Raw genomic sequence first — 142961 nt, 5'->3', positions numbered from 1 at the left:
GAATTGCCTGAACCCAGGAGGCGGAGGTTGCGGTGAGCCGAGATCGCGCCATTGCACTCCAGCCTGGGTAACAAGAGCGAAACTCCGTCTCAAAAAAAAAAAAAAAAAAGCTTAAATCGGATCATGTCATTTCCCAACTTTAAAATGTGCAGAGATGGTCCGGCAATCCCACTTCTGGGTACAGACGCAAAAGAATGAGTCAAAGAGAGATCTGGACGCCGTTGTAGCACTGTTCACAATAGCCAGGAGGGGCAACACAGCAAGCGCCCGGCAGCGGCTCAGCAGCGGGGTCGGTCCACGCAGGGAGCGCTGATCCCCCGGAAGGAAACCCAGGCTCGAACGCAGTCCCTCTGAGGACACGGCTAAGCGAAACGCGCCGGCCATGGAGGGACAGTCCCGCAGGAGAGGGCGGTGCTGGGCCGGGGTTGAGGAGTCGGGACCAGGGAAAGGAACAACCCGGCAGGACCTGAGAGCTTTTCACGCCACTTGACCCGCACACGCAGGAACGGCGCCGACAAACAACTTTATTTCGTGTTCCGCCACCAAACAAATACCGTTTAAACCTGCGGTGGTTTCCCAGTTCCCTTAACCCAGGGCCCCACGTTCTCTGGGTGGAAGCCCAGACCTCCAGGGGGATGGGGGTCGGCAGGCCAGGCCACTTGGACTCCAGGCGGGCTCCTGTGTGTACGGGTTCCTGGGGCTCCTGGGGCCGAGGGCTTCAGCTTGATGTCTTCTGGCCAATCAGACAAGCACCCCAGGCTCTCGGAATCCCCACGCCATGAGCTTCCAAAAATTAGAGTTTGCATGAAAACCTGGAGGGAGACGAGGGCAAGCGGAGGGTTCTCCTTGGATCCGTTCTGTGCCGGGAAAGCCCTGGGCCCCACAGCCGACCTTCCCTCCCACCTTGCTGGCCGGAATCGGGTCCACTACCCCCTTTTAAAGCCATCGCCATCAAGGGACACAGAATTGCCGTAAGTGGCTCAGCAGAACTGAGTGGAACACCGGTCCCCAAGCCAGTGACGCTGGAGGCCACCCACGTGGACAGAGCAGGGAGAGGCAGGGAGGGGGAGGGCCGGGCTTTGTGGCCACTGCAGTCAGCCTACCAAGTCGCTGAACGAGGCCACTCTGTCACTGTGGAACTGGTCACCGCCGCCACCTGGGGCTGCCGGCTGGTTGGGAGGTGCAGGGGAGGCTCTGGAGAGCTGGAGGAGGGGAGCCGGGGTCTCCGCAGGCAGCTTCTTTCCTGGCAGGCCTATCACTCGTCCCACGCTCATCTCCCCCAGGGGAGGAATTGTAAGCAGCAGACGAAAAGCGGAGGGAGCCAGGGCCACACGGGAGGGACCCAGCTACCGGAGGGGAGGGGACTGCGGCCGAGAGGAGGGACCCAGCTACCGGAGGGGCGGGGACTGCGGCCGAGAGGAGGGACCCAGCTACCGGAGGGGCGGGGACTGCGGCCTAGAGGAGGGACCCAGCTACCGGAGGGGAGGGGACTGCGGCCTAGAGGAGGGACCCAGCTACCGGAGGGGAGGGGACTCCGGCGAGAAGCAGCGGGCACCACCCCACCCTGATGAAGGCCCCCGCCCACACTGATGAAGGCCTCTCCTGTCCCGAGGAGCTTGTGGCCGTTTCCACACCCGTGGAGAGTAGATGGATTTTTAAATCATCTGAAGCTACAGGAAAGATTCGTCCTGAAGCTTTTTTCAAATGAGGTAATGTGTTTTTCTGTCTTGGCCTTTTAATAAATCATGCATTAGGCAAATGGTAACATTTAAACCAATTATGAGCAATTGATCTTAATTTTTTTTAAGAACATAGAACTGAGTTATGACCTTCTTTTTGTGAATATAATACCTTTACCAAAATAAAACAATGAGAGTTATGTCTTATGCATTAGCTCACACTGTTGGAGAAAAACAATTTTTCATTTTTCTTTTTTTGGATGAGAGCACATTATCAAAATTTTTATGTACAAAATAGTATTTCCTTCTTAGTAAATGTAGGGGTTTTGACAATGGCCGTGTTTCACAATAACACAACACCTCTCATCAAAACACTAGGAGTAATTACACCATCTTCATTATACAGATGACAGAAGTTAAGCATCAAAGGTTTATTCGTCACTCACAGTAGGTCAAAATAACCTGAAAAACAACCCAGCATGGGACTTTTTGTTTAAAATGAGTGAATCTCCAAAAGGATAGTAAAAATGGAGTGTGTTTTAAAAGTTTACATTTTTAAAAAATAATGCTTTTAACCCTTATGAAATACAGTGTGATATTGTTATGCATTGGAATTCACACCATAAATCTAAGGGGTGTGTATGCATTTAACTTGAAGGGTGCTCACTTGAGCCACTTTGTGAACATGAGGTCAGGGTCTCCCTTCCATACAGGAATCGACTTATTTGTGTATCCTAGACCTCTGCCCCTTCTCCCTTGGGAGAATCCTGGACTGAGAACATGGGGCTATGTATGCGCTTATTTTCAGCAGCTCACAGTGGCCTTGGACAAGTCTTTTCTCTTCTCTAGGCTTCAGATCCAATCTGAATGGCACAGGTGCCAAACGGGTCATTTGTAACCTGTGACTTCAAAAAAGCTGTTACAGCTCTTTGTACCAAGTGTGCTCTGCAGACATGTGGCACATTTTGTTATGCTCAGGAAGTGTTTTAAACAGTTTCAAATCAGTCTTTTAACATTTTTTAATATTTTGCATAAATATCCAGACGTCCTTTGTCTCCCGGAGCATCTGAGGCTCTGGTGCCCCAGGCTGCATTCCTGCGGGGCCCCGGGGTGGCAGCTGGGCTGCGGTGACCCTTTCCCACACCTCAGGCACCCAATGACTCTGGTCTGCTGGTTCCCCCACCCCACTGCCTACAGGAGCTAAAAAGAAATTATTTAGGAAGTTAGTGAGAGTAAGAATCCTCAGTAAAGTTTCCCTTTTAACAAAAAGCAGCTCCCCCAAATCATTTCTTTTCTAACAAAGAGCAGCCTGTAAAATGGAGCTGCGGACACAGATAAGCAAGCTGGACGCCCGCACGGGTGAGTGCCGGCAGTTGTGCCGATAGAAAACGGCTACCTGGGCTGGGCGCGGTGGCTCACGCCTGTGATCCCAACACTTTGAGAGGCTGAGCGGGGCAGATCGCAAGGTCAGGAGATTGAGATCATCCTAGCCAACATGGTGAAAACCCATCTCTCCTAAAAATACAAAAATTAGCTGAGCGTGGTGACAAGTGCCTATAATCCCAGCTACTCAGGAGGCTGAGGCAGGAACATAGTTTGGACCCAGGAGGTGGAGGTTGTGGTGAGCCGAGGTCATGCCACTGCACTCCAGCCTGGTGACAAAGCAAGACAGTGAATAAAAAAAAAAGAAAGAAAGAAAAGGAGAAGGAAGGAAGGAAGGAAGAAGGCTACTTGAGGGCCAGGCATGTTCAACATGGACCTTCATCTTCTCTTTTCTTTGTCAACCACGTGTACAGCAAAGGAGCGGGCAACATGGCACCAGCCAGGTAGAGACATCATCTGCGTAGTGAAAGACGAGGGTGGGGCAGCCAGCTTCTTTGTGCATTATGTAAATGGTACCCCTGGTCCAACTAATTTTGGACGCTATGTAAATCAGACACTGCCTCTTCAAGATCATCTGTGAAACCCCGTGCATTTCACCAGGAAACTGGAACACCCGCTGGAGAGCTCCCCTCTGCCTGCAGGAGAAAGAGCTTTTCTCTTTTCTCTTTCTTTTGCCTATTAAACCTCTGCTCTTAAACTCACTCCTTGCGTGTGTCCTCACCCTCGATTTCCTTGGCGTGTGGCTCCAAACCTTGGGCATTACCCCAGATACACGACCCTGCTTCACCGCGTCCTTTCCTCTCTAGCCTGAGACGCTGTCACTGCGATAACTCACTTTGCTTGCCCTACTGATCACCTTATAGTCAGGTGGGGTCTGTCTTGTGCCTGTGTCTTTCTCAAGTCAGCATCAGTGGTCAACTATGAGAACTGTTAATTCCAAGAAAAGCCCTTGTACTCATTTCAGTTTGCAATCCTTTTCTCATGAATATTAAAATATTCCTTCAATCTGGGCTTCTTTTCTACCACCAGAAATCCCACCACACCAATCCCATTAATCTGGGCTCAGAGACAGTATTTTCCTTTCTTTTTAAAATAATTTTTGTATTTCTCTCTCTCTCTCTTTTTTTTTTTTATTGTAGTTTAGGTTCTGGGGTACATGTGCAGATCATGCAGGATTGTTGCATAGGTACACACATGGCAAGGTGGTTTGCTGCCTTCATCCCCCATCACCTATATCTGGTATTTCTCCCCTCATTACCCCTCCCCACCCTCCCCACTGACCCGCTGTCCACAGTGTGTGAGGCTCCCCTCCCTGTGTCCACATGTTCTAATTGTTCAACACCTGCCTATGAGTGATACCATGCGGTGCTTGATTTTCTGTTCTTGTGTCAGTTTGCTGAGAATGATGGTTTCCAGATTCATCCATGTCCCTATGAAGGGCACGAACTCATCGTTTTTAATGGCTGCATAGTATTCCATGGTGTGTATGTGCCACATTTTCTTTATCCAGTCTCTTGTTGATGGACATTTGGGTTGGATCCAGGTCTTTGCTATTGTAAACAGTGCCGCAATGAACATATGTGTGCATGTGTCTTTATGATAGAACAATTTATAATTCTTTGGATATATACTCAGTAATGGGATGGCTGGGTCAAATGATATTTCTATTTCTAGGTCCTTGAGGAATCGCCACACTGTCTTCCACGATGGTTGAACTAATTTACACTCCCACCAACAGTGTAAAAGTGTTCCTATTTCTCTACATCCCCTCCAGCATCTGTTGTCTCCAGATTTTTTAAGATCACCATTCTAACTGTCGTGAGACGGTATCTCAATGTGGTTTTGATTTGCATTTCTCTAATGACCAGTGATGATGAACATTTTTTCATATGCTTGTTGGCCTCATAGATGTCTTCTTTTGTAAAGTGTCTATTCATATCCTTTGCCCACTTTGGATGGGCTTGTTTTTTTCTTGTTAATCTGTTTTAATTCTTTGTAGATTCTGGATATTAGCCCTTTGTCAGATGGGTAGAATGCAAAAATTTTTCCCATCTAAATTTGTTGCCCAGATTCAATCACAATTAAACATTCATACATAGGGGACTGCGAAAAGGTGGAAAAGAGATTAAACACAACGGATTTTCTCAAAAGACTTAACTTCTGTTTTGGAAAACCTAAAACTCACTATAAATAGAGTTCCTCATAGAGCACAATGTAATAATGGGAAAAGCAATCAGTTATGAATTCTTCAGTGTTTGCTGAAATCTGTTCTGTTTATTGTCTTTTCTTCTCTCTCTTTCTCTCTCTCTCTCTCTCTCTCTCTCTCTCTCTCTCTCTCTCTCTCTCTCTCTCTTTCTCTCTTTCATTCTTTTGCCGAGGCTGGAGTGCAATGGTATAATCTCGGTTCACCACAACCTCCGCCTCCCAGGTTCCAGCCAGCGATTCTCCTGCCTCAGCCTCCGAGTAGCTGGGATTACAGGTGTGTGCTAATTATTGTATTTTTAGTAGAGATGGAGTTTCACTATGTTGGCCAGGCTGGTCTTGAACTCCTGATCTCAGGTGACCCACCCACCTCGGCCTCCCAAAGTACTGGGATTATAGGTGTGAGCCACCGCACCCAGCCAATTCTGTGTATTGTATCTTTTTAAAATTAAAATAATTGTAGTAACAAAACACATAACATAAATACACTTCCAAATATTTAAACAGGATGTATAACTCTTTTTGCTCTTTAAACATAATAATCTGTCATATTCCCCACATTCCTGTTATATGTAAGTATAAAATTTACCATCGTAACCATTTTGAAGTCTACAGCTCCATGGTGGCAACATTCACATTGCTGTGCAACAAATTTTTAGAACTTTGTCGCCTTGCAAAACTGAAATTCTGTACCCATGACGCTAACAGCGACGTCTCATTTTCACGAGTCTGCCCACCTCCGGGCAAGTACCTTCTCCTCTCTGTCTGTGAATGTGATTGCACTAGCTACCTTCTATGTGGGATCCTGCAGTATCTGTCTTTTTGTGACTGACTTCTTTCACTTAGCATAATGTCCCCAAGGCCCAGCTACTGTGTTGTCTCATTTAACTCTTAAGGCAGTCCTGGGAGATGGGTCTTATTTACAGATGAGCAAACGGAGGTTCCAACAGACGTCCAGTGTCACCTGACAATGCGCAACAGGTCAAGGTTTCAAATTCCAGTTAAAATCCCTGTGGTGGGGCTGGACACGGTGGCTCACACCTGTAATCCCAGCACTTTGGGAGGCCGAGGCGGGCAGATCACCTGAAGTCAGGAGTTTGAGACCAGCCTGACCAACGTGGTGAAACTCTGTCTCTACTAAAAATACAAAAATTAGCCAGGAGTGGTGGCCGGCACCTGTAATCCCAGCTACTCAGGAGGCTGAGGCAGGTGAATCACTTGAACCTGGGAGGCAGAGGTTGCAGTGAGCTGAGATCACACCACGGCACTCCAGCCTAAGTAAATAAAGAATAAATCCCTGCTGCTACCTTGTAGGCCAGGGTTTCTCAAAGCAGAATCTGCTGGGGCGTGGGAGGACACTCCAGCATTTCCCGGAAGCTCTGCTGCTTTCTACAATGTATGTAAGTTTTATTTCTATCTTGCTGGCTATCTTTTCCTTTCTGCCTTTTATCTGGGGGAGAGAGTTGGGCTGGCTCAGGTGCAAATACTTAATCACACTTCTCGTCTATTGGTGCAATCTCTCCTGTGATCCGTAGGAATCTGCGCTATTAATGTGTTTCCTTTTCCTCCCCCATCCGAGATTCTTCCTCCTGCCGTCTTCTAAGGCACAGGTGTTGGCTGTAGCTTGAACAGGACAAATATCCTTATAAAGTCGCCGTGTTGGCGTGTGCATGCATGGGTGTGTGTGTGTGTGTTTCAAGCCACAGATTTAACTCTCTATTTGCCACTGTTCTTATTTTGAAATTTGTTTTGCATTGTTCTTAGTTATACCAAAGTTATTACTTTTCACATTTTTAAGAATCAACAGGTCCACAGATCTGTAAAACATATCACAAAAAGGAGCAAATTCTGTTCATCCACTCCTCCTATTATTCTTTTCAGAGATGTTTTCAACACATTTAGCTGAGTTTTAGTATTTATCGTCAAATGGCATGTTTATCTTATTTCTGTTTCTATTTACTAAAATCATCTGTCATATCCCTAATATTGCTGATGTGCCTTAAGCTTTCTTTCACGTCCCTCTTCCCTGTGTGAGCCCCTTCTGTCCCTCATTCCAACAATCTTTCTAACATACATTTCTTTAACTTGTATTTTAGGTTCAGGGGTCCATGTGCAGGCTTGTTATGTAGGTAAGTTGCATGTGACGGGGCTTTGTGTACAGATTATTTCATCCCCCAGGTGATAAGCCTAGTACCCGAGAGGGAGAGATTTCCATCCTCACCGTCCTCCCTTCACCCTCAGTTAGGCCCTAGTGTCTACTGTTCCCTTCTTCGTGTCCATGTGTATTCAATGTCTTGCTCCCACTTATGAGTGAGAACACGTGGCACTAAGTTTTCTGTTCCTGGGTTAGTTTGTTTAGGATAATGGCTTCCAGCTCCATCTATGTCACTGCAAAGGACATGCCCTCATTTGCTTTTTATGTCCCTGTCATATTCCATGGTGTATATGTACCACGTTTTCCTCATCCAGTCTACCGTTGATGGACATCGACTTTAATTCCATGTTTTTGCTCTTGTGAATAGTGCTGCGGTGAACATATGCGTGTATGTGTTTTTATGGTAGAATGATTTACAGCCTTTGGGCATATACCCAATAATGGGATTGTTGGGTCAATTGGTAGTTTTGCCATGCGTCCTTCTAACACACATTTTTCTCTATCAGTATTCTGCTAATTTTTACGAACATACAAGCCCTAAGCTGAAACACCTTTTGCTTCCTTGACTTTCTCTGCTTTCCCTTGAGCTAATAAGTGTTATGCTTTTATTTGCTTAGATATCGGTGCTTGCGCTCACATGGTCGGAACAATCTGTTACTCTGTCTGTGTTTGCTTCCTGAAGGAGCCTCCTGCTCTGCTGAGCTGCCCCAGCCTGGCTGGGTGCCTAAGGCCTGAGCGCCACTTCCCCAGGTTCACCCTTCACCATCTTCCCGGCATCCCCCTTCCTCTCCAGGGCTGGATCCCCTGTTTCCCGTATGCAGAGTCCTTCTTTTTCTCTGTTTGGTGAAGTGCGTTCTGCGCTTTATGCTGGGGATTCGGTATGTGACATTTCTTTCTTAGATTTTCATGTCTGAAAATGTCTTTATTCTTACCCCATATTTGATTAAACATCCCATATGTTCAAATACTAAACCGGCCATCAATCTTCATTTGAATTTTAATGCGCTGATCTACTATTTTGGAACTTCCAGTATATTATTGAGAAAATGGAAATTACTCTGATTCTAATTTTTTTAATGTGGTAGAAATGCACACCCCTGATTCAAAAATTATCAAAGATGTTGGTTTACTGCTAGAGGAAAAGAGAAAGAAATGCGATTGTCTCAAATCACTAGTCTTCTCAGTACTTTAAAGTTTACCTTGGATTTCCCAGCATTTATTTTTAAAATGCATCTATGTGGTCACATGTGTATTATGTTTGTTACTTCTAGTGGCTACGTGACATTCCACGGTAAGCACCTATGGTCATGTCCACACCCGCTCCTGATTGATGGAAAATTCAGTTGCTTCCGTCTTCCCGCTAACACGCACAGTTACTTACCCACAGCCCAGCATGAGAATGACCCTGGGTTATTTACCACACACAGGACTGCAGAGAAAGGACATATATATCTATATATTCACAATTTTATGTGATTCCACTAATTTGCTCTTTAGAATGGCTAAGCCAGATTTATTTTGCCCCCAGCAGTGGCAGGGATCCCATTATGTTACATCCTTACCAACTCTTGGAGTTAATCTATCCTGCTCAGTATCCCCACCTGATGGGCATAAAATGGTATCATGTAATGCTCTCTTTTACATTCTTAGTTTAGTAGTTAGTTTGAATGCATCTTCAACTCTTAGGCTTCTCCTTTTGTAAGTATATTCCTAGGCATTTAGAATAATCCAAGTGGTTGCTTTTTACAAATTTTATATTTTTAATTTTCATGGGTACATAGTACGTGTAAACAACGGACTGCTTTGAAAGAAAGTCACATCTATTTCAGCATCTGTGCTAGTGTTGATATTCATCATTGCTTCAGCATCAGGTGGACTCTCAAACCAGGACAGCATTGCACAAATTGTAGGGTGTGGGCTCCTCTCTAATGTGGATGTGTTGGGAAGAGGTTGTGAGTGTTCAGTTTGAGAGTTCTGTTCTATCCTACACCGCATGAATAAAGCCAAGTGTAATGATCCGTGTTCACAGCAGTTCTAAGGAGGACTCCCTTTGTGATGGAACAGTGAGGAACAACTGACTGGAGAAGGAGGTCTTTGAGTGGCTGCTAATGGATCGGGAGGAATTCTTGTTACCAATCCTCCATCGCCGCAAAGCACGTTGGTGAATGAAGCTAAGAATGGAACTCCATTAGACACGATGAAGCTGATATGAGCACAAGGAAATGATTTACAGTCTGGGGAGGTAAATTAGAATATGAAAGCCTGTAAGCAAAGTAACTTAGACAATAAACAGGTACATAAGTTAGTGAATTTAAGCATAAACACCCTCTCCCAGCTTCCCAAATACCAACTTTTCCTACCACAGTTTGACATTTTTATTGTGATTTTTCAGAGTTTCTGGAAAATGAAAATAACCATCTCTATGTATAATGTGAAGTTATTTGCATAGATCATGTTTACTAGTTTTAAGCACTCTTAGTAGCAATTAATTTTAAACTTCTGTGCATGAAATTCTTAAGATAGCTGATATGTGTGCCCTTCTTATGGCTAATGAAAAAGTCAAAGCTTGTTAGAAAAACATTTCATATTTTTGCTGAGTCATCTTTTCTATAAATGTCATCTTTTTCTTTTTGCAATAACTAAACTATAATAGAAAAGAATAGAGTGGGCATGCCTGTCCCTACTTTGGCTCCAGGATAATGGAAAATTTGTATCCACGCAGGCTAAATGATCTGAGTCCTGTGGCTCAGCTGCAGAGACCCCATCACTCACATTGGTGGTGACACATTGCATCAGTGTCCCGATGAGCAGCCCTGCTGGTCTAAAAAGAGACCCTTTTAGTCCTTAACAATACATTAGATGTCAGTTATTTTATTTTATTTTTGAGACGGAGTCTCACTCTGTCACCCAGGCTGGACTGCAATGGCGTGATCTCAGCTCACTGCAACCTCTGCCCCCTGGGTCCAAGAGAATCTCCTACCTCAGCCTTGCCAGTAACTGGGATTATAGGTGCCTGCCACCGCACACAGCTAATTTTTGTATTTTTAGTGGAGACGGGGTTTCGCCGTTTTGGCCAGGCTGATCTTGAACTTCTGACCTCGTGATCCACCCGCCTCGGCCTCTCAAAGCACTAGAATTACAGGCATGAGCCACTGCACCTGGCCTGGATGCCAAATTTTAACAAAAACATGTTTGCCTTTCGCAGAATCAATAATAAAATGTGTTTTCTACCCATCAGGTAGTGCTTTAACAGATCATTTTTGTGAATTTGAGTATTTCAAGGGACAAACATTCCAGAAAATGAATACATGTTAAATACTCATAATTATGGATACCCTCTGCTTATGGTAAAATATATACTTTAAATTTTGCTCTCATCCATTAAAATATAGGCTGGAGAGTGATGCAACGCAGATTTCGTAGATAAGACTACGGCTGCCACTACCACTTCAAAATAATGTGGTTCATGACTTACGAGGTTTTATCTGAATCTCCTTTTCCTCCACACTTACTTTGGAAGAATATTACTCCATAATTCATAGTAAATAATGCAAAACTTTGAGGACTTAATAAGTGGTCCTAAGATACAGAGAAATGGCTTGGAAGCAATTTTTCCTTCCATTATTTGTAATACTTTTTTAGAATTATGGGGTGGATAATATGTTTACACTTTAAATCTTTTGCTTGAACATAGTGTAATCCATTATCACCGTGTGCTCAAAAACTTAGAACAATAAACACACACGCACACAGAGATCATTAGTGCACTGTGCCTTTAATTATCACAAAGTGCACAGAGGTACACATATGCAATCACCGCCAATGTCAGGAAACAGACATTTAGGGACATCCAGAAAATGCCACAGCAGCCTCCTCCGATCACTGGCTTCATCCTCCCTAAAGACAACCATCATTTCAAAAGGATAAACAATTTTCCTCATGGAGTCCAATATTGGAGACTTTATTTAGGAGACTCATTCATGTGACTGGGTGTGACCTTCATTCGTTCATTTGTATTACGTATTGCTTATCATTGTGTGAATACACTAACGTGTATCCATTTCACTGGTGAGACACACTTGAATTGTTTTCAGTGTGCAGATCTCCTGAGTAATGCTGCAATGACTATCCTGGCACATGTCTTTGTGGTCATTTGTGTGGAGTTCGGTTGAGTATAGTCCAAAAACTGAAATGGCTTAACCATGGGGTCTATATTGGGAGGGCCGCCGGGAGGCACTAGCTTGGCCAGATGCGGCCATGGGGAGGCCGGGGACGGGACCTGTGGATAAAGGCTGCCCCAGAGGCAGTAGCTGGGCCTGAGCAGAGGCCATGGTGATGCCACGAGCTGGGCCCACAAGGACCTGGTGCAGGCAGGAGCTGGGCCTGTGGAGGCCAGGCCTGGAGAGGAAGCTTAGGGCCTGGAATGGCCGCCAGGAGGCAGGAGCTGGCCCGGGAGAGACTGTGATATGCGAGCTGGGCTGAGGACCTGGGCCTACACTCAAGGCCAGTGCAAGGCGAGAGCTGGGTCCGGGGGGGTTGCCACAGGCACGAGCTGGGCCCAAACGGGCCAGTGTGAGGGAGGTGCTGGGCCTGTGGACGCAGCTGGGATGCAGCCAGGCAGCCAGGCAGGATCTTGACAAGGGGAAGCTGCCAGCACACAGCAGCTGGTGCTGGGGAGGCTGTGGGGGGTCCAGAGTTGGGCCCGGAGGCCCAGTCCCGCTGGCCGTGGGAGGCCCAAGCATTGGGTCCTGAAGTCCACCTCTGCAGGTACAGTTTTTACCCTCCCGGTGGCCCCCCCAACATGGGTGCAATACGTCATCGCGTGGGCCCCTCCAGGGCCAGGTTCTACCACCCAGCAGCTCCCTGGGGCCCAGCGCCTGCCTCCCGTCGACGTCTCCAAGATGTCCAGCCTCTGCCTCCCAAGGCCCGGAACGTCCTCCTGGCCGCGTCTATGGGCCCATGTTTTGCCTCCCAGCAGCCTCTTTTGGCTCGGCTCCTGGGGGCCGAGCGCGGTGGCTCACGCCTGTAATCCCAGCACTTTGGGAGGCTGAGGCAGGTGGATCACTAGGTCAAGAGATTGAGACCATCCTGGTCAACATGGTGAAACCCCGTCTCTACCAAAAATACAAAAAAATTAGCTGGGCATGGTGGCGCATGTCTGTAATCCCAGCTACTCAGGAGGCTGAGGCAGAAGAATTGCCTGAACCCAGGAGGCAGAGGTTGTGGTGAGCTGAGATCATGCCATTGCACTCCAGCCTGGGTAACAAGAGCGAAACTACGTCTCAAAAAAAAAAAAAAAAAAAACAGAAAACAAAAAATTAGCTGGGCATGATGGCACGTGCCTATAATCCCAGCTACTCAGGAGGCTGAGGCAGGAGAATTGCCTGAACCCAGGAGACGGAGGTTGCGGTGAGCCGAGATCGCGCCATTGCACTCCAGCCTGGGTAACAAGAGCAAAACTCCGTCTCAAAAAGAAAAAAAAAAAAAAAAATTAGCTGGGCATGATGGCATGTGCCTGTATTCCCAGCTACTCAGGAGGCTGAGGCAGGAGAATTGCCTGAACCCAGGAGATGGAGGTTGCGGTGAGCTGAGATCGCGCCATTGCACTCCAGCCTGGGTAACAAGAGCGAAACTCCGTCTCAAAAAAAAAAAAAAATACAAAAAATTGCTGGGCATGATGGCACGTGCCTGTAATCCCAGCTACTCAGGAGGCTGAGGCAGGAGAATGCCTGAACCCAGGAGGCAGAGGTTGTGGTGAATCGCGATCACGCCATTGCACTCCAGCCTGGGTAACAAGAGCAAAACTCCGTCTCAAAAAAAAAAAAAAAAAAAAAAAAAAAGGCTGCTGGGAGGCAAAACATGGGCCCATAGATGTGGCCAGGAGGAGGATGTGGGCCTAGGGAGGCATAGGCTAGACCTCCTGGAGAGGCTGACAGGAGGCCGGAGCTAGGGCCCAGGGGGCCTTTGGGAGGCAGGAGCTGGCCCGGGAGGGCCCAACCTGATGACGTTTTGCTCCCATGTGGAGGAGATGCCAGGAGGGCAGGAGCTGGGCCTGGAGAGGCCAACTTCAGGACCCAATGCATGGGTCTGCTGAGGCCAGCAGGAGGAGGCCAGAGCTGGACCAGCAGAAGCCGACTCGGGGACGTTTGGGGCCTGGAGGCGCTCTGGGAGAGCAGTAGCCAAGCCTGGACAGGCCAGCCTGAGACATGAGCCAGGTGGGTCTGGAGAGCCTGAGTCGAGGGCCTGAGCTTTCGGTCCTACAAAGGCTGCCGGGAGCTGGGTAGGAGCCGAGTCCACAGAGGGTGCTGCAAGGCCAGGCTGGAAGGTGGGCCGCTAGATGCCACTGGGAGGAGGAGCTGGGCCCCAAGAGGCTGACCTGAAGACGTTCTGGACATGGAGAGGATGCCAGAAGGCCAATGCTGGGCCCAGGAGGGCCGCCGGGAGGCACCAGCTTGGACTGAGGAGGCCACGGGGAGGCCGGGGGCGAGGCCTGTAGATACAGGCTGCCACAGAGGCAGGACCTTGGCTGAGCAGAGGTCACAGTGAGGCCACAAGCTGGGTCTGGAGGGTCCACTGAGTGGCGGACGCTGGGCCCGGAGGGGCCTAGTGCAGGCAGGAGCTGGGCCTGGGGAGGCCACCGGGAGGCAGGAGCTGGCCCGGGAGGGAGAGTCCATGAGAGGTGAGGTGGGCTGAGAAAAGCTGGTGCGAGGGAGGACCTGGGCACAGACTCGAGGCCAGCACCAGGTGAGAGCTGGGTCCAGAGACGTCTGCCAGAGGAACGAGGTGGGCCTCAACCGGCCAGTGTGAGGGAGGCGCTGGGCTTGTGGACGCAGCCGGGAGGCAGGCAGGATCTTGGGCTGGGGAAGCCGCCGGCAGGCAGTGGCTGATGCTGGGGAGGCTGTGGGGAGGCCAGAGCTGGGCCTGGAGAAGCCGCTGTCAGGAGGTAGGTGGGCCTGTCGAGGCCACCGGGAGGCAGAAGGGACGCCCGGAAGGCCCCACCTGAGGAAGCTTCGGGACGACAGACGAAAGGCTGCCGGTAACTGGCCAGGAGACGAGCCAAAAGAGGCTGCTGGGAGGCAAAATGTGGGCCCATAGACATGGCCAGGAGGACGATCCTGGCCTGGGGAGTCCGCCAGTAGGGAGGCATAGGCTGGGCCTCCTGGAAGGCTGGTGAGACACAGGAGCTGGGCCTCATGGGGCCGCTGGGAGACAGAAGCTGGTCCTGGAGGAGCCCACGTGACAACGTATTGCGCCTATGTGATGACATATTGCGCCTATGTTGAGGGGGCCGCCAGGAGGGCAGGAGCTGGGCTTGCAGAGGTGGACTTCAGGACCCAATGCTTGGGCCTCTGGAGGCCAGCGGGAGGAGGCAGCAGGAGCTGGGCTGGCAGAAGCTGACTTGGGAATGTCTGGGGCCTGGAGACACCCTGGGAGGGCAGGAGCCAAGCCTGGAGAGGCCAGCGTGAGGCATGAGCCAGTGGGCCTGGAGAGCCTGAGTTGAGGGCCTGAGCTTTTGGGCCTACAAAGGCTGCCGGGAGCAGGGCAGGAGCCGAGTCCACACAGGTTGCTGCGAGGCAAAGCGGGAAGATGGGTCCCTAGACGCCGCCAGGAGGAGGAGCTGGGCCCCGAGAGGCTGACCTGAAGATATTCTGGACACGCAGAGGATTCCAGAAGGCCAACGCTGGGCCCAGGGGGCCACCAGAAGGCACCAGTTTGGCCCAAGGCGGCCACGGGGAGGCTGGGGGCAATGTGGAAACACGCTGCTGCAGAGGCAGGAGCTGGGCTGAGCGGAGGCCACGGTGAGGCCACGAGCTGGGTCTGGAGGGTCCACTGAGAGGCGGAGGCTGGGCCCGGAGGGGCCTAGCGCAGGCAGGAGCCAGGCCTGGGGAGGCTGGGGCCAGAGAGGAAGCTTCAGGCCTGGAAAGGCCGCCGGGAGGCACGAGCTGGCCCGGGGGAGGACCTGGGCCCAGATGCGAGGCCAGCGCCAGGCGAGAGCTGGGTCCAGAGACGTCTGCCAGAGGAACGAGCTGGGCCTCAACCGGCCAGTGTGAGGGAGGCGCTGGGCTTGTGGACGCAGCCAGGAGGCAGGCAGGATCTTGGCCTAGGGTAGCCACCGGCAGGCAGCGGTTGGTGCTCGGGAGGCCAGAGCTGGGCCTGGAGAGGCCACTGTCAGGAGGGAGATGCGCCTGAGTGAAAAAACATCTTGAGTAAAAAAACAATCTTAAGTAGAACTTTTTGTTAGACAAGCCCCCCTTCCCTTGACCTGCTCCTTCTGCTTCTGTAATAATCTGCTTACTGCCCCCGACCCTAAACTGGTATAAAAGTGTTGATTGACCTTTGTTCTTGGCCGAGAGGTTTGAGCTCTCTCAAACCTCTAGCTGACTCTCAGATGCCAGCATAAAGGTGGACTCTCAACAAACTCAGTGCATGGCGCGTCTGTTTAAACTCGCTAGGGCATAACACTATGAGACCATTTAATGACTGTCACTTCTTTGGTAGGCTCTAAGCCCTTCTTCCACTTGGTCACACAAGTCTATCTGTGCAATCCCACCACACCCACATGGCACTCCTCACTCCACACACGATGGGTGAGGTATGTGAATATGTGACCATATTTGACACCTCCCTGCCTTTACTCATATTTGAAACAGGTTCCCTTTCTCTTTTCGCTTTTGGTAAGTGAAGAAGATCATGTTGTGGGGCTTCTGTTGTGATGGTGATTAATTTTTGTGTTTAAAGATGATCATGTTCAGCACTCCAGGTTGGGTGACGGAGTGAGACTGTCTCAAAAACAAAAGCTTAAATGGTTTTCTCTGATGGAATTTAGAATACTTGGCTTTTGCTTTCTCATTGATCTTTAATGAGACAGTAACTGGATATGTCATCCTTGCTTCTTCCCCAAAAATGCTCAATAACTTCTCATTTTATTTTTCTTAGTATTAAGCCCCCAACAACAGGGTTCTTGTCAGACCCAATTTTGCACATCTAACGCTTATACTAAATAAACGTTTGTTCAATAAGCGAATCTAAATATTAATTGTAAATATAAAGAAGTCATAATGAGACGGGAACAAAAGGCCCATCTTCATCAAATTAATCTCTTCTTAATTTGTTTCTGCAGATTATCTTACCTTTTAATAAAAATTTAATTCAGTTGCCCACTTGACTGATTGTTTTCCAGCCTTGGAATTCCATATCACGAGGGATTTCTGAAAGGAATGTTTTCCAGTAGTCCTTCCACATACAAATCATTTGAATGTGCTTCAAAGTTTTGGTCTTAAAAGAGATCTTCAAAGATCCTAAAAGATAAAACTTTTTTTTAATACCCTTAGGAAGAGAGAGAAAGAAAATTATTATAGAAAATAAAGAATACAACCTAAATAGCACTTTTTTTTTTTTGAGATTGAGTCTTGCTCTGTCACCCAGGCTGGAGTGCAGTGGCATGATCTCAGCTCACTGCAACCTCCACCTCCCAGGTTCTAGCAATTCTTCTACCTCAGCCTCCCAAGTAGCTAAGATTATAGGCACCTGCCATCATGCCTGGCTAATTTTTGTATTTTTTAGTACAGACCGGGTTTCACCATTTTGGGCAGGATGGTCTCAAACTCCTGATCTCAGGTGGTTCGCCCATCTCAGCCTCCCAAAGTGCTGGGATTACAGGCATGAGCCATCGCACCCAGCCTGTAAATACTATTTGGAAGCAGCCTTTTGCTACTCCCTGCTGGTGACCTCTAATAACCCTCCTCCATGCTGCTGCACACTGGCCCATTCAGGCTACACTTTCATCTGCACTGCAACCACAAGATCGATATTCTTTACCCCTTCAACCTTGTAAGCATGTTATTTTAAAAGAAATAACTTTCCACAAAGAATTCATGGAATGTGAAATAACAATAGTAAGCAGAGGCTGGTTTAGATTAAAAGAGGCATAATAACCAAGTTAGCACAAGAAGATTGTTTGGATCCAGATATAAAGCAAACAATGAGCTGACGCCAAAAAATCATTTTTAGTTTTGTGAGATGTGATGAGATAGTGGCTGTTTGGGGATGTGCACTGAACAGGTAAAACGATGTGAAGACTGTGATTTGCTTTATGATATTCTTGCAAAGGGAGGAAAAGAAATAGAACAAAATGTAGGACAATCTTAATGATCACAGAAACCCAGGAATGGGTTTTTGTGTTCATTGTACTATTTTCTCTACTTCTGAATAGGTATAAAAACTGTAATTTAAAAATGTAAAAAAAGAAAAAAAAAATGGTAACACACCATGGCTCATGCCTGTAATCCCAACTCTTTGAAAAGCCAAGGCGGGGGCATCACTTGGGTCAGGAGTTCGAGACCAGCCTGGCCAACATGGTGAAACCCTGTCTCTAGGAAAAAAAAAAAAAAAAAAAAAACCTGGGTGTGGTGGCCGGCACCTGTAGTCCCAGCTACTCATAAGGCTGAGGCAAGAGAATCAGTTGAACCCGGGAGGCAGAGGCTGCAGGGATCTACTGCACTCCAGCCTAAACAACAGAGTGAGAATCTGCCTTAAGAAAAAAAAAGTAAAAAAGAATTTACTAATCCCTGCTCTAAAGCCACATCCAAACAGAACTCTAACGAGAAACATTCAAGCAATTTACGTGATGCTATTTATATACAGATCTCCCATGCACCTCTGAACGTAACATTTAAATATTTTGCAACATGATGGCTGGGAGTGGCTCAAACCTCGGCATGGTGGCACATGGCTGTAGCCCTAGATACGACTTAGGAGACTGAGACAGGAGGACAACTTGAGCCCAGGAGTTCTAGCCCAGCCCAGAAAAATAACACGACCCTGTTTCTTTAAAAAGAAAAGTCAGGGAGGCTGGGCGCGGTGGCTTATGCCTGTAATCCCAGCACTTTGGGAGGCCGAGGTGGGTGGATCACGAGGTCAAGAGATCGAGACCATCCTGGTCAACATGGTGAAACCCCGTCTCTACTAAAAAGACAAAAAATTAGCTGGGCATGGTGGCGCGTGCGTGTAATCCCAGCTACCAGGGAGGCTGAGGCAGGAGAATTGCCTGAACCCAGGAGGTGGAGGTTGCGGTGAGCCGAGATCGTGCCATTGCACTCCAGCCTGGGTAACAAGAGCGAAACTCCATCTCAAAAAAAAAATAAAATGAAATAAAATAAAACAAATAAATAAATAAATAATTTAAAAAAAAAAAGAAAAAGAAAAGTCAGGGAGCTGTCAGGGAGCTCACTGATAATTTATTTTGGTGCTATCAACAACTGCTATCAAAACACTACTACAAAATCCAAAATTCTATCTATTGCCAGACCTTTCTCCTTACTTCTGAACTCATTTACCAAACTGCCTCCCCCACCTCCGCAACTCAACGTGAATGTCAACTTGAAATTAATTACTTAATTTCTTTGCTATTAGATTGGCTTTCCTTTAACATCTAAAGACTTGTCTTAAATTCTTACTTCATGTTATTAGCATCAAATCTGAAGGGATCTAGTGTAGGAGCTCTTTGACATAAGAAACATGTGTTTTTGAGAAATCACACAAAGTGAAATAATTATCATAGCTGTAAAAAGAAATATGCCCATAAATAAATAACAGTAAAAGATTAGAGGCTTTCAGTCATACTAGAGAGTGACGTTACATCAAATTATTCTGTTAATTCAATAAGAAAATATATAAACCTAATTCTGACAAACTTTCTATAAAACAAAAAAGAACCCTTTGTTAGGGTTGAGAGTGAAAACTGCAAGTTTTAGAAAGAGGTGAGACCAGCTGCAGAATGTGCTCCTCACGCATCACCAAGGCTGTCCCAATCGCACCCTCTGCCTCAGTATCCCCCTTATTCCACTTAATTCTTTCCCAGACCACAACCCCTTCTTACATAGTAAATATCTCCTACTTACTACACATTTCCCCACCGGATTAAATGCTCCAGAATGCATGGGGCAGGGCACCGTCTCCCACAGCGCCCAGTTTCCAACACCTGACTCACAGGTACCAAATGACTTCAGGATTATGAGGTTGGATGTAGTGATTATTTTCTCAATACTTGCAGTGGTTCACAGCAATGAAAATCCTAAGATTTCCTTTCCCCTTTCGGGGACCATAAAGCAAGCAGCAATACCGTCAAGAGGCATTTGAACCAGAGCAACTCCAACTAAAATAGGAGCTGGGTAAAATGAGGCTGAGACCTGCTGAGTTGCATTCTCAGATAGTTAAGGCATTCTAAGTCACAGGGTGACGAAGGAGGCCAGCACAAGATACAGTTCATAAAGACCTTGCTGATCAAATGGGTTGCAGTAAAGCGGCCAGCCAAAACCAAGATAGTGACGAGAGTGGCCTCTGGTCGTCCTCACTGCTACTACACTCCCACCAACACCACGACAGTTTGCTCAAAAGGGGAAGCATACAAATAATCCATTCCTGGCCGGGCACAGTGGCTCACACCTGTAAACCCAGCACTCTGGGAGGCCAAGGTGGGTGGATCGCCTTACGTCAGGAGCTTCAGAGCAGCCTGACCAACATGGTGGAACCCCCTTCTCTACTACAAATGAAAAATAAAATTAGCTGGGTGTCGTGGTGCACACCTGTGATCCCAGCTACTTGGGAGGCTGAGGCAGGAGAATCACTTGAGAACCTGCTTGAGAAGTAAACAAGACAGGCATGATCTGCGCTGTCAGGGCCACTGTGCTGAAGCAGGAGGAAGAAGTCAGCCAGCAGCGCTCTGTGAAAAATGAAAGGAGGATGAATCAGTGAGCCTGGAGGCTGAGGTGAGACGGTGCTCAGTGAAGACCTCTCCAGCATGGTGACATTTCAACTGTGATGCTAATAGAAAGGAGAAGCGCAGAAAGCCCTCAACTAACAGCATTCCACAAACACCAGCCCTCAGCGCAACAGTGCCAGGAGGCTGTGACCTGAGAGGAAGAGAGGCACACAAATGACCAGAGTGGCTGGCACAGAGCAAGCAATCCACAGAGGGCATGTGGGAAAAGCAGAGGAATGGCAGAGAGCAGCTCACCCATGCCCCTGCAGATCCAATCAGGGGCTGTGAGGTTTCTCCAAGTACAGTGGAAGCCACTACAGATGACAGTCCAGAGAATGACAGGCTCCACCTCCTGCTTTCAATGAGCCTGACCTGGCCGTTCTGTGGCATGGCTCTAACTGGGCACTGGAGGGCAGTGAAGGAGGATGGGGTAGAATCCGGGCTTTGTGTTTGGGCAGAGTCAGCAGGCCTTGCTAGGCTGGATACGGGAAGGGAGACAATCATACCTCAGGGTAACTCCTGGGCATCTGGCTTGGGCAGCTGGTAGACCCTGAGAGGAGCTCCTGGAGAGGGAAATGGGGACTTTGCCTGGGACATATGAAGCCTGAGGAGGGGTCAAGCAGATAGGTAAATATAGAGGTCTGGTATGAGGAGCATCTTCAGGGCCAGGAATGAGAGTCTCAAAGACACAGACAATATAATATTTTCAAGAGGTGGGCAAGGTGGGATTATCTGTAAGACACAGTAAGAAGAGAGAAAGAGGCTGGGCAAAGGGGCTCATGTCTGTAATCTGAGCACTTTGGGGAGGCCAAGGCAGGTGGATCACGAGGTCAGGAGTTCAAGACCAGCCTGGCCAACATGGTGAAACTTCATCTCTACTAAAAAAATAGAAAAATTAGCCAGGCATAGTGGCGGACATCTGTAATCCCAGCTACTCAGGAGGCTGAGGCAGGAGAATCGCTTGAACCAGGGAGGCAGAGGTTGCAGTGAGTCAAGACTGTGCCGCTGCACTCCAGCCTGGGTGACAAGAGGAAGATTCTATCTCAAAAAAAAAAAAGAAAGAAAGAAAGAAAGAGGGCTCAGGATGAAGCTGCCGGCTGGCACTCTCCAGTGTAGAGAGGACGAGGGCAGGGGCCTCAAGAGACTGAAAATGAGACAGAGAGGAGCCAAGAAAGAGTCCACAAGATTTGAACATTTTTATAAAAAATGGGGGAACAGAGAACAATAACCTAGAATTGTGCTGAGAAGCAGAATAAAAATGGGGCAGAGAGCAACTATGGGTGGCAAAAGCTGTTGAATAACAAATTAAAACAGTGTTTTGAAATGTTGATGAAGTATTTAAGGAACACGATAGATGAGACAGGTTGGCTGAGGTTGTACCTTCAAATGCCCAGTGGTGGCTACTGCCAAAGCTCTGTTACTACAGAGTGGCACCCAGGCACAGGTAAAGCCCAAAGAAAAGAGGCTTCCCAATGGTGTCAATCCTCCTGCAGAAAACCTTTGACTGTACAGAAAAATCTACTCAGTAAAAAGCATATGTGGTTCCATTACCCGACTCTCTCCTCTTATGTAGGATTAAAATTTCCATAATCTATGCCTATTAAAAACTGTAGGATGGCCAAGCATGGTGGCTCACATCTGTAATCCCAGCAATTTGGGACGCTGAGGCAGCTGAACCACCTGAGGTCAGGAGTTTGAGACCAGCCTGACCAACAAGGCAAAGCCCTGTCTCTACTGAAAATATAAAATTAGCCAAGTGTGGTGGTCATGCCTATAATCCCAGCTAGTCGGGAGGCTGAGGCAGGAGAATCACTTGAAACTGGGAGGCAGAGGTTGCAGTGAACTGAGATCCTGCCATTGCACTCCAGCCTGGGTGACAGAATGAGACTCCATCTAAATAAAAAAACAAAAAAAGTCAGAGAGTCCAGGTGTAGTGGCTCATGCCTGTAATCCCAACATGTTGGGAGGAGGGGGAATCAACTCAGGTCAGGAGTTTTAGGCTAGCCTGGCCAAACTGATGAAACCCCAACTCTACTAAAAATGCAAATATTAGACAGGCATGCTGGCAGGTGCCTACAATCCCAGCTATTTGAAAGGTTGAGGCAAGACAATCGCTTGAACCTGGGAGGTGAAGGTTGCAGTGAGCCAAGACAGTGCCACTCTGCACTCCAGCCTGAGCAACAACACTGAAACTCCATCACCAAAAAAAAAAAAAAAAAAAAAGAGAGAAAACTGGAGCTGAGTCCTACTCATTGTATTTACTTTCCTAAGATAAAACATTATAAAAAACATTCCCACCAGGTGTGGTGGCTCACATCTGTAATGCCAGCACTTTGGGAGGCCAAAACGTGGGAATCACAGAATGAGGAGTTCAAGACAAGCCTGGCCAGCATGGTGAAATCCACATCTACCAAAAAAATACAAACATTAGCTATACATGGTGGTGTGCGCCTGTAATCTCAGCTACTCGGGAGAGTGAGGCAAGAAAATGACTTGAATCCGGGAGATGGAGGTTGCAGAGAGCCACTGTACTCCAGCCTGGGTGACAGAGCAAGACTCCATACAAAGAAAACAAAACAAAACAAAACAAAAGACATTACTCAGTAACATACTTTAAAGGAGGAAAAAAAGGCTTACCCAATTGTTTTGCAGAAAAGCTGATCCACTGTCTTTCTTAGTTTGGTGATTCTGGCACATCATTCTTCCTTTACTGTCGAAACACAAAAATACAAGTTTTCTCAATGTAATGGGTTTACTAACCTGGGTTGTTAATATTATTATTATTATTATTATTATTATTATTATTATTATTATTACTGTTTTAAGACGGGGTTTCACCACATTGGTCAGGCTGGTCTTGAACTCCCGACCTCAGGTGATCCACCCACCTTGGCCTTCAAAGTGCTTGATTACAGGCGTGAGCCACCATGCCCGGCCTAAATATTATTATTATAAAATAGGCAGTATCTTTTCTTTCCTGTGACTAAAACTATTTCTAAGATTCCAGAATGTACTTATTACTGAAACAATGCTAACACTGAACAAAAAAAGGAAGAACCAGACATTCATTAAAGCTTGAAAAAAGCAGAACGCGGTGTGCTCAAGAACAGCTACCGGGCCAGGCACAGTGGCTCATGCCTGTAATCCTAGCACTTTCGGAGGCTGAAGCAGGCAGATCACCTGAGGTCAGGAGTTCAAGACCAGCCTGGCCAACATGGTGAAACCCCATCCCTGCTACAAACACAAAAATTAGGCAGCCACGGTGGCAGGTGCCTGTAATCCCAGCTACCTGAAACATGAAGTGGGAAGATTTGCTTGAACCCAGAAGGTGGGAGGATACAGCAAGCTGAGATTATGTCACTGCACTCCAGCATGGGCAACCCAGCAAAACTCCATCTCAATAAATAAATAAACAGCTAGCAGGAGACATTTGCTATGGGGAGACTAGGGACATGATCTTGCTGGCAATCCTCCCATTTTAGTAAATCTAAACAGCTTAATTCCATTCTGTTTTGTCCCCATACCACGCCAGAGCCAAAACTAGTGAGAAAATCAATTCTATTTCTTTGAAAACACATCTAACAATGAAGACATGATACGCATGGCTGCATACTCTAAAAGGAAACCTTCTTATGTTCTGGGTATCATGAGCATTTGATGAATGCTTTTTCAGTTGACTGGCGTAGACTTGAACAATAAACTGTTCGATGCGCTACGCCAAATAAATCTTGCATCTGAGAAGTAGGACAAAGATTGTTATTTTACTGCTGTCTACCCATTAATCCAGCATCCACATGTATTTATAATGGGTTAATACAAAGAAAATAAGTTGACTGTTTTAGAGGGCATTAGAATTTTGACAGCATGAATTCTCTTATCCTGGAAAACAATTAATAGTTAGAGACATATTATTTCACGTGGAAGGTACCATTAAAGAAATCAATGTTAATCATTAAATAATTATTGCACATAATCTTCTCATCTGGCCTAAGACTGAAGACGTACCTCCTGAAGCTGGTTTATCAAGCTGTAAATCTCCAGTTCTTGAATTCATAAGTTCATGTCTGAAAGGTGAGAATATTTAATATTCACTAGGCAATATTTAGCACAGTAATATCCATTAGTACATATTTAATATTTAATCACCAAGGGTGGTTTTGAAAAGAAAAGACAGGCTGGGCACAGTAACTCCTGCCTGTAATTCCAACACTTTGGAAAGCTGAGGCAGACGGATCACAAGGTCAAAAGTTTGAGACCAACCAGGCCAACATGGTAAAACCCCATCTCCACTAAAAATACAAACCTTAGCTGGGTGTGGTGGCAGGCACCTGGAATCGCAGCTACTCAGGAGGCTGAGCTGGAGAATTGCTTGCACCCAAGAGGCAGAGGTTGAAGTGAGCCGAGATCACATCACTGCACTACATAGCCTAGGTGACAGAGCAAGACTCCCTCTCAGAAAAAAATTAAGAAAAGACAATCTGAATGCTTGAGCACAACTAAATCTTCAGTTGAGGTTTCTAAAGAGTAACAAAAAAAAAAATAATTGCAAATTGTCTCCTAAGTTGCTTCATGGAGCATGTGTCCTCACAAGTAAAGTGGCAACTTGGCAACACACAGCTCTTTGAAGCATACTACAAAATCTTAAATGGAATCCTTTAATATTGCATTGCATTCAAGGCTATCTTCCTCTACATATCTACAAAAACAATCATATATTCCCACATATGCTATGAAAATCTCAGGCCGAAAAGCAAGACATGGATACTCTTTTCTTCAGCAAAAGTAGCACAACATTGTAAAAGAAAATGTAAGTTGCATGCCAGTCAGGTGTGGGCGGTGTTCATGTTTCAAAAGCTAACACTGGCATGACTGACTCAAAGTTGGACCCAGATAAATTAAAAAGGGAAAGATGAAAAATACATAAAATAGGCTGGGCACAGTGGCTCATGCCTGTAATCCCAGCACTTTGGAAGACCAAGGAAGGTGTATCACAAGGTCAGGATTTCGAGGCCAGCCTGGCCCATATGGAGACTGAGGCAGGAGAATTGCTTGATCCCAGGAGGCAGAGGTTGAAGTGAGCCGAGATCATGCGACTACGCTCCAGCCGAGGCGACAAGAGTGAAAACTCTGTCTCACAAAGGAAAAAACATTCCTTTGGGAAGTCCTTCTACATAGAGATCTTCAACATGAGACTGGAGAAAAGGGGTATAGGATCATCAACAGACCATTGGCTTTTACTGTTTGAGCTATCGGGACAAAAAGAAAAAGAGAGATCATTTAAACACAATCTGTATTGCTCTTTAACTTTTTATTTTTCAGATGGAGTCTCGCTCTGTCACCAGGCTGAAGTGAAGCAGCACAATCTCAGTTCACTGCAACCTCCGTGTCCCGGGTTCAAGTGATTCTCCTGCCTAAGTCTCCTGAGTAGCTGGGACTACATGTGCCCGCCACCATGCTCAGCTAATTTTTATACTTTTAGTAGAGACAGAATTTCACCATGTTTGCCAGGATGGTCTCGATCTCCTGACCTCGTGATCCACCCACCTTGGCCTCCCAAAGTGCTGGGATTACAGGCATGAGCCACTGAGCCAGGCATTGCTCTTTAACTTTTATAATTTCATCTTTACTTCTGTTATTGTAATTCAGTCCAAAGAAAAACAGTGTGAGGAAAATAAAAATAACACCCAAAGTGCTAATATTCTGTTCATCAAAGTTTGCAGTGAAATATCCCACTACAGCCAGGCAGGGTGACTTACCCCTGTAATCCTAGCACTTGGGAGGCCAAGGCAGGTGAATCGCCTGAGGTCAGGAATTGGAGACCAGGCTGGCCAACATGGCAAAACCGCATCTCTAAGAAAAATACAAAAATTAGCCAGTTGTGGTGGTGAGTGCTTATAATCTTAGCTACTTGGGAAGCTGAGATAGGAGAATCACCTAAACACAGGAGGCAGAGGTTGCAGTGAGCTAAGATCACCCCATTGCACTCTAGCATGGGTAACAAGAGCAAAACTCCAGCTCAAAAAGAAAAGAAAAGATACATAGATCCCATTACATTAAGGCAATGTAGATACAGCCAGACTTTCTACAGAAATCTGAACCACATTATAAAGAGAGAAAAACATACCAGCTAATATTATTTAATACATACAGTACTAAATGGAAGAGGTAATATTTTCAAAACAGAAACATCAGTGTAACCTTATTGGACTTGTAAAAATAATTTTTTTTAATAACGGAAACAGAAGATTCCCTGAACTGCAACTTTTAAGCTAGCATTTATTTACTCAAGATTCAACTAATATAACAGCTATAAAATGCCAAGAGCTGGGCTGGGCATGGTGGCTCATGGCTGTAATCCCAACATTTTGGGAAGCTAAGGCAGGCAAATCACCTGAGGTAGACCGTTCCAGACTAGCCTGACCAACATGAAAAAAACCCATCTCTAATAAAATATAAAATTAACTGTGGCATATGCCTGTAATCCCAGCTACTCTGGAGGCTGAGGCAGAATAGCAGCTTGAACCCGGGAAGCAGAGGTTGCAGTGAGTTGAGATTGAGCTATTGCCCTACAGCCTGGGCAACAAGAGCAAAACTCCATCTCAAAAAAGAGCTACCCAAGTGGGGGTGGCTCACACCTGTAACCCCAGCACAGTGGTAGGCCAAGGTGGCTGGATCACCTGAGGTCAGGAGTCCGAGACCAGCCTGGCCAACACGGTGAAACCCCATCTCTACTAAAAATTAAAAAATTAGCCAGGCATGGTGGCACTCACCTGTAGTCCTAGCTACTAGGGAGGCTGAGGCAAGAGGATCGATTCAACCTAAGAAGTGGAAGTTTCGGTCAGCTGAGATCACACCACTGCACTCCAGCCTGAGTGAAAGAGCAAGACTCTGTTTCAAAGAAAAAAAAAAGAAAGTCAAGAGCATGGGGAGTATTAAAATCAAACATAACCAACAGTCTCCCATCAAAACAGCTCCATTTTTTTGCTATCATCGTGTGTTAAGGTCTATCTGCTAAACACTGATATTAGTACTAATGTTTCAAGTGCACTATACAGCACATTAGTGCTTAGATTTAATATCCTTTGCTGTACACTAAACTTGAATATCATACTTTCATATTACAAAAAAAAACTTTCCCTAAGGCAATTACCATTAATATTGCTTTAAAATTATAAAATGTGAAGATTGTTTTTATAATTTCACGTTTTATAATTTCACAACAGATGAACATTGTTGTCTTTAAACAAAATAATCTAATAAACCACCATCACAACAAAAGCCCCCACAACATAATCAGTTTCAACTTATAAAAGCACTGACATTTATAAAAATTGTCAGTCAATTTATAAAACAGTGAATTCATAAAACTTTAACAGCAAATGATTTGTACTCAGAATAATACTAAATTAACAATATCATAAAAACATAGGCCGGGTGTAGTGGCTCACACCTGAAATTCCAGCACTTTGGGAGGCCAAGCCAGGTGGATCACTTGAGGTCAGGAGTTCAAGACCACTCTGGACAACATGGTGAAACCCTGTCTCTACTAAAAAATAGACAAGTTAGCTGAGCATGGTGGTGCACGCCTATAATCCCCGCTACTTGGGAGGCTGAGGCAGAAGAATTACTTGAAACCATGAGGCAGAGGTTGCAGTGAGCCAAGATCTCATGCCACTGCACTCCAGTGTGTGCAACAGAGCAAGATTCTGTCTCAAAAAATAAATAAATAAGTAAATAAGAACTTAAGGAAGACGCATTTATTGTGTATTTATATACCCGGTATTATGTGAAGCACTGTAGCATGTTATCAAATCTTCGAGACAGATCTGCAGTTCTCACAACCACGAAAGACAATACCAAGGCTCAGACAGGATAAGAGACTTGGCCAAGCTGACCTCATCAACTGCCCGCCTTGGCCTCCCAAAGTGCTGGGATTACAGGCATGAGCCACCATGCCCGACCTAATACCAAATTTAACAAAGCAGATAAAGAGAAACAATTAGTTAAAAAGAAAAACAATATTAATTAAATCCCCAAGATCCAGGGCTTTGCAATAAATATGTAAATAAATCCCCAATATCCATGCTGAAAGTTTCAAAGAAATGCTAACCGATAATTTAAGAGATACAACTTTTCCTTAGCTTTGCAGTAATCTAGAAACAAAGAATGTTTCTAGATTGTAGACAGACACTACAAGATGAACAGCGAGGCCGGGCGCGGTGGCTCAAGCCTGTAATCCCAGCACTTTGGGAGGCCGAGGCGGGTGGATCACGAGGTCGAGAGATCGAGACCATCCCGGTCAACATTGTGAAACCCCGTCTCTATTAATACAAAAAAATTAGCTGGGCACGGTGGCGCGTGCCTGTAATCCCAGCTACTCAGGAGGCTGAGGCAGGAGAATTGCCTGAACCCAGGAGGCGGAGGTTGCGGTGAGCCGAGATCGCGCCATTGCACTCCAGCCTGGGTAACAAGAGCGAGACTCCGTCTCAAAAAAAAAAAAAAAAAAAAAAAAAAGATGAACAGCGACTCCATTGTGTAAACACTCATGAACAAAGTATTACAGGACTTTTCCAGTTTAGACATACCGTATTTTCTTTCAGATAATTCTTCGATGTGTTTACGTAGATCAGTGATACGATCATTCCATTTCTCTGAAAATTGAGCAAAGGTTGATTGTCAATAATATGTCCCTATTTCAGAGCAACATTAACATATGATGACTTATTTCCTGTATTTTACATCTCGACAGTCCATACCATTTTACTGCTTTTGAAAAAATTTTTCCCTTTTTTGGCGGTTCTCATAATTAGTTTAATTGGACACTGTAAGAGAAGTTTTAAAGTCTAGTACCTCTTTTTATCCATTTGCCCCTGGACTCCCCCGCCGGGACCGGCTCGCTGTCCCTGGTCTCCTCCTGCCCCCCCATGCACCGTTTGCCCCTGGACTCCCCCGCCGGGACCGGCTCCCTGTCGCTGGTCTCCTCCTGGCCCGCTCCCCGCACCATTTGCCCCTGGACAGCCCCGCCGGGACCGGCTCGCCGTCCCTGGTCTCCTCCTGCCCCTCCCGCAGCCTTTGACCCTGGGCTGCGCCGCACGGACCGCCTCGCCAGGCCTGTTCTCCTCCTGACCCCCGCCGCACCGATTGCCCCTGGACTCTCCCGCGGGAACCCGCTCGCCCTCCCTTGTTTCCTGCTGCCCCCCCGGCACCGTTTGCCCCTGGACTCCCCCGCCGGGACCGGCTCCCTGTCCCTGGTCTCCTCCTGCCCCCACCCCGCACCTTTTGCCCCGAGACTCCCACGCCGGGAACGGCTCGCCTTCCTGGTCTCCTCCTGCCCCCCAAGCACATTTTGCCCCTGGACTCCCCCGCCGGGACCGGTTCGCCGTCCCTGGACTCCTCCTGCACCCCCCCGCACCGTTTGCCCCTGGACTCCCGGGCCGGGACGGCCTCGCGGTCCCTGTTCTCCTCCTGCCTCCCCTCGCACCGTTTGCCCTGGATTCCCCCGTGGGGACAGGCTCGACGTCTCTGGTCTCCTGCTGCCACCCCAGCACCTTTTGGTCCTGGACTCCCCCGTGGGGATCCACTAGGGTTCCCTGGTCTCCTCCTGCCACCCCCGCACCGTTTGCCCCTGGACTCCCCCGCCGAGACCGCCTCGCTGTCCCTGGTCTCCTCCTGCCCCCCCCCCCCCCACGCACCGTTTGCCCCTGGACTCCCCTGCCGGGACCGGCTCCCTGTCCCTGGTCTCCTCCTGGCCCCACCCCCCCACCGCACCATTTGACCCTGGATTCCCCCGCTGGAACCGGTTCACCGTCCCTGGTCTCCTACTGCCACCCCGGCACCTTTTGCCCCTGGACTCCCGGGCAGGAGCTGGCTCGGAGTCCCTGGTCTTCTCCTGCACCCCCCGGACCGTTTGCCCCTGGACTCCCCCGCCGGGACCGGTTCACCGTCCCTGGTCTCCTCCTGCCTCCCCCGCACCATTTGCCCCTGGACTACCTCGCAGGGACCGGCTCGCTGTCCCTGTTCTCCTCCTGCCCCCCCACGCACCGTTTGCCCCTGGACTCCCCCGCCGGGACCGGCTCCCTGTCGCTGGTCTCCTCCTGACCCGCCCCCCGCACCATTTGCCCCTGGACACCCCCGCCGGGACCGGCTCCCTGTCGCTGGTCTCCTCCTGACCCGCCCCCCGCACCATTTGCCCCTGGACACCCCCGCCGGGACCGGCTCGCCGTGCCTGGTCTCCTCCTGCCCCTCCCGCAGCCTTTGACCCTGAGCTGCGCCGCCCGGACCGCCTCGCCAGGCCTGTTCTCCTCCTGACCGCCGACGCACTGTTTGCCCCTGGACTCCCCCGCCGTGAACGGCTCGCCGACCCTGGTCTCCTCCTGCCCTCCCACGCACCGATTGCCCCTGGACTCTCCCGCGGGAACCCGCTCGCCCTCCCTTGTTTCCTGCTGCCCCCACCGCACCGTTTGCCCCTGGACTTCCCCGCCGGGACCGGCTCCCTGTCCCTGGTCTCCTCCTGCCCCCATCCCGCACCTATTGCCCCGGGACTCCCCCGCCGGGACCGGCTCGCCGTCCCTGGTCTCCTCCTGCCCACCCCGCACCATTTGCCCCTGGACTCCCCCGCTGGGACCGGCCCTCAAGTGATCTGTCTCAGCTTCCCAAAGTGCTGGGATTACAGGTGTGAGCCACCAAGCCGAGCCACAGACTTTGTTATTAAATAGCCTAACCCAAGTGGGGCGCCGTGGCTCACACCTTTAATCCCAACAACTCTGAAGGCCAAGGTGAGAAGACGGCTTGTACTCAGGAGTTCGAGACCGGCCTGGGCAACACGGGGGCAAGACTCCCCCCATCTCTACAAAAAAATACAAAATACTAGGTCAGGCATGCACTGTGCCTGGCTAATTTTTGTATCTTTTGTAGAGACGGGGTTTTGTCATGTTGCTCAGGCCGGTCTCACACTCCTGATTCCAAGCCATCCTCCCGCCTCGGCCTCCCAAAGTGCTGGGATTACAGGGCCCAGGCAGCCTCCATTTTTCTTGAAGCAGCCCCCCAATATCGCACGCTTGGATAGTTTTCTTTTTTAGTTTTTAAGACAGGGTTTACCTCAGTCTCGCAGGCTGGAGTGCTGTGGTAGGATCACAGCTCGCTGCAGCCTTGAACCTTGGGGTTCAAGTAGCTGGGAGGCTGAGGTGGGACTACAGAAATGGGGTCACACCACTTTGCCAGGCTGCCCTTGAACTCCTGGCCTGAAGGAAACGTCCTACCTCCCCAGGGTCCGGACACACTTTTTCTATTTTTGACCCACATAAACGCGGTGCTGGGTCGCAGTTTGTTACCTACGCTTCTCCGGCCAGCAGCACACAGGACACAGCGGGAGGTGGAGGTTACCGGGCTCTGCTCTGCGGAGAAGACAACGCAGCTCCCAGACAACACACCTCCGCGTGAAGTCGCCAACGGTCCGCCTCTGTGACGTTGCCGGAGGCCGGCCCCTCACGCGGAGCCAACCGGAAGTAGAGGCGGGGCTGCTGGTTCTTCCAGGAGCGCGCATGCGCGGGCTGGTAACGGAGACGGCTGCAGAGCGGGCACTTCCGCGTTCTCCGAGCTCCCGGCAAGGGAAGGAGGTGAGTGCGTGAGCTCCCGGTGAGGGAAGGGGTGTGTCCGAGCTCCCCGTGAGGGAGGGGGTGTGTCCGAGCTCCTCGCGAGGGAGGGGGTTGTGTCAGCGGTCCCCGCGAGGGAAGGGGGTGTGTCCGAGATCCACCCTTTTAACAAAATTTTAATTGAGCAATCCAGGATTGATAACTACGGGCATGAAAGTGTATAGCAGACCTAGAACATACTCATTTTGCATGATTGAAACTTTGTAACTGCCAGGGAGTAACTCCCTCTTGCCTCCGCCACAGCCTCTGGCAGCTACCATTCTTCTTTCTACTTCTAGGAGTTTGACAATGTAACTTTTGAGATAAGATCTCACTCTGTTGCCCAGGCTGGAGTACAATGTGCAATCCCGGCTCACTGCAGCCATGACGTCCAGGGCTGAAGTGATCTTCCTGCCTCAGCCTCTTGAGAAGTTGGGACCAGAGGCATGTGCCACTATTCTAGGCTACTTTTTAAATTTTCTGTGAGACAGAGTCTCACTATGTTGCCTTTCAACCTGGTCTCGAATTCCTGGGCTCAAGGGATCTCACCTGGACATTCAAAAGTTCTGGGATAACAGGCATGAGTCACTGTGTTCAAATGACAACATTTGTTTTTTTGAGATAGTATCTGGCTCTGTCACCCAGGCTGTAGTGCAGTGGAACGATCACTACAATCACCACGTCTTGGGCTCAAGCAATACTCTCGCCTCAGCCTCCTGAGTAGCTGAGACTACAGGTGTGAGACAACATGCCTGGCTATCTGGCTATTTATTTCCTGAGTAGCTGGGACTACAGGTGTGAGACACCATGCCTGGCTATCTGCTATTTGTTTCCTGACAAGCTGGGAATACAGGTGTGACACACCATGCCTGGCTATGTGCTATTTATTTCCTGAGTAACTGGGACTACAGGTGTGAGACACCATGCCTGGCTATCTGGCTATTTATTTCCTAAGTAGCTGGGACTACAGGTGTGAGACCCCATGCCTGGCTATCTGGCTATTTATTTCCTGAGTAGCTGGGACTACAGGTGTGAGACACCGTGCGTGGCTATCTGTCTATATGTTTCCTGAGTAGCTGGGACTACAGGTGTGAGACAGCATGCCTAGTTCTCTGCTATTTAGTTCCTGAGTAGCTGAGACTACAGATGTGAGACACCATGCCTGGCTATCTGGCTATTTATTTCCTGAGTAGCTGGGACTACAGATGTGAGACACCATGCCTGGCTATCTGGCTATTTATTTCCTGAGTAGCTGGGACTACAGGTATGAGACATCATTCCTGCATATCTGGCTATTTACTTCCTAAGTAGCTGGGACTACAGGTGTGAGACACCATGCCTGGCTATCTGGCTATTTATTTCCTGAGTAGCTGCGACTACAGCTGTGAGAAACCATGCCTGGCTATCTGGCTATTTATTTGCTGTATAGCTGGAACTACAGATGTGAGACACCATGCCTGGCTATCTGGCTATTTATTTGCTGTATAGCTGGAACTACAGATGTGAGACACCATGCCGGGCTATCTGGCTATTTATTTCCTGAGTAGCTGGGACTACAGATGTGAAACACCATGCCTGGCTATCTGGCTGCTTATTTCCTGAGTAGCTGGGACTACAGGTGTGAGACACCATGCCTGGATATCTGCTATTTATTTCCTGATTACCGGGGAGTAGAGGTGTCAGACACCATGCCTGGCTATCTGGCTGTTTATTTCCTGACTAGCTGGGTCTACAGGTGTGAGACACCATGCCTGGCTATCTGGCTACATATTTCCTGAGCAGCTGGGACTACAAGTTTGAGACAGCATGCCTGGCTCTCTGCTATTTATTACCTGAGTAGCTGGGACTACAGGTGTGAGATACCATGCCTGGCTATCTGGCTATTTATTTCCGGAGTAGCTGGGACGCCAGGTGTGAGACAACATGCCTAGCTATCTGGCTATTTATTTCCGGAGTAGCTGGGACTACAGGCTTCAGACACCATGCCTGGCTATTTGGCTATTTATGTCCTGAGTAGCTGTGACTATAGGTGTGAGACACCATGCCTGGCTATCTGACTATTTATTTCCTGAGTAGCTGGGACTACAGGTGTGAGACATCATGCCTGGCTATCTGGCTGTTCATTTCCTGAGTAGCTGGGACTACAGGTGTGAGACACCATGCCTGGCTATCTGGCTACATATTTCCTGAATAGCTGGGACTACAGGTGTGAGACACCATGCCTGGCTATCTGGCTGTTCATTTCCTGAGTAGCTGGGACTACAGGTGTGAGACACTATGCCTGGCTATCTGGCTATTTATTTCCTGAGTAGGTAGGACTACAGGTGTGAGACACCATGCCTGGATATCTGGCTGTTTATTTCCTGAGTAGCTGGGAATACAGGTGTGAGACACCATGCCTGGCTATCTGGCTATTTATTTCCTGATTAGCTGGGACTACAGGTGTGAGACACCATGACTGGCTCTCTGCTATATTTTTCCTGATTAGGTGGGACTACAGATGTGAGACATCATGCCTGGCCATCTGCTATTTATTTCCTGAGTAGCTGGGACTACAGGAGTGAGACACCATGCCTGGCTATCTGCTATATTTTTCCTGAGTAGCGGGGACTACAGGTGTGAGACACCATGCCTGGCTATTTGGCTATTTATGTCCTGAGTAGCTGGGACTACAGGTGTGAGACATCATGTCTGGCTATCTGGCTATTTATTTCCTTAGTAGCTGGAACTACAGGTGTGAGACATCATGCCTGGCTATCTGGCTATTTATTTCCTGAGTAGCTGGGACTACAGGCGTGAGACACCATGCGTGGCTATTTGGCTATTTATTTGCTGAGTAACTGGGGCTACAGGTGTGAAAAACCATGCCTGGCTATCTGGCTATTTATTTCCTGTGTATCTGGGACTACAGGTGGGAGACACCATGCCTGGCTATCTCACTATTTCCTGAGTGGGTGGGACCATAGGTGTGAGACACTATGCGTGGGTTCCTGCTGCTTGTTTCCTGAGTATCTGGGACTACAGGTGTGAGACACGATGCCTGGCTATCTGCTATTTATTTCCTGAATACTTGGGACTACAGGTGTGAGACACCATCCCTGGCTATCTGGCTATTTATTTCCTGAATAGCTGGGACAACAGTTGTGACACACCATGCTTGGCTCTCTGGTATTTATTTCCTGAGTAGCTGGGACTACAGGTGTGAGACACCATCCCTGGCTATCTGGCTATTTATTTCCTGAATAGCTGGGACAACAGTTGTGACACACCATGCTTGGCTCTCTGGTATTTATTTCCTGAGTAGCTGGGACTACAGGTGTGAGACACCATGCCTGGCTGTCTGCTATTTGTTTCCCGATTAGCTGGGACTACATGTGTGAGACACCACGCCTGGCTATCTGTCTATTTATTTCCAGAATAGCTGGGAATACAGGTGTGAGACACCATGACTGCCTATCTGGCTATTTGTTTCCTGAGTAGCTGGGTCTATAGGTGTGAGACACCATGCCTGGCTATCTGACTATGTATTTCCTGAGTAGCTGGGATTACAGGTGTGAGACACCATGCCTGGCTATCTGGCTATTTATTTCCTGAGTGTCTGGGACTACAGGTGGGAGACACCATGCCTGGCTATCTCACTATGTATTTCCTGAGTGTGTGGGACCACAGGTGTGAGACACTATGCCTGGGTATCTGCTATTTGTTTCCTGAGTAGCTGGGACTACAGGTGTGAGACACCATGCCTGGCTATCTCACTATGTATTTCCTGAGTGTGTGGGACCACAGGTGTGAGACACTATGCCTGGGTATCTGCTATTTGTTTCCTGAGTAGCTGGGACTACAGGTGTCAGACACAATGCGTGACTATCTGCTATTTATTTCCTGAGTAGCTGGGACTCCAGGTGTGAGACACCATGCCTGGCTATCTGCTGTTTGTTTCCTGAGTAGCTGGGACTACAGGTGTGAGACACCATGCCTGAGTTTCTGCTATTTGTTACCCGATTAGCTGGGACTACATGTGTGAGACACCATGCCTGGCTATCTGGCTATTTATGTCCTGAGTAGCTGGGACTACAGGTGTGAGACACCATGCCTCGCTATCTGATAATTTATTTCCTGAGTACCTGGTAGTACAGGTGTGAGACACCATGCGTGGTATCTACCTATTGATTTCCTCAATAGCTGGGACTACAGGTGTGAGACAACAGGCCTGGCTATCTGTCTATTTATTTCCAGAATAACTGGGACTACAGGTGTGAGACACCGTGCCTGGTTATCTGGCTATTTATTTCCTGAGTAGCTGGGACTACAGGTTTGAGACACGATGCCTGGCAATCTGGCTATTTATTTCCTGAATAGCCGGGACTACAGGTGTGAGATACCATGCCTGGCTATCTCTCTATTTATTTCCTGAGCAGCTGGGACTACAGATCTGAGACACCATGCATGGTTTTCTGGCGTTTTATTTCCTGATTAGCTGGGACTACAGGTGTCGGACACCATGCCTGGCTATTGGCTATTTATTTCCTAAGTAGCTGGGACCACAGGTGTGAGACACCATACCTGGCTATCTGGCTATTTATTTCCTGAGTAGCTAGGACTACAAGTGTGAGTCACCATTCCTGGCTATCTGGCCATTTATTTCATGAGTATCTGGGACTACAGGTGTGAGACACCATACCCAGCTATCTGGCTATTTATTCCCTGAGTAGCTGAGACTACAGGTGTGAGACAGCATGCCTGGCTATCTGCTATTTATTTCCTGAGTACCTGGGACTATAGGTGTGAGACACCATGCCTGACTATCTGGCTATTTCCTGAGTAGCTGGGACTACAGGTGTGAGACAGTATACCTTGCTCTCTGCTATTTATTTTCTGAGTAGCTGGCACTGCATGTGTGAGACACCATGCCTGGATATCGGGCTATTTATTTCCTGAGTAGCTGGGATTACAGATGTGAGACCCCATGCCTGTCTATCTGCCATTTATTTCATCAGTAGCTGTGACTACAGGTGTGAGACACCATACCTGGCTATCTGGCTGGTTATTTCCTGAGTAGCTGCGACTACAGGTGTGAGACAGCATGCCTGGCTATCTGCTATTTATTTCCTGAATAGCTGGTACTACAGGTGTGAGACAGTATGCCTGGCTCTCTGCTATTTATTTCCTGAATAACTGGGACTCCAGGTGTGAGACACCATGCTGAGTTATCTGGCTATTTATTTCCTAAGTCGCTTGAACAACAGGTGTGAGACAGCATGCCTGGCTATCTGGCTATTTATTTCCTGATTAGCTCGGACTCCAAGTGTGAGACATGATGCCTGGCTGTCTGGCTATTTATCTCCTGAGTAGCTGGGACTACAGGTGTGAGACACCATGCCTGGCTATCTACTATTTATTTCCTGAGTAGCTGAGAATACAGGTGTGAGACGCCATGCCTGACTATCTGCTATTTATTTCCTGAGTAGCTGGGACTACAGGTATGAGACACCATGCCTGGCTATCTAGCTACATATTTCCTGAGTAGCTGGGACTACAAGTGTGAGACACCATGCCTGGATATCTGCTATTTATTTCCTGATTGCCGCAGAGTAGAGATGTGAGACACCATGCCTGGCTATCTGGCTGTTTATTTCCTGAGTAGCTGGGTCTACAGGTGTGAGACACCATGCCTGGCTATCTGGCTACATATTTCTTGAGTAGCTGGGAATACAAGTGTGAGACAGCATACCTGGCTCTCTGTTATTTATTACCTGAGTAGCTGGGACTACAGGTGTGAGATACCATGCCTGGCTATCTGGCTATTTATTTCCTGAGTACCTGGGACGCCAGGTGTGAGACAACATGCCTGGCTATCTGGCTATATATTTTCGGAGTACTTGGGACTACAGGTTTGAGACACCATGCCTGGCTATCTGGCTGCTTATTTCCTGAGTAGCTTGGACTACAGGTGTGAGACACCATACCTGGCTATCTGGCTATTTATTTCATGAGTATCTGGGACTACAGGTGTGAGACACCATACCCAGCTATCTGGCTATTTATTTCCTGAGTAGCTGAGACTACAGGTGTGAGACAGCATGCCTGGCTATCTGCTATTTATTTCCTGAGTAGCTGGGACTACAGGTGTGAGACAATATACCTTGCTCTCTGCTATTTATTTTCTGAGTAGCTGGCACTGCATGTGTGAGACACCATGCCTGGATATCGGGCTATTTATTTCCTGAGTAGCTGGGATTACAGATGTGAGACACCATGCCTGTCTATCTGCCATTTATTTCATCAGTAGCTGAGACTACAGGTGTGAGACACCATACCTGGCTATCTGGCTGTTTATTTCCTGAGTAGCTGGGACTACAGGTGTGAGACAGCATGCCTGGCTATCTGGCTATTTATTTCCTGAATAGCTGGTACTACAGGTGTGAGACAGCATGCCTGGCTCTCTGCTATTTATTTCCTGAATAACTGGGACTCCAGGTGTGAGACACCATGCTGGGTTATCTGGCTATTTATTTCCTAAGTAGCTTGAGCAACAGGTGTGAGACAGCATGCCTGGCTATCTGGCTATTTATTTCCTGATTAGCTCTGACTCCATGTGTGAGACATCATGCCTGGCTATCTGGGTATTTATTTCCTGAGTAGCTGGGACTACAGGTGTGAGACACCATGCCTGGCTATCTGGCTATTTATTTCCTGAGTACCTGGGACGACAGGTGTGAGACAACATGCCTGGCTGTCTGGCTATTTATTTCCGGAGTAGCTGGGACTACAGGTTTGAGACACCATGCCTGGCTATCTGGCTGCTTATTTCCTGAGTAGCTGGGACTACAGGTGTGAGACACCATGCCTGGATATCTGCTATTTATTTCCTGATTACCGGGGAGTAGAGGTGTTAGACACCATGCCTGGCTATCTGGCTGTTTATTTCCTGACTAGCTGGGTCTACAGGTGTGAGACACCATGCCTGGCTATCTGCTATTTATTTCCTGAGTTGCTGGGACTACAGGTGTGAGACACCATGCCTGGCTATCTGGCTACATATTTCCTGAGTAGCTGGGACTACAGGTGTGAGACACCATGCCTGGCTATGTGGCTGTTCATTTCCTGAGTAGCTGGGACTACAGGTGAGAGACACCATGCCTGGCTCTCTGCTATATATTTCCTGATTAGGTTGGACTACAGATGTGAGACATCATGCCTGGGTATCTTCTATTTATTTCCTGAGTAGCTGGGACTACAGGTGTGAGACACCATGCCTGGATATCTGCTATTTATTTCCTGATTACCGGGGAGTAGAGGTGTTAGACACCATGCCTGGCTATCTGGCTGTTTATTTCCTGACTAGCTGGGTCTACAGGTGTGAGACACCATGCCTGGCTATCTGCTATTTATTTCCTGAGTTGCTGGGACTACAGGTGTGAGACACCATGCCTGGCTATCTGGCTACATATTTCCTGAGTAGCTGGGACTACAGGTGTGAGACACCATGCCTGGCTATGTGGCTGTTCATTTCCTGAGTAGCTGGGACTACAGGTGAGAGACACCATGCCTGGCTATCTGGCTATTTATTTCCTGAGTAGGTAGGACTACAGGTGTGAGACACCATGTCTGGCTATCTGGCTGTTTATTTCCTGAGTAGCTGGGAATACATGTGTGACACACCATGCCTGGCTATCTGGCTATTTATTTCCTGAGTAGCTGGGACTACAGGTGTGAGACAGCATGCCTGTCTATCTGGCTGTTCATTTCCTGAGTAGCTGGGACTACAGCTGTGAGACACCATGCCTGGCTCTCTGCTATATATTTCCTGATTAGGTTGGACTACAGATGTGAGACATCATGCCTGGGTATCTTCTATTTATTTCCTGAGTAGCTGGGACTACAGGTCTGAGACACCATGCCTGGCTATCTGCTATATTTTTCCTGAGTAGCTGGGACTACAGATGTGAGACACCATTCCTGGCTATCTGGTTATTTATTTCCTGAGAATCTGGGACGACAGGTGTGAGACACCATGCGTGGCTATTTGGCTATTAATTTCCTGAGTAGCTGGGACTACAGGTGTGAGGCACCATGCCTGGCTATTTGGCTATTTATGTCCTGAGTACCTGGGACTACAGGTGTGAGACACCATGCCTGGCTATCAGCTATTTATTGCCTGAGTAGCTGGGACTACAGGTGTGAAACACCATGCCTGGCTATCTGCTATTTATTTTCTGAGTAGCAGGGACTACAGGCGTGAGACGGCATGCCTGGCTATCTGCTATATTTTTCCGGAGTACCTGGGACTACAGGTGTGAGACACCATGCCTGGCTATCTGGCCATTTATTTCCTGAGTACCTGGGACTACTTGTGTGAGACAACATACCTGGCTATCTGGCTATTTATGTCCTGAGTAGCTGGGACTATAGGTGTGAGACACCATTCCTGGCTATCTGGCTATTTATTTCCTGAGAATCTGGGACGACAGGTGTGAGACACCATGCCTGGCTATCTGGCTATTTATTTCCGGAGTAGCTGGGACTACAGGTTTGAGACACCATGCCTGGCTATCTGGCTGCTTATTTCCTCAGTAGCTGGGACTACAGGTGTGAGACACCATGCCTGGCTATCTGCTATTTATTTCCTGAGTACCGGGGAATAGAGGTGTGAGACACCATGCCTGGCTATCTGGCTGTTCATTTCCTGAGTAGCTGCGACTACAGGTGTGAGACACCATGCCTGGCTATCTGGCTATATATTTCCTGAGTAGCTGAGACTACAGGTGTGAGACACCATGCCTGGCTATCTGGCTATTTATTTCCTGAGTAGGTAGGACTACAGGTGTGAGACACCATGTCTGGCTATCTGGCTGTTTATTTCCTGAGTAGCTGGGACTACAGGTGTGAGACACCATGCCTGGCTATCTGGCTACATATTTCCTGAGTGTCTGTGACTACAGGTGTGAGACACCATGCCTGGCTATCTGGCTGTTCATTTCCTGAGTAGCTGGGACTACAGGTGTAAGACACCATACCTGGCTATCTGGCTATTTATTTCCTGAGTAGCTAGGACTACAGGTGTGAGACACCATTCCTGGCTATCTGGCTGTTTATTTCATGAGTATCTGGCACTACAAGTGTGACACACCATACCCAGCTATCTGGCTATTTATTTCCTGAGTAGCTGAGACTACAGGTGTGAGACAGCATGCCTGGCTATCGGCTATTTATATCCTAAGTAGCTGGGACTACAGGTGTGAGACAGTATACCTTGCTCTCTGATATTTATTTTCTGAGTAGCTGGCACTGCATGTGTGAGACACCATGCCTGGATATCGGGCTATTTATTTCCTGAGTAGCTGGGATTACAGATGTGAGACACCATGCCTGTCTATCTGCCATTTATTTCATCAGTAGCTGAGACTACAGGTGTGAGACACCATACCTGGCTATCTGGCTGTTTATTTCCTGAATAGCTGGTACTACAGGTGTGAGACAGCATGCCTGGCTCTCTGCTATTTATTTCCTGAGTAACTGAGACTCCAGGTGTGAGACACCATGCCGGGTTATCTGGCTATTTATTTCCTGAATAACTGAGACTCCAGGTGTGAGACACCATGCCGGGTTATCTGGCTATTTATTTCCTAAGTAGCTTGAACAACAGGTGTGAGACAGCATGCCTGGCTATCTGGCTATTTATTTCCTGATTACCTCAGACTCCATGTGTGAGACATCATGCCTGGCTATCTGGGTATTTATTTCCTGAGTACCTGGGACGACAGGTGTGAGACAACATGCCTGGCTATCTGGCTATTTATTTCCGGAGTAGCTGGGACTACAGGTTTGAGACACCATGCCTGGCTATCTGGCTGCCTATTTCCTGAGTAGCTGGGACTACAGTTGTGAGACACCATGCCTGGCTATCTGCTATTTATTTCCTGAGTAGCTGGGACTACAGGTGTGAGACACCATGCCTGGCTATCTGGCTACATATTTCCTGAGTAGCTGGGACTACAGGTGTGAGACACCATGCCTGGCTATGTGGCTGTTCATTTCCTGAGTAGCTGGGACTACAGGTGAGAGACACCATGCGTGGCTATCTGGTTATTTATTTCCTGAGTAGGTAGGACTACAGGTGTGACACACCATGTCTGGCTATCTGGCTGTTTATTTCCTGCGTAGCTGGGAATACATGTGTGAGACACCATGCCTGGCTATCTGGCTATTTATTTCCTGATTAGCTGGGACTACAGCTGTGAGACACCATGCCTGGCTCTCTGCTATATATTTCCTGATTAGGTTGGACTACAGATGTGAGACTTCATGCCTGGCTATCTGCTATTTATTTCCTGAGTAGCTGGGACTACAGGTGTGAGACACCATGCCTGGCTCTCTCTCTATTTATTTCCTGAGCAGCTGGGACTACAGATCTGAGACACCATGCCTGGTTTTCTGGCGTTTTATTTCCTGATTAGCTGGGACTACAGGTGTGGGACACCATGCCTGGCTATCGGCTATTTATTTCCTGAGTAGCTGGGTCTACAGGTGTGAGACACCATACCTGGCTATCTGGCTATTTATTTCCTGAGTAGCTAGGACTACAGGTGTGAGACACCTTTCCTGGCTATCTGGCCATTTATTTCATGAGTATCTGGGACTACAGGTGTGAGACACCATACCCAGCTATCTGGCTATTTATTTCCTGAGTAGCTGAGACTACAGGTGTGAGACAGCATGCCTGAATATCTGCTATTTATTTCCTGAGTACCTGGGACTATAGGTGTGAGGCACCATGCCTGACTATCTTTCTATTTCCTCAATAGCTGGGACTACAGGTGTGAGACAGTATACCTTGTTCTCTGCTATTTATTTTCTGAGTAGCTGGCACTGCATGTGTGAGACACCATGCCTGGATATCGCGCTATTTATTTCCTGAGTAGCTGGGACTACAGGTTTGAGACACCATGCCTGGCTATCTGGCTATTTATTTCCTGAGTACCTGGGACGACAGGTGTGAGACAACATGCCTGGCTATCTGGCTATTTATTTCTGGAGTAGCTGGGACTACAGGTGTGAGACACCATGCCTGGCTAATAGCTATTTATTTCCTGAGTACCGGGGAATAGAGGTGTGAGACAGCATGCCTGGCTATCTGCTATATTTTTCCTGAGTAGCGGGGACTACAGATGTGAGACACCATGCCTGGCTATCTGCTATTTATTTCTTGAGTACCTGAGACTACAGGTGTGAGACACCATGCCTGGCTATCTGGCTTTTTATTTCCTGAATAGCTGGGACTACATGTGTGAGACACCATGCCTGGCTATCTGGGTATTTATTTCCTGAGTAGCTGGGACTACAGGCGTGAGACACCATGTGTGGCTATTTGGCTATTTATTTGCAGAGTAACTGGGGCTACAGGTGTGAGACACCATGCCTGGCTATCTGGCTATTTATTTCCTGAGAATCTGGGACTACAGGTGTGAGGCACCATGCCTGGCTATTTGTCTATTTATGTCCTGAGTACCTGGGACTACAGGTGTGAGACACCATGCCTGGCTATCAGCTATTTATTTCCTGAGTAGCTGGGACTACAGGTGTGAAACACCATGCCTGGCTATCTGCTATTTATTTGCTGAGTAGCAGGGACTACAGGCGTGAGACGGCATGCCTGGCTATCTGCTATATTTTTCCTGAGTACCTGGGACTACAGGTGTGAGACACCATGACTGGCAATCTGCTATTTATTTCCTGAGTAGCTGCGACTACAGTTGTGAGACACTATGCCTGGCTATCTGGCCATTTATTTCCTTAGTAGCTGGGACTTCATGTGTGAGACAACATGCCTGGCTATCTGGCTATTTATTTCCTGAGTTGCTGGGACTACAGGCGTGAGACACCATGCGTGGCTATCTGGCTATTTATTTCCTGAGTAGCTGGGATTACAGGTGTGAGACACCATGCCTGGCTATCTGCTATTTATTTCCTGAGTACCTGGGACTACAGGTGTGAGACACCATGCGTGGCTATCTGGCTATTTATTTCGCTGGTCTCCTCATGGCCCGCTCCCCGCACCATTTGCCCCTGGACAGCCCCGCCGGGATCGGCTCGCCGTGCCTGGTCTCCTCCTGTTCCCCCCTCCCCGCACCGATTGCCCCTGAAATCCCCCCCGCCGGGAAGGGCTTGCCGTCCCTGGTCTCCTCCTGCCCCTCCCGCAGCCTTTGACCCTGGGCTGCGCCGCACGGACCGCCTCTCCAGGCCTGTTCTCCTCCTGACCCCCGCCGCACCGATTGCCCCTGGACTCTCCCGCGGGAACCCGCTCGCCCTCCCTTGTTTCCTGCTGCCCCCCCGGCACCGTTTGCCCCTGGACTCCCCCGCCGGGACCGGCTCCCTGTCCCTGGTCTCCTCCTGCCCCCACCCCGCACCTTTTGCCCCGAGACTCCCACGCCGGGAACGGCTCGCCTTCCTGGTCTCCTCCTGCCCCCCAAGCACGGTTTGCCCCTGGACTCCCCCGCCGGGACCGGTTCGCCGTCCCTGGACTCCTCCTGCACCCCCCCGCGCCGTTTGCCCCTGGACTCCCGGCCTCGCGGTCCCTGTTCTCCTCCTGCCTCCCCTCGCACCGTTTGCCCTGGATTCCCCCGTGGGGACAGGCTCGACGTCTCTGGTCTCCTGCTGCCACCCCAGCACCTTTTGGTCCTGGACTCCCCCGTGGGGATCCACTAGGGTTCCCTGGTCTCCTCCTGCCACCCCCGCACCGTTTGCCCCTGGACTCCCCCGCCGAGACCGCCTCGCTGTCCCTGGTCTCCTCCTGCCCCCCCCCCACCCCACGCACCGTTTGCCCCTGGACTCCCCTGCCGGGACCGGCTCCCTGTCCCTGGTCTCCTCCTTGCCCCACCCCCCCCCACCGCACCATTTGACCCTGGATTCCCCCGCTGGAACCGGTTCACCGTCCCTGGTCTCCTACTGCCACTCCGGCACCTTTTGCCCCTGGACTCCCCCGTGGGGATTCGCTAGGGTTCCCTGGTCTCCTCCTGCCACTCCCGCACCGTTTTCCCCTGGACTCCTCCGCCGGGACCGGTTCACCGTCCCTGGTCTCCTCCTGCCAAGCACGCACCATTTGCCCCTGGACTCCCGGGCAGGAGCTGGCTCGCAGTCCCTGGTCTTCTCCTGCACCCCCCGGACCGTTTGCCCCTGGACTCCCCCGCCCGGACCGGCTCCCTGTCGCTGGTCTCCTCCTGACCCGCCCCCCCGCACCATTTGCCCCTGGACACCCCCGCCGGGACCGGCTCGCCGTGCCTGGTCTCCTCCTGCTCCCCACCGCACCGATTGCCCCTGAAATCCCCCCCGCCGGGAACGGCTTGCCGTCCCTGGTCTCCTCCTGCCCCTCCCGCAGCCTTTGACCCTGAGCTGCGCCGCCCGGACCGCCTCGCCAGGCCTGTTCTCCTCCTGACCGCCGACGCACCGTTTGCCCCTGGACTCCCCCGCCGTGAACGGCTCGCGGACCCTGGTCTCCTCCTGCCCTCCCACGCACCGATTGCCCCTGGACTCTCCCGCGGGAACCCGCTCGCCCTCCCTTGTTTCCTGCTGCCCCCACCGCACCGTTTGCCCCTGGACTTCCCCGCCGGGACCGGCTCCCTGTCCCTGGTCTCCTCCTGCCCCCATCCCGCACCTATTGCCCCGGGACTCCCCCGCCGGGACCGGCTCGCCGTCCCTGGTCTCCTCCTGCCCACCCCCGCACCGTTTCCCCCTGGACTCCATCCCAGGAGGACCCTCCCGGACCCTGTCCCGCACGCCATGCTGGTCCACTGTCTCACGCCCGTCCCAAGAGGACCGCCCCCAGCTTTGCCCACATTTTGGACCACTGCCTCACCCCATCCCAGGAGAACCCTCCCCGGCCCTGTCCCCCATCCCACGCTGGAACACTCTCTCACCCATGATGGACCACTGTCTCACCCCATCCCAGGAGGACTCTCCCAAGCTCTGCCCCCATGATGGACCACTGTCTCACCCCATCCCAGGAAGACCCTCCCCGACCCTGTCCTGCACCCCACGCTGGTCCACTGTCTCACCTCTGTCCCAGGAGGACCCTCCCCAGCTCTGCCCGCATGATGAACCAGTGTCTCACCCCATCCCAGGAGGACCCTCCCTGGCCCCGGCCTCCCCACCCTGGTCAACTGTCTCACCCCGTCCCAATAGGACCCTCGCCAGCCTTGCCCCCCCACACTGGACCACTGTCTCACCCCATCCCAGGAGGACCCTCCCGGACCCTGTCCCGCACCCCATGCTGGTCCACTGTCTCACCCCATCCCAGGAGGACCCTCCCAAGCTCTGCCCCCATGAAGGACCACTGTCTCACCCCATCCCAGGAAGACCCTCCCCGACCCTGTCCCGCACCCGACACTGGTCCACTGTCTCACCTCTGTCCAAGGAGGATGCTCCCCTGCTCTGACTGCATGATGAAACAGTGTCTCACCCCATACCAGGAGGACCCTCCCTGGCCCCGGCCTCCCCACCCTGGTCAACTGTCTCACCCCGTCCCAATAGGACCCTCCCCAGCCCTGCCCCCCTCACACTGGTCCAGTCGCACCCCATCCCAGGAGGACCCTCCCCGACCCTGTCCCGCACTCCATACTGGTCCACTGTCTCACCCCATCCCAGGAGGACCCTCCCCGACCCTGTCCCTCACCCCATGCTGGTCCACTGTCTCACCCCATCCCTGGAGGACCCTCCCCGACCCTGTCCCGCACCCCATGCTGGTCCACTGTCTCACCCCATCCCAGGAGGACCCTCCCCGACCCTGTCCCGCACCCCATGCTGGTCCACTGTCTCACCCCATCCCTGGAGGACCCTCCCCGACCCTGTCCCGCACCCCATGCTGGTCCACTGTCTCACCCCATCCCTGGAGGACCCTCCCTGACCCTGTCCCGCACCCCATGCTGGTCCACTGTCTCACCCCATCCCAGGAGGACCCTCCCTGACCCTGTCCCGCACCCCATGCTGGTCCACTGTCTCACCCCATCCCAGGAGGACCCTCCCTGGCCCCGGCCCCCCACCCTGGTCAACTGTTTCACCGAATCCCAGCAGGACCCTCCCTGGCCCTGGCCCCCCACCCTGGACCACTGTCTCACCCCATCCCAGGGGGACCCTCCCCGACCCTGTCCCCCACCCCACGCTGGTACACAGTCTGACCCCGTCCCAGCAGGACCTTCCCTGGCCCTGCCCCCCTACGCTGGACCACTGTCTCACCCCATCCCAGGAGGACCCTCGCCGACCCTGTACCGCACACTGTGCTCATCCACTGTCTCACCCCTGTCCCAGGAGGACCCACCCAAGCTCTGCCCCCATGAAGGACCACTGTCTCACCCCATCCCAGAAGGACCCTCCCCGGTCCTGTCCCCCGCCCCACGCTGGTCCACTGTCTCACCTCTGTCCCAGGAGGACCCTCCCCAGCTCTGCTCGCATGATGAACCACTGTCTCACCCCATCCCAGGAGGACCCTCCCTGGCCCCGGCCTCCCCACCCTGGTCAACTGTCTCACCCCGTCCCAACAGGACCCTCCCCGGCCCTGTCCCCCACCCCATGCTGGACCACTGTCTCACCCCATCCCAGGAGGACCCTCCCCAGCCCTGTCCTCCACCCCACGCTGGACCACTGTCTCACCCCATCCCAGGAGGACCCTTCCCGTCCCTGTCCCCACCACACTGGCCCACTGTCTCACCCCGTCGCAGCAGGACCCTTCCCGGCCCTACCCACTACGCTGGACCACTGTCTCACCCCATCCCAGGAGGACCCTCCCCGACCCTGTCCCCCACCCCACGCTGGAGCACTGTCTCACCCCATCCCAGGAGGAACCTCCCTGGCCCTTTCCCCACCCCACGCTGGACCACTGTCTCATCGCATCCCAGGAGGAACCTCCCTGGCCCCGGCCCTCCCACCCTGGTCCACTGTCTCACCCTGTCCCAGCAGGACCCTCCCCTGCCCTGCCCCTCTACGCTGGACCACTGTCTCACCTCATCCCAGTAGGACCCTCCCCGACCCTGTCCCGCACCCCATGCTGGTCCACTGTCTCAGCTCTGTCCCAGGAGGACCCTCCCCAGCTCTGCCCCCATGATGGACCACTGTCTCACCCCATCCCAGGAGGACCCTCCCCGACCCTGTCCCGCACCCCACGCTGGTCCACTGTCTCAGCTCTGTCCCAGGAGGACCCTCCCCAGCTCTGCCCCCATGATGGACCACTGTCTCACCCCATCCCAGGACGACCCTCCCTGGCCCCGGCCCCCCAACCCTGGTCCACTGTCTCATCCCGTCCCAGTAGGACCGTCCCCGGCCCTGCCCCGCCACGCTGGATCACTGTCTCACCCCATCCCAGGAGGACCCTCCCCGACCCTGTCCCGCACCCCATGCTGGTCCACTCTCTCACCCCTGTCCCAGGAGGACCCTCCGCAGCTGTGCCCCCATGATGGACCACTGTCTCACCCCATCCAAGGAGGACCCTCCCCGGCCCTGTCCCCCACCCCACGCTGGACCACTGTCTCACCGCATCCCAGGACGACCCTCCCCGGCCCTGTCCCCCCCACCCTGGTCCACTGTCTCACCCCGTCCCAGCAGGACTCTCCCCGGCCCTGCCCCCCCCACGCTGGACCACTGTCTCACCCCATCCCAGGAGGACCCTCCCCGGCCCTGCCCCTCCACCGTGTGGACCCTGTGCTCACCCAGGTCTCATTTCACAGCCCCTTGAGCTGGGCCAAAGCAGCAGCCTGTGTTGAGGAGGATTTGGTGGCTGATGTCCCCCACTCTAAGTTGCCAGATGAAATGCAGGAGGACCAATTAAATTAGAACGTCAGAGAAAGACAGTGGTTTTCAGCATGAGTTCGTCCCAAAGAGTGCCGGAAACCAAAAAGGTATCCGTCGCTGGCGGGGGCTGAGGAGAACGGACGGAGAGTTACTGCCTGACAGCTCCAGGTTTCTCTTTGGGGCAACGAAAAGGTTCAGAAACAGTGGCGGCCGCGAGGGAGCAACAGTGCGATTGGGAGTGAGGCCGCTCCAGGCACATTCAGTATGGATGCAATGGCATGTTTGACGCTGCATGTATTTTATGACTCTTGTAGTTTGTTTGAGACGGCGTCTCGCTCCGTCGCCCAGGCTGGGGTGCGGTGGCGTGATCTCGGCTCACAGCCACCTCCGCCTCCCGGGTTCAAGCAATTCTTGTGCCTCAGCCTCCTGAGTAGCTGGGATTACAGGCATCTGCCACCACGCCTGGTTAATTTTTGTATTTTTAGTAGAGACGGGGTTTCACCGTGTTCAGGCTGGTCTCGATCTCCTGACCTTGTGATCCTCCCACCTCAGCCTCCCAAAGTGCTGGGATGATAGGCATGAGCCACGTCACCTGGCCAGTTTTACAACTCTTAAAAACGATCACTAAAACCTCCGAATCTTACACTTTAAATGGGTGAGTCATATACGCGCATTGTACATATCTCAATAAAACTGCTGTTAAAGCCAATCAGGGCCCTTCCCTGGGACTTTGGAACCAGGTTGAGGAAGAAAGTTCACTTCTCTCCAGCAGGCGGCGCTCTGGGGCACAGCTCCCCATTTCACACCGCCGGGGAGCGGGAGTGGCTGTGCCGGGAAAGACGCGGACGGAGAGACAGAGCCAGGCCGCAGTGAAAGCTGTGATGAGTCCCAACCACAGGCCGGGTTTTTTTTTTTTTTTTTTTTAATGAGAAAAAAAAAAAAGGAGAGAAAAATGAAAACAGACTGCTTGCTCCTACAGTCAGTCCATGAACAGCCTAGAGCCAGGGTAGCCTTGACCTTGGTAGCTCGTAAAGCATAACAGGACGTCAGGATGTGCACTTACCATGGGGCAAGAATCTAAGACGCAATACTGCTCACCATTCAGAGTCTTCCTAAACTGATCTCTCTCAGGACATCTTAAATGGTGACTGATGGGGCCTCCAGGGGCCTGAGTTTTGGTGGGCTATGGGCAGCTGTGCACTAGAAGCCTCCCACGACCTCCCTGACAGTCACAGAGTTAAATGAACACCCCTCATTTTGGATCCAGCTGCTCGCTGCAAGTGGGTTTTAGCTTCTCGGGCTTACCTTAAATCTGCTTCCGTCATCTTGAATGAAGTAGTAATCCACCGCACTGACTAAGCGTTTATCTTCATCTAAAATCTCGGTCTACGAGAGAATTGACCAACATAGGCACAATCGTCCTCTACACAGTGTCAGGACCCTTTTCCTCCGACCTTTTGGGAAACTGAGCACTTCAGAAACAAATCCCCTCATCTAGGTCTTTATTCCACCCCTACATTAACACTACCACCTTATTCAAAAGAACCACATCGTAAGAGCCTCCAAATGGGGATTTCTTGGAATTTCTCCCTCATAATCCTTGAAAGCTTTATTATGATGGCTAAAAGCAAGGGCCATCACCTCCGGCTTCTCACACTGACTTCTTTGTGGCCCTCAATGATGTTAAAGAGGAAAGGAGGAGAGCTGGGAGCCATCACATCTCCCTACTGATTCACCAGACAAGTCCCCCCATGGGTCCCACTTTGGACAAGGACCATGCTATGACAAGAAGGAATACAGCCACACCCCTGGGAGGGAGAAGGACCAAGGGAAAGCGCCAGTGCTTACGGGATGCATGTTAATGAGCCAGCCTGTCTTCTCACCAGGCTCCTTCAGCCGTTCAAAACCAAACCGCAAATCCATCTTATCCGTCCACTGACTCCGTTCCAGGCGCTTGAGTGCAGAGACTGAGGAAGTGGGGCCATCATCCCTGAGTGAAAGAAAGGAACCCAGTGGTTACAGTTTGAAATGCCACCTACTTCTCTCTCTTTTCTTTTTTTTGAGACAGAGTCTCACTCTGTCCCCCAGGCTGGAGTGCAGCGGCACGGTCTTGGCTTGCCGCAACCTCCGCCTACCAGGTTCAAGAGCTTCTCCTGCCTTGGCCTCCCAAGTAGCTGGGATTACAGGTGCCCGCACCACACCTGACTAATTTTTGTATTTTTTAGTGGAGATGGGGTTTCACCATGTTGGCCAGGCTGGTCTTGAACTCCTGACCTCAGGTGATCTGCCCACATTGGAATTCCAAAGTGCTAGGATTACAGGGGGTAAGCTACCATGCCTGGCCAATCCCACCTACTTCTGCAACACTGAACCCACCTAGTGTGTTTCAGATATGTATTCCTGAAAAACCCCAAGTCTGGCAAAAAGGCACATTAAAATGAAAGGACTCATGGGAAAAATACAATTAGGGCAGGCCCTTCAAAACCTGTTCAACTTTATAACCAGAATACTAACATAAACAGTAATCACGATTATGTATATTTATATATTATTAATATACGTTGGATTCAGTGGACTAGAAAACTGTTCACTGGGACCATATTTCCTCCCAAAACTGTTTTTTCTGAGCCGTGTATCTGACTTTTAAACCAGCAACAGTAAAACATCGGAAAAATGGGGATAACAGACAGACAGAGAGCAGTTCACGGGTTACTATATCCATCGTCCCAGTACTCCACATACACTCTCATTCAGTTTTCATGACAACCCCTACGAGGGAGGCCACTGGTGTCCCCATTTCACAGAAAAAATGCAGGCACATCTACCACCCACCGCCTCCTGGGGCTGTTTTAAAGACGAGAGGAGTTAACCCACGTAGAGCACGCAAGTTAAAAGCCGGCACTCAATATCCCCTGCCTGGAGGCTGTCACCGAGCTCGGGGCAGGGCAGTGGAGTGCAGTAGGTGGGGGCACGTCCTGCACCCCGAACCAGAGCAGCCAGTGCGCGTCCCTGAGCTCCACGTTCCGGCACACACTGTAGATACTAAGGACACCTACCTCTCCGGGGCTTGCCTGAGGACCAAACGGGGCTAAGGATAGGCAGTGATTAGCACGACAGCCGTCAGGGATCCTCACCACTCGGTTTCTCCTCCGTGAAGAATTTTGTTCAGCTAAGTGTCCGTAAAAGCCTTCGCATTCTTACACGTTTTCTGCTTATGGCAGAAGGCCAGGCCTCCGTCATGTTTACCGTTTGCTCTGGCCACCGAGCAGCCGCGTCTTACCGTTTTTCTATTTTTTTTTTTAAGACGGTCTGGCTCCCTCGCTCAGGCTGGAGGGCTGTGGCGCGATCCCAGCTCACAGCAGCCTCGACCTGCGGGGCTCAGGTGAACCTCCGGCCTCGGCCTCCGAGAATTAATAGCCATGACTTCACGCGCACGCCACCAGCCTCGCTAATTTTTCTTCTTTTTAGAAGAGAAGGGCTGGGCGCGGTGGCTCACGCCTGTAATCCAGCACTTTGGGAGGCCGAGGCGGGCGGATCACCTGAGGTCAGGCGTTCGAGACCGGCCTGGACAACATGGCGAAACCCCGTTTCTACTAAAACTACAAAATTCAGCCGGCATGATGGCGCGCGCCTGTCACCCCAGCTACTCGGGAGGCTGAGGCAAGAGAATCGCTTGAACCCGGGAGCGGAGGCTGCAGGGAGCCGAGATCGCGCCTCTGCGCTCCAGCCTGGGCGACAGGGCTGCACTGTGTCCCCCCACCAATAATAATAATAAACACTAGGCTGGGTGAGGGGGCAGGACTCCGTCTCCAAAAAAATAAAGTAATCAAACAGAGGAGAAAGGGTGTCGCCGGGACAGGATCCTAGGCTCCAGCGATCCGCCCGCCGCGGCCTCCCCCAGCGCTGCGCCTCCAGGCGGGGTCCCGGCCCCCACCCGCCGCGCGTCCGCCCCGCAGGGCCTGGCCCCGCTCCCGCAGCTCGCACCGCCCCCGCCGCGCGGCAGGCCCCAAACGCAGCTGCGCGCCAGGCGAGGCCCGAAACGCCTCAGGAAGAGCCGAGCAGGGGAAGACCGCGCGGCCCGCCTCGTTCCCCCGCGGAGAAGCTACTTCCGCGGAGCCTCCGCCCCGCCCCAGGTCCCTCCGCCGGCGGTCCGGGCGCGCCGCTCCACCCCGGTCAGGCGCGGCGAGAGGGGGCGGCTGCGGGACCCCGGCCTCCCCCTCGCCTCGGCGGCGCCACCCGCGCCCGGCTCCACCGCACCCTCGGCAGGGCCGGCCCGAGGGCCTCAGGAGAGCGCCCCTCACCTGCCGGCCTCGCCGTCCGCGCCCGGGTCCGCGCGTCGCCGCCCTCCGCTCCTGGAGCCGCCGGCGATCGACCTCTGCTTCGCAGGAGGAATTTGGCGCGCTCCCATCAGTCTCGCGAGAGCCGAAAGTGCCGCCGTCAATCAAGAGGCGCGCGCCGTCAATCAAGAGGCGCGCGCCGTCAATCAAGAGGCGCGCGCCGTCAATCAAGAGGCGCGCGCCGTCAATCAAGAGGCGCGCGCCGTCAATCAAGAGGCGCGCGCCGTCAATCAAGAGGCGCGCGCCGTCAATCAAGAGGCGCGCGCCGTCAATCAAGAGGCGCGCGCCGTCAATCAAGAGGCGCGCGCCGTCAATCAAGAGGCGCGCGCCGTCAATCAAGAGGCGCGCCCCGCCCCTCGCCCGCCCCCTGCAGCGCTCCAATGGGAGCCGGCGCCCGGCGGGGGAGGTGGCCGGCAGGGACCGGGGAAAAGTGTGCGGAGGCGTGCGGGACGCACCGTGGTGTCGGGACCGGGCGGTGCTGCGGGCCGTGGTGGGGCCGGAAATGTCAGGCCGCCCCGCGCCCCGCCCCCCGCCCGCCCGAGGTACGGCGCGGCGCTGGGGAGGCGATGGCGCCGGCGGCGTCCAGGCTGCGGGCCGAAGCCGGGCTTGGGGCGCTCCCGCGGCGGGCGCTCGTCCGGTACCTGCTCCTCCTGCGGCTCTACCCGGTGCTCACCAAGGCGGCCACCAGGTGAGCGGGGCGCGGCCTGCGCGGGAATCCGACGCCGCCCCGGGCGCAGGTGGCTGCAGCGGCGCGGGGCCTGGACGGGGCCGCGGGACCGCGACCCGGCTGGGGGCGCGCCGGGGTCTGAACCCGCCGCAGCGGGCGCCCTCCGACCTGGCTCTGAACTTCCCGCGGCGTCGCTCGCGACCGCATTCAGCGACTGTGAGGCGCCTCGCCGATCCCGCCCTCCCAGCGCGGGGAGGGCCCGCCGGGACCCCGGGGCTCGGCGCTCAGTTCACCGGAGAACCTGAGAGGGGCCCCGCGCGCCCGGGGATGACGCGGCCAGGGGCGCGGGTGTGCGGGGTGCGAGGTGCAGACGCGGCCGGGGGCGCGGGTGTGCGAGGCGCGAGGTGGAGACGCGGGTGTGCGGGGCGCGGGTGTGCGGGGCGCGAGGTGGAGACGCGGCCGGGGGCGCGGGTGTGCGGGGCGCGAGGTGGAGACGCGGGTGTGCGGGGCGCGGGTGTGCGGGGCGTGGGTGGAGACGCGGGTGTGCGGGGCGCGGGTGGAGACGCGGCCGGGGGCGCGGGTGTGCGGGGCGCGAGGTGGAGACGCGGGTGTGCGGGGCGCGGGTGGAGACGCGGGTGTGCGGGGCGCGGGTGTGCGGGGCGTGGGTGGAGACGCGGGTGTGCGGGGCGCGGGTGTGCAGGGCGCAGGTGGAGACGCGGCGGGGGGCGCGGGTCTGCGGGGCGCGAGATGGAGACGCGGGTGTGCGGGGCGCGGGTGTGCCGGGCCGGGTGGAGACGTGGCCAGGGGAGGTGTTTTTTGAGAAGGTGACATTGAACAGGCTGTGTAAAGAAGCCGAGCATAGGCTCTCCTGGCACAGGGAACAGCTGGGCAAAGGTCCTGTTAGATTTTGGAGGGAGGGGCGTAGACTGGACTCAGTCCCGAGGGAGGGGAGAGCGTGTGGAGAACGTGAACCCTGAGTAAGGGGCAGGAGGTGTGAAGGGAATCGCCAGGGATCCACGTGTCTAGGTCAGTGCTAGGAATTTTGGATTTTAACGTCCAGAAAGCTTCTCCGAAGGCAAATACAAACCAAGCCCTGGAGGGAGCTACTGGGCCTGTTCCACCTTTTTGTGGACATTTTTATTGTGGTAATTGTAGATTCACAAGCAGTTACAAGACTAATCTGGAGAGATCCCTTGTACGGCGTCCCAGGTTCCCCCATTGGTCACATTCTGTGAAACTAGTGCAGGATCACAGCCAGGGCGTTGGCGGGGACACGGTCCACAGATCGTATGCAGATTTCTCCATTCTTCTTGTAGTTGTATCTGCTCTGTGCAGTTTTACCACATCTGTAGGTTCGTGTGTTGACTACCACAGTCAAAATACAGAACAGTGTCACGATAGGGCTGTCCTGTTGCCCTTTCATAACCACACAGTTTCCCTACTCCCAAACTTCAAAATTATGGTACAACGTCACAGCCAGGACGTTGACACTGATACAGTCCACCAACCGCTTGTCCTTGCCTGTGTGTGTGTGAGTCCACCGTCTCCACCTTTTGATACAGGAACTAAACATTACAGCCGCTTTAACAAGGATGCCTGCCCGCCCATCTGCTGCATGGCCTCAGAGCGGCCCTGCTTATTCTCCTGTGGGAAAGGGACACCCTCCTGCTGGTCACTCCTGTTTTCTGATGACCTCCCTCTCCACAGTGGCATTTTGTCAGCCCTTGGGAACTTTCTGGCCCAGATGATTGAGAAGAAGCGGAAAAAAGAAAACTCTCGAAGTCTCGATGTCAGCGGGCCTCTGAGATATGCTGTTTATGGGTGAGTGCTGTACAAGGGTCGGTTTATCCTGTAGCCGCTCCGTTTTTGGGCACCAAAACCGAGTGGTTGGACCACTCTGATTTGGAAATACAACTTTTTTTTAAACATTGCAGTAATTATCATGGGGAAAAGTTCAAACAGTTCATACAGTTTGTGTACACACACACGTGGTTTTCTTCTTGTTTTGGAGACAGAGTCTCACTCTATCACTCAGGCGCACAGCAACCTCTGCCTCTCGGGTTCAAGTGATTCTCCTGCCTCAGCCTCCTGAATAGCTGGGATTACAGGCACGTGCCACCAGACCCAGCTAATTTTTGTACTTTTAGTAGAAATGGGGTTATACCATGTTGGCCAGGCTGGTCTCGAGCTCCTGACCTCAAGTGATCCACCCGCCTCAGCCTCCCATATGTGGTTTTATCATGTTTCTTTTTAATTCCATGGATAGGGGTGGTTGTCTTAATTGAGCTGAGGGGCAGACCTGAGTGCAAGTAACTCATCCAAACCTAAAATCAGACTTCAGGATTCAAAAAACCCTGGGAGCATCCTAGACCGGGCTCATGGAAGAGGAAAACTGACTCAATGTGACCAGTTAGTTTCTGTTGTTATTTTCATAGTGTAAATATCCAGAAAAGAAATGCTTAGGTATCCTGAAAAGTGTCGTTTCTGAACCACTGTCTGAATTGCAAAAGCACAAAAAAAGAAGAAAAAAATAAAAAAAAATTAATTAAAAATAAAATAAAATAAAAAAAACAAAAAAGAGATTTAAAAAAACTAGGAAAAAAAAATGAATTGCAAAAGCACAGTGACTCAAGAGTTTACCTTCATCCACCCTGAGATCTTGGCCAGCAATAGTGTCATAGATGGATTATTTGAAGTATTTTGCAACTAGAGTGATTTTTTTTTTTCTTGAGACAGAATCTCTCTCTGTTGCCCAGGTTGGAGTGCAGTGGCGCGATCTCGGCTCACTGCAACCTCTGCCTTCTCAGCCTCAGCCTCCCTAGTAGCTGGGAGTACAGGCGCACACCACCATGTCCGGCTAATTGTTGTATTTTTAGTAGATTCGGGTTTTCACCATGTTGGCCAGGCTGGTCTCGATCTCTTGACCTCGTGATCCACCTGCCTCGGCCTCCCAAAGTGCTGGGATTACAGGCGTGAGCCACCGCGCCCGGCCTGCTGATTGTTTCTTTTGCTGTGCAGAAGCTTCTTTGTTTAATGAGTCCCGTTTGTCTATGTTCGGTTTCGCTGCGTTTGCTTTTGAGGAGTTGGTCACAAATTCTTTTTCTCGGCCGACGTCTAGAGGAGTTGCTCCTAGGATCTTTATGGTTTCAGGTCTTGGGTTCAGGTCTTTAATGCACCAGCTCACATTTAGAATCAACTTACTGGGGTCCTTTTTTTTTTTTATAACTCCTAACAAGTTTTGATCAGAAAGACATCAACTTTGGCAGTTATTTGGGAAGAACTGACAGTGTAGCTCTGATAGCAGTTCTGGTGCCCAGGGCCAGCCTTGGGAATCACCTCCTCTGGTCATCCGCAAGGAATGATGGGCTGGGACATCACTGCCAGCGTGAGCAGGCTGCTGCCTGGCATCTCACGGATTCTTTTCCATCTCACTGGTTGGCTCCTGAAAGCTGCAACGCTGAGTACACGCACGTGCTGTCTGCATATAAACAGAACGAAGTCAAATAGCAGTTCAAATATCATCGTGTTAGGGTTTCGGTGCCTGGAATTCAGTTCTGATGGGCAGTGAGATTGTTCACCACCTACCTTTCCTCCTTTGCAGTGGAAAGACGCCTCAGCCTTCGCCACCAAGATGGGGGGGCGGGGGCTTCTGGCCAGCCCTGAAGATGAAGTGGAGGGTGTGGACGCCAGTGCAGTTCATCAACATCAACTACGTCCCTCTGCAGGTGAGGGCCACGGGGCTCAGCTCCTGCCAAACATTACTTTCTCTCAGCCCTCCCTCCCTCCTTCCTTCCTTCCTCCCTCCTTCCCTCCCTCCCTTCCCCTTCCCCTTCCCTTCCCTCTTTCCTTTTTCTTTCTCTCTCTTTCTCTCCCTTCCTCTCTCCCTCCCTTTCTTTTTCTTTCTCTCTTTCTTTCTTTTCTTCTGTAGTTTTCCTCCAGACTTGGTTTCACCTGTGTCTATACTCCTCAAATGCCCTTGGGCTTTGCCCATGACCCTGAAACATTGATAGTTCTGGATTCAGGAAGCAACACACAAGGGTGTCCCAAGTGGTCGTCTTTGCCTCTTCCGTTCATTCAGCAAATTCTCATTAAAAGCCCCCATGGCAGGGCTGCCCTTGGCTTTTCTAGCCTTTAAACATTCCCAGTCCCAGGAGTGTACAGTCAGGCAACGTGAATCTATGCTCCTGGGTTGCAGTCCTCAAACTTGGCCCAAATAAACTCTAGTTATCCTTGGGGGGGAAATGAAAGGGCCGCGTGCAGTGGTTCACACCTGTAATCCCATCACTATGGAAGGCCAAGGCGGGCAGATCACGAGGTCAAGAGATCGAGACCCTGGCTAACACAGTGAAACCCCATCTCTACTAAAAATACAGAAAGTTAGCTGGGTGTGGTGGTAGGTGCCTGTAATTCCAGCTACTTAGGGGGCTGAGGCAGGAGAATCACTTGAACCCGGGAGGTGGAGGTTGCAGTGAGCCGAGATTGAGCCACTGCACTCCAGCCTGGGCAACAGAGCAAGACTCTGTCTCAGAAAAAAAAAATACAAAAATTAGCTGGGTGGGTGTACACTTGTAGTCCCAGCTACTCAGGTGGCTGAGGCACAAGAATCACTTGAACGCAGGAGATGGAGGTTGCAGTGAACCGAGATCGCACCACTGCACTCCAGCCTGGACAACAGAGTAAGAACCTGTCTCAAAAAAATAAATAAGATGTTAGAAAGAAACAAAACATTCCTGGTCCTTGGGCTCATGAATTATAGCTGAGGCCGAAGGCAGGCGCTGTGTAGTCATGGGTCCTACCGCTGACCTGGAAGGGCTGCCTCACAGCAGCCGTGGCAGCCACATCCGGGTGAGGGATGAGCCTGTCCAGGTACGGAGTGAAGGCCTTCTGGGGAAACAGCCTTTCTGCTCTCCTGTGCATGAAGGATCTGCTGTGGGGGCTGAGTCAAAGGTGTCGGAACAGGGCTTGGCTCTGGGCTGGTGGAGCGAAGGCCAGAGCCCCAGGCTCTGCCACTGGGATCAGCTGTCTTTATGCAAAACCGGGGTCCCCAGGACCACTCCCATGCTGAGAGGATGGGGCTCAGCACCCCCTGCAGCGTGGCAGGACACCCCCAGGTGCTGCAGGAGGAGGCCTCGCAGAGCCTGCAGGGGCCACATGCTTCCCTCCCCTACAAGGCGTGCAACCCATCAGGGTGGGTGAGCATAGCATCTGCCTGCTGCACCAAAGCTTCAGACCCCCAGGAGAGCAGCTGTGTGGAGCCTATGTGGTTGGTGTGAACAGTCCAGGCACAGGGCAGGTGGCCCTTCTGGGAAAGGTGGGTGCCGGGCCAGCCCAAGCTGCCACTAGGGAGGACCTGGACAGGCCTGCAGGGGCGGCACCTCAGCTACTAAGAGCCTTCCTGCGTAAGCACCGGCTCCGAGCCCTGCCCAGGAGGGAGGAGAGGACCAGGGTGACCCACGAGGGAGGCGGCCCAGTGTGTGCACACTGCACACCACACACACACACACACACACTGCACATAGCAAACACACTGCACACACACACACACACACCAAACACTGCACATACCACACACATACCAGACACACTGCACACACCACACTGTACATTGCACACACACACACCAAACACACCGTACATTGCACACGCACACAGCAAACTGCACACACCACACACACCAATTACACCGCACACACCAAACACACTGCACACACCACACACACACCACTGTACACACCACACACACACACACCAAACACTGCACACACCACACACACACCAAACACTGTACACACCACACACACACCAAACTGCACACACCACACACTAAACACACACCACACACCACACACTAAACACACACCACACACCAAACACCGCACACACGAAACACACCACACTGTACATACCTCACACACACACCCCAAACACACCACACACACCAAACACTACAATTCACACACACACCAAACACTGCACACACACACCAAACACACTACACATACCACAGACATACCACACACTGCACACACCACATAAAATGCACACACCACACACTGCACACAGCACACATGCCCCAAATACACTGTACACACTGCACACCACACACACCAAACACACTGTACACACCGCACAACAAACACACTGCACACACCACACACCAAACACATTGCACACACCACACACCAAACACATTGCACACACCACACACACCAAACACTACAATTCACACACACACCAAACACTGCACACACACACACCAAACACACTACACATACCACAGACATACCACACACTGCACACACCACATAAAATGCACACACCACACACTGCACACAGCACACATACCCCAAATACACTGTACACACTGCACACCACACACACCAAACACACTGTACACACTGCACAACAAACACTGCACACACCACACACCAAACACATTGCACACACCACACACACCACACTGCACACACCACACACCACATTGCACACACCACACACACCACACTGCACACACCACACACCAAACACATTGCACACACCACACACACCACACTGCATAGACCACACACCAAACACATTGCACACACCACACACACCAAACACTGCACACACCACACACACCCCAAATACACTGTACCCACTGCACACCACACACACCAAACACACTGCACACACCACACACTAAACACGTTGCACACACCACACACCAAACACACTGCACACACCACACACCAAACACATTGCACACACCACACTGCACACACCACACACCAAACACATTGCACACACCACACACACCACACTGCACACACCACACACCAAACACACTGCACACACCACACAAACCAAACACACCACACACCAAACACACTGCACACACCACACACACACCAAACACACTGCACACACCACACACACACCAAACACACTGCACACACCACACACACCAAACACACTGTACACACCACACACACACCAAATACACTGCACGCACCACACATACCCCAAACACACTGTACGCACCACACACACACCAAATACACTGCACGCACCACACACCAAACACACTGTACACACCGCAATACAAACACACTGCACACACCACACAGACCCCAAATACACTGTACACACTGCACACACCACACACCACATTGCACACACCACACACATCAAACAGTGCACACACCACACACCAATCACACTGCACACGCCACACACCAAACACACTGCACACACCACACACACACCAAACACACTGTACACACCGCACACACACCAAATACACTGTGCACACCACGCATACCCCAAACACACTGCACACACCACACACACCGCAAATACACTGTACAAGCTGCACACTGCACACACCACGCACACACCAAACACTGTACACACCACACACCAAATACACTGCACATACCACACACACGCCAAACACACTGCATACACCACACACACCAAACACACTGCACACACCACACACACACCAAACACACTGCATACACCACACACACCAAACACAGTACACACCACACACACACCAAATACACTGCACACACCACGCATACCCCAAATGCACTGCACACACCATACAACAAACACACTGCACACACCACACACACCCCAAATACACTGTACACACCACACCAAACACACTGCACACACCACACACCAAACACATTGCACACACCACACACCAAACACACTGCACACACCACTACAACCAAGCTTGTATTTTAGTAGAGATGGGGTTTCACCATGTTTGCTAGGCAGGTCTTGAACTCCTGACCTCATGTGATCTGCCCACCTTGGCCCTCAAAGTGCTGTGACTACAGGAGTGAGCCATTGCACCCGCCCTAATCTCAGTTTTATATCCCAGCCTTTCAGCTGATGTTTTTTTCTGTGTTCTTTTGCTGGAGTGCAGTGGTGCCATCTCTGCTCACTGCAACCTCTGCCTCCCAGGTTCAAGTGATTCTCCTGCCTCAGCCTCCCAAGTAGCTGGGACTTCAGGTGCTTACCACCACCCCCAGCTAATTTTTTTTTTTAGACGGAGTCTCTGTAGCCCAAGCTGAAGTGCAGTGGTGTGATCTTGGCTCACTGCAACCTCACCTCCTGGGTCTCGGTTCAAGCAATTCTGCCTCAGCCTCCTGAGTAGCTGGAATTACAGGCATGTACCACCATGCCCAGCTGATTTTTGTATTTTTATTAGAGACAGGGTTTCACCACGTTGGCCAGTCTGGTCTCCAAATCCTGACCTGAGGTAATCCACCTGACTCAGCCTCCCAAAGTGCTGAGATTACAGGTGTGAGCCACTGTGCCCAGCCAACTCCTCCTTGATAGTATTCCATTCTTGTTTCATAAGTACAATTACCCTTTAAGATCTTAGTTACAGATCGGGTGTGGTGGCTCACACCTGTAATCCCAGCACTTTGGGAGGCTGAGACAGGTGGATCACAAGGTCAAGAGATTTGAGACCATCCTGGCCAACATGGTGAAAACCCCTCTCTACTAAAATAAAAAAATTAGCCAGGCATGGTGGCACGTGCCTATAATCCCAGCTACTTGGGAGGCTGAGGCAGGAGAATCACTTGAACCCGGGAGGCAGAGGTTGCAGTGAGCAGAGATGGCACCACTGTACTCCAGCCAGGCGACAGAGCGAGACTCTGTCTTTAAAAAAAAAAAATCGGCCGGGCATGGTGGCTCACGCCTATACTCCCAGCACTTTGGGAGGCCGAGGCAGGTGGATCACGAGGTCAAGAGATCGAGACCAACCTGGTCAACATGGTGAAACCCCGTCTCTACTAAAAAATACAAAAAACTAGCTGGGCATGGTGGCGCACACCTGTAGTCCCAGCTACTCGGGAGTCTGAGGCAAGAGAATTGCTTGAACCCAGGAGGCAGAGGGTGCAGTGAGCCGAGATCGCGCCATTGCACTCCAGCCTGGGTAACAAGAGCGAAACTCCGTCTCAAAAAAAAAAAAAAAATCTTAGTTACATAAGTTTGGAAGTCTTCTTGTATCTCATATGCTGTTTCTATTTTCTGAGTTAGGTTTTTATTTATTTATTTATTCATTTTGGTCTCTTCCTTTTTAGAGAAAGGATCTTGCTGTGTTACCCAGGCTGAAGTGCGGTAGCTATTCACAGCTCTCACTAACCAGCATGGGAGTTGTGACCTGCTCCGTTTCCACGCTAACCCTAACCCTAGTGCTCTGCTGCTCCCAGGTCACTGTAGTGGTGCTGAACTTCTTGTGGGTACCCAATGAGCAAAGCACAGTACAGCTCGCAAGTCCTGGGCTCGAGCCGTTCTCACCTCAGCCTCCCCAGTAGCTGGGACTGTGGGGTGTGCCACTGTGCCTGGCTCTGTCTTCTTGATTAGGTTTTCCTTAAATGTCTCTTGATGCTTGATGGTTCATTTATTTTTCAGACAGAGTCTCACTCTGTCACCAGGCTAGAGTGCGGTGGCGTGACTGCTCACTCTGTGGCTGGGACTATAGGTGCGTGCCACCACACCCAGCTAATTTTTGTATTTTTAGTAGAGATGGGGTTTCACCATGTTGGCCAGAATAGTCTCGATCTCCTGACCTCATGATCCACCCGCCTTGGCCTCCCAAAGTGCTGCGATTACAGGCATCAGCTACCGTGCCTGGCCCAGTTCATTTGTTTTTAAAAATCAATGCCACTAAGACATTCTTTGGAAGCTTATTGTGGGCCGCACTTGTGCACAAGTGTGGTGGCACACACCTGTAGTTCCAGTTACTCCAGAGACTGAGGCAGGGTAATCACTTGAGCCCAGGAATTGGAGGCTTCAGTGAGCTGTGATTGCATCACTGCACTCCAGCCTGGACAGGAGAGTAACAACACCCTGTCTCTTAAAAAAAATACATTTTGTAAAACATTTTAAATTTTACTTTTTGAGACAGTGTCTCGCTCTGTTGCCCAGGTTGGAGCGCAGTGGCACGATCTCGGCTCACTGCAGCCTCTACCTCCTGGTTTCAAGCGATTCACCTGCCTCAGCTTCCTAAGTAGCTGGGATTACAAGCATATGCTACCATGCCTGGCTAATTTTATACCAACTCAGTCTTCAAACTCTAAGTGATTTTCATTTTTTGAGACAGGGTTTTACACTGTTGCCCAAGCTAGAGTGCAGTGGTGCGATCATGGCTCACTGCAGCTTTCACCTTCTGGGCTAAGGTGATCCTCTAGCCTCAGCCTCCAGAGCAGCTGGGACTAGAGGTGCCTGCCACCATGCCCAGCTAATTTTTTTCTTTTTGAGACAGAGTCTCACTCTGTTGCCCAGACTGGATTGCAGTGGTACAGTCTCAGCTCACTGCAATCTCCACCTCCTAGGTTCAAGCGATTCTCCTGCCTCAGCCTCCTGAGTCTCTAGTATCACAGGCTCCAGTCACCACACCTGGCTAATTTTGTATTTTTAGTGGAACCCAGGTTTCACCATGATGGCCAGGCTGGTCTCGAACTTCTGACCTTAGGTGATCCACCCGCCCCAGCCTCCCAAAGTGTAGGGATTACATTCGTGAGCCACCATGTCTGGCCCTAAGTGATTTTTTCTTTTTTGTGTGTGTCTGAGATGGAGTCTTGCTCTGCTGCCCAGGCTGGAGTGCAGTGGCTCGATCTCGGCTCACTGCAACTTCCTCCTCCCGGGTTTAAGCAATTCTGTGCTTCAGCCTGCCGAGTAGCTGGGATTACAGGCATGTGCCACCTCGCCTGGCTAATTTTTTGTATCTTTAGTAGAGACGAGGTTTCACCATGTTAACCAGGATGGTCTCGAACTCTTAACCTCATGATCCACCCGCCTCGGCCTCCCAAAGTGCTGGGATTACAGGTGTGAGCCAATGCGCCCAGCGTGATTTTTAAAAAGCTTAAATGAGGGGGCCGGGCGCGGTGGCTCACGCCTGTAATTCCAGCACTTTGGGAGGCCGAGGCGGGTGGATCACGAGGTCAAGAGATCGAGACCATCCTGGTCAAAGTGGTGAAACCCCGACTCTACTAAAAATACAAAAAATTAGCTGGGCATGGTGGCGCGTGTCTGTAATCCCAGCTACTCAGGAGGCTGAGGCAGGAGAATTGCCTGAACCCAGGAGGCGGAGGTTGCGGTGAGCCGAGATCGCGCCATTGCACTCCAGCCTGGGTAACAAGAGCGAAACTCCGTCTCAAAAAAAAAAAAAAAAAAAAAAGCTTAAATCGGATCATGTCATTTCCCAACTTTAAAATGTGCAGAGATGGTCCGGCAATCCCACTTCTGGGTACAGACGCAAAAGAATGAGTCAGAGAGATCTGGACGCCGTTGTAGCACTGTTCACAATAGCCAGGAGGGGCAACACAGCAAGCGCCCGGCAGCGGCTCAGCAGCGGGGTCGGTCCACGCAGGGAGCGCTGATCCCCCGGAAGGAAACCCAGGCTCGAACGCAGTCCCTCTGAGGACACGGCTAAGCGAAACGCGCCGGCCACGGAGGGACAGTCCCGCAGGAGAGGGCGGTGCTGGGCCGGGGTTGAGGAGTCGGGACCAGGGAAAGGAACAGCCCGGCAGGACCTGAGAGCTTTTCACGCCACTTGACCCGCACACGCAGGAACGGCGCCGACAAACAACTTTATTTCGTGTTCCGCCACCAAACAAATACCGTTTAAACCTGCGGTGGTTTCCCAGTTCCCTTAACCCAGGGCCCCACGTTCTCTGGGTGGAAGCCCAGACCTCCAGGGGGGTGGGGGTCGGCAGGCCAGGCCACTTGGACTCCAGGCGGCCTCCTGTGTGTACGGGTTCCTGGGGCTCCTGGGGCCGAGGGCTTCAGCTTGATGTCTTCTGGCCAATCAGACAAGCACCCCAGGCTCTCGGAATCCCCACGCCATGAGCTTCCAAAAATTAGAGTTTGCATGAAAACCTGGAGGGAGACGAGGGCAAGCGGAGGGTTCTCCTTGGATCCGTTCTGTGCCGGGAAAGCCCTGGGCCCCACAGCCGACCTTCCCTCCCACCTTGCTGGCCGGAATCGGGTCCACTACCCCCTTTTAAAGCCATCGCCATCAAGGGACACAGAATTGCCGTAAGTGGCTCAGCAGAACTGAGTGGAACACCGGTCCCCAAGCCAGTGACGCTGGAGGCCACCCACGTGGACAGAGCAGGGAGAGGCAGGGAGGGGGAGGGCCGGGCTTTGTGGCCACTGCAGTCAGCCTACCAAGTCGCTGAACGAGGCCACTCTGTCACTGTGGAACTGGTCACCGCCGCCACCTGGGGCTGCCGGCTGGTTGGGAGGTGCAGGGGAGGCTCTGGAGAGCTGGAGGAGGGGAGCCGGGGTCTCCGCAGGCAGCTTCTTTCCTGGCAGGCCTATCACTCGTCCCACGCTCATCTCCCCCAGGGGAGGAATTGTAAGCAGCAGACGAAAAGCGGAGGGAACCAGGGCCACACGAGAGGGACCCAGCTACCGGAGGGGAGGGGACTGCGGCCGAGAGGAGGGACCCAGCTACCGGAGGGGAGGGGACTGCGGCCCAGAGGAGGGACCCAGCTACCGGAGGGGCGGGGACTGCGGCCTAGAGGAGGGACCCAGCTACCGGAGGGGAGGGGACTGCGGCCTAGAGGAGGGACCCAGCTACCGGAGGGGAGGGGACTCCGGCGAGAAGCAGCGGGCACCACCCCACCCTGATGAAGGCCCCCGCCCACACTGATGAAGGCCTCTCCTGTCCCGAGGAGCTTGTGGCCGTTTCCACACCCGTGGAGAGTAGATGGATTTTTAAATCATCTGAAGCTACAGGAAAGATTCGTCCTGAAGCTTTTTTCAAATGAGGTAATGTGTTTTTCTGTCTTGGCCTTTTAATAAATCATGCATTAGGCAAATGGTAACATTTAAACCAATTATGAGCAATTGATCTTAATTTTTTTTAAGAACATAGAACTGAGTTATGACCTACTTTTTGTGAATATAATACCTTTACCAAAATAAAACAATGAGAGTTATGTCTTATGCATTAGCTCACACTGTTGGAGAAAAACAATTTTTCATTTTTCTTTTTTTGGATGAGAGCACATTATCAAAATTTTTATGTACAAAATAGTATTTCCTTCTTAGTAAATGTAGGGGTTTTGACAATGGCCGTGTTTCACAATAACACAACACCTCTCATCAAAACACTAGGAGTAATTACACCATCTTCATTATACAGATGACAGAAGTTAAGCATCAAAGGTTTATTCGTCACTCACAGTAGGTCAAAATAACCTGAAAAACAACCCAGCATGGGACTTTTTGTTTAAAATGAGTGAATCTCCAAAAGGATAGTAAAAATGGAGTGTGTTTTAAAAGTTTACATTTTTAAAAAATAATGCTTTTAACCCTTATGAAATACAGTGTGATATTGTTATGCATTGGAATTCACACCATAAATCTAAGGGGTGTGTATGCATTTAACTTGAAGGGTGCTCACTTGAGCCACTTTGTGAACATGAGGTCAGGGTCTCCCTTCCATACAGGAATCGACTTATTTGTGTATCCTAGACCTCTGCCCCTTCTCCCTTGGGAGAATCCTGGACTGAGAACATGGGGCTATGTATGCGCTTATTTTCAGCAGCTCACAGTGGCCTTGGACAAGTCTTTTCTCTTCTCTAGGCTTCAGATCCAATCTGAATGGCACAGGTGCCAAACGGGTCATTTGTAACCTGTGACTTCAAAAAAGCTGTTACAGCTCTTTGTACCAAGTGTGCTCTGCAGACATGTGGCACATTTTGTTATGCTCAGGAAGTGTTTTAAACAGTTTCAAATCAGTCTTTTAACATTTTTTAATATTTTGCATAAATATCCAGACGTCCTTTGTCTCCCGGAGCATCTGAGGCTCTGGTGCCCCAGGCTGCATTCCTGCGGGGCCCCGGGGTGGCAGCTGGGCTGCGGTGACCCTTTCCCACACCTCAGGCACCCAATGACTCTGGTCTGCTGGTTCCCCCACCCCACTGCCTACAGGAGCTAAAAAGAAATTATTTAGGAAGTTAGTGAGAGTAAGAATCCTCAGTAAAGTTTCCCTTTTAACAAAAAGCAGCTCCCCCAAATCATTTCTTTTCTAACAAAGAGCAGCCTGTAAAATGGAGCTGCGGACACAGATAAGCAAGCTGGACGCCCGCACGGGTGAGTGCCGGCAGTTGTGCCGATAGAAAACGGCTACCTGGGCTGGGCGCGGTGGCTCACGCCTGTGATCCCAACACTTTGAGAGGCTGAGCGGGGCAGATCACAAGGTCAGGAGATTGAGATCATCCTAGCCAACATGGTGAAAACCCATCTCTCCTAAAAATACAAAAATTAGCTGAGCGTGGTGACAAGTGCCTATAATCCCAGCTACTCAGGAGGCTGAGGCAGGAACATAGTTTGGACCCAGGAGGTGGAGGTTGTGGTGAGCCGAGGTCATGCCACTGCACTCCAGCCTGGTGACAAAGCAAGACAGTGAATAAAAAAAAAAGAAAGAAAGAAAAGGAGAAGGAAGGAAGGAAGGAAGAAGGCTACTTGAGGGCCAGGCATGTTCAACATGGACCTTCATCTTCTCTTTTCTTTGTCAACCACGTGTACAGCAAAGGAGCGGGCAACATGGCACCAGCCAGGTAGAGACATCATCTGCGTAGTGAAAGACGAGGGTGGGGCAGCCAGCTTCTTTGTGCATTATGTAAATGGTACCCCTGGTCCAACTAATTTTGGACGCTATGTAAATCAGACACTGCCTCTTCAAGATCATCTGTGAAACCCCGTGCATTTCACCAGGAAACTGGAACACCCGCTGGAGAGCTCCCCTCTGCCTGCAGGAGAAAGAGCTTTTCTCTTTTCTCTTTCTTTTGCCTATTAAACCTCTGCTCTTAAACTCACTCCTTGCGTGTGTCCTCACCCTCGATTTCCTTGGCGTGTGGCTCCAAACCTTGGGCATTACCCCAGATACACGACCCTGCTTCACCGCGTCCTTTCCTCTCTAGCCTGAGACGCTGTCACTGCGATAACTCACTTTGCTTGCCCTACTGATCACCTTATAGTCAGGTGGGGTCTGTCTTGTGCCTGTGTCTTTCTCAAGTCAGCATCAGTGGTCAACTATGAGAACTGTTAATTCCAAGAAAAGCCCTTGTACTCATTTCAGTTTGCAATCCTTTTCTCATGAATATTAAAATATTCCTTCAATCTGGGCTTCTTTTCTACCACCAGAAATCCCACCACACCAATCCCATTAATCTGGGCTCAGAGACAGTATTTTCCTTTCTTTTTAAAATAATTTTTGTATTTCTCTCTCTCTCTCTTTTTTTTTTTTATTGTAGTTTAGGTTCTGGGGTACATGTGCAGATCATGCAGGATTGTTGCATAGGTACACACATGGCAAGGTGGTTTGCTGCCTTCATCCCCCATCACCTATATCTGGTATTTCTCCCCTCATTACCCCTCCCCACCCTCCCCACTGACCCGCTGTCCACAGTGTGTGAGGCTCCCCTCCCTGTGTCCACATGTTCTAATTGTTCAACACCTGCCTATGAGTGATACCATGCGGTGCTTGATTTTCTGTTCTTGTGTCAGTTTGCTGAGAATGATGGTTTCCAGATTCATCCATGTCCCTATGAAGGGCACGAACTCATCGTTTTTAATGGCTGCATAGTATTCCATGGTGTGTATGTGCCACATTTTCTTTATCCAGTCTCTTGTTGATGGACATTTGGGTTGGATCCAGGTCTTTGCTATTGTAAACAGTGCCGCAATGAACATATGTGTGCATGTGTCTTTATGATAGAACAATTTATAATTCTTTGGATATATACTCAGTAATGGGATGGCTGGGTCAAATGATATTTCTATTTCTAGGTCCTTGAGGAATCGCCACACTGTCTTCCACGATGGTTGAACTAATTTACACTCCCACCAACAGTGTAAAAGTGTTCCTATTTCTCTACATCCCCTCCAGCATCTGTTGTCTCCAGATTTTTTAAGATCACCATTCTAACTGTCGTGAGACGGTATCTCAATGTGGTTTTGATTTGCATTTCTCTAATGACCAGTGATGATGAACATTTTTTCATATGCTTGTTGGCCTCATAGATGTCTTCTTTTGTAAAGTGTCTATTCATATCCTTTGCCCACTTTGGATGGGCTTGTTTTTTTCTTGTTAATCTGTTTTAATTCTTTGTAGATTCTGGATATTAGCCCTTTGTCAGATGGGTAGAATGCAAAAATTTTTCCCATCTAAATTTGTTGCCCAGATTCAATCACAATTAAACATTCATACATAGGGGACTGCGAAAAGGTGGAAAAGAGATTAAACACAACGGATTTTCTCAAAAGACTTAACTTCTGTTTTGGAAAACCTAAAACTCACTATAAATAGAGTTCCTCATAGAGCACAATGTAATAATGGGAAAAGCAATCAGTTATGAATTCTTCAGTGTTTGCTGAAATCTGTTCTGTTTATTGTCTTTTCTTCTCTCTCTTTCTCTCTCTCTCTCTCTCTCTCTCTCTCTCTCTCTCTTTCTCTCTTTCATTCTTTTGCCGAGGCTGGAGTGCAATGGTATAATCTCGGTTCACCACAACCTCCGCCTCCCAGGTTCCAGCCAGCGATTCTCCTGCCTCAGCCTCCGAGTAGCTGGGATTACAGGTGTGTGCTAATTATTGTATTTTTAGTAGAGATGGAGTTTCACTATGTTGGCCAGGCTGGTCTTGAACTCCTGATCTCAGGTGACCCACCCACCTCGGCCTCCCAAAGTACTGGGATTATAGGTGTGAGCCACCGCACCCAGCCAATTCTGTGTATTGTATCTTTTTAAAATTAAAATAATTGTAGTAACAAAACACATAACATAAATACACTTCCAAATATTTAAACAGGATGTATAACTCTTTTTGCTCTTTAAACATAATAATCTGTCATATTCCCCACATTCCTGTTATATGTAAGTATAAAATTTACCATCGTAACCATTTTGAAGTCTACAGCTCCATGGTGGCAACATTCACATTGCTGTGCAACAAATTTTTAGAACTTTGTCGCCTTGCAAAACTGAAATTCTGTACCCATGACGCTAACAGCGACGTCTCATTTTCACGAGTCTGCCCACCTCCGGGCAAGTACCTTCTCCTCTCTGTCTGTGAATGTGATTGCACTAGCTACCTTCTATGTGGGATCCTGCAGTATCTGTCTTTTTGTGACTGACTTCTTTCACTTAGCATAATGTCCCCAAGGCCCAGCTACTGTGTTGTCTCATTTAACTCTTAAGGCAGTCCTGGGAGATGGGTCTTATTTACAGATGAGCAAACGGAGGTTCCAACAGACGTCCAGTGTCACCTGACAATGCGCAACAGGTCAAGGTTTCAAATTCCAGTTAAAATCCCTGTGGTGGGGCTGGACACGGTGGCTCACACCTGTAATCCCAGCACTTTGGGAGGCCGAGGCGGGCAGATCACCTGAAGTCAGGAGTTTGAGACCAGCCTGACCAACGTGGTGAAACTCTGTCTCTACTAAAAATACAAAAATTAGCCAGGAGTGGTGGCCGGCACCTGTAATCCCAGCTACTCAGGAGGCTGAGGCAGGTGAATCACTTGAACCTGGGAGGCAGAGGTTGCAGTGAGCTGAGATCACACCACGGCACTCCAGCCTAAGTAAATAAAGAATAAATCCCTGCTGCTACCTTGTAGGCCAGGGTTTCTCAAAGCAGAATCTGCTGGGGCGTGGGAGGACACTCCAGCATTTCCCGGAAGCTCTGCTGCTTTCTACAATGTATGTAAGTTTTATTTCTATCTTGCTGGCTATCTTTTCCTTTCTGCCTTTTATCTGGGGGAGAGAGTTGGGCTGGCTCAGGTGCAAATACTTAATCACACTTCTCGTCTATTGGTGCAATCTCTCCTGTGATCCGTAGGAATCTGCGCTATTAATGTGTTTCCTTTTCCTCCCCCATCCGAGATTCTTCCTCCTGCCGTCTTCTAAGGCACAGGTGTTGGCTGTAGCTTGAACAGGACAAATATCCTTATAAAGTCGCCGTGTTGGCGTGTGCATGCATGGGTGTGTGTGTGTGTGTTTCAAGCCACAGATTTAACTCTCTATTTGCCACTGTTCTTATTTTGAAATTTGTTTTGCATTGTTCTTAGTTATACCAAAGTTATTACTTTTCACATTTTTAAGAATCAACAGGTCCACAGATCTGTAAAACATATCACAAAAAGGAGCAAATTCTGTTCATCCACTCCTCCTATTATTCTTTTCAGAGATGTTTTCAACACATTTAGCTGAGTTTTAGTATTTATCGTCAAATGGCATGTTTATCTTATTTCTGTTTCTATTTACTAAAATCATCTGTCATATCCCTAATATTGCTGATGTGCCTTAAGCTTTCTTTCACGTCCCTCTTCCCTGTGTGAGCCCCTTCTGTCCCTCATTCCAACAATCTTTCTAACATACATTTCTTTAACTTGTATTTTAGGTTCAGGGGTCCATGTGCAGGCTTGTTATGTAGGTAAGTTGCATGTGACGGGGCTTTGTGTACAGATTATTTCATCCCCCAGGTGATAAGCCTAGTACCCGAGAGGGAGAGATTTCCATCCTCACCGTCCTCCCTTCACCCTCAGTTAGGCCCTAGTGTCTACTGTTCCCTTCTTCGTGTCCATGTGTATTCAATGTCTTGCTCCCACTTATGAGTGAGAACACGTGGCACTAAGTTTTCTGTTCCTGGGTTAGTTTGTTTAGGATAATGGCTTCCAGCTCCATCTATGTCACTGCAAAGGACATGCCCTCATTTGCTTTTTATGTCCCTGTCATATTCCATGGTGTATATGTACCACGTTTTCCTCATCCAGTCTACCGTTGATGGACATCGACTTTAATTCCATGTTTTTGCTCTTGTGAATAGTGCTGCGGTGAACATATGCGTGTATGTGTTTTTATGGTAGAATGATTTACAGCCTTTGGGCATATACCCAATAATGGGATTGTTGGGTCAATTGGTAGTTTTGCCATGCGTCCTTCTAACACACATTTTTCTCTATCAGTATTCTGCTAATTTTTACGAACATACAAGCCCTAAGCTGAAACACCTTTTGCTTCCTTGACTTTCTCTGCTTTCCCTTGAGCTAATAAGTGTTATGCTTTTATTTGCTTAGATATCGGTGCTTACGCTCACATGGTCAGAACAATCTGTTACTCTGTCTATGTTTGCTTCCTGAAGGAGCCTCCTGCTCTGCTGAGCTGCCCCAGCCTGGCTGGGTGCCTAAGGCCTGAGCGCCACTTCCCCAGGTTCACCCTTCACCATCTTCCCGGCATCCCCCTTCCTCTCCAGGGCTGGATCCCCTGTTTCCCGTATGCAGAGTCCTTCTTTTTCTCTGTTTGGTGAAGTGCGTTCTGCGCTTTATGCTGGGGATTCGGTATGTGACATTTCTTTCTTAGATTTTCATGTCTGAAAATGTCTTTATTCTTACCCCATATTTGATTAAACATCCCATATGTTCAAATACTAAACCGGCCATCAATCTTCATTTGAATTTTAATGCGCTGATCTACTATTTTGGAACTTCCAGTATATTATTGAGAAAATGGAAATTACTCTGATTCTAATTTTTTTAATGTGGTAGAAATGCACACCCCTGATTCAAAAATTATCAAAGATGTTGGTTTACTGCTAGAGGAAAAGAGAAAGAAATGCGATTGTCTCAAATCACTAGTCTTCTCAGTACTTTAAAGTTTACCTTGGATTTCCCAGCATTTATTTTTAAAATGCATCTATGTGGTCACATGTGTATTATGTTTGTTACTTCTAGTGGCTACGTGACATTCCACGGTAAGCACCTATGGTCATGTCCACACCCGCTCCTGATTGATGGAAAATTCAGTTGCTTCCGTCTTCCCGCTAACACGCACAGTTACTTACCCACAGCCCAGCATGAGAATGACCCTGGGTTATTTACCACACACAGGACTGCAGAGAAAGGACATATATATCTATATATTCACAATTTTATGTGATTCCACTAATTTGCTCTTTAGAATGGCTAAGCCAGATTTATTTTGCCCCCAGCAGTGGCAGGGATCCCATTATGTTACATCCTTACCAACTCTTGGAGTTAATCTATCCTGCTCAGTATCCCCACCTGATGGGCATAAAATGGTATCATGTAATGCTCTCTTTTACATTCTTAGTTTAGTAGTTAGTTTGAATGCATCTTCAACTCTTAGGCTTCTCCTTTTGTAAGTATATTCCTAGGCATTTAGAATAATCCAAGTGGTTGCTTTTTACAAATTTTATATTTTTAATTTTCATGGGTACATAGTACGTGTAAACAACGGACTGCTTTGAAAGAAAGTCACATCTATTTCAGCATCTGTGCTAGTGTTGATATTCATCATTGCTTCAGCATCAGGTGGACTCTCAAACCAGGACAGCATTGCACAAATTGTAGGGTGTGGGCTCCTCTCTAATGTGGATGTGTTGGGAAGAGGTTGTGAGTGTTCAGTTTGAGAGTTCTGTTCTATCCTACACCGCATGAATAAAGCCAAGTGTAATGATCCGTGTTCACAGCAGTTCTAAGGAGGACTCCCTTTGTGATGGAACAGTGAGGAACAACTGACTGGAGAAGGAGGTCTTTGAGTGGCTGCTAATGGATCGGGAGGAATTCTTGTTACCAATCCTCCATCGCCGCAAAGCACGTTGGTGAATGAAGCTAAGAATGGAACTCCATTAGACACGATGAAGCTGATATGAGCACAAGGAAATGATTTACAGTCTGGGGAGGTAAATTAGAATATGAAAGCCTGTAAGCAAAGTAACTTAGACAATAAACAGGTACATAAGTTAGTGAATTTAAGCATAAACACCCTCTCCCAGCTTCCCAAATACCAACTTTTCCTACCACAGTTTGACATTTTTATTGTGATTTTTCAGAGTTTCTGGAAAATGAAAATAACCATCTCTATGTATAATGTGAAGTTATTTGCATAGATCATGTTTACTAGTTTTAAGCACTCTTAGTAGCAATTAATTTTAAACTTCTGTGCATGAAATTCTTAAGATAGCTGATATGTGTGCCCTTCTTATGGCTAATGAAAAAGTCAAAGCTTGTTAGAAAAACATTTCATATTTTTGCTGAGTCATCTTTTCTATAAATGTCATCTTTTTCTTTTTGCAATAACTAAACTATAATAGAAAAGAATAGAGTGGGCATGCCTGTCCCTACTTTGGCTCCAGGATAATGGAAAATTTGTATCCACGCAGGCTAAATGATCTGAGTCCTGTGGCTCAGCTGCAGAGACCCCATCACTCACATTGGTGGTGACACATTGCATCAGTGTCCCGATGAGCAGCCCTGCTGGTCTAAAAAGAGACCCTTTTAGTCCTTAACAATACATTAGATGTCAGTTATTTTATTTTATTTTTGAGACGGAGTCTCACTCTGTCACCCAGGCTGGACTGCAATGGCGTGATCTCAGCTCACTGCAACCTCTGCCCCCTGGGTCCAAGAGAATCTCCTACCTCAGCCTTGCCAGTAACTGGGATTATAGGTGCCTGCCACCGCACACAGCTAATTTTTGTATTTTTAGTGGAGACGGGGTTTCGCCGTTTTGGCCAGGCTGATCTTGAACTTCTGACCTCGTGATCCACCCGCCTCGGCCTCTCAAAGCACTAGAATTACAGGCATGAGCCACTGCACCTGGCCTGGATGCCAAATTTTAACAAAAACATGTTTGCCTTTCGCAGAATCAATAATAAAATGTGTTTTCTACCCATCAGGTAGTGCTTTAACAGATCATTTTTGTGAATTTGAGTATTTCAAGGGACAAACATTCCAGAAAATGAATACATGTTAAATACTCATAATTATGGATACCCTCTGCTTATGGTAAAATATATACTTTAAATTTTGCTCTCATCCATTAAAATATAGGCTGGAGAGTGATGCAACGCAGATTTCGTAGATAAGACTACGGCTGCCACTAGCACTTCAAAATAATGTGGTTCATGACTTACGAGGTTTTATCTGAATCTCCTTTTCCTCCACACTTACTTTGGAAGAATATGACTCCATAATTCATAGTAAATAATGCAAAACTTTGAGGACTTAATAAGTGGTCCTAAGATACAGAGAAATGGCTTGGAAGCAATTTTTCCTTCCATTATTTGTAATACTTTTTTAGAATTATGGGGTGGATAATATGTTTACACTTTAAATCTTTTGCTTGAACATAGTGTAATCCATTATCACCGTGTGCTCAAAAACTTAGAACAATAAACACACACGCACACAGAGATCATTAGTGCACTGTGCCTTTAATTATCACAAAGTGCACAGAGGTACACATATGCAATCACCGCCAATGTCAGGAAACAGACATTTAGGGACATCCAGAAAATGCCACAGCAGCCTCCTCCGATCACTGGCTTCATCCTCCCTAAAGACAACCATCATTTCAAAAGGATAAACAATTTTCCTCATGGAGTCCAATATTGGAGACTTTATTTAGGAGACTCATTCATGTGACTGGGTGTGACCTTCATTCGTTCATTTGTATTACGTATTGCTTATCATTGTGTGAATACACTAACGTGTATCCATTTCACTGGTGAGACACACTTGAATTGTTTTCAGTGTGCAGATCTCCTGAGTAATGCTGCAATGACTATCCTGGCACATGTCTTTGTGGTCATTTGTGTGGAGTTCGGTTGAGTATAGTCCAAAAACTGAAATGGCTTAACCATGGGGTCTATATTGGGAGGGCCGCCGGGAGGCACTAGCTTGGCCAGATGCGGCCATGGGGAGGCCGGGGACGGGACCTGTGGATAAAGGCTGCCCCAGAGGCAGTAGCTGGGCCTGAGCAGAGGCCATGGTGATGCCACGAGCTGGGCCCACAAGGACCTGGTGCAGGCAGGAGCTGGGCCTGTGGAGGCCAGGCCTGGAGAGGAAGCTTAGGGCCTGGAATGGCCGCCAGGAGGCAGGAGCTGGCCCGGGAGAGACTGTGATATGCGAGCTGGGCTGAGGACCTGGGCCTACACTCAAGGCCAGTGCAAGGCGAGAGCTGGGTCCGGGGGGGTTGCCACAGGCACGAGCTGGGCCCAAACGGGCCAGTGTGAGGGAGGTGCTGGGCCTGTGGACGCAGCTGGGATGCAGCCAGGCAGCCAGGCAGGATCTTGACAAGGGGAAGCTGCCAGCACACAGCAGCTGGTGCTGGGGAGGCTGTGGGGGGTCCAGAGTTGGGCCCGGAGGCCCAGTCCCGCTGGCCGTGGGAGGCCCAAGCATTGGGTCCTGAAGTCCACCTCTGCAGGTACAGTTTTTACCCTCCCGGTGGCCCCCCCAACATGGGTGCAATACGTCATCGCGTGGGCCCCTCCAGGGCCAGGTTCTACCACCCAGCAGCTCCCTGGGGCCCAGCGCCTGCCTCCCGTCGACGTCTCCAAGATGTCCAGCCTCTGCCTCCCAAGGCCCGGAACGTCCTCCTGGCCGCGTCTATGGGCCCATGTTTTGCCTCCCAGCAGCCTCTTTTGGCTCGGCTCCTGGGGGCCGAGCGCGGTGGCTCACGCCTGTAATCCCAGCACTTTGGGAGGCTGAGGCAGGTGGATCACTAGGTCAAGAGATTGAGACCATCCTGGTCAACATGGTGAAACCCCGTCTCTACCAAAAATACAAAAAAATTAGCTGGGCATGGTGGCGCATGTCTGTAATCCCAGCTACTCAGGAGGCTGAGGCAGAAGAATTGCCTGAACCCAGGAGGCAGAGGTTGTGGTGAGCTGAGATCATGCCATTGCACTCCAGCCTGGGTAACAAGAGCGAAACTACGTCTCAAAAAAAAAAAAAAAAAAACAGAAAACAAAAAATTAGCTGGGCATGATGGCATGTGCCTATAATCCCAGCTACTCAGGAGGCTGAGGCAGGAGAATTGCCTGAACCCAGGAGACGGAGGTTGCGGTGAGCCGAGATCGCGCCATTGCACTCCAGCCTGGGTAACAAGAGCGAAACTCCGTCTCAAAAAGAAAAAAAAAAAAAAAAATTAGCTGGGCATGATGGCATGTGCCTGTATTCCCAGCTACTCAGGAGGCTGAGGCAGGAGAATTGCCTGAACCCAGGAGATGGAGGTTGCGGTGAGCTGAGATCGCGCCATTGCACTCCAGCCTGGGTAACAAGAGCGAAACTCCGTCTCAAAAAAAAAAAAAAAATACAAAAAATTGCTGGGCATGATGGCACGTGCCTGTAATCCCAGCTACTCAGGAGGCTGAGGCAGGAGAATGCCTGAACCCAGGAGGCAGAGGTTGTGGTGAATCGCGATCACGCCATTGCACTCCAGCCTGGGTAACAAGAGCAAAACTCCGTCTCAAAAAAAAAAAAAAAAAAAAAAAAAAAGGCTGCTGGGAGGCAAAACATGGGCCCATAGATGTGGCCAGGAGGAGGATGTGGGCCTAGGGAGGCATAGGCTAGACCTCCTGGAGAGGCTGACAGGAGGCCGGAGCTAGGGCCCAGGGGGCCTTTGGGAGGCAGGAGCTGGCCCGGGAGGGCCCAACCTGATGACGTTTTGCTCCCATGTGGAGGAGATGCCAGGAGGGCAGGAGCTGGGCCTGGAGAGGCCAACTTCAGGACCCAATGCATGGGTCTGCTGAGGCCAGCAGGAGGAGGCCAGAGCTGGACCAGCAGAAGCCGACTCGGGGACGTTTGGGGCCTGGAGGCGCTCTGGGAGAGCAGTAGCCAAGCCTGGACAGGCCAGCCTGAGACATGAGCCAGGTGGGTCTGGAGAGCCTGAGTCGAGGGCCTGAGCTTTCGGTCCTACAAAGGCTGCCGGGAGCTGGGTAGGAGCCGAGTCCACAGAGGGTGCTGCAAGGCCAGGCTGGAAGGTGGGCCGCTAGATGCCACTGGGAGGAGGAGCTGGGCCCCAAGAGGCTGACCTGAAGACGTTCTGGACATGGAGAGGATGCCAGAAGGCCAATGCTGGGCCCAGGAGGGCCGCCGGGAGGCACCAGCTTGGACTGAGGAGGCCACGGGGAGGCCGGGGGCGAGGCCTGTAGATACAGGCTGCCACAGAGGCAGGACCTTGGCTGAGCAGAGGTCACAGTGAGGCCACAAGCTGGGTCTGGAGGGTCCACTGAGTGGCGGACGCTGGGCCCGGAGGGGCCTAGTGCAGGCAGGAGCTGGGCCTGGGGAGGCCACCGGGAGGCAGGAGCTGGCCCGGGAGGGAGAGTCCATGAGAGGTGAGGTGGGCTGAGAAAAGCTGGTGCGAGGGAGGACCTGGGCACAGACTCGAGGCCAGCACCAGGTGAGAGCTGGGTCCAGAGACGTCTGCCAGAGGAACGAGGTGGGCCTCAACCGGCCAGTGTGAGGGAGGCGCTGGGCTTGTGGACGCAGCCGGGAGGCAGGCAGGATCTTGGGCTGGGGAAGCCGCCGGCAGGCAGTGGCTGATGCTGGGGAGGCTGTGGGGAGGCCAGAGCTGGGCCTGGAGAAGCCGCTGTCAGGAGGTAGGTGGGCCTGTCGAGGCCACCGGGAGGCAGAAGGGACGCCCGGAAGGCCCCACCTGAGGAAGCTTCGGGACGACAGACGAAAGGCTGCCGGTAACTGGCCAGGAGACGAGCCAAAAGAGGCTGCTGGGAGGCAAAATGTGGGCCCATAGACATGGCCAGGAGGACGATCCTGGCCTGGGGAGTCCGCCAGTAGGGAGGCATAGGCTGGGCCTCCTGGAAGGCTGGTGAGACACAGGAGCTGGGCCTCATGGGGCCGCTGGGAGACAGAAGCTGGTCCTGGAGGAGCCCACGTGACAACGTATTGCGCCTATGTGATGACATATTGCGCCTATGTTGAGGGGGCCGCCAGGAGGGCAGGAGCTGGGCTTGCAGAGGTGGACTTCAGGACCCAATGCTTGGGCCTCTGGAGGCCAGTGGGAGGAGGCAGCAGGAGCTGGGCTGGCAGAAGCTGACTTGGGAATGTCTGGGGCCTGGAGACACCCTGGGAGGGCAGGAGCCAAGCCTGGAGAGGCCAGCGTGAGGCATGAGCCAGTGGGCCTGGAGAGCCTGAGTTGAGGGCCTGAGCTTTTGGGCCTACAAAGGCTGCCGGGAGCAGGGCAGGAGCCGAGTCCACACAGGTTGCTGCGAGGCAAAGCGGGAAGATGGGTCCCTAGACGCCGCCAGGAGGAGGAGCTGGGCCCCGAGAGGCTGACCTGAAGATATTCTGGACACGCAGAGGATTCCAGAAGGCCAACGCTGGGCCCAGGGGGCCACCAGAAGGCACCAGTTTGGCCCAAGGCGGCCACGGGGAGGCTGGGGGCAATGTGGAAACACGCTGCTGCAGAGGCAGGAGCTGGGCTGAGCGGAGGCCACGGTGAGGCCACGAGCTGGGTCTGGAGGGTCCACTGAGAGGCGGAGGCTGGGCCCGGAGGGGCCTAGCGCAGGCAGGAGCCAGGCCTGGGGAGGCTGGGGCCAGAGAGGAAGCTTCAGGCCTGGAAAGGCCGCCGGGAGGCACGAGCTGGCCCGGGGGAGGACCTGGGCCCAGATGCGAGGCCAGCGCCAGGCGAGAGCTGGGTCCAGAGACGTCTGCCAGAGGAACGAGCTGGGCCTCAACCGGCCAGTGTGAGGGAGGCGCTGGGCTTGTGGACGCAGCCAGGAGGCAGGCAGGATCTTGGCCTAGGGTAGCCACCGGCAGGCAGCGGTTGGTGCTCGGGAGGCCAGAGCTGGGCCTGGAGAGGCCACTGTCAGGAGGGAGATGCGCCTGAGTGAAAAAACATCTTGAGTAAAAAAACAATCTTAAGTAGAACTTTTTGTTAGACAAGCCCCCCTTCCCTTGACCTGCTCCTTCTGCTTCTGTAATAATCTGCTTACTGCCCCCGACCCTAAACTGGTATAAAAGTGTTGATTGACCTTTGTTCTTGGCCGAGAGGTTTGAGCTCTCTCAAACCTCTAGCTGACTCTCAGATGCCAGCATAAAGGTGGACTCTCAACAAACTCAGTGCATGGCGCGTCTGTTTAAACTCGCTAGGGCATAACACTATGAGACCATTTAATGACTGTCACTTCTTTGGTAGGCTCTAAGCCCTTCTTCCACTTGGTCACACAAGTCTATCTGTGCAATCCCACCACACCCACATGGCACTCCTCACTCCACACACGATGGGTGAGGTATGTGAATATGTGACCATATTTGACACCTCCCTGCCTTTACTCATATTTGAAACAGGTTCCCTTTCTCTTTTCGCTTTTGGTAAGTGAAGAAGATCATGTTGTGGGGCTTCTGTTGTGATGGTGATTAATTTTTGTGTTTAAAGATGATCATGTTCAGCACTCCAGGTTGGGTGACGGAGTGAGACTGTCTCAAAAACAAAAGCTTAAATGGTTTTCTCTGATGGAATTTAGAATACTTGGCTTTTGCTTTCTCATTGATCTTTAATGAGACAGTAACTGGATATGTCATCCTTGCTTCTTCCCCAAAAATGCTCAATAACTTCTCATTTTATTTTTCTTAGTATTAAGCCCCCAACAACAGGGTTCTTGTCAGACCCAATTTTGCACATCTAACGCTTATACTAAATAAACGTTTGTTCAATAAGCGAATCTAAATATTAATTGTAAATATAAAGAAGTCATAATGAGACGGGAACAAAAGGCCCATCTTCATCAAATTAATCTCTTCTTAATTTGTTTCTGCAGATTATCTTACCTTTTAATAAAAATTTAATTCAGTTGCCCACTTGACTGATTGTTTTCCAGCCTTGGAATTCCATATCACGAGGGATTTCTGAAAGGAATGTTTTCCAGTAGTCCTTCCACATACAAATCATTTGAATGTGCTTCAAAGTTTTGGTCTTAAAAGAGATCTTCAAAGATCCTAAAAGATAAAACTTTTTTTTAATACCCTTAGGAAGAGAGAGAAAGAAAATTATTATAGAAAATAAAGAATACAACCTAAATAGCACTTTTTTTTTTTTGAGATTGAGTCTTGCTCTGTCACCCAGGCTGGAGTGCAGTGGCATGATCTCAGCTCACTGCAACCTCCACCTCCCAGGTTCTAGCAATTCTTCTACCTCAGCCTCCCAAGTAGCTAAGATTATAGGCACCTGCCATCATGCCTGGCTAATTTTTGTATTTTTTAGTACAGACCGGGTTTCACCATTTTGGGCAGGATGGTCTCAAACTCCTGATCTCAGGTGGTTCGCCCATCTCAGCCTCCCAAAGTGCTGGGATTACAGGCATGAGCCATCGCACCCAGCCTGTAAATACTATTTGGAAGCAGCCTTTTGCTACTCCCTGCTGGTGACCTCTAATAACCCTCCTCCATGCTGCTGCACACTGGCCCATTCAGGCTACACTTTCATCTGCACTGCAACCACAAGATCGATATTCTTTACCCCTTCAACCTTGTAAGCATGTTATTTTAAAAGAAATAACTTTCCACAAAGAATTCATGGAATGTGAAATAACAATAGTAAGCAGAGGCTGGTTTAGATTAAAAGAGGCATAATAACCAAGTTAGCACAAGAAGATTGTTTGGATCCAGATATAAAGCAAACAATGAGCTGACGCCAAAAAATCATTTTTAGTTTTGTGAGATGTGATGAGATAGTGGCTGTTTGGGGATGTGCACTGAACAGGTAAAACGATGTGAAGACTGTGATTTGCTTTATGATATTCTTGCAAAGGGAGGAAAAGAAATAGAACAAAATGTAGGACAATCTTAATGATCACAGAAACCCAGGAATGGGTTTTTGTGTTCATTGTACTATTTTCTCTACTTCTGAATAGGTATAAAAACTGTAATTTAAAAATGTAAAAAAAGAAAAAAAAAATGGTAACACACCATGGCTCATGCCTGTAATCCCAACTCTTTGAAAAGCCAAGGCGGGGGCATCACTTGGGTCAGGAGTTCGAGACCAGCCTGGCCAACATGGTGAAACCCTGTCTCTAGGAAAAAAAAAAAAAAAAAAAAAACCTGGGTGTGGTGGCCGGCACCTGTAGTCCCAGCTACTCATAAGGCTGAGGCAAGAGAATCAGTTGAACCCGGGAGGCAGAGGCTGCAGGGATCTACTGCACTCCAGCCTAAACAACAGAGTGAGAATCTGCCTTAAGAAAAAAAAAGTAAAAAAGAATTTACTAATCCCTGCTCTAAAGCCACATCCAAACAGAACTCTAACGAGAAACATTCAAGCAATTTACGTGATGCTATTTATATACAGATCTCCCATGCACCTCTGAACGTAACATTTAAATATTTTGCAACATGATGGCTGGGAGTGGCTCAAACCTCGGCATGGTGGCACATGGCTGTAGCCCTAGATACGACTTAGGAGACTGAGACAGGAGGACAACTTGAGCCCAGGAGTTCTAGCCCAGCCCAGAAAAATAACACGACCCTGTTTCTTTAAAAAGAAAAGTCAGGGAGGCTGGGCGCGGTGGCTTATGCCTGTAATCCCAGCACTTTGGGAGGCCGAGGTGGGTGGATCACGAGGTCAAGAGATCGAGACCATCCTGGTCAACATGGTGAAACCCCGTCTCTACTAAAAAGACAAAAAATTAGCTGGGCATGGTGGCGCGTGCGTGTAATCCCAGCTACCAGGGAGGCTGAGGCAGGAGAATTGCCTGAACCCAGGAGGTGGAGGTTGCGGTGAGCCGAGATCGTGCCATTGCACTCCAGCCTGGGTAACAAGAGCGAAACTCCATCTCAAAAAAAAAATAAAATGAAATAAAATAAAACAAATAAATAAATAAATAATTTAAAAAAAAAAAGAAAAAGAAAAGTCAGGGAGCTGTCAGGGAGCTCACTGATAATTTATTTTGGTGCTATCAACAACTGCTATCAAAACACTACTACAAAATCCAAAATTCTATCTATTGCCAGACCTTTCTCCTTACTTCTGAACTCATTTACCAAACTGCCTCCCCCACCTCCGCAACTCAACGTGAATGTCAACTTGAAATTAATTACTTAATTTCTTTGCTATTAGATTGGCTTTCCTTTAACATCTAAAGACTTGTCTTAAATTCTTACTTCATGTTATTAGCATCAAATCTGAAGGGATCTAGTGTAGGAGCTCTTTGACATAAGAAACATGTGTTTTTGAGAAATCACACAAAGTGAAATAATTATCATAGCTGTAAAAAGAAATATGCCCATAAATAAATAACAGTAAAAGATTAGAGGCTTTCAGTCATACTAGAGAGTGACGTTACATCAAATTATTCTGTTAATTCAATAAGAAAATATATAAACCTAATTCTGACAAACTTTCTATAAAACAAAAAAGAACCCTTTGTTAGGGTTGAGAGTGAAAACTGCAAGTTTTAGAAAGAGGTGAGACCAGCTGCAGAATGTGCTCCTCACGCATCACCAAGGCTGTCCCAATCGCACCCTCTGCCTCAGTATCCCCCTTATTCCACTTAATTCTTTCCCAGACCACAACCCCTTCTTACATAGTAAATATCTCCTACTTACTACACATTTCCCCACCGGATTAAATGCTCCAGAATGCATGGGGCAGGGCACCGTCTCCCACAGCGCCCAGTTTCCAACACCTGACTCACAGGTACCAAATGACTTCAGGATTATGAGGTTGGATGTAGTGATTATTTTCTCAATACTTGCAGTGGTTCACAGCAATGAAAATCCTAAGATTTCCTTTCCCCTTTCGGGGACCATAAAGCAAGCAGCAATACCGTCAAGAGGCATTTGAACCAGAGCAACTCCAACTAAAATAGGAGCTGGGTAAAATGAGGCTGAGACCTGCTGAGTTGCATTCTCAGATAGTTAAGGCATTCTAAGTCACAGGGTGACGAAGGAGGCCAGCACAAGATACAGTTCATAAAGACCTTGCTGATCAAATGGGTTGCAGTAAAGCGGCCAGCCAAAACCAAGATAGTGACGAGAGTGGCCTCTGGTCGTCCTCACTGCTACTACACTCCCACCAACACCACGACAGTTTGCTCAAAAGGGGAAGCATACAAATAATCCATTCCTGGCCGGGCACAGTGGCTCACACCTGTAAACCCAGCACTCTGGGAGGCCAAGGTGGGTGGATCGCCTTACGTCAGGAGCTTCAGAGCAGCCTGACCAACATGGTGGAACCCCCTTCTCTACTACAAATGAAAAATAAAATTAGCTGGGTGTCGTGGTGCACACCTGTGATCCCAGCTACTTGGGAGGCTGAGGCAGGAGAATCACTTGAGAACCTGCTTGAGAAGTAAACAAGACAGGCATGATCTGCGCTGTCAGGGCCACTGTGCTGAAGCAGGAGGAAGAAGTCAGCCAGCAGCGCTCTGTGAAAAATGAAAGGAGGATGAATCAGTGAGCCTGGAGGCTGAGGTGAGACGGTGCTCAGTGAAGACCTCTCCAGCATGGTGACATTTCAACTGTGATGCTAATAGAAAGGAGAAGCGCAGAAAGCCCTCAACTAACAGCATTCCACAAACACCAGCCCTCAGCGCAACAGTGCCAGGAGGCTGTGACCTGAGAGGAAGAGAGGCACACAAATGACCAGAGTGGCTGGCACAGAGCAAGCAATCCACAGAGGGCATGTGGGAAAAGCAGAGGAATGGCAGAGAGCAGCTCACCCATGCCCCTGCAGATCCAATCAGGGGCTGTGAGGTTTCTCCAAGTACAGTGGAAGCCACTACAGATGACAGTCCAGAGAATGACAGGCTCCACCTCCTGCTTTCAATGAGCCTGACCTGGCCGTTCTGTGGCATGGCTCTAACTGGGCACTGGAGGGCAGTGAAGGAGGATGGGGTAGAATCCGGGCTTTGTGTTTGGGCAGAGTCAGCAGGCCTTGCTAGGCTGGATACGGGAAGGGAGACAATCATACCTCAGGGTAACTCCTGGGCATCTGGCTTGGGCAGCTGGTAGACCCTGAGAGGAGCTCCTGGAGAGGGAAATGGGGACTTTGCCTGGGACATATGAAGCCTGAGGAGGGGTCAAGCAGATAGGTAAATATAGAGGTCTGGTATGAGGAGCATCTTCAGGGCCAGGAATGAGAGTCTCAAAGACACAGACAATATAATATTTTCAAGAGGTGGGCAAGGTGGGATTATCTGTAAGACACAGTAAGAAGAGAGAAAGAGGCTGGGCAAAGGGGCTCATGTCTGTAATCTGAGCACTTTGGGGAGGCCAAGGCAGGTGGATCACGAGGTCAGGAGTTCAAGACCAGCCTGGCCAACATGGTGAAACTTCATCTCTACTAAAAAAATAGAAAAATTAGCCAGGCATAGTGGCGGACATCTGTAATCCCAGCTACTCAGGAGGCTGAGGCAGGAGAATCGCTTGAACCAGGGAGGCAGAGGTTGCAGTGAGTCAAGACTGTGCCGCTGCACTCCAGCCTGGGTGACAAGAGGAAGATTCTATCTCAAAAAAAAAAAAGAAAGAAAGAAAGAAAGAGGGCTCAGGATGAAGCTGCCGGCTGGCACTCTCCAGTGTAGAGAGGACGAGGGCAGGGGCCTCAAGAGACTGAAAATGAGACAGAGAGGAGCCAAGAAAGAGTCCACAAGATTTGAACATTTTTATAAAAAATGGGGGAACAGAGAACAATAACCTAGAATTGTGCTGAGAAGCAGAATAAAAATGGGGCAGAGAGCAACTATGGGTGGCAAAAGCTGTTGAATAACAAATTAAAACAGTGTTTTGAAATGTTGATGAAGTATTTAAGGAACACGATAGATGAGACAGGTTGGCTGAGGTTGTACCTTCAAATGCCCAGTGGTGGCTACTGCCAAAGCTCTGTTACTACAGAGTGGCACCCAGGCACAGGTAAAGCCCAAAGAAAAGAGGCTTCCCAATGGTGTCAATCCTCCTGCAGAAAACCTTTGACTGTACAGAAAAATCTACTCAGTAAAAAGCATATGTGGTTCCATTACCCGACTCTCTCCTCTTATGTAGGATTAAAATTTCCATAATCTATGCCTATTAAAAACTGTAGGATGGCCAAGCATGGTGGCTCACATCTGTAATCCCAGCAATTTGGGACGCTGAGGCAGCTGAACCACCTGAGGTCAGGAGTTTGAGACCAGCCTGACCAACAAGGCAAAGCCCTGTCTCTACTGAAAATATAAAATTAGCCAAGTGTGGTGGTCATGCCTATAATCCCAGCTAGTCGGGAGGCTGAGGCAGGAGAATCACTTGAAACTGGGAGGCAGAGGTTGCAGTGAACTGAGATCCTGCCATTGCACTCCAGCCTGGGTGACAGAATGAGACTCCATCTAAATAAAAAAACAAAAAAAGTCAGAGAGTCCAGGTGTAGTGGCTCATGCCTGTAATCCCAACATGTTGGGAGGAGGGGGAATCAACTCAGGTCAGGAGTTTTAGGCTAGCCTGGCCAAACTGATGAAACCCCAACTCTACTAAAAATGCAAATATTAGACAGGCATGCTGGCAGGTGCCTACAATCCCAGCTATTTGAAAGGTTGAGGCAAGACAATCGCTTGAACCTGGGAGGTGAAGGTTGCAGTGAGCCAAGACAGTGCCACTCTGCACTCCAGCCTGAGCAACAACACTGAAACTCCATCACCAAAAAAAAAAAAAAAAAAAAAGAGAGAAAACTGGAGCTGAGTCCTACTCATTGTATTTACTTTCCTAAGATAAAACATTATAAAAAACATTCCCACCAGGTGTGGTGGCTCACATCTGTAATGCCAGCACTTTGGGAGGCCAAAACGTGGGAATCACAGAATGAGGAGTTCAAGACAAGCCTGGCCAGCATGGTGAAATCCACATCTACCAAAAAAATACAAACATTAGCTATACATGGTGGTGTGCGCCTGTAATCTCAGCTACTCGGGAGAGTGAGGCAAGAAAATGACTTGAATCCGGGAGATGGAGGTTGCAGAGAGCCACTGTACTCCAGCCTGGGTGACAGAGCAAGACTCCATACAAAGAAAACAAAACAAAACAAAACAAAAGACATTACTCAGTAACATACTTTAAAGGAGGAAAAAAAGGCTTACCCAATTGTTTTGCAGAAAAGCTGATCCACTGTCTTTCTTAGTTTGGTGATTCTGGCACATCATTCTTCCTTTACTGTCGAAACACAAAAATACAAGTTTTCTCAATGTAATGGGTTTACTAACCTGGGTTGTTAAATATTATTATTATTATTATTATTATTATTATTATTATTATTACTGTTTTAAGACGGGGTTTCACCACATTGGTCAGGCTGGTCTTGAACTCCCGACCTCAGGTGATCCACCCACCTTGGCCTTCAAAGTGCTTGATTACAGGCGTGAGCCACCATGCCCGGCCTAAATATTATTATTATAAAATAGGCAGTATCTTTTCTTTCCTGTGACTAAAACTATTTCTAAGATTCCAGAATGTACTTATTACTGAAACAATGCTAACACTGAACAAAAAAAGGAAGAACCAGACATTCATTAAAGCTTGAAAAAAGCAGAACGCGGTGTGCTCAAGAACAGCTACCGGGCCAGGCACAGTGGCTCATGCCTGTAATCCTAGCACTTTCGGAGGCTGAAGCAGGCAGATCACCTGAGGTCAGGAGTTCAAGACCAGCCTGGCCAACATGGTGAAACCCCATCCCTGCTACAAACACAAAAATTAGGCAGCCACGGTGGCAGGTGCCTGTAATCCCAGCTACCTGAAACATGAAGTGGGAAGATTTGCTTGAACCCAGAAGGTGGGAGGATACAGCAAGCTGAGATTATGTCACTGCACTCCAGCATGGGCAACCCAGCAAAACTCCATCTCAATAAATAAATAAACAGCTAGCAGGAGACATTTGCTATGGGGAGACTAGGGACATGATCTTGCTGGCAATCCTCCCATTTTAGTAAATCTAAACAGCTTAATTCCATTCTGTTTTGTCCCCATACCACGCCAGAGCCAAAACTAGTGAGAAAATCAATTCTATTTCTTTGAAAACACATCTAACAATGAAGACATGATACGCATGGCTGCATACTCTAAAAGGAAACCTTCTTATGTTCTGGGTATCATGAGCATTTGATGAATGCTTTTTCAGTTGACTGGCGTAGACTTGAACAATAAACTGTTCGATGCGCTACGCCAAATAAATCTTGCATCTGAGAAGTAGGACAAAGATTGTTATTTTACTGCTGTCTACCCATTAATCCAGCATCCACATGTATTTATAATGGGTTAATACAAAGAAAATAAGTTGACTGTTTTAGAGGGCATTAGAATTTTGACAGCATGAATTCTCTTATCCTGGAAAACAATTAATAGTTAGAGACATATTATTTCACGTGGAAGGTACCATTAAAGAAATCAATGTTAATCATTAAATAATTATTGCACATAATCTTCTCATCTGGCCTAAGACTGAAGACGTACCTCCTGAAGCTGGTTTATCAAGCTGTAAATCTCCAGTTCTTGAATTCATAAGTTCATGTCTGAAAGGTGAGAATATTTAATATTCACTAGGCAATATTTAGCACAGTAATATCCATTAGTACATATTTAATATTTAATCACCAAGGGTGGTTTTGAAAAGAAAAGACAGGCTGGGCACAGTAACTCCTGCCTGTAATTCCAACACTTTGGAAAGCTGAGGCAGACGGATCACAAGGTCAAAAGTTTGAGACCAACCAGGCCAACATGGTAAAACCCCATCTCCACTAAAAATACAAACCTTAGCTGGGTGTGGTGGCAGGCACCTGGAATCGCAGCTACTCAGGAGGCTGAGCTGGAGAATTGCTTGCACCCAAGAGGCAGAGGTTGAAGTGAGCCGAGATCACATCACTGCACTACATAGCCTAGGTGACAGAGCAAGACTCCCTCTCAGAAAAAAATTAAGAAAAGACAATCTGAATGCTTGAGCACAACTAAATCTTCAGTTGAGGTTTCTAAAGAGTAACAAAAAAAAAAATAATTGCAAATTGTCTCCTAAGTTGCTTCATGGAGCATGTGTCCTCACAAGTAAAGTGGCAACTTGGCAACACACAGCTCTTTGAAGCATACTACAAAATCTTAAATGGAATCCTTTAATATTGCATTGCATTCAAGGCTATCTTCCTCTACATATCTACAAAAACAATCATATATTCCCACATATGCTATGAAAATCTCAGGCCGAAAAGCAAGACATGGATACTCTTTTCTTCAGCAAAAGTAGCACAACATTGTAAAAGAAAATGTAAGTTGCATGCCAGTCAGGTGTGGGCGGTGTTCATGTTTCAAAAGCTAACACTGGCATGACTGACTCAAAGTTGGACCCAGATAAATTAAAAAGGGAAAGATGAAAAATACATAAAATAGGCTGGGCACAGTGGCTCATGCCTGTAATCCCAGCACTTTGGAAGACCAAGGAAGGTGTATCACAAGGTCAGGATTTCGAGGCCAGCCTGGCCCATATGGAGACTGAGGCAGGAGAATTGCTTGATCCCAGGAGGCAGAGGTTGAAGTGAGCCGAGATCATGCGACTACGCTCCAGCCGAGGCGACAAGAGTGAAAACTCTGTCTCACAAAGGAAAAAACATTCCTTTGGGAAGTCCTTCTACATAGAGATCTTCAACATGAGACTGGAGAAAAGGGGTATAGGATCATCAACAGACCATTGGCTTTTACTGTTTGAGCTATCGGGACAAAAAGAAAAAGAGAGATCATTTAAACACAATCTGTATTGCTCTTTAACTTTTTATTTTTCAGATGGAGTCTCGCTCTGTCACCAGGCTGAAGTGAAGCAGCACAATCTCAGTTCACTGCAACCTCCGTGTCCCGGGTTCAAGTGATTCTCCTGCCTAAGTCTCCTGAGTAGCTGGGACTACATGTGCCCGCCACCATGCTCAGCTAATTTTTATACTTTTAGTAGAGACAGAATTTCACCATGTTTGCCAGGATGGTCTCGATCTCCTGACCTCGTGATCCACCCACCTTGGCCTCCCAAAGTGCTGGGATTACAGGCATGAGCCACTGAGCCAGGCATTGCTCTTTAACTTTTATAATTTCATCTTTACTTCTGTTATTGTAATTCAGTCCAAAGAAAAACAGTGTGAGGAAAATAAAAATAACACCCAAAGTGCTAATATTCTGTTCATCAAAGTTTGCAGTGAAATATCCCACTACAGCCAGGCAGGGTGACTTACCCCTGTAATCCTAGCACTTGGGAGGCCAAGGCAGGTGAATCGCCTGAGGTCAGGAATTGGAGACCAGGCTGGCCAACATGGCAAAACCGCATCTCTAAGAAAAATACAAAAATTAGCCAGTTGTGGTGGTGAGTGCTTATAATCTTAGCTACTTGGGAAGCTGAGATAGGAGAATCACCTAAACACAGGAGGCAGAGGTTGCAGTGAGCTAAGATCACCCCATTGCACTCTAGCATGGGTAACAAGAGCAAAACTCCAGCTCAAAAAGAAAAGAAAAGATACATAGATCCCATTACATTAAGGCAATGTAGATACAGCCAGACTTTCTACAGAAATCTGAACCACATTATAAAGAGAGAAAAACATACCAGCTAATATTATTTAATACATACAGTACTAAATGGAAGAGGTAATATTTTCAAAACAGAAACATCAGTGTAACCTTATTGGACTTGTAAAAATAATTTTTTTTAATAACGGAAACAGAAGATTCCCTGAACTGCAACTTTTAAGCTAGCATTTATTTACTCAAGATTCAACTAATATAACAGCTATAAAATGCCAAGAGCTGGGCTGGGCATGGTGGCTCATGGCTGTAATCCCAACATTTTGGGAAGCTAAGGCAGGCAAATCACCTGAGGTAGACCGTTCCAGACTAGCCTGACCAACATGAAAAAAACCCATCTCTAATAAAATATAAAATTAACTGTGGCATATGCCTGTAATCCCAGCTACTCTGGAGGCTGAGGCAGAATAGCAGCTTGAACCCGGGAAGCAGAGGTTGCAGTGAGTTGAGATTGAGCTATTGCCCTACAGCCTGGGCAACAAGAGCAAAACTCCATCTCAAAAAAGAGCTACCCAAGTGGGGGTGGCTCACACCTGTAACCCCAGCACAGTGGTAGGCCAAGGTGGCTGGATCACCTGAGGTCAGGAGTCCGAGACCAGCCTGGCCAACACGGTGAAACCCCATCTCTACTAAAAATTAAAAAATTAGCCAGGCATGGTGGCACTCACCTGTAGTCCTAGCTACTAGGGAGGCTGAGGCAAGAGGATCGATTCAACCTAAGAAGTGGAAGTTTCGGTCAGCTGAGATCACACCACTGCACTCCAGCCTGAGTGAAAGAGCAAGACTCTGTTTCAAAGAAAAAAAAAAGAAAGTCAAGAGCATGGGGAGTATTAAAATCAAACATAACCAACAGTCTCCCATCAAAACAGCTCCATTTTTTTGCTATCATCGTGTGTTAAGGTCTATCTGCTAAACACTGATATTAGTACTAATGTTTCAAGTGCACTATACAGCACATTAGTGCTTAGATTTAATATCCTTTGCTGTACACTAAACTTGAATATCATACTTTCATATTACAAAAAAAAACTTTCCCTAAGGCAATTACCATTAATATTGCTTTAAAATTATAAAATGTGAAGATTGTTTTTATAATTTCACGTTTTATAATTTCACAACAGATGAACATTGTTGTCTTTAAACAAAATAATCTAATAAACCACCATCACAACAAAAGCCCCCACAACATAATCAGTTTCAACTTATAAAAGCACTGACATTTATAAAAATTGTCAGTCAATTTATAAAACAGTGAATTCATAAAACTTTAACAGCAAATGATTTGTACTCAGAATAATACTAAATTAACAATATCATAAAAACATAGGCCGGGTGTAGTGGCTCACACCTGAAATTCCAGCACTTTGGGAGGCCAAGCCAGGTGGATCACTTGAGGTCAGGAGTTCAAGACCACTCTGGACAACATGGTGAAACCCTGTCTCTACTAAAAAATAGACAAGTTAGCTGAGCATGGTGGTGCACGCCTATAATCCCCGCTACTTGGGAGGCTGAGGCAGAAGAATTACTTGAAACCATGAGGCAGAGGTTGCAGTGAGCCAAGATCTCATGCCACTGCACTCCAGTGTGTGCAACAGAGCAAGATTCTGTCTCAAAAAATAAATAAATAAGTAAATAAGAACTTAAGGAAGACGCATTTATTGTGTATTTATATACCCGGTATTATGTGAAGCACTGTAGCATGTTATCAAATCTTCGAGACAGATCTGCAGTTCTCACAACCACGAAAGACAATACCAAGGCTCAGACAGGATAAGAGACTTGGCCAAGCTGACCTCATCAACTGCCCGCCTTGGCCTCCCAAAGTGCTGGGATTACAGGCATGAGCCACCATGCCCGACCTAATACCAAATTTAACAAAGCAGATAAAGAGAAACAATTAGTTAAAAAGAAAAACAATATTAATTAAATCCCCAAGATCCAGGGCTTTGCAATAAATATGTAAATAAATCCCCAATATCCATGCTGAAAGTTTCAAAGAAATGCTAACCGATAATTTAAGAGATACAACTTTTCCTTAGCTTTGCAGTAATCTAGAAACAAAGAATGTTTCTAGATTGTAGACAGACACTACAAGATGAACAGCGAGGCCGGGCGCGGTGGCTCAAGCCTGTAATCCCAGCACTTTGGGAGGCCGAGGCGGGTGGATCACGAGGTCGAGAGATCGAGACCATCCCGGTCAACATTGTGAAACCCCGTCTCTATTAATACAAAAAAATTAGCTGGGCACGGTGGCGCGTGCCTGTAATCCCAGCTACTCAGGAGGCTGAGGCAGGAGAATTGCCTGAACCCAGGAGGCGGAGGTTGCGGTGAGCCGAGATCGCGCCATTGCACTCCAGCCTGGGTAACAAGAGCGAGACTCCGTCTCAAAAAAAAAAAAAAAAAAAAAAAAAAGATGAACAGCGACTCCATTGTGTAAACACTCATGAACAAAGTATTACAGGACTTTTCCAGTTTAGACATACCGTATTTTCTTTCAGATAATTCTTCGATGTGTTTACGTAGATCAGTGATACGATCATTCCATTTCTCTGAAAATTGAGCAAAGGTTGATTGTCAATAATATGTCCCTATTTCAGAGCAACATTAACATATGATGACTTATTTCCTGTATTTTACATCTCGACAGTCCATACCATTTTACTGCTTTTGAAAAAATTTTTCCCTTTTTTGGCGGTTCTCATAATTAGTTTAATTGGACACTGTAAGAGAAGTTTTAAAGTCTAGTACCTCTTTTTATCCATTTGCCCCTGGACTCCCCCGCCGGGACCGGCTCGCTGTCCCTGGTCTCCTCCTGCCCCCCCATGCACCGTTTGCCCCTGGACTCCCCCGCCGGGACCGGCTCCCTGTCGCTGGTCTCCTCCTGGCCCGCTCCCCGCACCATTTGCCCCTGGACAGCCCCGCCGGGACCGGCTCGCCGTCCCTGGTCTCCTCCTGCCCCTCCCGCAGCCTTTGACCCTGGGCTGCGCCGCACGGACCGCCTCGCCAGGCCTGTTCTCCTCCTGACCCCCGCCGCACCGATTGCCCCTGGACTCTCCCGCGGGAACCCGCTCGCCCTCCCTTGTTTCCTGCTGCCCCCCCGGCACCGTTTGCCCCTGGACTCCCCCGCCGGGACCGGCTCCCTGTCCCTGGTCTCCTCCTGCCCCCACCCCGCACCTTTTGCCCCGAGACTCCCACGCCGGGAACGGCTCGCCTTCCTGGTCTCCTCCTGCCCCCCAAGCACATTTTGCCCCTGGACTCCCCCGCCGGGACCGGTTCGCCGTCCCTGGACTCCTCCTGCACCCCCCCGCACCGTTTGCCCCTGGACTCCCGGGCCGGGACGGCCTCGCGGTCCCTGTTCTCCTCCTGCCTCCCCTCGCACCGTTTGCCCTGGATTCCCCCGTGGGGACAGGCTCGACGTCTCTGGTCTCCTGCTGCCACCCCAGCACCTTTTGGTCCTGGACTCCCCCGTGGGGATCCACTAGGGTTCCCTGGTCTCCTCCTGCCACCCCCGCACCGTTTGCCCCTGGACTCCCCCGCCGAGACCGCCTCGCTGTCCCTGGTCTCCTCCTGCCCCCCCCCCCCCCACGCACCGTTTGCCCCTGGACTCCCCTGCCGGGACCGGCTCCCTGTCCCTGGTCTCCTCCTGGCCCCACCCCCCCACCGCACCATTTGACCCTGGATTCCCCCGCTGGAACCGGTTCACCGTCCCTGGTCTCCTACTGCCACCCCGGCACCTTTTGCCCCTGGACTCCCGGGCAGGAGCTGGCTCGGAGTCCCTGGTCTTCTCCTGCACCCCCCGGACCGTTTGCCCCTGGACTCCCCCGCCGGGACCGGTTCACCGTCCCTGGTCTCCTCCTGCCTCCCCCGCACCATTTGCCCCTGGACTACCTCGCAGGGACCGGCTCGCTGTCCCTGTTCTCCTCCTGCCCCCCCACGCACCGTTTGCCCCTGGACTCCCCCGCCGGGACCGGCTCCCTGTCGCTGGTCTCCTCCTGACCCGCCCCCCGCACCATTTGCCCCTGGACACCCCCGCCGGGACCGGCTCCCTGTCGCTGGTCTCCTCCTGACCCGCCCCCCGCACCATTTGCCCCTGGACACCCCCGCCGGGACCGGCTCGCCGTGCCTGGTCTCCTCCTGCCCCTCCCGCAGCCTTTGACCCTGAGCTGCGCCGCCCGGACCGCCTCGCCAGGCCTGTTCTCCTCCTGACCGCCGACGCACTGTTTGCCCCTGGACTCCCCCGCCGTGAACGGCTCGCCGACCCTGGTCTCCTCCTGCCCTCCCACGCACCGATTGCCCCTGGACTCTCCCGCGGGAACCCGCTCGCCCTCCCTTGTTTCCTGCTGCCCCCACCGCACCGTTTGCCCCTGGACTTCCCCGCCGGGACCGGCTCCCTGTCCCTGGTCTCCTCCTGCCCCCATCCCGCACCTATTGCCCCGGGACTCCCCCGCCGGGACCGGCTCGCCGTCCCTGGTCTCCTCCTGCCCACCCCGCACCATTTGCCCCTGGACTCCCCCGCTGGGACCGGCCCTCAAGTGATCTGTCTCAGCTTCCCAAAGTGCTGGGATTACAGGTGTGAGCCACCAAGCCGAGCCACAGACTTTGTTATTAAATAGCCTAACCCAAGTGGGGCGCCGTGGCTCACACCTTTAATCCCAACAACTCTGAAGGCCAAGGTGAGAAGACGGCTTGTACTCAGGAGTTCGAGACCGGCCTGGGCAACACGGGGGCAAGACTCCCCCCATCTCTACAAAAAAATACAAAATACTAGGTCAGGCATGCACTGTGCCTGGCTAATTTTTGTATCTTTTGTAGAGACGGGGTTTTGTCATGTTGCTCAGGCCGGTCTCACACTCCTGATTCCAAGCCATCCTCCCGCCTCGGCCTCCCAAAGTGCTGGGATTACAGGGCCCAGGCAGCCTCCATTTTTCTTGAAGCAGCCCCCCAATATCGCACGCTTGGATAGTTTTCTTTTTTAGTTTTTAAGACAGGGTTTACCTCAGTCTCGCAGGCTGGAGTGCTGTGGTAGGATCACAGCTCGCTGCAGCCTTGAACCTTGGGGTTCAAGTAGCTGGGAGGCTGAGGTGGGACTACAGAAATGGGGTCACACCACTTTGCCAGGCTGCCCTTGAACTCCTGGCCTGAAGGAAACGTCCTACCTCCCCAGGGTCCGGACACACTTTTTCTATTTTTGACCCACATAAACGCGGTGCTGGGTCGCAGTTTGTTACCTACGCTTCTCCGGCCAGCAGCACACAGGACACAGCGGGAGGTGGAGGTTACCGGGCTCTGCTCTGCGGAGAAGACAACGCAGCTCCCAGACAACACACCTCCGCGTGAAGTCGCCAACGGTCCGCCTCTGTGACGTTGCCGGAGGCCGGCCCCTCACGCGGAGCCAACCGGAAGTAGAGGCGGGGCTGCTGGTTCTTCCAGGAGCGCGCATGCGCGGGCTGGTAACGGAGACGGCTGCAGAGCGGGCACTTCCGCGTTCTCCGAGCTCCCGGCAAGGGAAGGAGGTGAGTGCGTGAGCTCCCGGTGAGGGAAGGGGTGTGTCCGAGCTCCCCGTGAGGGAGGGGGTGTGTCCGAGCTCCTCGCGAGGGAGGGGGTTGTGTCAGCGGTCCCCGCGAGGGAAGGGGGTGTGTCCGAGATCCACCCTTTTAACAAAATTTTAATTGAGCAATCCAGGATTGATAACTACGGGCATGAAAGTGTATAGCAGACCTAGAACATACTCATTTTGCATGATTGAAACTTTGTAACTGCCAGGGAGTAACTCCCTCTTGCCTCCGCCACAGCCTCTGGCAGCTACCATTCTTCTTTCTACTTCTAGGAGTTTGACAATGTAACTTTTGAGATAAGATCTCACTCTGTTGCCCAGGCTGGAGTACAATGTGCAATCCCGGCTCACTGCAGCCATGACGTCCAGGGCTGAAGTGATCTTCCTGCCTCAGCCTCTTGAGAAGTTGGGACCAGAGGCATGTGCCACTATTCTAGGCTACTTTTTAAATTTTCTGTGAGACAGAGTCTCACTATGTTGCCTTTCAACCTGGTCTCGAATTCCTGGGCTCAAGGGATCTCACCTGGACATTCAAAAGTTCTGGGATAACAGGCATGAGTCACTGTGTTCAAATGACAACATTTGTTTTTTTGAGATAGTATCTGGCTCTGTCACCCAGGCTGTAGTGCAGTGGAACGATCACTACAATCACCACGTCTTGGGCTCAAGCAATACTCTCGCCTCAGCCTCCTGAGTAGCTGAGACTACAGGTGTGAGACAACATGCCTGGCTATCTGGCTATTTATTTCCTGAGTAGCTGGGACTACAGGTGTGAGACACCATGCCTGGCTATCTGCTATTTGTTTCCTGACAAGCTGGGAATACAGGTGTGACACACCATGCCTGGCTATGTGCTATTTATTTCCTGAGTAACTGGGACTACAGGTGTGAGACACCATGCCTGGCTATCTGGCTATTTATTTCCTAAGTAGCTGGGACTACAGGTGTGAGACCCCATGCCTGGCTATCTGGCTATTTATTTCCTGAGTAGCTGGGACTACAGGTGTGAGACACCGTGCGTGGCTATCTGTCTATATGTTTCCTGAGTAGCTGGGACTACAGGTGTGAGACAGCATGCCTAGTTCTCTGCTATTTAGTTCCTGAGTAGCTGAGACTACAGATGTGAGACACCATGCCTGGCTATCTGGCTATTTATTTCCTGAGTAGCTGGGACTACAGATGTGAGACACCATGCCTGGCTATCTGGCTATTTATTTCCTGAGTAGCTGGGACTACAGGTATGAGACATCATTCCTGCATATCTGGCTATTTACTTCCTAAGTAGCTGGGACTACAGGTGTGAGACACCATGCCTGGCTATCTGGCTATTTATTTCCTGAGTAGCTGCGACTACAGCTGTGAGAAACCATGCCTGGCTATCTGGCTATTTATTTGCTGTATAGCTGGAACTACAGATGTGAGACACCATGCCTGGCTATCTGGCTATTTATTTGCTGTATAGCTGGAACTACAGATGTGAGACACCATGCCGGGCTATCTGGCTATTTATTTCCTGAGTAGCTGGGACTACAGATGTGAAACACCATGCCTGGCTATCTGGCTGCTTATTTCCTGAGTAGCTGGGACTACAGGTGTGAGACACCATGCCTGGATATCTGCTATTTATTTCCTGATTACCGGGGAGTAGAGGTGTCAGACACCATGCCTGGCTATCTGGCTGTTTATTTCCTGACTAGCTGGGTCTACAGGTGTGAGACACCATGCCTGGCTATCTGGCTACATATTTCCTGAGCAGCTGGGACTACAAGTTTGAGACAGCATGCCTGGCTCTCTGCTATTTATTACCTGAGTAGCTGGGACTACAGGTGTGAGATACCATGCCTGGCTATCTGGCTATTTATTTCCGGAGTAGCTGGGACGCCAGGTGTGAGACAACATGCCTAGCTATCTGGCTATTTATTTCCGGAGTAGCTGGGACTACAGGCTTCAGACACCATGCCTGGCTATTTGGCTATTTATGTCCTGAGTAGCTGTGACTATAGGTGTGAGACACCATGCCTGGCTATCTGACTATTTATTTCCTGAGTAGCTGGGACTACAGGTGTGAGACATCATGCCTGGCTATCTGGCTGTTCATTTCCTGAGTAGCTGGGACTACAGGTGTGAGACACCATGCCTGGCTATCTGGCTACATATTTCCTGAATAGCTGGGACTACAGGTGTGAGACACCATGCCTGGCTATCTGGCTGTTCATTTCCTGAGTAGCTGGGACTACAGGTGTGAGACACTATGCCTGGCTATCTGGCTATTTATTTCCTGAGTAGGTAGGACTACAGGTGTGAGACACCATGCCTGGATATCTGGCTGTTTATTTCCTGAGTAGCTGGGAATACAGGTGTGAGACACCATGCCTGGCTATCTGGCTATTTATTTCCTGATTAGCTGGGACTACAGGTGTGAGACACCATGACTGGCTCTCTGCTATATTTTTCCTGATTAGGTGGGACTACAGATGTGAGACATCATGCCTGGCCATCTGCTATTTATTTCCTGAGTAGCTGGGACTACAGGAGTGAGACACCATGCCTGGCTATCTGCTATATTTTTCCTGAGTAGCGGGGACTACAGGTGTGAGACACCATGCCTGGCTATTTGGCTATTTATGTCCTGAGTAGCTGGGACTACAGGTGTGAGACATCATGTCTGGCTATCTGGCTATTTATTTCCTTAGTAGCTGGAACTACAGGTGTGAGACATCATGCCTGGCTATCTGGCTATTTATTTCCTGAGTAGCTGGGACTACAGGCGTGAGACACCATGCGTGGCTATTTGGCTATTTATTTGCTGAGTAACTGGGGCTACAGGTGTGAAAAACCATGCCTGGCTATCTGGCTATTTATTTCCTGTGTATCTGGGACTACAGGTGGGAGACACCATGCCTGGCTATCTCACTATTTCCTGAGTGGGTGGGACCATAGGTGTGAGACACTATGCGTGGGTTCCTGCTGCTTGTTTCCTGAGTATCTGGGACTACAGGTGTGAGACACGATGCCTGGCTATCTGCTATTTATTTCCTGAATACTTGGGACTACAGGTGTGAGACACCATCCCTGGCTATCTGGCTATTTATTTCCTGAATAGCTGGGACAACAGTTGTGACACACCATGCTTGGCTCTCTGGTATTTATTTCCTGAGTAGCTGGGACTACAGGTGTGAGACACCATCCCTGGCTATCTGGCTATTTATTTCCTGAATAGCTGGGACAACAGTTGTGACACACCATGCTTGGCTCTCTGGTATTTATTTCCTGAGTAGCTGGGACTACAGGTGTGAGACACCATGCCTGGCTGTCTGCTATTTGTTTCCCGATTAGCTGGGACTACATGTGTGAGACACCACGCCTGGCTATCTGTCTATTTATTTCCAGAATAGCTGGGAATACAGGTGTGAGACACCATGACTGCCTATCTGGCTATTTGTTTCCTGAGTAGCTGGGTCTATAGGTGTGAGACACCATGCCTGGCTATCTGACTATGTATTTCCTGAGTAGCTGGGATTACAGGTGTGAGACACCATGCCTGGCTATCTGGCTATTTATTTCCTGAGTGTCTGGGACTACAGGTGGGAGACACCATGCCTGGCTATCTCACTATGTATTTCCTGAGTGTGTGGGACCACAGGTGTGAGACACTATGCCTGGGTATCTGCTATTTGTTTCCTGAGTAGCTGGGACTACAGGTGTGAGACACCATGCCTGGCTATCTCACTATGTATTTCCTGAGTGTGTGGGACCACAGGTGTGAGACACTATGCCTGGGTATCTGCTATTTGTTTCCTGAGTAGCTGGGACTACAGGTGTCAGACACAATGCGTGACTATCTGCTATTTATTTCCTGAGTAGCTGGGACTCCAGGTGTGAGACACCATGCCTGGCTATCTGCTGTTTGTTTCCTGAGTAGCTGGGACTACAGGTGTGAGACACCATGCCTGAGTTTCTGCTATTTGTTACCCGATTAGCTGGGACTACATGTGTGAGACACCATGCCTGGCTATCTGGCTATTTATGTCCTGAGTAGCTGGGACTACAGGTGTGAGACACCATGCCTCGCTATCTGATAATTTATTTCCTGAGTACCTGGTAGTACAGGTGTGAGACACCATGCGTGGTATCTACCTATTGATTTCCTCAATAGCTGGGACTACAGGTGTGAGACAACAGGCCTGGCTATCTGTCTATTTATTTCCAGAATAACTGGGACTACAGGTGTGAGACACCGTGCCTGGTTATCTGGCTATTTATTTCCTGAGTAGCTGGGACTACAGGTTTGAGACACGATGCCTGGCAATCTGGCTATTTATTTCCTGAATAGCCGGGACTACAGGTGTGAGATACCATGCCTGGCTATCTCTCTATTTATTTCCTGAGCAGCTGGGACTACAGATCTGAGACACCATGCATGGTTTTCTGGCGTTTTATTTCCTGATTAGCTGGGACTACAGGTGTCGGACACCATGCCTGGCTATTGGCTATTTATTTCCTAAGTAGCTGGGACCACAGGTGTGAGACACCATACCTGGCTATCTGGCTATTTATTTCCTGAGTAGCTAGGACTACAAGTGTGAGTCACCATTCCTGGCTATCTGGCCATTTATTTCATGAGTATCTGGGACTACAGGTGTGAGACACCATACCCAGCTATCTGGCTATTTATTCCCTGAGTAGCTGAGACTACAGGTGTGAGACAGCATGCCTGGCTATCTGCTATTTATTTCCTGAGTACCTGGGACTATAGGTGTGAGACACCATGCCTGACTATCTGGCTATTTCCTGAGTAGCTGGGACTACAGGTGTGAGACAGTATACCTTGCTCTCTGCTATTTATTTTCTGAGTAGCTGGCACTGCATGTGTGAGACACCATGCCTGGATATCGGGCTATTTATTTCCTGAGTAGCTGGGATTACAGATGTGAGACCCCATGCCTGTCTATCTGCCATTTATTTCATCAGTAGCTGTGACTACAGGTGTGAGACACCATACCTGGCTATCTGGCTGGTTATTTCCTGAGTAGCTGCGACTACAGGTGTGAGACAGCATGCCTGGCTATCTGCTATTTATTTCCTGAATAGCTGGTACTACAGGTGTGAGACAGTATGCCTGGCTCTCTGCTATTTATTTCCTGAATAACTGGGACTCCAGGTGTGAGACACCATGCTGAGTTATCTGGCTATTTATTTCCTAAGTCGCTTGAACAACAGGTGTGAGACAGCATGCCTGGCTATCTGGCTATTTATTTCCTGATTAGCTCGGACTCCAAGTGTGAGACATGATGCCTGGCTGTCTGGCTATTTATCTCCTGAGTAGCTGGGACTACAGGTGTGAGACACCATGCCTGGCTATCTACTATTTATTTCCTGAGTAGCTGAGAATACAGGTGTGAGACGCCATGCCTGACTATCTGCTATTTATTTCCTGAGTAGCTGGGACTACAGGTATGAGACACCATGCCTGGCTATCTAGCTACATATTTCCTGAGTAGCTGGGACTACAAGTGTGAGACACCATGCCTGGATATCTGCTATTTATTTCCTGATTGCCGCAGAGTAGAGATGTGAGACACCATGCCTGGCTATCTGGCTGTTTATTTCCTGAGTAGCTGGGTCTACAGGTGTGAGACACCATGCCTGGCTATCTGGCTACATATTTCTTGAGTAGCTGGGAATACAAGTGTGAGACAGCATACCTGGCTCTCTGTTATTTATTACCTGAGTAGCTGGGACTACAGGTGTGAGATACCATGCCTGGCTATCTGGCTATTTATTTCCTGAGTACCTGGGACGCCAGGTGTGAGACAACATGCCTGGCTATCTGGCTATATATTTTCGGAGTACTTGGGACTACAGGTTTGAGACACCATGCCTGGCTATCTGGCTGCTTATTTCCTGAGTAGCTTGGACTACAGGTGTGAGACACCATACCTGGCTATCTGGCTATTTATTTCATGAGTATCTGGGACTACAGGTGTGAGACACCATACCCAGCTATCTGGCTATTTATTTCCTGAGTAGCTGAGACTACAGGTGTGAGACAGCATGCCTGGCTATCTGCTATTTATTTCCTGAGTAGCTGGGACTACAGGTGTGAGACAATATACCTTGCTCTCTGCTATTTATTTTCTGAGTAGCTGGCACTGCATGTGTGAGACACCATGCCTGGATATCGGGCTATTTATTTCCTGAGTAGCTGGGATTACAGATGTGAGACACCATGCCTGTCTATCTGCCATTTATTTCATCAGTAGCTGAGACTACAGGTGTGAGACACCATACCTGGCTATCTGGCTGTTTATTTCCTGAGTAGCTGGGACTACAGGTGTGAGACAGCATGCCTGGCTATCTGGCTATTTATTTCCTGAATAGCTGGTACTACAGGTGTGAGACAGCATGCCTGGCTCTCTGCTATTTATTTCCTGAATAACTGGGACTCCAGGTGTGAGACACCATGCTGGGTTATCTGGCTATTTATTTCCTAAGTAGCTTGAGCAACAGGTGTGAGACAGCATGCCTGGCTATCTGGCTATTTATTTCCTGATTAGCTCTGACTCCATGTGTGAGACATCATGCCTGGCTATCTGGGTATTTATTTCCTGAGTAGCTGGGACTACAGGTGTGAGACACCATGCCTGGCTATCTGGCTATTTATTTCCTGAGTACCTGGGACGACAGGTGTGAGACAACATGCCTGGCTGTCTGGCTATTTATTTCCGGAGTAGCTGGGACTACAGGTTTGAGACACCATGCCTGGCTATCTGGCTGCTTATTTCCTGAGTAGCTGGGACTACAGGTGTGAGACACCATGCCTGGATATCTGCTATTTATTTCCTGATTACCGGGGAGTAGAGGTGTTAGACACCATGCCTGGCTATCTGGCTGTTTATTTCCTGACTAGCTGGGTCTACAGGTGTGAGACACCATGCCTGGCTATCTGCTATTTATTTCCTGAGTTGCTGGGACTACAGGTGTGAGACACCATGCCTGGCTATCTGGCTACATATTTCCTGAGTAGCTGGGACTACAGGTGTGAGACACCATGCCTGGCTATGTGGCTGTTCATTTCCTGAGTAGCTGGGACTACAGGTGAGAGACACCATGCCTGGCTCTCTGCTATATATTTCCTGATTAGGTTGGACTACAGATGTGAGACATCATGCCTGGGTATCTTCTATTTATTTCCTGAGTAGCTGGGACTACAGGTGTGAGACACCATGCCTGGATATCTGCTATTTATTTCCTGATTACCGGGGAGTAGAGGTGTTAGACACCATGCCTGGCTATCTGGCTGTTTATTTCCTGACTAGCTGGGTCTACAGGTGTGAGACACCATGCCTGGCTATCTGCTATTTATTTCCTGAGTTGCTGGGACTACAGGTGTGAGACACCATGCCTGGCTATCTGGCTACATATTTCCTGAGTAGCTGGGACTACAGGTGTGAGACACCATGCCTGGCTATGTGGCTGTTCATTTCCTGAGTAGCTGGGACTACAGGTGAGAGACACCATGCCTGGCTATCTGGCTATTTATTTCCTGAGTAGGTAGGACTACAGGTGTGAGACACCATGTCTGGCTATCTGGCTGTTTATTTCCTGAGTAGCTGGGAATACATGTGTGACACACCATGCCTGGCTATCTGGCTATTTATTTCCTGAGTAGCTGGGACTACAGGTGTGAGACAGCATGCCTGTCTATCTGGCTGTTCATTTCCTGAGTAGCTGGGACTACAGCTGTGAGACACCATGCCTGGCTCTCTGCTATATATTTCCTGATTAGGTTGGACTACAGATGTGAGACATCATGCCTGGGTATCTTCTATTTATTTCCTGAGTAGCTGGGACTACAGGTCTGAGACACCATGCCTGGCTATCTGCTATATTTTTCCTGAGTAGCTGGGACTACAGATGTGAGACACCATTCCTGGCTATCTGGTTATTTATTTCCTGAGAATCTGGGACGACAGGTGTGAGACACCATGCGTGGCTATTTGGCTATTAATTTCCTGAGTAGCTGGGACTACAGGTGTGAGGCACCATGCCTGGCTATTTGGCTATTTATGTCCTGAGTACCTGGGACTACAGGTGTGAGACACCATGCCTGGCTATCAGCTATTTATTGCCTGAGTAGCTGGGACTACAGGTGTGAAACACCATGCCTGGCTATCTGCTATTTATTTGCTGAGTAGCAGGGACTACAGGCGTGAGACGGCATGCCTGGCTATCTGCTATATTTTTCCGGAGTACCTGGGACTACAGGTGTGAGACACCATGCCTGGCTATCTGGCCATTTATTTCCTGAGTACCTGGGACTACTTGTGTGAGACAACATACCTGGCTATCTGGCTATTTATGTCCTGAGTAGCTGGGACTATAGGTGTGAGACACCATTCCTGGCTATCTGGCTATTTATTTCCTGAGAATCTGGGACGACAGGTGTGAGACACCATGCCTGGCTATCTGGCTATTTATTTCCGGAGTAGCTGGGACTACAGGTTTGAGACACCATGCCTGGCTATCTGGCTGCTTATTTCCTCAGTAGCTGGGACTACAGGTGTGAGACACCATGCCTGGCTATCTGCTATTTATTTCCTGAGTACCGGGGAATAGAGGTGTGAGACACCATGCCTGGCTATCTGGCTGTTCATTTCCTGAGTAGCTGCGACTACAGGTGTGAGACACCATGCCTGGCTATCTGGCTATATATTTCCTGAGTAGCTGAGACTACAGGTGTGAGACACCATGCCTGGCTATCTGGCTATTTATTTCCTGAGTAGGTAGGACTACAGGTGTGAGACACCATGTCTGGCTATCTGGCTGTTTATTTCCTGAGTAGCTGGGACTACAGGTGTGAGACACCATGCCTGGCTATCTGGCTACATATTTCCTGAGTGTCTGTGACTACAGGTGTGAGACACCATGCCTGGCTATCTGGCTGTTCATTTCCTGAGTAGCTGGGACTACAGGTGTAAGACACCATACCTGGCTATCTGGCTATTTATTTCCTGAGTAGCTAGGACTACAGGTGTGAGACACCATTCCTGGCTATCTGGCTGTTTATTTCATGAGTATCTGGCACTACAAGTGTGAGACACCATACCCAGCTATCTGGCTATTTATTTCCTGAGTAGCTGAGACTACAGGTGTGAGACAGCATGCCTGGCTATCGGCTATTTATATCCTAAGTAGCTGGGACTACAGTTGTGAGACAGTATACCTTGCTCTCTGATATTTATTTTCTGAGTAGCTGGCACTGCATGTGTGAGACACCATGCCTGGATATCGGGCTATTTATTTCCTGAGTAGCTGGGATTACAGATGTGAGACACCATGCCTGTCTATCTGCCATTTATTTCATCAGTAGCTGAGACTACAGGTGTGAGACACCATACCTGGCTATCTGGCTGTTTATTTCCTGAATAGCTGGTACTACAGGTGTGAGACAGCATGCCTGGCTCTCTGCTATTTATTTCCTGAGTAACTGAGACTCCAGGTGTGAGACACCATGCCGGGTTATCTGGCTATTTATTTCCTGAATAACTGAGACTCCAGGTGTGAGACACCATGCCGGGTTATCTGGCTATTTATTTCCTAAGTAGCTTGAACAACAGGTGTGAGACAGCATGCCTGGCTATCTGGCTATTTATTTCCTGATTACCTCAGACTCCATGTGTGAGACATCATGCCTGGCTATCTGGGTATTTATTTCCTGAGTACCTGGGACGACAGGTGTGAGACACCATGCCTGGCTATCTGGCTATTTATTTCCGGAGTAGCTGGGACTACAGGTTTGAGACACCATGCCTGGCTATCTGGCTGCCTATTTCCTGAGTAGCTGGGACTACAGTTGTGAGACACCATGCCTGGCTATCTGCTATTTATTTCCTGAGTAGCTGGGACTACAGGTGTGAGACACCATGCCTGGCTATCTGGCTACATATTTCCTGAGTAGCTGGGACTACAGGTGTGAGACACCATGCCTGGCTATGTGGCTGTTCATTTCCTGAGTAGCTGGGACTACAGGTGAGAGACACCATGCGTGGCTATCTGGTTATTTATTTCCTGAGTAGGTAGGACTACAGGTGTGACACACCATGTCTGGCTATCTGGCTGTTTATTTCCTGCGTAGCTGGGAATACATGTGTGAGACACCATGCCTGGCTATCTGGCTATTTATTTCCTGATTAGCTGGGACTACAGCTGTGAGACACCATGCCTGGCTCTCTGCTATATATTTCCTGATTAGGTTGGACTACAGATGTGAGACTTCATGCCTGGCTATCTGCTATTTATTTCCTGAGTAGCTGGGACTACAGGTGTGAGACACCATGCCTGGCTCTCTCTCTATTTATTTCCTGAGCAGCTGGGACTACAGATCTGAGACACCATGCCTGGTTTTCTGGCGTTTTATTTCCTGATTAGCTGGGACTACAGGTGTGGGACACCATGCCTGGCTATCGGCTATTTATTTCCTGAGTAGCTGGGTCTACAGGTGTGAGACACCATACCTGGCTATCTGGCTATTTATTTCCTGAGTAGCTAGGACTACAGGTGTGAGACACCTTTCCTGGCTATCTGGCCATTTATTTCATGAGTATCTGGGACTACAGGTGTGAGACACCATACCCAGCTATCTGGCTATTTATTTCCTGAGTAGCTGAGACTACAGGTGTGAGACAGCATGCCTGAATATCTGCTATTTATTTCCTGAGTACCTGGGACTATAGGTGTGAGGCACCATGCCTGACTATCTTTCTATTTCCTCAATAGCTGGGACTACAGGTGTGAGACAGTATACCTTGTTCTCTGCTATTTATTTTCTGAGTAGCTGGCACTGCATGTGTGAGACACCATGCCTGGATATCGCGCTATTTATTTCCTGAGTAGCTGGGACTACAGGTTTGAGACACCATGCCTGGCTATCTGGCTATTTATTTCCTGAGTACCTGGGACGACAGGTGTGAGACAACATGCCTGGCTATCTGGCTATTTATTTCTGGAGTAGCTGGGACTACAGGTGTGAGACACCATGCCTGGCTAATAGCTATTTATTTCCTGAGTACCGGGGAATAGAGGTGTGAGACAGCATGCCTGGCTATCTGCTATATTTTTCCTGAGTAGCGGGGACTACAGATGTGAGACACCATGCCTGGCTATCTGCTATTTATTTCTTGAGTACCTGAGACTACAGGTGTGAGACACCATGCCTGGCTATCTGGCTTTTTATTTCCTGAATAGCTGGGACTACATGTGTGAGACACCATGCCTGGCTATCTGGGTATTTATTTCCTGAGTAGCTGGGACTACAGGCGTGAGACACCATGTGTGGCTATTTGGCTATTTATTTGCAGAGTAACTGGGGCTACAGGTGTGAGACACCATGCCTGGCTATCTGGCTATTTATTTCCTGAGAATCTGGGACTACAGGTGTGAGGCACCATGCCTGGCTATTTGTCTATTTATGTCCTGAGTACCTGGGACTACAGGTGTGAGACACCATGCCTGGCTATCAGCTATTTATTTCCTGAGTAGCTGGGACTACAGGTGTGAAACACCATGCCTGGCTATCTGCTATTTATTTGCTGAGTAGCAGGGACTACAGGCGTGAGACGGCATGCCTGGCTATCTGCTATATTTTTCCTGAGTACCTGGGACTACAGGTGTGAGACACCATGACTGGCAATCTGCTATTTATTTCCTGAGTAGCTGCGACTACAGTTGTGAGACACTATGCCTGGCTATCTGGCCATTTATTTCCTTAGTAGCTGGGACTTCATGTGTGAGACAACATGCCTGGCTATCTGGCTATTTATTTCCTGAGTTGCTGGGACTACAGGCGTGAGACACCATGCGTGGCTATCTGGCTATTTATTTCCTGAGTAGCTGGGATTACAGGTGTGAGACACCATGCCTGGCTATCTGCTATTTATTTCCTGAGTACCTGGGACTACAGGTGTGAGACACCATGCGTGGCTATCTGGCTATTTATTTCGCTGGTCTCCTCATGGCCCGCTCCCCGCACCATTTGCCCCTGGACAGCCCCGCCGGGATCGGCTCGCCGTGCCTGGTCTCCTCCTGTTCCCCCCTCCCCGCACCGATTGCCCCTGAAATCCCCCCCGCCGGGAAGGGCTTGCCGTCCCTGGTCTCCTCCTGCCCCTCCCGCAGCCTTTGACCCTGGGCTGCGCCGCACGGACCGCCTCTCCAGGCCTGTTCTCCTCCTGACCCCCGCCGCACCGATTGCCCCTGGACTCTCCCGCGGGAACCCGCTCGCCCTCCCTTGTTTCCTGCTGCCCCCCCGGCACCGTTTGCCCCTGGACTCCCCCGCCGGGACCGGCTCCCTGTCCCTGGTCTCCTCCTGCCCCCACCCCGCACCTTTTGCCCCGAGACTCCCACGCCGGGAACGGCTCGCCTTCCTGGTCTCCTCCTGCCCCCCAAGCACGGTTTGCCCCTGGACTCCCCCGCCGGGACCGGTTCGCCGTCCCTGGACTCCTCCTGCACCCCCCCGCGCCGTTTGCCCCTGGACTCCCGGCCTCGCGGTCCCTGTTCTCCTCCTGCCTCCCCTCGCACCGTTTGCCCTGGATTCCCCCGTGGGGACAGGCTCGACGTCTCTGGTCTCCTGCTGCCACCCCAGCACCTTTTGGTCCTGGACTCCCCCGTGGGGATCCACTAGGGTTCCCTGGTCTCCTCCTGCCACCCCCGCACCGTTTGCCCCTGGACTCCCCCGCCGAGACCGCCTCGCTGTCCCTGGTCTCCTCCTGCCCCCCCCCCCACCCCACGCACCGTTTGCCCCTGGACTCCCCTGCCGGGACCGGCTCCCTGTCCCTGGTCTCCTCCTTGCCCCACCCCCCCCCCACCGCACCATTTGACCCTGGATTCCCCCGCTGGAACCGGTTCACCGTCCCTGGTCTCCTACTGCCACTCCGGCACCTTTTGCCCCTGGACTCCCCCGTGGGGATTCGCTAGGGTTCCCTGGTCTCCTCCTGCCACTCCCGCACCGTTTTCCCCTGGACTCCTCCGCCGGGACCGGTTCACCGTCCCTGGTCTCCTCCTGCCAAGCACGCACCATTTGCCCCTGGACTCCCGGGCAGGAGCTGGCTCGCAGTCCCTGGTCTTCTCCTGCACCCCCCGGACCGTTTGCCCCTGGACTCCCCCGCCCGGACCGGCTCCCTGTCGCTGGTCTCCTCCTGACCCGCCCCCCCGCACCATTTGCCCCTGGACACCCCCGCCGGGACCGGCTCGCCGTGCCTGGTCTCCTCCTGCTCCCCACCGCACCGATTGCCCCTGAAATCCCCCCCGCCGGGAACGGCTTGCCGTCCCTGGTCTCCTCCTGCCCCTCCCGCAGCCTTTGACCCTGAGCTGCGCCGCCCGGACCGCCTCGCCAGGCCTGTTCTCCTCCTGACCGCCGACGCACCGTTTGCCCCTGGACTCCCCCGCCGTGAACGGCTCGCGGACCCTGGTCTCCTCCTGCCCTCCCACGCACCGATTGCCCCTGGACTCTCCCGCGGGAACCCGCTCGCCCTCCCTTGTTTCCTGCTGCCCCCACCGCACCGTTTGCCCCTGGACTTCCCCGCCGGGACCGGCTCCCTGTCCCTGGTCTCCTCCTGCCCCCATCCCGCACCTATTGCCCCGGGACTCCCCCGCCGGGACCGGCTCGCCGTCCCTGGTCTCCTCCTGCCCACCCCCGCACCGTTTCCCCCTGGACTCCATCCCAGGAGGACCCTCCCGGACCCTGTCCCGCACGCCATGCTGGTCCACTGTCTCACGCCCGTCCCAAGAGGACCGCCCCCAGCTTTGCCCACATTTTGGACCACTGCCTCACCCCATCCCAGGAGAACCCTCCCCGGCCCTGTCCCCCATCCCACGCTGGAACACTCTCTCACCCATGATGGACCACTGTCTCACCCCATCCCAGGAGGACTCTCCCAAGCTCTGCCCCCATGATGGACCACTGTCTCACCCCATCCCAGGAAGACCCTCCCCGACCCTGTCCTGCACCCCACGCTGGTCCACTGTCTCACCTCTGTCCCAGGAGGACCCTCCCCAGCTCTGCCCGCATGATGAACCAGTGTCTCACCCCATCCCAGGAGGACCCTCCCTGGCCCCGGCCTCCCCACCCTGGTCAACTGTCTCACCCCGTCCCAATAGGACCCTCGCCAGCCTTGCCCCCCCACACTGGACCACTGTCTCACCCCATCCCAGGAGGACCCTCCCGGACCCTGTCCCGCACCCCATGCTGGTCCACTGTCTCACCCCATCCCAGGAGGACCCTCCCAAGCTCTGCCCCCATGAAGGACCACTGTCTCACCCCATCCCAGGAAGACCCTCCCCGACCCTGTCCCGCACCCGACACTGGTCCACTGTCTCACCTCTGTCCAAGGAGGATGCTCCCCTGCTCTGACTGCATGATGAAACAGTGTCTCACCCCATACCAGGAGGACCCTCCCTGGCCCCGGCCTCCCCACCCTGGTCAACTGTCTCACCCCGTCCCAATAGGACCCTCCCCAGCCCTGCCCCCCTCACACTGGTCCAGTCGCACCCCATCCCAGGAGGACCCTCCCCGACCCTGTCCCGCACTCCATACTGGTCCACTGTCTCACCCCATCCCAGGAGGACCCTCCCCGACCCTGTCCCTCACCCCATGCTGGTCCACTGTCTCACCCCATCCCTGGAGGACCCTCCCCGACCCTGTCCCGCACCCCATGCTGGTCCACTGTCTCACCCCATCCCAGGAGGACCCTCCCCGACCCTGTCCCGCACCCCATGCTGGTCCACTGTCTCACCCCATCCCTGGAGGACCCTCCCCGACCCTGTCCCGCACCCCATGCTGGTCCACTGTCTCACCCCATCCCTGGAGGACCCTCCCTGACCCTGTCCCGCACCCCATGCTGGTCCACTGTCTCACCCCATCCCAGGAGGACCCTCCCTGACCCTGTCCCGCACCCCATGCTGGTCCACTGTCTCACCCCATCCCAGGAGGACCCTCCCTGGCCCCGGCCCCCCACCCTGGTCAACTGTTTCACCGAATCCCAGCAGGACCCTCCCTGGCCCTGGCCCCCCACCCTGGACCACTGTCTCACCCCATCCCAGGGGGACTCTCCCCGACCCTGTCCCCCACCCCACGCTGGTACACAGTCTGACCCCGTCCCAGCAGGACCTTCCCTGGCCCTGCCCCCCTACGCTGGACCACTGTCTCACCCCATCCCAGGAGGACCCTCGCCGACCCTGTACCGCACACTGTGCTCATCCACTGTCTCACCCCTGTCCCAGGAGGACCCACCCAAGCTCTGCCCCCATGAAGGACCACTGTCTCACCCCATCCCAGAAGGACCCTCCCCGGTCCTGTCCCCCGCCCCACGCTGGTCCACTGTCTCACCTCTGTCCCAGGAGGACCCTCCCCAGCTCTGCTCGCATGATGAACCACTGTCTCACCCCATCCCAGGAGGACCCTCCCTGGCCCCGGCCTCCCCACCCTGGTCAACTGTCTCACCCCGTCCCAACAGGACCCTCCCCGGCCCTGTCCCCCACCCCATGCTGGACCACTGTCTCACCCCATCCCAGGAGGACCCTCCCCAGCCCTGTCCTCCACCCCACGCTGGACCACTGTCTCACCCCATCCCAGGAGGACCCTTCCCGTCCCTGTCCCCACCACACTGGCCCACTGTCTCACCCCGTCGCAGCAGGACCCTTCCCGGCCCTACCCACTACGCTGGACCACTGTCTCACCCCATCCCAGGAGGACCCTCCCCGACCCTGTCCCCCACCCCACGCTGGAGCACTGTCTCACCCCATCCCAGGAGGAACCTCCCTGGCCCTTTCCCCACCCCACGCTGGACCACTGTCTCATCGCATCCCAGGAGGAACCTCCCTGGCCCCGGCCCTCCCACCCTGGTCCACTGTCTCACCCTGTCCCAGCAGGACCCTCCCCTGCCCTGCCCCTCTACGCTGGACCACTGTCTCACCTCATCCCAGTAGGACCCTCCCCGACCCTGTCCCGCACCCCATGCTGGTCCACTGTCTCAGCTCTGTCCCAGGAGGACCCTCCCCAGCTCTGCCCCCATGATGGACCACTGTCTCACCCCATCCCAGGAGGACCCTCCCCGACCCTGTCCCGCACCCCACGCTGGTCCACTGTCTCAGCTCTGTCCCAGGAGGACCCTCCCCAGCTCTGCCCCCATGATGGACCACTGTCTCACCCCATCCCAGGACGACCCTCCCTGGCCCCGGCCCCCCAACCCTGGTCCACTGTCTCATCCCGTCCCAGTAGGACCGTCCCCGGCCCTGCCCCGCCACGCTGGATCACTGTCTCACCCCATCCCAGGAGGACCCTCCCCGACCCTGTCCCGCACCCCATGCTGGTCCACTCTCTCACCCCTGTCCCAGGAGGACCCTCCGCAGCTGTGCCCCCATGATGGACCACTGTCTCACCCCATCCAAGGAGGACCCTCCCCGGCCCTGTCCCCCACCCCACGCTGGACCACTGTCTCACCGCATCCCAGGACGACCCTCCCCGGCCCTGTCCCCCCCACCCTGGTCCACTGTCTCACCCCGTCCCAGCAGGACTCTCCCCGGCCCTGCCCCCCCCACGCTGGACCACTGTCTCACCCCATCCCAGGAGGACCCTCCCCGGCCCTGCCCCTCCACCGTGTGGACCCTGTGCTCACCCAGGTCTCATTTCACAGCCCCTTGAGCTGGGCCAAAGCAGCAGCCTGTGTTGAGGAGGATTTGGTGGCTGATGTCCCCCACTCTAAGTTGCCAGATGAAATGCAGGAGGACCAATTAAATTAGAACGTCAGAGAAAGACAGTGGTTTTCAGCATGAGTTCGTCCCAAAGAGTGCCGGAAACCAAAAAGGTATCCGTCGCTGGCGGGGGCTGAGGAGAACGGACGGAGAGTTACTGCCTGACAGCTCCAGGTTTCTCTTTGGGGCAACGAAAAGGTTCAGAAACAGTGGCGGCCGCGAGGGAGCAACAGTGCGATTGGGAGTGAGGCCGCTCCAGGCACATTCAGTATGGATGCAATGGCATGTTTGACGCTGCATGTATTTTATGACTCTTGTAGTTTGTTTGAGACGGCGTCTCGCTCCGTCGCCCAGGCTGGGGTGCGGTGGCGTGATCTCGGCTCACAGCCACCTCCGCCTCCCGGGTTCAAGCAATTCTTGTGCCTCAGCCTCCTGAGTAGCTGGGATTACAGGCATCTGCCACCACGCCTGGTTAATTTTTGTATTTTTAGTAGAGACGGGGTTTCACCGTGTTCAGGCTGGTCTCGATCTCCTGACCTTGTGATCCTCCCACCTCAGCCTCCCAAAGTGCTGGGATGATAGGCATGAGCCACGTCACCTGGCCAGTTTTACAACTCTTAAAAACGATCACTAAAACCTCCGAATCTTACACTTTAAATGGGTGAGTCATATACGCGCATTGTACATATCTCAATAAAACTGCTGTTAAAGCCAATCAGGGCCCTTCCCTGGGACTTTGGAACCAGGTTGAGGAAGAAAGTTCACTTCTCTCCAGCAGGCGGCGCTCTGGGGCACAGCTCCCCATTTCACACCGCCGGGGAGCGGGAGTGGCTGTGCCGGGAAAGACGCGGACGGGGAGACAGAGCCAGGCCGCAGTGAAAGCTGTGATGAGTCCCAACCACAGGCCGGGTTTTTTTTTTTTTTTTTTTAATGAGAAAAAAAAAAAAGGAGAGAAAAATGAAAACAGACTGCTTGCTCCTACAGTCAGTCCATGAACAGCCTAGAGCCAGGGTAGCCTTGACCTTGGTAGCTCGTAAAGCATAACAGGACGTCAGGATGTGCACTTACCATGGGGCAAGAATCTAAGACGCAATACTGCTCACCATTCAGAGTCTTCCTAAACTGATCTCTCTCAGGACATCTTAAATGGTGACTGATGGGGCCTCCAGGGGCCTGAGTTTTGGTGGGCTATGGGCAGCTGTGCACTAGAAGCCTCCCACGACCTCCCTGACAGTCACAGAGTTAAATGAACACCCCTCATTTTGGATCCAGCTGCTCGCTGCAAGTGGGTTTTAGCTTCTCGGGCTTACCTTAAATCTGCTTCCGTCATCTTGAATGAAGTAGTAATCCACCGCACTGACTAAGCGTTTATCTTCATCTAAAATCTCGGTCTACGAGAGAATTGACCAACATAGGCACAATCGTCCTCTACACAGTGTCAGGACCCTTTTCCTCCGACCTTTTGGGAAACTGAGCACTTCAGAAACAAATCCCCTCATCTAGGTCTTTATTCCACCCCTACATTAACACTACCACCTTATTCAAAAGAACCACATCGTAAGAGCCTCCAAATGGGGATTTCTTGGAATTTCTCCCTCATAATCCTTGAAAGCTTTATTATGATGGCTAAAAGCAAGGGCCATCACCTCCGGCTTCTCACACTGACTTCTTTGTGGCCCTCAATGATGTTAAAGAGGAAAGGAGGAGAGCTGGGAGCCATCACATCTCCCTACTGATTCACCAGACAAGTCCCCCCATGGGTCCCACTTTGGACAAGGACCATGCTATGACAAGAAGGAATACAGCCACACCCCTGGGAGGGAGAAGGACCAAGGGAAAGCGCCAGTGCTTACGGGATGCATGTTAATGAGCCAGCCTGTCTTCTCACCAGGCTCCTTCAGCCGTTCAAAACCAAACCGCAAATCCATCTTATCCGTCCACTGACTCCGTTCCAGGCGCTTGAGTGCAGAGACTGAGGAAGTGGGGCCATCATCCCTGAGTGAAAGAAAGGAACCCAGTGGTTACAGTTTGAAATGCCACCTACTTCTCTCTCTTTTCTTTTTTTTGAGACAGAGTCTCACTCTGTCCCCCAGGCTGGAGTGCAGCGGCACGGTCTTGGCTTGCCGCAACCTCCGCCTACCAGGTTCAAGAGCTTCTCCTGCCTTGGCCTCCCAAGTAGCTGGGATTACAGGTGCCCGCACCACACCTGACTAATTTTTGTATTTTTTAGTGGAGATGGGGTTTCACCATGTTGGCCAGGCTGGTCTTGAACTCCTGACCTCAGGTGATCTGCCCACATTGGAATTCCAAAGTGCTAGGATTACAGGGGGTAAGCTACCATGCCTGGCCAATCCCACCTACTTCTGCAACACTGAACCCACCTAGTGTGTTTCAGATATGTATTCCTGAAAAACCCCAAGTCTGGCAAAAAGGCACATTAAAATGAAAGGACTCATGGGAAAAATACAATTAGGGCAGGCCCTTCAAAACCTGTTCAACTTTATAACCAGAATACTAACATAAACAGTAATCACGATTATGTATATTTATATATTATTAATATACGTTGGATTCAGTGGACTAGAAAACTGTTCACTGGGACCATATTTCCTCCCAAAACTGTTTTTTCTGAGCCGTGTATCTGACTTTTAAACCAGCAACAGTAAAACATCGGAAAAATGGGGATAACAGACAGACAGAGAGCAGTTCACGGGTTACTATATCCATCGTCCCAGTACTCCACATACACTCTCATTCAGTTTTCATGACAACCCCTACGAGGGAGGCCACTGGTGTCCCCATTTCACAGAAAAAATGCAGGCACATCTACCACCCACCGCCTCCTGGGGCTGTTTTAAAGACGAGAGGAGTTAACCCACGTAAAGCACGCAAGTTAAAAGCCGGCACTCAATATCCCCTGCCTGGAGGCTGTCACCGAGCTCGGGGCAGGGCAGTGGAGTGCAGTAGGTGGGGGCACGTCCTGCACCCCGAACCAGAGCAGCCAGTGCGCGTCCCTGAGCTCCACGTTCCGGCACACACTGTAGATACTAAGGACACCTACCTCTCCGGGGCTTGCCTGAGGACCAAACGGGGCTAAGGATAGGCAGTGATTAGCACGACAGCCGTCAGGGATCCTCACCACTCGGTTTCTCCTCCGTGAAGAATTTTGTTCAGCTAAGTGTCCGTAAAAGCCTTCGCATTCTTACACGTTTTCTGCTTATGGCAGAAGGCCAGGCCTCCGTCATGTTTACCGTTTGCTCTGGCCACCGAGCAGCCGCGTCTTACCGTTTTTCTATTTTTTTTTTTAAGACGGTCTGGCTCCCTCGCTCAGGCTGGAGGGCTGTGGCGCGATCCCAGCTCACAGCAGCCTCGACCTGCGGGGCTCAGGTGAACCTCCGGCCTCGGCCTCCGAGAATTAATAGCCATGACTTCACGCGCACGCCACCAGCCTCGCTAATTTTTCTTCTTTTTAGAAGAGAAGGGCTGGGCGCGGTGGCTCACGCCTGTAATCCAGCACTTTGGGAGGCCGAGGCGGGCGGATCACCTGAGGTCAGGCGTTCGAGACCGGCCTGGACAACATGGCGAAACCCCGTTTCTACTAAAACTACAAAATTCAGCCGGCATGATGGCGCGCGCCTGTCACCCCAGCTACTCGGGAGGCTGAGGCAAGAGAATCGCTTGAACCCGGGAGCGGAGGCTGCAGGGAGCCGAGATCGCGCCTCTGCGCTCCAGCCTGGGCGACAGGGCTGCACTGTGTCCCCCCACCAATAATAATAATAAACACTAGGCTGGGTGAGGGGGCAGGACTCCGTCTCCAAAAAAATAAAGTAATCAAACAGAGGAGAAAGGGTGTCGCCGGGACAGGATCCTAGGCTCCAGCGATCCGCCCGCCGCGGCCTCCCCCAGCGCTGCGCCTCCAGGCGGGGTCCCGGCCCCCACCCGCCGCGCGTCCGCCCCGCAGGGCCTGGCCCCGCTCCCGCAGCTCGCACCGCCCCCGCCGCGCGGCAGGCCCCAAACGCAGCTGCGCGCCAGGCGAGGCCCGAAACGCCTCAGGAAGAGCCGAGCAGGGGAAGACCGCGCGGCCCGCCTCGTTCCCCCGCGGAGAAGCTACTTCCGCGGAGCCTCCGCCCCGCCCCAGGTCCCTCCGCCGGCGGTCCGGGCGCGCCGCTCCACCCCGGTCAGGCGCGGCGAGAGGGGGCGGCTGCGGGACCCCGGCCTCCCCCTCGCCTCGGCGGCGCCACCCGCGCCCGGCTCCACCGCACCCTCGGCAGGGCCGGCCCGAGGGCCTCAGGAGAGCGCCCCTCACCTGCCGGCCTCGCCGTCCGCGCCCGGGTCCGCGCGTCGCCGCCCTCCGCTCCTGGAGCCGCCGGCGATCGACCTCTGCTTCGCAGGAGGAATTTGGCGCGCTCCCATCAGTCTCGCGAGAGCCGAAAGTGCCGCCGTCAATCAAGAGGCGCGCGCCGTCAATCAAGAGGCGCGCGCCGTCAATCAAGAGGCGCGCGCCGTCAATCAAGAGGCGCGCGCCGTCAATCAAGAGGCGCGCGCCGTCAATCAAGAGGCGCGCGCCGTCAATCAAGAGGCGCGCGCCGTCAATCAAGAGGCGCGCGCCGTCAATCAAGAGGCGCGCGCCGTCAATCAAGAGGCGCGCCCCGCCCCTCGCCCGCCCCCTGCAGCGCTCCAATGGGAGCCGGCGCCCGGCGGGGGAGGTGGCCGGCAGGGACCGGGGAAAAGTGTGCGGAGGCGTGCGGGACGCACCGTGGTGTCGGGACCGGGCGGTGCTGCGGGCCGTGGTGGGGCCGGAAATGTCAGGCCGCCCCGCGCCCCGCCCCCCGCCCGCCCGAGGTACGGCGCGGCGCTGGGGAGGCGATGGCGCCGGCGGCGTCCAGGCTGCGGGCCGAAGCCGGGCTTGGGGCGCTCCCGCGGCGGGCGCTCGTCCGGTACCTGCTCCTCCTGCGGCTCTACCCGGTGCTCACCAAGGCGGCCACCAGGTGAGCGGGGCGCGGCCTGCGCGGGAATCCGACGCCGCCCCGGGCGCAGGTGGCTGCAGCGGCGCGGGGCCTGGACGGGGGCGCGCCGGGGTCTGAACCCGCCGCAGCGGGCGCCCTCCGACCTGGCTCTGAACTTCCCGCGGCGTCGCCCGCGACCGCATTCAGCGACTGTGAGGCGCCTCGCCGATCCAGCCCTCCCAGCGCGGGGAGGGCCCGCCGGGACCCCGGGGCTCGGCGCTCAGTTCACCGGAGGACCTGAGAGGGGCCCCGCGCGCCCGGGGATGACGCGGCCAGGGGCGCGGGTGTGCGGGGTGCGAGGTGCAGACGCGGCCGGGGGCGCGGGTGTGCGAGGCGCGAGGTGGAGACGCGGGTGTGCGGGGCGCGGGTGGAGACGCGGCCGGGGGCGCGGGTGTGCGGGGCGCGAGGTGGAGACGCGGCCGGGGGCGCGGGTGTGCGGGGCGCGAGGTGGAGACGCGGGTGTGCGGGGCGTGGGTGGAGACGCGGGTGTGCGGGGCGCGGGTGGAGACGCGGGTGTGCGGGGCGCGGGTGTGCAGGGCGCAGGTGGAGACGCGGCGGGGGGCGCGGGTCTGCGGGGCGCGAGATGGAGACGCGGGTGTGCGGGGCGCGGGTGTGCCGGGCCGGGTGGAGACGTGGCCAGGGGAGGTGTTTTTTGAGAAGGTGACATTGAACAGGCTGTGTAAAGAAGCCGAGCATAGGCTCTCCTGGCACAGGGAACAGCTGGGCAAAGGTCCTGTTAGATTTTGGAGGGAGGGGCGTAGACTGGACTCAGTCCCGAGGGAGGGGAGAGCGTGTGGAGAACGTGAACCCTGAGTAAGGGGCAGGAGGTGTGAAGGGAATCGCCAGGGATCCACGTGTCTAGGTCAGTGCTAGGAATTTTGGATTTTAACGTCCAGAAAGCTTCTCCGAAGGCAAATACAAACCAAGCCCTGGAGGGAGCTACTGGGCCTGTTCCACCTTTTTGTGGACATTTTTATTGTGGTAATTGTAGATTCACAAGCAGTTACAAGACTAATCTGGAGAGATCCCTTGTACGGCGTCCCAGGTTCCCCCATTGGTCACATTCTGTGAAACTAGTGCAGGATCACAGCCAGGGCGTTGGCGGGGACATGGTCCACAGATCGTATGCAGATTTCTCCATTCTTCTTGTAGTTGTATCTGCTCTGTGCAGTTTTACCACATCTGTAGGTTCGTGTGTTGACTACCACAGTCAAAATACAGAACAGTGTCACGATAGGGCTGTCCTGTTGCCCTTTCATAACCACACAGTTTCCCTACTCCCAAACTTCAAAATTATGGTACAACGTCACAGCCAGGACGTTGACACTGATACAGTCCACCAACCGCTTGTCCTTGCCTGTGTGTGTGAGTCCACCGTCTCCACCTTTTGATACAGGAACTAAACATTACAGCCGCTTTAACAAGGATGCCTGCCCGCCCATCTGCTGCATGGCCTCAGAGCGGCCCTGCTCATTCTCCTGTGGGAAAGGGACACCCTCCTGCTGGTCACTCCTGTTTTCTGATGACCTCCCTCTCCACAGTGGCATTTTGTCAGCCCTTGGGAACTTTCTGGCCCAGATGATTGAGAAGAAGCGGAAAAAAGAAAACTCTCGAAGTCTCGATGTCAGCGGGCCTCTGAGATATGCTGTTTATGGGTGAGTGCTGTACAAGGGTCGGTTTATCCTGTAGCCGCTCCGTTTTTGGGCACCAAAACCGAGTGGTTGGACCACTCTGATTTGGAAATACAACTTTTTTTTAAACATTGCAGTAATTATCATGGGGAAAAGTTCAAACAGTTCATACAGTTTGTGTACACACACACGTGGTTTTCTTCTTGTTTTGGAGACAGAGTCTCACTCTATCACTCAGGCGCACAGCAACCTCTGCCTCTCGGGTTCAAGTGATTCTCCTGCCTCAGCCTCCTGAATAGCTGGGATTACAGGCACGTGCCACCAGACCCAGCTAATTTTTGTACTTTTAGTAGAAATGGGGTTATACCATGTTGGCCAGGCTGGTCTCGAGCTCCTGACCTCAAGTGATCCACCCGCCTCAGCCTCCCATATGTGGTTTTATCATGTTTCTTTTTAATTCCATGGATAGGGGTGGTTGTCTTAATTGAGCTGAGGGGCAGACCTGAGTGCAAGTAACTCATCCAAACCTAAAATCAGACTTCAGGATTCAAAAAACCCTGGGAGCATCCTAGACCGGGCTCATGGAAGAGGAAAACTGACTCAATGTGACCAGTTAGTTTCTGTTGTTATTTTCATAGTGTAAATATCCAGAAAAGAAATGCTTAGGTATCCTGAAAAGTGTCATTTCTGAACCACTGTCTGAATTGCAAAAGCACAAAAAAAGAAGAAAAAAATAAAAAAAAATTAATTAAAAATAAAATAAAATAAAAAAAACAAAAAAGAGATTTAAAAAAACTAGAAAAAAAAAATGAATTGCAAAAGCACAGTGACTCAAGAGTTTACCTTCATCCACCCTGAGATCTTGGCCAGCAATAGTGTCATAGATGGATTATTTGAAGTATTTTGCAACTAGAGTGATTTTTTTTTTTCTTGAGACAGAATCTCTCTCTGTTGCCCAGGTTGGAGTGCAGTGGCGCGATCTCGGCTCACTGCAACCTCTGCCTTCTCAGCCTCAGCCTCCCTAGTAGCTGGGAGTACAGGCGCACACCACCATGTCCGGCTAATTGTTGTATTTTTAGTAGATTCGGGTTTTCACCATGTTGGCCAGGCTGGTCTCGATCTCTTGACCTCGTGATCCACCTGCCTCGGCCTCCCAAAGTGCTGGGATTACAGGCGTGAGCCACTGCGCCCGGCCTGCTGATTGTTTCTTTTGCTGTGCAGAAGCTTCTTTGTTTAATGAGTCCCGTTTGTCTATGTTCGGTTTCGCTGCGTTTGCTTTTGAGGAGTTGGTCACAAATTCTTTTTCTCGGCCGACGTCTAGAGGAGTTGCTCCTAGGATCTTTATGGTTTCAGGTCTTGGGTTCAGGTCTTTAATGCACCAGCTCACATTTAGAATCAACTTACTGGGGTCCTTTTTTTTTTTTATAACTCCTAACAAGTTTTGATCAGAAAGACATCAACTTTGGCAGTTATTTGGGAAGAACTGACAGCGTAGCTCTGATAGCAGTTCTGGTGCCCAGGGCCAGCCTTGGGAATCACCTCCTCTGGTCATCCGCAAGGAATGATGGGCTGGGACATCACTGCCAGCGTGAGCAGGCTGCTGCCTGGCATCTCACGGATTCTTTTCCATCTCACTGGTTGGCTCCTGAAAGCTGCAACGCTGAGTACACGCACGTGCTGTCTGCATATAAACAGAACGAAGTCAAATAGCAGTTCAAATATCATCGTGTTAGGGTTTCGGTGCCTGGAATTCAGTTCTGATGGGCAGTGAGATTGTTCACCACCTACCTTTCCTCCTTTGCAGTGGAAAGACGCCTCAGCCTTCGCCACCAAGATGGGGGGGGGAGGCTTCTGGCCAGCCCTGAAGATGAACTGGAGGGTGTGGACGCCAGTGCAGTTCATCAACATCAACTACGTCCCTCTGCAGGTGAGGGCCACGGGGCTCAGCTCCTGCCAAACATTACTTTCTCTCAGCCCTCCCTCCCTCCTTCCTTCCTTCCTCCCTCCTTCCCTCCCTCCCTTCCCCTTCCCTTCCCTCTTTCCTTTTTCTTTCTCTCTCTTTCTCTCCCTTCCTCTCTCCCTCCCTTTCTTTTTCTTTCTCTCTTTCTTTCTTTTCTTCTGTAGTTTTCCTCCAGACTTGCTTTCACCTGTGTCTATACTCCTCAAATGCCCTTGGGCTTTGCCCATGACCCTGAAACATTGATAGTTCTGGATTCAGGAAGCAACACACAAGGGTGTCCCAAGTGGTCGTCTTTGCCTCTTCCGTTCATTCAGCAAATTCTCATTAAAAGCCCCCATGGCAGGGCTGCCCTTGGCTTTTCTAGCCTTTAAACATTCCCAGTCCCAGGAGTGTACAGTCAGGCAACGTGAATCTATGCTCCTGGGTTGCAGTCCTCAAACTTGGCCCAAATAAACTCTAGTTATCCTTGGGGGGGAAATGAAAGGGCCGTGTGCAGTGGTTCACACCTGTAATCCCATCACTATGGAAGGCCAAGGCGGGCAGATCACGAGGTCAAGAGATCGAGACCCTGGCTAACACAGTGAAACCCCATCTCTACTAAAAATACAGAAAGTTAGCTGGGTGTGGTGGTGGGTGCCTGTAATTCCAGCTACTTAGGGGGCTGAGGCAGGAGAATCACTTGAACCCAGGAGGTGGAGGTTGCAGTGAGCCGAGATTGAGCCACTGCACTCCAGCCTGGGCAACAGAGCAAGACTCTGTCTCAGAAAAAAAAAATACAAAAATTAGCTGGGTGGGTGTACACTTGTAGTCCCAGCTACTCAGGTGGCTGAGGCACAAGAATCACTTGAACGCAGGAGATGGAGGTTGCAGTGAACCGAGATCGCACCACTGCACTCCAGCCTGGACAACAGAGTAAGAACCTGTCTCAAAAAAATAAATAAGATGTTAGAAAGAAACAAAACATTCCTGGTCCTTGGGCTCATGAATTATAGCTGAGGCCGAAGGCAGGCGCTGTGTAGTCATGGGTCCTTGGAAGGGCTGCCTCACAGCAGCCGTGGCAGCCACATCCGGGTGAGGGATGAGCCTGTCCAGGTACGGAGTGAAGGCCTTCTGGGGAAACAGCCTTTCTGCTCTCCTGTGCATGAAGGATCTGCTGTGGGGGCTGAGTCAAAGGTGTCGGAACAGGGCTTGGCTCTGGGCTGGTGGAGCGAAGGCCAGAGCCCCAGGCTCTGCCACTGGGATCAGCTGTCTTTATGCAAAACCGGGGTCCCCAGGACCACTCCCATGCTGAGAGGATGGGGCTCAGCACCCCCTGCAGCGTGGCAGGACACCCCCAGGTGCTGCAGGAGGAGGCCTCGCAGAGCCTGCAGGAGCCACATGCTTCCCTCCCCTACAAGGCGTGCAACCCATCAGGGTGGGTGAGCATAGCATCTGCCTGCTGCACCAAAGCTTCAGACCCCCAGGAGAGCAGCTGTGTGGAGCCTATGTGGTTGGTGTGAACAGTCCAGGCACAGGGCAGGTGGCCCTTCTGGGAAAGGTGGGTGCCGGGCCAGCCCAAGCTGCCACTAGGGAGGACCTGGACAGGCCTGCAGGGGCGGCACCTCAGCTACTAAGAGCCTTCCTGTGTAAGCACCGGCTCCGAGCCCTGCCCAGGAGGGAGGAGAGGACCAGGGTGACCCACGAGGGAGGCGGCCCAGTGTGTGCACACTGCACACCACACACACACACACTCTGCACATAGGAAACACACTGCACACACACACACACCAAACACTGCACATACCACACACATACCAGACACACTGCACACACCACACTGTACATTGCACACACACACACCAAACACACCGTACATTGCACACGCACACAGCAAACTGCACACACCACACACACCAATTACACCGCACACACCAAACACACTGCGCACACCACACACACACCACTGTACACACCACACACACACCAAACACTGCACACACCACACACACACCAAACACTGTACACACCACACACACACACCAAACTGCACACACCACACACTAAACACACACCACACACCAAACACCGCACACACGAAACACACCACACTGTACATACCTCACACACACACCCCAAACACACCACACACACCAAACACTACAATTCACACACACACCAAACACTGCACACACACACACCAAACACACTACACATACCACAGACATACCACACACTGCACACACCACATAAAATGCACACACCACACACTGCACACAGCACACATACCCCAAATACACTGTACACACTGCACACCACACACACCAAACACACTGTACACACCGCACAACAAACACACTGCACACACCACACACCAAACACATTGCACACACCACACACCAAACACATTGCACACACCACACACACCAAACACTACAATTCACACACACACCAAACACTGCACACACACACACCAAACACACTACACATACCACAGACATACCACACACTGCACACACCACATAAAATGCACACACCACACACTGCACACAGCACACATACCCCAAATACACTGTACACACTGCACACCACACACACCAAACATACTGTACACACCGCACAACAAACACTGCACACACCACACACCAAACACATTGCACACACCACACACACCACACTGCACACACCACACAACAAACACATTGCACACACCACACACACCACACTGCACACACCACACAACAAACACATTGCACACACCACACACACCACACACCAAACACATTGCACACACCACACAAACCCCAAATACACTGTACCCACTGCACACCACACACACCAAACACACTGCACACACCACACACCAAACACGTTGCACACACCACACACCAAACACACTGCACACACCACACACCAAACACATTGCACACACCACACTGCACATACCACACACCAAACACATTGCACACACCACACACACCAAACACTGCACACACCACACACCAAACACATTGCACACACCACACACACCACACTGCACACACCACACACCAAACACACTGCACACACCACACACCAAACACACTGCACACACACACCAAACACCACACACCAAACACATTGCACACACCACACACACACACCAAACACTGCACACACCACACACCAAACACACTGCATACACCACACAAACCAAACACACCACACACCAAACACACTGCACACACCACACACACACCAAACACACTGCACACACCACACACACACACCAAACACACTGTACACACCACACACACACCAAATACACTGCACGCACCACACATACCCCAAACACACTGTACGCACCACACACACACCAAATACACTGCACGCACCACACACCAAACACACTGTACACACTGCAATACAAACACACTGCACACACCACACAGACCCCAAATACACTGTACACACTGCACACACCACACACCACATTGCACACACCACACACATCAAACAGTGCACACACCACACACCAATCACACTGCACACGCCACACACCAAACACACTGCACACACCACACACACACCAAACACACTGTACACACCGCACACACACCAAATACACTGTGCACACCACGCATACCCAAACACACTGCACACACCACACACACCCCAAATACACTGTACAAGCTGCACACTGCACACACCACGCACACACCAAACACTGTACACACCACACACCAAATACACTGCACATACCACACACACGCCAAACACACTGCATACACCACACACACCAAACACACTGCACACACCACACACACACCAAACACACTGCACACACCACACACACCAAACACAGTACACACCACACACACACCAAATACACTGCACACACCACGCATACCCCAAATGCACTGCACACACCATACAACAAACACACTGCACACACCACACACACCCCAAATACACTGTACACACCACACCAAACACACTGCACACACCACACACCAAACACATTGCACACACCACACACCAAACACACTGCACACACCACTACAACCAAGCTTGTATTTTAGTAGAGATGGGGTTTCACCATGTTTGCTAGGCAGGTCTTGAACTCCTGACCTCATGTGATCTGCCCACCTTGGCCCTCAAAGTGCTGTGACTACAGGAGTGAGCCATTGCACCCGCCCTAATCTCAGTTTTATATCCCAGCCTTTCAGCTGATGTTTTTTTCTGTGTTCTTTTGCTGGAGTGCAGTGGTGCCATCTCTGCTCACTGCAACCTCTGCCTCCCAGGTTCAAGTGATTCTCCTGCCTCAGCCTCCCAAGTAGCTGGGACTTCAGGTGCTTACCACCACCCCCAGCTAATTTTTTTTTTTTAGACGGAGTCTCTGTAGCCCAAGCTGAAGTGCAGTGGTGTGATCTTGGCTCACTGCAACCTCACCTCCTGGGTCTCAGTTCAAGCAATTCTGCCTCAGCCTCCTGAGTAGCTGGAATTACAGGCATGTACCACCATGCCCAGCTGATTTTTGTATTTTTATTAGAGACAGGGTTTCACCACGTTGGCCAGTCTGGTCTCCAAATCCTGACCTGAGGTAATCCACCTGACTCAGCCTCCCAAAGTGCTGAGATTACAGGTGTGAGCCACTGTGCCCAGCCAACTCCTCCTTGATAGTATTCCATTCTTGTTTCATAAGTACAATTACCCTTTAAGATCTTAGTTACAGATCGGGTGTGGTGGCTCACACCTGTAATCCCAGCACTTTGGGAGGCTGAGACAGGTGGATCACAAGGTCAAGAGATTGAGACCATCCTGGCCAACATGGTGAAAACCCCTCTCTACTAAAATAAAAAAATTAGCCAGGCATGGTGGCACGTGCCTATAATCCCAGCTACTTGGGAGGCTGAGGCAGGAGAATCACTTGAACCCGGGAGGCAGAGGTTGCAGTGAGCAGAGATGGCACCACTGTACTCCAGCCAGGCGACAGAGCGAGACTCTGTCTTTAAAAAAAAAAAATCGGCCGGGCATGGTGGCTCACGCCTATACTCCCAGCACTTTGGGAGGCCGAGGCAGATGGATCACGAGGTCAAGAGATCGAGACCAACCTGGTCAACATGGTGAAACCCCGTCTCTACTAAAAAATACAAAAAACTAGCTGGGCATGGTGGCGCACACCTGTAGTCCCAGCTACTCGGGAGGCTGAGGCAAGAGAATTGCTTGAACCCAGGAGGCAGAGGGTGCGGTGAGCCGAGATCGCGCCATTGCACTCCAGCCTGGGTAACAAGAGCGAAACTCCGTCTCAAAAAAAAAAAAAAATCTTAGTTACATAAGTTTGGAAGTCTTCTTGTATCTCATATGCTGTTTCTATTTTCTGAGTTAGGTTTTTATTTATTTATTTATTCATTTTGATCTCTTCCTTTTTAGAGAAAGGATCTTGCTGTGTTACCCAGGCTGAAGTGCGGTAGCTATTCACAGCTCTCACTAACCAGCATGGGAGTTGTGACCTGCTCCGTTTCCACGCTAACCCTAACCCTAGTGCTCTGCTTCTCCCAGGTCACTGTAGTGGTGCTGAACTTCTTGTGGGTACCCAATGAGCAAAGCACAGTACAGCTCGCAAGTCCTGGGCTCGAGCCGTTCTCACCTCAGCCTCCCCAGTAGCTGGGACTGTGGGGTGTGCCACTATGCCTGGCTCTGTCTTCTTGATTAGGTTTTCCTTAAATGTCTCTTGATGCTTGATGGTTCATTTATTTTTCAGACAGAGTCTCACTCTGTCACCAGGCTAGAGTGCGGTGGCGTGACTCTGCTCACCCTGTGGCTGGGACTATAGGTGCGTGCCACCACACCCAGCTAATTTTTGTATTTTTAGTAGAGATGGGGTTTCACCATGTTGGCCAGGATAGTCTCGATCTCCTGACCTCATGATCCACCCGCCTTGGCCTCCCAAAGTGCTGCGATTACAGGCATCAGCTACCGTGCCTGGCCCAGTTCATTTGTTTTTAAAAATCAATGCCACTAAGACATTCTTTGGAAGCTTATTGTGGGCCGCACTTGTGCACAAGTGTGGTGGCACACACCTGTAGTTCCAGTTACTCCAGAGACTGAGGCAGGGTAATCACTTGAGCCCAGGAATTGGAGGCTTCAGTGAGCTGTGATTGCACCACTGCACTCCAGCCTGGACAGGAGAGTAACAACACCCTGTCTCTAAAAAAAATACATTTTGTAAAACATTTTAAATTTTACTTTTTGAGACAGTGTCTCGCTCTGTTGCCCAGGTTGGAGCGCAGTGGCACGATCTCGGCTCACTGCAGCCTCTACCTCCTGGTTTCAAGCGATTCACCTGCCTCAGCTTCCTGAGTAGCTGGGATTACAAGCATATGCTACCATGCCTGGCTAATTTTATACCAACTCAGTCTTCAAACTCTAAGTGATTTTCATTTTTTGAGACAGGGTTTTACACTGTTGCCCAAGCTAGAGTGCAGTGGTGCGATCATGGCTCACTGCAGCTTTCACCTTCTGGGCTAAGGTGATCCTCTAGCCTCAGCCTCCAGAGCAGCTGGGACTAGAGGTGCCTGCCACCATGCCCAGCTAATTTTTTTCTTTTTGAGACAGAGTCTCACTCTGTTGCCCAGACTGGAGTGCAGTGGTACAGTCTCAGCTCACTGCAATCTCCACCTCCTAGGTTCAAGCGATTCTCCTGCCTCAGCCTCCTGAGTCTCTAGTATCACAGGCTCCAGTCACCACACCTGGCTAATTTTGTATTTTTAGTGGAACCCAGGTTTCACCATGATGGCCAGGCTGGTCTCGAACTTCTGACCTTAGGTGATCCACCCGCCCCAGCCTCCCAAAGTGTAGGGATTACATTCGTGAGCCACCATGTCTGGCCCTAAGTGATTTTTTCTTTTTTGTGTGTGTCTGAGATGGAGTCTTGCTCTGCTGCCCAGGCTGGAGTGCAGTGGCTCGATCTCGGCTCACTGCAACTTCCTCCTCCCGGGTTTAAGCAATTCTGTGCTTCAGCCTGCCGAGTAGCTGGGATTACAGGCATGTGCCACCTCGCCTGGCTAATTTTTTGTATCTTTAGTAGAGACGAGGTTTCACCATGTTAACCAGGATGGTCTCGAACTCTTAACCTCATGATCCACCCGCCTCGGCCTCCCAAAGTGCTGGGATTACAGGTGTGAGCCAATGCGCCCAGCGTGATTTTTAAAAAGCTTAAATGAGGGGGCCGGGCGCGGTGGCTCACGCCTGTAATTCCAGCACTTTGGGAGGCCGAGGCGGGTGGATCACGAGGTCAAGAGATCGAGACCATCCTAGTCAAAGGGGTGAAACCCCGACTCTACTAAAAATACAAAAAATTAGCTGGGCATGGTGGCGCGTGTCTGTAATCCCAGCTACTCAGGAGGCTGAGGCAGGAGAATTGCCTGAACCCAGGAGGCGGAGGTTGCGGTGAGCCGAGATCGCGCCATTGCACTCCAGCCTGGGTAACAAGAGCGAAACTCCGTCTCAAAAAAAAAAAAAAAAAAGCTTAAATCGGATCATGTCATTTCCCAACTTTAAAATGTGCAGAGATGGTCCGGCAATCCCACTTCTGGGTACAGACGCAAAAGAATGAGTCAAAGAGAGATCTGGACGCCGTTGTAGCACTGTTCACAATAGCCAGGAGGGGCAACACAGCAAGCGCCCGGCAGCGGCTCAGCAGCGGGGTCGGTCCACGCAGGGAGCGCTGATCCCCCGGAAGGAAACCCAGGCTCGAACGCAGTCCCTCTGAGGACACGGCTAAGCGAAACGCGCCGGCCATGGAGGGACAGTCCCGCAGGAGAGGGCGGTGCTGGGCCGGGGTTGAGGAGTCGGGACCAGGGAAAGGAACAACCCGGCAGGACCTGAGAGCTTTTCACGCCACTTGACCCGCACACGCAGGAACGGCGCCGACAAACAACTTTATTTCGTGTTCCGCCACCAAACAAATACCGTTTAAACCTGCGGTGGTTTCCCAGTTCCCTTAACCCAGGGCCCCACGTTCTCTGGGTGGAAGCCCAGACCTCCAGGGGGGTGGGGGTCGGCAGGCCAGGCCACTTGGACTCCAGGCGGGCTCCTGTGTGTACGGGTTCCTGGGGCTCCTGGGGCCGAGGGCTTCAGCTTGATGTCTTCTGGCCAATCAGACAAGCACCCCAGGCTCTCGGAATCCCCACGCCATGAGCTTCCAAAAATTAGAGTTTGCATGAAAACCTGGAGGGAGACGAGGGCAAGCGGAGGGTTCTCCTTGGATCCGTTCTGTGCCGGGAAAGCCCTGGGCCCCACAGCCGACCTTCCCTCCCACCTTGCTGGCCGGAATCGGGTCCACTACCCCCTTTTAAAGCCATCGCCATCAAGGGACACAGAATTGCCGTAAGTGGCTCAGCAGAACTGAGTGGAACACCGGTCCCCAAGCCAGTGACGCTGGAGGCCACCCACGTGGACAGAGCAGGGAGAGGCAGGGAGGGGGAGGGCCGGGCTTTGTGGCCACTGCAGTCAGCCTACCAAGTCGCTGAACGAGGCCACTCTGTCACTGTGGAACTGGTCACCGCCGCCACCTGGGGCTGCCGGCTGGTTGGGAGGTGCAGGGGAGGCTCTGGAGAGCTGGAGGAGGGGAGCCGGGGTCTCCGCAGGCAGCTTCTTTCCTGGCAGGCCTATCACTCGTCCCACGCTCATCTCCCCCAGGGGAGGAATTGTAAGCAGCAGACGAAAAGCGGAGGGAGCCAGGGCCACACGGGAGGGACCCAGCTACCGGAGGGGAGGGGACTGCGGCCGAGAGGAGGGACCCAGCTACCGGAGGGGCGGGGACTGCGGCCGAGAGGAGGGACCCAGCTACCGGAGGGGCGGGGACTGCGGCCTAGAGGAGGGACCCAGCTACCGGAGGGGAGGGGACTGCGGCCTAGAGGAGGGACCCAGCTACCGGAGGGGAGGGGACTCCGGCGAGAAGCAGCGGGCACCACCCCACCCTGATGAAGGCCCCCGCCCACACTGATGAAGGCCTCTCCTGTCCCGAGGAGCTTGTGGCCGTTTCCACACCCGTGGAGAGTAGATGGATTTTTAAATCATCTGAAGCTACAGGAAAGATTCGTCCTGAAGCTTTTTTCAAATGAGGTAATGTGTTTTTCTGTCTTGGCCTTTTAATAAATCATGCATTAGGCAAATGGTAACATTTAAACCAATTATGAGCAATTGATCTTAATTTTTTTTAAGAACATAGAACTGAGTTATGACCTTCTTTTTGTGAATATAATACCTTTACCAAAATAAAACAATGAGAGTTATGTCTTATGCATTAGCTCACACTGTTGGAGAAAAACAATTTTTCATTTTTCTTTTTTTGGATGAGAGCACATTATCAAAATTTTTATGTACAAAATAGTATTTCCTTCTTAGTAAATGTAGGGGTTTTGACAATGGCCGTGTTTCACAATAACACAACACCTCTCATCAAAACACTAGGAGTAATTACACCATCTTCATTATACAGATGACAGAAGTTAAGCATCAAAGGTTTATTCGTCACTCACAGTAGGTCAAAATAACCTGAAAAACAACCCAGCATGGGACTTTTTGTTTAAAATGAGTGAATCTCCAAAAGGATAGTAAAAATGGAGTGTGTTTTAAAAGTTTACATTTTTAAAAAATAATGCTTTTAACCCTTATGAAATACAGTGTGATATTGTTATGCATTGGAATTCACACCATAAATCTAAGGGGTGTGTATGCATTTAACTTGAAGGGTGCTCACTTGAGCCACTTTGTGAACATGAGGTCAGGGTCTCCCTTCCATACAGGAATCGACTTATTTGTGTATCCTAGACCTCTGCCCCTTCTCCCTTGGGAGAATCCTGGACTGAGAACATGGGGCTATGTATGCGCTTATTTTCAGCAGCTCACAGTGGCCTTGGACAAGTCTTTTCTCTTCTCTAGGCTTCAGATCCAATCTGAATGGCACAGGTGCCAAACGGGTCATTTGTAACCTGTGACTTCAAAAAAGCTGTTACAGCTCTTTGTACCAAGTGTGCTCTGCAGACATGTGGCACATTTTGTTATGCTCAGGAAGTGTTTTAAACAGTTTCAAATCAGTCTTTTAACATTTTTTAATATTTTGCATAAATATCCAGACGTCCTTTGTCTCCCGGAGCATCTGAGGCTCTGGTGCCCCAGGCTGCATTCCTGCGGGGCCCCGGGGTGGCAGCTGGGCTGCGGTGACCCTTTCCCACACCTCAGGCACCCAATGACTCTGGTCTGCTGGTTCCCCCACCCCACTGCCTACAGGAGCTAAAAAGAAATTATTTAGGAAGTTAGTGAGAGTAAGAATCCTCAGTAAAGTTTCCCTTTTAACAAAAAGCAGCTCCCCCAAATCATTTCTTTTCTAACAAAGAGCAGCCTGTAAAATGGAGCTGCGGACACAGATAAGCAAGCTGGACGCCCGCACGGGTGAGTGCCGGCAGTTGTGCCGATAGAAAACGGCTACCTGGGCTGGGCGCGGTGGCTCACGCCTGTGATCCCAACACTTTGAGAGGCTGAGCGGGGCAGATCGCAAGGTCAGGAGATTGAGATCATCCTAGCCAACATGGTGAAAACCCATCTCTCCTAAAAATACAAAAATTAGCTGAGCGTGGTGACAAGTGCCTATAATCCCAGCTACTCAGGAGGCTGAGGCAGGAACATAGTTTGGACCCAGGAGGTGGAGGTTGTGGTGAGCCGAGGTCATGCCACTGCACTCCAGCCTGGTGACAAAGCAAGACAGTGAATAAAAAAAAAAGAAAGAAAGAAAAGGAGAAGGAAGGAAGGAAGGAAGAAGGCTACTTGAGGGCCAGGCATGTTCAACATGGACCTTCATCTTCTCTTTTCTTTGTCAACCACGTGTACAGCAAAGGAGCGGGCAACATGGCACCAGCCAGGTAGAGACATCATCTGCGTAGTGAAAGACGAGGGTGGGGCAGCCAGCTTCTTTGTGCATTATGTAAATGGTACCCCTGGTCCAACTAATTTTGGACGCTATGTAAATCAGACACTGCCTCTTCAAGATCATCTGTGAAACCCCGTGCATTTCACCAGGAAACTGGAACACCCGCTGGAGAGCTCCCCTCTGCCTGCAGGAGAAAGAGCTTTTCTCTTTTCTCTTTCTTTTGCCTATTAAACCTCTGCTCTTAAACTCACTCCTTGCGTGTGTCCTCACCCTCGATTTCCTTGGCGTGTGGCTCCAAACCTTGGGCATTACCCCAGATACACGACCCTGCTTCACCGCGTCCTTTCCTCTCTAGCCTGAGACGCTGTCACTGCGATAACTCACTTTGCTTGCCCTACTGATCACCTTATAGTCAGGTGGGGTCTGTCTTGTGCCTGTGTCTTTCTCAAGTCAGCATCAGTGGTCAACTATGAGAACTGTTAATTCCAAGAAAAGCCCTTGTACTCATTTCAGTTTGCAATCCTTTTCTCATGAATATTAAAATATTCCTTCAATCTGGGCTTCTTTTCTACCACCAGAAATCCCACCACACCAATCCCATTAATCTGGGCTCAGAGACAGTATTTTCCTTTCTTTTTAAAATAATTTTTGTATTTCTCTCTCTCTCTCTTTTTTTTTTTTATTGTAGTTTAGGTTCTGGGGTACATGTGCAGATCATGCAGGATTGTTGCATAGGTACACACATGGCAAGGTGGTTTGCTGCCTTCATCCCCCATCACCTATATCTGGTATTTCTCCCCTCATTACCCCTCCCCACCCTCCCCACTGACCCGCTGTCCACAGTGTGTGAGGCTCCCCTCCCTGTGTCCACATGTTCTAATTGTTCAACACCTGCCTATGAGTGATACCATGCGGTGCTTGATTTTCTGTTCTTGTGTCAGTTTGCTGAGAATGATGGTTTCCAGATTCATCCATGTCCCTATGAAGGGCACGAACTCATCGTTTTTAATGGCTGCATAGTATTCCATGGTGTGTATGTGCCACATTTTCTTTATCCAGTCTCTTGTTGATGGACATTTGGGTTGGATCCAGGTCTTTGCTATTGTAAACAGTGCCGCAATGAACATATGTGTGCATGTGTCTTTATGATAGAACAATTTATAATTCTTTGGATATATACTCAGTAATGGGATGGCTGGGTCAAATGATATTTCTATTTCTAGGTCCTTGAGGAATCGCCACACTGTCTTCCACGATGGTTGAACTAATTTACACTCCCACCAACAGTGTAAAAGTGTTCCTATTTCTCTACATCCCCTCCAGCATCTGTTGTCTCCAGATTTTTTAAGATCACCATTCTAACTGTCGTGAGACGGTATCTCAATGTGGTTTTGATTTGCATTTCTCTAATGACCAGTGATGATGAACATTTTTTCATATGCTTGTTGGCCTCATAGATGTCTTCTTTTGTAAAGTGTCTATTCATATCCTTTGCCCACTTTGGATGGGCTTGTTTTTTTCTTGTTAATCTGTTTTAATTCTTTGTAGATTCTGGATATTAGCCCTTTGTCAGATGGGTAGAATGCAAAAATTTTTCCCATCTAAATTTGTTGCCCAGATTCAATCACAATTAAACATTCATACATAGGGGACTGCGAAAAGGTGGAAAAGAGATTAAACACAACGGATTTTCTCAAAAGACTTAACTTCTGTTTTGGAAAACCTAAAACTCACTATAAATAGAGTTCCTCATAGAGCACAATGTAATAATGGGAAAAGCAATCAGTTATGAATTCTTCAGTGTTTGCTGAAATCTGTTCTGTTTATTGTCTTTTCTTCTCTCTCTTTCTCTCTCTCTCTCTCTCTCTCTCTCTCTCTCTCTCTCTCTCTCTCTCTCTCTCTTTCTCTCTTTCATTCTTTTGCCGAGGCTGGAGTGCAATGGTATAATCTCGGTTCACCACAACCTCCGCCTCCCAGGTTCCAGCCAGCGATTCTCCTGCCTCAGCCTCCGAGTAGCTGGGATTACAGGTGTGTGCTAATTATTGTATTTTTAGTAGAGATGGAGTTTCACTATGTTGGCCAGGCTGGTCTTGAACTCCTGATCTCAGGTGACCCACCCACCTCGGCCTCCCAAAGTACTGGGATTATAGGTGTGAGCCACCGCACCCAGCCAATTCTGTGTATTGTATCTTTTTAAAATTAAAATAATTGTAGTAACAAAACACATAACATAAATACACTTCCAAATATTTAAACAGGATGTATAACTCTTTTTGCTCTTTAAACATAATAATCTGTCATATTCCCCACATTCCTGTTATATGTAAGTATAAAATTTACCATCGTAACCATTTTGAAGTCTACAGCTCCATGGTGGCAACATTCACATTGCTGTGCAACAAATTTTTAGAACTTTGTCGCCTTGCAAAACTGAAATTCTGTACCCATGACGCTAACAGCGACGTCTCATTTTCACGAGTCTGCCCACCTCCGGGCAAGTACCTTCTCCTCTCTGTCTGTGAATGTGATTGCACTAGCTACCTTCTATGTGGGATCCTGCAGTATCTGTCTTTTTGTGACTGACTTCTTTCACTTAGCATAATGTCCCCAAGGCCCAGCTACTGTGTTGTCTCATTTAACTCTTAAGGCAGTCCTGGGAGATGGGTCTTATTTACAGATGAGCAAACGGAGGTTCCAACAGACGTCCAGTGTCACCTGACAATGCGCAACAGGTCAAGGTTTCAAATTCCAGTTAAAATCCCTGTGGTGGGGCTGGACACGGTGGCTCACACCTGTAATCCCAGCACTTTGGGAGGCCGAGGCGGGCAGATCACCTGAAGTCAGGAGTTTGAGACCAGCCTGACCAACGTGGTGAAACTCTGTCTCTACTAAAAATACAAAAATTAGCCAGGAGTGGTGGCCGGCACCTGTAATCCCAGCTACTCAGGAGGCTGAGGCAGGTGAATCACTTGAACCTGGGAGGCAGAGGTTGCAGTGAGCTGAGATCACACCACGGCACTCCAGCCTAAGTAAATAAAGAATAAATCCCTGCTGCTACCTTGTAGGCCAGGGTTTCTCAAAGCAGAATCTGCTGGGGCGTGGGAGGACACTCCAGCATTTCCCGGAAGCTCTGCTGCTTTCTACAATGTATGTAAGTTTTATTTCTATCTTGCTGGCTATCTTTTCCTTTCTGCCTTTTATCTGGGGGAGAGAGTTGGGCTGGCTCAGGTGCAAATACTTAATCACACTTCTCGTCTATTGGTGCAATCTCTCCTGTGATCCGTAGGAATCTGCGCTATTAATGTGTTTCCTTTTCCTCCCCCATCCGAGATTCTTCCTCCTGCCGTCTTCTAAGGCACAGGTGTTGGCTGTAGCTTGAACAGGACAAATATCCTTATAAAGTCGCCGTGTTGGCGTGTGCATGCATGGGTGTGTGTGTGTGTGTTTCAAGCCACAGATTTAACTCTCTATTTGCCACTGTTCTTATTTTGAAATTTGTTTTGCATTGTTCTTAGTTATACCAAAGTTATTACTTTTCACATTTTTAAGAATCAACAGGTCCACAGATCTGTAAAACATATCACAAAAAGGAGCAAATTCTGTTCATCCACTCCTCCTATTATTCTTTTCAGAGATGTTTTCAACACATTTAGCTGAGTTTTAGTATTTATCGTCAAATGGCATGTTTATCTTATTTCTGTTTCTATTTACTAAAATCATCTGTCATATCCCTAATATTGCTGATGTGCCTTAAGCTTTCTTTCACGTCCCTCTTCCCTGTGTGAGCCCCTTCTGTCCCTCATTCCAACAATCTTTCTAACATACATTTCTTTAACTTGTATTTTAGGTTCAGGGGTCCATGTGCAGGCTTGTTATGTAGGTAAGTTGCATGTGACGGGGCTTTGTGTACAGATTATTTCATCCCCCAGGTGATAAGCCTAGTACCCGAGAGGGAGAGATTTCCATCCTCACCGTCCTCCCTTCACCCTCAGTTAGGCCCTAGTGTCTACTGTTCCCTTCTTCGTGTCCATGTGTATTCAATGTCTTGCTCCCACTTATGAGTGAGAACACGTGGCACTAAGTTTTCTGTTCCTGGGTTAGTTTGTTTAGGATAATGGCTTCCAGCTCCATCTATGTCACTGCAAAGGACATGCCCTCATTTGCTTTTTATGTCCCTGTCATATTCCATGGTGTATATGTACCACGTTTTCCTCATCCAGTCTACCGTTGATGGACATCGACTTTAATTCCATGTTTTTGCTCTTGTGAATAGTGCTGCGGTGAACATATGCGTGTATGTGTTTTTATGGTAGAATGATTTACAGCCTTTGGGCATATACCCAATAATGGGATTGTTGGGTCAATTGGTAGTTTTGCCATGCGTCCTTCTAACACACATTTTTCTCTATCAGTATTCTGCTAATTTTTACGAACATACAAGCCCTAAGCTGAAACACCTTTTGCTTCCTTGACTTTCTCTGCTTTCCCTTGAGCTAATAAGTGTTATGCTTTTATTTGCTTAGATATCGGTGCTTGCGCTCACATGGTCGGAACAATCTGTTACTCTGTCTGTGTTTGCTTCCTGAAGGAGCCTCCTGCTCTGCTGAGCTGCCCCAGCCTGGCTGGGTGCCTAAGGCCTGAGCGCCACTTCCCCAGGTTCACCCTTCACCATCTTCCCGGCATCCCCCTTCCTCTCCAGGGCTGGATCCCCTGTTTCCCGTATGCAGAGTCCTTCTTTTTCTCTGTTTGGTGAAGTGCGTTCTGCGCTTTATGCTGGGGATTCGGTATGTGACATTTCTTTCTTAGATTTTCATGTCTGAAAATGTCTTTATTCTTACCCCATATTTGATTAAACATCCCATATGTTCAAATACTAAACCGGCCATCAATCTTCATTTGAATTTTAATGCGCTGATCTACTATTTTGGAACTTCCAGTATATTATTGAGAAAATGGAAATTACTCTGATTCTAATTTTTTTAATGTGGTAGAAATGCACACCCCTGATTCAAAAATTATCAAAGATGTTGGTTTACTGCTAGAGGAAAAGAGAAAGAAATGCGATTGTCTCAAATCACTAGTCTTCTCAGTACTTTAAAGTTTACCTTGGATTTCCCAGCATTTATTTTTAAAATGCATCTATGTGGTCACATGTGTATTATGTTTGTTACTTCTAGTGGCTACGTGACATTCCACGGTAAGCACCTATGGTCATGTCCACACCCGCTCCTGATTGATGGAAAATTCAGTTGCTTCCGTCTTCCCGCTAACACGCACAGTTACTTACCCACAGCCCAGCATGAGAATGACCCTGGGTTATTTACCACACACAGGACTGCAGAGAAAGGACATATATATCTATATATTCACAATTTTATGTGATTCCACTAATTTGCTCTTTAGAATGGCTAAGCCAGATTTATTTTGCCCCCAGCAGTGGCAGGGATCCCATTATGTTACATCCTTACCAACTCTTGGAGTTAATCTATCCTGCTCAGTATCCCCACCTGATGGGCATAAAATGGTATCATGTAATGCTCTCTTTTACATTCTTAGTTTAGTAGTTAGTTTGAATGCATCTTCAACTCTTAGGCTTCTCCTTTTGTAAGTATATTCCTAGGCATTTAGAATAATCCAAGTGGTTGCTTTTTACAAATTTTATATTTTTAATTTTCATGGGTACATAGTACGTGTAAACAACGGACTGCTTTGAAAGAAAGTCACATCTATTTCAGCATCTGTGCTAGTGTTGATATTCATCATTGCTTCAGCATCAGGTGGACTCTCAAACCAGGACAGCATTGCACAAATTGTAGGGTGTGGGCTCCTCTCTAATGTGGATGTGTTGGGAAGAGGTTGTGAGTGTTCAGTTTGAGAGTTCTGTTCTATCCTACACCGCATGAATAAAGCCAAGTGTAATGATCCGTGTTCACAGCAGTTCTAAGGAGGACTCCCTTTGTGATGGAACAGTGAGGAACAACTGACTGGAGAAGGAGGTCTTTGAGTGGCTGCTAATGGATCGGGAGGAATTCTTGTTACCAATCCTCCATCGCCGCAAAGCACGTTGGTGAATGAAGCTAAGAATGGAACTCCATTAGACACGATGAAGCTGATATGAGCACAAGGAAATGATTTACAGTCTGGGGAGGTAAATTAGAATATGAAAGCCTGTAAGCAAAGTAACTTAGACAATAAACAGGTACATAAGTTAGTGAATTTAAGCATAAACACCCTCTCCCAGCTTCCCAAATACCAACTTTTCCTACCACAGTTTGACATTTTTATTGTGATTTTTCAGAGTTTCTGGAAAATGAAAATAACCATCTCTATGTATAATGTGAAGTTATTTGCATAGATCATGTTTACTAGTTTTAAGCACTCTTAGTAGCAATTAATTTTAAACTTCTGTGCATGAAATTCTTAAGATAGCTGATATGTGTGCCCTTCTTATGGCTAATGAAAAAGTCAAAGCTTGTTAGAAAAACATTTCATATTTTTGCTGAGTCATCTTTTCTATAAATGTCATCTTTTTCTTTTTGCAATAACTAAACTATAATAGAAAAGAATAGAGTGGGCATGCCTGTCCCTACTTTGGCTCCAGGATAATGGAAAATTTGTATCCACGCAGGCTAAATGATCTGAGTCCTGTGGCTCAGCTGCAGAGACCCCATCACTCACATTGGTGGTGACACATTGCATCAGTGTCCCGATGAGCAGCCCTGCTGGTCTAAAAAGAGACCCTTTTAGTCCTTAACAATACATTAGATGTCAGTTATTTTATTTTATTTTTGAGACGGAGTCTCACTCTGTCACCCAGGCTGGACTGCAATGGCGTGATCTCAGCTCACTGCAACCTCTGCCCCCTGGGTCCAAGAGAATCTCCTACCTCAGCCTTGCCAGTAACTGGGATTATAGGTGCCTGCCACCGCACACAGCTAATTTTTGTATTTTTAGTGGAGACGGGGTTTCGCCGTTTTGGCCAGGCTGATCTTGAACTTCTGACCTCGTGATCCACCCGCCTCGGCCTCTCAAAGCACTAGAATTACAGGCATGAGCCACTGCACCTGGCCTGGATGCCAAATTTTAACAAAAACATGTTTGCCTTTCGCAGAATCAATAATAAAATGTGTTTTCTACCCATCAGGTAGTGCTTTAACAGATCATTTTTGTGAATTTGAGTATTTCAAGGGACAAACATTCCAGAAAATGAATACATGTTAAATACTCATAATTATGGATACCCTCTGCTTATGGTAAAATATATACTTTAAATTTTGCTCTCATCCATTAAAATATAGGCTGGAGAGTGATGCAACGCAGATTTCGTAGATAAGACTACGGCTGCCACTACCACTTCAAAATAATGTGGTTCATGACTTACGAGGTTTTATCTGAATCTCCTTTTCCTCCACACTTACTTTGGAAGAATATTACTCCATAATTCATAGTAAATAATGCAAAACTTTGAGGACTTAATAAGTGGTCCTAAGATACAGAGAAATGGCTTGGAAGCAATTTTTCCTTCCATTATTTGTAATACTTTTTTAGAATTATGGGGTGGATAATATGTTTACACTTTAAATCTTTTGCTTGAACATAGTGTAATCCATTATCACCGTGTGCTCAAAAACTTAGAACAATAAACACACACGCACACAGAGATCATTAGTGCACTGTGCCTTTAATTATCACAAAGTGCACAGAGGTACACATATGCAATCACCGCCAATGTCAGGAAACAGACATTTAGGGACATCCAGAAAATGCCACAGCAGCCTCCTCCGATCACTGGCTTCATCCTCCCTAAAGACAACCATCATTTCAAAAGGATAAACAATTTTCCTCATGGAGTCCAATATTGGAGACTTTATTTAGGAGACTCATTCATGTGACTGGGTGTGACCTTCATTCGTTCATTTGTATTACGTATTGCTTATCATTGTGTGAATACACTAACGTGTATCCATTTCACTGGTGAGACACACTTGAATTGTTTTCAGTGTGCAGATCTCCTGAGTAATGCTGCAATGACTATCCTGGCACATGTCTTTGTGGTCATTTGTGTGGAGTTCGGTTGAGTATAGTCCAAAAACTGAAATGGCTTAACCATGGGGTCTATATTGGGAGGGCCGCCGGGAGGCACTAGCTTGGCCAGATGCGGCCATGGGGAGGCCGGGGACGGGACCTGTGGATAAAGGCTGCCCCAGAGGCAGTAGCTGGGCCTGAGCAGAGGCCATGGTGATGCCACGAGCTGGGCCCACAAGGACCTGGTGCAGGCAGGAGCTGGGCCTGTGGAGGCCAGGCCTGGAGAGGAAGCTTAGGGCCTGGAATGGCCGCCAGGAGGCAGGAGCTGGCCCGGGAGAGACTGTGATATGCGAGCTGGGCTGAGGACCTGGGCCTACACTCAAGGCCAGTGCAAGGCGAGAGCTGGGTCCGGGGGGGTTGCCACAGGCACGAGCTGGGCCCAAACGGGCCAGTGTGAGGGAGGTGCTGGGCCTGTGGACGCAGCTGGGATGCAGCCAGGCAGCCAGGCAGGATCTTGACAAGGGGAAGCTGCCAGCACACAGCAGCTGGTGCTGGGGAGGCTGTGGGGGGTCCAGAGTTGGGCCCGGAGGCCCAGTCCCGCTGGCCGTGGGAGGCCCAAGCATTGGGTCCTGAAGTCCACCTCTGCAGGTACAGTTTTTACCCTCCCGGTGGCCCCCCCAACATGGGTGCAATACGTCATCGCGTGGGCCCCTCCAGGGCCAGGTTCTACCACCCAGCAGCTCCCTGGGGCCCAGCGCCTGCCTCCCGTCGACGTCTCCAAGATGTCCAGCCTCTGCCTCCCAAGGCCCGGAACGTCCTCCTGGCCGCGTCTATGGGCCCATGTTTTGCCTCCCAGCAGCCTCTTTTGGCTCGGCTCCTGGGGGCCGAGCGCGGTGGCTCACGCCTGTAATCCCAGCACTTTGGGAGGCTGAGGCAGGTGGATCACTAGGTCAAGAGATTGAGACCATCCTGGTCAACATGGTGAAACCCCGTCTCTACCAAAAATACAAAAAAATTAGCTGGGCATGGTGGCGCATGTCTGTAATCCCAGCTACTCAGGAGGCTGAGGCAGAAGAATTGCCTGAACCCAGGAGGCAGAGGTTGTGGTGAGCTGAGATCATGCCATTGCACTCCAGCCTGGGTAACAAGAGCGAAACTACGTCTCAAAAAAAAAAAAAAAAAAAACAGAAAACAAAAAATTAGCTGGGCATGATGGCACGTGCCTATAATCCCAGCTACTCAGGAGGCTGAGGCAGGAGAATTGCCTGAACCCAGGAGACGGAGGTTGCGGTGAGCCGAGATCGCGCCATTGCACTCCAGCCTGGGTAACAAGAGCGAAACTCCGTCTCAAAAAGAAAAAAAAAAAAAAAAATTAGCTGGGCATGATGGCATGTGCCTGTATTCCCAGCTACTCAGGAGGCTGAGGCAGGAGAATTGCCTGAACCCAGGAGATGGAGGTTGCGGTGAGCTGAGATCGCGCCATTGCACTCCAGCCTGGGTAACAAGAGCGAAACTCCGTCTCAAAAAAAAAAAAAAATACAAAAAATTGCTGGGCATGATGGCACGTGCCTGTAATCCCAGCTACTCAGGAGGCTGAGGCAGGAGAATGCCTGAACCCAGGAGGCAGAGGTTGTGGTGAATCGCGATCACGCCATTGCACTCCAGCCTGGGTAACAAGAGCAAAACTCCGTCTCAAAAAAAAAAAAAAAAAAAAAAAAAAGGCTGCTGGGAGGCAAAACATGGGCCCATAGATGTGGCCAGGAGGAGGATGTGGGCCTAGGGAGGCATAGGCTAGACCTCCTGGAGAGGCTGACAGGAGGCCGGAGCTAGGGCCCAGGGGGCCTTTGGGAGGCAGGAGCTGGCCCGGGAGGGCCCAACCTGATGACGTTTTGCTCCCATGTGGAGGAGATGCCAGGAGGGCAGGAGCTGGGCCTGGAGAGGCCAACTTCAGGACCCAATGCATGGGTCTGCTGAGGCCAGCAGGAGGAGGCCAGAGCTGGACCAGCAGAAGCCGACTCGGGGACGTTTGGGGCCTGGAGGCGCTCTGGGAGAGCAGTAGCCAAGCCTGGACAGGCCAGCCTGAGACATGAGCCAGGTGGGTCTGGAGAGCCTGAGTCGAGGGCCTGAGCTTTCGGTCCTACAAAGGCTGCCGGGAGCTGGGTAGGAGCCGAGTCCACAGAGGGTGCTGCAAGGCCAGGCTGGAAGGTGGGCCGCTAGATGC

At 50.5% G+C, this 142961-nt stretch overlaps 4 protein-coding genes, 2 long non-coding RNA genes and 1 pseudogene across 10 annotated transcripts; 4 read left to right on the top strand and 3 right to left on the bottom strand.

The window, feature by feature from the left end:
- The first annotated feature begins 5593 nt into the window (after positions 1-5593).
- On the top strand, positions 5594-11555 carry LOC110567882 (uncharacterized). The gene is made up of 2 exons (XR_002478217.2): positions 5594-7393; positions 9449-11555. It is a non-coding gene; the product is annotated as an uncharacterized LOC110567882 (long non-coding RNA).
- Positions 11556-15362: 3807 nt separating this feature from the next.
- Positions 15363-52993, bottom strand: LOC135272913 (DNA polymerase epsilon catalytic subunit A-like). Its single transcript, XM_064371616.1, has 8 exons — positions 52887-52993; positions 50434-50575; positions 49891-49971; positions 28765-28830; positions 24185-24243; positions 22817-22889; positions 16551-16718; positions 15363-15605 (listed from the first exon to the last, which is right to left on the bottom strand). Exons 1-5 carry the CDS (start codon positions 52991-52993, stop codon positions 24238-24240), a joined length of 402 nt encoding a protein of 133 aa, XP_064227686.1. The 3' UTR covers positions 15363-15605; positions 16551-16718; positions 22817-22889; positions 24185-24237.
- Positions 52994-57230: 4237 nt separating this feature from the next.
- LOC135272915 (uncharacterized) lies at positions 57231-76206 on the top strand. Its single transcript, XR_010340838.1, has 3 exons — positions 57231-57314; positions 72012-72044; positions 72864-76206. It is a non-coding gene; the product is annotated as an uncharacterized LOC135272915 (long non-coding RNA).
- Positions 58375-126751, top strand: LOC135272910 (histidine-rich glycoprotein-like). The gene is made up of 5 exons (XM_064371614.1): positions 58375-58455; positions 58638-58777; positions 58867-59059; positions 60150-61986; positions 126428-126751. Exons 1-4 carry the CDS (start codon positions 58375-58377, stop codon positions 61356-61358), a joined length of 1623 nt encoding a protein of 540 aa, XP_064227684.1. The 3' UTR covers positions 61359-61986; positions 126428-126751.
- LOC135272912 (putative uncharacterized protein FLJ44672) lies at positions 79398-85220 on the bottom strand (annotated as a pseudogene).
- LOC135272911 (DNA polymerase epsilon catalytic subunit A-like) lies at positions 80170-117643 on the bottom strand. The gene is made up of 8 exons (XM_064371615.1): positions 117537-117643; positions 115084-115225; positions 114541-114621; positions 93414-93479; positions 88834-88892; positions 87468-87540; positions 81202-81369; positions 80170-80256 (listed from the first exon to the last, which is right to left on the bottom strand). Exons 1-5 carry the CDS (start codon positions 117641-117643, stop codon positions 88887-88889), a joined length of 402 nt encoding a protein of 133 aa, XP_064227685.1. The 3' UTR covers positions 80170-80256; positions 81202-81369; positions 87468-87540; positions 88834-88886.
- LOC135272914 (peroxisomal membrane protein 2-like) lies at positions 118097-140757 on the top strand. 5 transcript variants are annotated; one of them, XM_064371618.1, is made up of 6 exons: positions 118097-118218; positions 119778-119891; positions 121672-121794; positions 136563-136595; positions 137415-137499; positions 138651-140757. In XM_064371618.1, the coding sequence occupies exons 1-3, from the start codon at positions 118097-118099 to the stop codon at positions 121730-121732; spliced, it is 297 nt and encodes a 98-aa protein (XP_064227688.1). In that variant the 3' UTR covers positions 121733-121794; positions 136563-136595; positions 137415-137499; positions 138651-140757. The 5 variants fall into 5 exon arrangements, with proteins under 5 accessions (XP_064227688.1, XP_064227687.1, XP_064227689.1 ...); XM_064371617.1 differs by lacking the exon at positions 137415-137499; XM_064371619.1 differs by lacking the exons at positions 137415-137499; positions 138651-140757 and adding an exon at positions 137304-137408.
- Positions 140758-142961: the final 2204 nt, after the last annotated feature.

Source organism: Aotus nancymaae, unplaced genomic scaffold (genome assembly GCF_030222135.1).
Source record: "Aotus nancymaae isolate 86718 unplaced genomic scaffold, 86718_ANA_hifiasm-v0.15.2.pri h1tg000145l, whole genome shotgun sequence".
Lineage (NCBI taxonomy): Eukaryota > Metazoa > Chordata > Mammalia > Primates > Aotidae > Aotus > Aotus nancymaae.
Note: the sequence above shows the minus strand (reverse complement) of the source record. Positions and strands in the feature narration are given on the sequence as shown.

Bases quoted from the DNA above. Each gene is read 5' to 3' on its own strand.
- LOC135272913 (XM_064371616.1), bottom strand. From the start codon at position 52,993: ATGGGAGCGCGCCAAATTCCTCCTGCGAAGCAGAGGTCGATCGCCGGC. The intron at 50,576-52,886 runs GTGAGGGGCGCT...TCTTTCACTCAG, and splicing joins GCGGACGGCGAGGCCGGCAG to GGATGATGGCCCCACTTCCT. The intron at 49,972-50,433 runs GTAAGCACTGGC...ATTCTCTCGTAG, and splicing joins GGCTCATTAACATGCATCCC to ACCGAGATTTTAGATGAAGA.
- LOC135272910 (XM_064371614.1), top strand. From the start codon at position 58,375: ATGGGTCCTACCGCTGACCTGGAAGGGCTGCCTCACAGCAGCCGTGGC. The intron at 58,456-58,637 runs GTACGGAGTGAA...CGGGGTCCCCAG, and splicing joins TGAGGGATGAGCCTGTCCAG to GACCACTCCCATGCTGAGAG. The intron at 59,060-60,149 runs GTGTGTGCACAC...CACACTGCATAG, and splicing joins CCCACGAGGGAGGCGGCCCA to ACCACACACCAAACACATTG.
- LOC135272911 (XM_064371615.1), bottom strand. From the start codon at position 117,643: ATGGGAGCGCGCCAAATTCCTCCTGCGAAGCAGAGGTCGATCGCCGGC. The intron at 114,622-115,083 runs GTAAGCACTGGC...ATTCTCTCGTAG, and splicing joins GGCTCATTAACATGCATCCC to ACCGAGATTTTAGATGAAGA. The intron at 93,480-114,540 runs GTAAGCCCGAGA...CTCAATTTTCAG, and splicing joins ATGACGGAAGCAGATTTAAG to AGAAATGGAATGATCGTATC.
- LOC135272914 (XM_064371620.1), top strand. From the start codon at position 118,097: ATGGCGCCGGCGGCGTCCAGGCTGCGGGCCGAAGCCGGGCTTGGGGCG. The intron at 118,219-119,777 runs GTGAGCGGGGCG...CCCTCTCCACAG, and splicing joins CTCACCAAGGCGGCCACCAG to TGGCATTTTGTCAGCCCTTG. The intron at 119,892-121,671 runs GTGAGTGCTGTA...CCTCCTTTGCAG, and splicing joins CTGAGATATGCTGTTTATGG to TGGAAAGACGCCTCAGCCTT.